The sequence below is a fragment of the Anopheles maculipalpis genome, chromosome X (genome assembly GCF_943734695.1).
Source record: "Anopheles maculipalpis chromosome X, idAnoMacuDA_375_x, whole genome shotgun sequence".
Classification (NCBI taxonomy): domain Eukaryota; kingdom Metazoa; phylum Arthropoda; class Insecta; order Diptera; family Culicidae; genus Anopheles; species Anopheles maculipalpis.
Genome location: NC_064870.1, coordinates 7085942 through 7229660, shown reverse-complemented (window position 1 = coordinate 7229660; position 143719 = coordinate 7085942). Strand labels below are relative to the sequence as shown.

The following is a 143719-nucleotide window of genomic DNA, read 5'->3' as shown; positions in this document are numbered from 1 at the left end:
CGGGTGTGACGCCTACCACGGGGCAACAAAGCTGGGGTGTGGTGATGTCAACTTCAACTCCCCAGAGGAAGGGTTACAGATGATCTTGAGCCGGGGTGTTCGTCTCGTACGGTGAACCTTGCCGTACTAGCGTGAGAGGAGTCACCATTCTCCGGTTGACGCCCATCGTACCAGCGCGTCCTTCGCTCTTACTTTTATAACGAATAATAAGCAAACTTTCAGCGAAACACCGTGATGCTGTGTCTCGTAGACTTCCTGGTTTAAGGGTAGGTCCACCCTTAAACCGTCGAAAACACAAACCCAAACGAGATCCGTTTCGATCTGGAACAAATTCATCAATGTCAATAAGCCGTCAACGTCTGTCAAGCGCTGGTGGCCATGGCTGTAGAGGGCTGGCTTTGTGTACGAGCATATCTCTAGATTTTCGCTTCTGATTGCCAAGATCCTAGATAAGTAGATTAGTTGGTGGTAGACCCGTTAATTTATTATCTCTGTTGGTTTTGCTTAATGATGGTTGGGTACAGGCGCAGAGTAAACCCAACCAAAAACGCTCCATTCCAATTTCTGACGCAAGTGAGCGAAACCTAACTTCATAAAACCCCTTAAATCGTTTTCACCAGTATTTCCCGGTTGAGATTAGCCTATCAGGGGCGCCAATCTGCTACGGTGACACTCGTAATCGTCTACCACGTCTGCAAGGTCACGCCAAAGGTGTGCGGCGTGTACTAGAATTACATTGTCACAGGACAGGGCAGCAAAACCAACTGTATGACAGATTGAAAAGATCCGCAATTCAGATGGCCGTGTGTGTGTGTGCCGTGTGTGCCTGGGATAAATTCATTACGAAATAGATGGAGCCTTCTAATCCATATACAGTAACCGCCAAAAATATAAGACAACTTTGTGTCCTCTTTTCAAAAAATTGATTTCCATACTTGTACTAGATATAATTTTCCCATAATCTAGTAGTATGATCATCAGCAATTGAAGTGTCTATAGTATCTTTGCTTTAGTCCAAAAGTTCGTTAATTATTTTCTAGTGATAAAAATAACCTTCAATATATTTAAAAATTCTTCGACCCAAATAAATTTAACTTTTTTATCGGTTACACCTAACCAATCGTTGAGTTGAAAAATGTAAAGAAGGGATGCCTAAAACGGTACAGAAAATGGTGTTTGAATGTTCAAATTTATTGTTTCGCGATGATCGCAAAACCACTTTTCTGCGCGGCAAAGCTTTTTGAGTAATTAGTGCCTTTTTTAATTACAACAATTTCTCTCTGCTTACTACGTTGTGTCCTGGTGTGCTTTTTCGTTTCAACTGACTGTTCTTTCCTTACTATTTCCTTTCTCCTAATCTTATGCAAAGCGACAATTCGTGCGATCAACGCCCAAGTATCGCAACGCTTAAACGCTTACGAATGTGCAATAGAAGCTGGTCTTGTTTTATTGACATGCACTGTAGCTACAACGTCCACAAGGGACGCTCTATCTATCATCTCTATCATACCAGGAGACACCAATATTTGAAAAAAAACCTATTTTCACTAAGAATTTGGAAGTAGATATTGTCCAAAGCCCCTCCAGAATAAAACACAACTTCCCTTCGCGGTGCTCTCTTAGGTGTGCACGGCGCGATCTAATTAGTTGAACACGAAACCCTGTTAAGCTCGGACGGCTTGTTAATGCACCGCAAGCTAAACACCCGTGCCATGGTTCCCTCACCCTCATTAGCCGGTTTATTTTTAATGGAGTTGGTATGCTGCAGGTTTTCGGTAGTGTGCGCGTCGGCCGTAGGGACTCGCATTTCACTTCTGGCGTAGTTTTGCAACGGTAAGCTTACAAGCTCCAATCTATTTCCATTCATTGTTCCATTGGTCAGGTTTGTTGCACCGTGTGCAACAACCAGAGATCTCACTCGCCATCCCTCCCAACGCTAGGCGAGCGGTACATAGACTTTCCTGGAACGCATGGGCCTGAGGTTCGTGACGGAACGGTGCTAATGGCGAAATTGAAGAGGGCGAAATGTGATCCCGATGTGCATTAGTGTTGGGAAATGTAAATCGAGGAAGCTGGCCAGCCGATATCGGTTTCCTTCCTGCAGCTCACCACCCACCCACGCTTGAGGTGGTGGATTCCTACGAACGGTGCTCAATTTGAGTGCTATATTTGTACAAACCGTGCAGCTTCATTCGGAATGCACATTTTTCCAATGAAATGGCTGGTCGCAGAACAATAGATAATTGATGAGAGCTGTAAGTAGCCGCAACTCAACTGCTGCTATTGGTAGCTCCACACCTCAATGCGAACAAATTCTGTTCCAAGGAAATTTTAGTTGGGCGATTTTTGGTTTTCCTTTACCGACAGTCCAAACTGTCTTCAAAGATGCCCACCCATTTTGCGTCATGTTTTACAGTGAGGTCCGTTTCGTCAATACCATCGTCCCGTGCAAACAAAGTCACCACCTAATTTAACATCCCAAGCACAGTTGTTTCAATTAACGAGTTCGACGAATTGGACGCTTCAAAATGAAGTTGGTGCCCGATGTAACCGCTCACACCGTGTGACATCCTCTCCTTCTCCGGTTGATGGCCAACTCGGTTCAATTTACAGCCTCTGCCGTTCGGCAAATTAAGGTGTATTTAAATGTCAGCCAATAAAATCCCCAATGCGGTGGTACGGTTCCGCTCGCTTGTAACGCCATCGATTGCATCCCAAAAAAGGAAATGGACGCCTCACGAAACCAGTTCACTTTTAGCGGGACCGGATCTTTTTTAGCAAAAAAAAAAAGGTTCTCAAAAAACCTGCCATGCGGGAAGTGTGCGGGAAGAATGCATCGCAGCACTCCGAACTCGTCAATATCGCTAATGAACGCAATAAAATGGTGGCATCAGGGCGACAAATAAAAAAAAAACAGCAATTCCTTGGTTAACATTTTCGGCACAGAAGTGCAATTCGTTTCGCAGCTTTACACCTTTACGAGACGGTTGTACCAGTTCCACCAGTTCCAGTGGTTATTATAAATCTACCCTGCCCACTGCCCCTGCTTCCACTGCTTTCTAAACCCTGGGGCCCAACATTCGGCTAGGCATGCGAAGAGTAAGGGAGGGCGAAAACGTGCAAGAAACATCTCAATCACCGTATCAATTTAACGCTCATTTAACTAACATTATACAGCACCACCAACAAAGCCTGTCTGACGATGCCGATGGTACCGATCTGCGAGCGAAACCCCTCCCCCAGCCTCCCTCAGCCGAACTGCTGCAAACGCGACGCGACGTAGCAGCTTATTAAGTGGCATCGGTAGCACGTTAAGCAGCACTTGGAAGGTATTGAAAAATAGCGAAGCGCGAGTTTGTGTGGGTGTGCGCGGGTGGTTGTCAAATTCATTCAGCTGCACCCAAAAACCGTTCTTTACCGTTCGCCCTTTCCCCGACCTTCCCTATACCTTCCCTCTTTCTCGGGAGGAAAGAAAATCGAAAATTCGAAAATTGCCTCCATCGTCGGTCCACCGTTCAATACAACGCAATCGATGCAACCACAACCCTTTCCATCTACACACACACACACACACACACACACTCCCCTGCCACTCGTTAACAAGCTTCCTCGTTTCTGTGCCCGGCTGGCCTGGCATTCCAATTATTTTTGGCCTGTTAAAATTAATTACCAACCACCCTTAAAACCGCCGGGTGCTGCTGACGCGTGTCGCACTCGGCCCCGTTCGGGGGTACTCGATCGATTTCCAACAGCCAGCAACCAGCAGTAGTAACAGCATCAGTTGACTAAATATCTACGGAAGAACAAAAGAACAAACGGTGATTACAAACGATCAAACGAACAGTGTGCAAGAGGGAGAGGACCCGTGTGGCAGCACCAGGTTTGTACAACAAAAGCCCAAGCAGGGCAAATATTTGTGGTGGAAAAAGCAAAATGCGACGGCAAAAACAAAACGAACGCGGGTGCCAGCGTTGTGAACCTCAACATTCTATTTGCTATATGTGATGTAAAATTCCGCCGAATTCTACCGTTTGTGAAGAGGATTAAGCTTTTCCGATGACCCGAGGTTACTATGGATTGGGCGTAACAGGAAAGTTAGAGGGGTTGGGGTTTAAAACACGGGAAGGGAGGAAGTTATGCATAATACGGATTGCAGCATATGGAACATGTGTAAGTGTCAGTTTACCAAAATTACCATTACCAAAACAAATAAATAAATATCGATGAGAGTTGTACCTACTTTGTGAAAGGATGAAAAAGGGGAGGGAAGGAAAGGACGGTAGGAGTTTGATCTCAATATGATGAAGAGACCAGGGCGTATTCCTAGATGAGGAGTTCTTACAATAAAACAAAAATAAATCCTCTTGGTTGAAGTAGATGTTTGAACCCTAGTGTCCAATTCAAACTACGTTTTTTGTTATCAAGAACCATCTTAATATCCTATCTCATTCTTCATAGACTATATCACGGATGCAGCCGCAAGTGTTGGCTTTGTTGGCTTCATGTACCCAAATAGTTGGATAAACACAAATCCTTTTAAAAAGGAATCTTTTTTGCAGCGATCGTCGAAAGACTCCAGAGATTGGCAAGAGATCTGGACGCATAGTGAGAAATTACCACTTTGTCATCTTCTTCTTTTAACCTAAACCTAACCTAACCTGGTAAGGTCATGCTGGCTATCTCTAAAGGCTTACGAGACTCACTGATAATAAATACCACGTAGTTGGATAGTCAAAGTCCTCACACTACGGGGAAACGGTCCAGGTGGGATCTGATCCCCGCGGCTGCCGTGCAAAGACCGGCGCAGCTATCGCCTCTGTTATACCTCCAGATCAAGGTCGTAGCAGTTAAATCTTGTATATATCACTCAAACCGCTGGGATTAATTTATCTTCAAAGTACGATGCTGCAAAAGTTGAATGAAATATTGTCTAACTGCTGTAGTTTACCGACATTTGAACCTTCTTCTTGCCTTAACGACTTGCCTGGACATGCAGGATATCTAATAGGTTAGAGGACATTTTGATACCACACGTAGTTGAATAGTCTAGCGCCCACTACAGAGGAACGGTCCGGATGGGATTTAAGCTCCAGTCCTACCGCGGAATGCCTATCTAAACCATAAGATGTATTAGATGGCATGATACTCGAGCATGATAGAGCTTATAGAACAGCTACGAGCTTCTAGAAAATTATCAATTTGTAAGATGACAGTTGACAGCTGTAGGAAATTTATTATAATCTCCACTAATCCTACAAATAAATTCAAGGTTTTTTTAAATTTTTCAGTTTCACTGGCAAAAATAAAATCCTTTCTTATTTTATTTCTTTAACATGAAAATAAAACGTACTATTTTTACGTCCATTTTCGGTTTCGTGCCGCTAATCGAACGTTCATGGTATCATGATTGCATCCAATCGATTGTAATTATCGCTCAGCTATAAAGCTAATCGTGCGGTGTTGCTTTAAACGTGCCAAACACATACAAACACAAGCACAAGCGCACACAAAAGTATTTGGAAGAAAAAAACTGCATTCGCCCCAAAACAACGCTGTAGATGGTAGCCGCCTGGAAATTGTTGGAATGCATTGGCTGCTAAAAGTACCACCCCTTGCTGCTGTTGCCAGAGAGGGTGGTTGGGTGGGACTGAAACCAATCAAAAATCGTATCCCAACACACCTACGGCTACCACCCTCTCCCTTACACCCTCCCCACCCCCCCCCCTTTCCCGCTAGTGGTGTTCTTGTGTGATCTGGTTTCTTTCTTTCCGCGCCCGGACCGAGCCAAAAGCGTTCTTTGTGGCGTTTGGTCGCGTTACGAAGGTCTGCAATTTCGCGGCCAACGAACCCACCCGAGACCGGCGGCAGCAGTAAACCAAGACAGCAGCGAATAAAAAAAAAAAAAAGAGAGAGCTAGGGAACAAAAAGGGTGCAATCGTACGGTAGGTCGCTTTGCTATAAAGTTTTTGGCCAATCTTCTCCTTCCGAAGCAATCAAAATCGATTAGCCCACGATACATACAATTAAAGCACACGACCATCACCACCACAAAAAAAGCGAGTGAGTTGTGCGATCGTTTGAATGGTTTTTGTTATCTGGTTTGCAAATTTTTCAACATTGCGTGTTGTATTAGAGTCATCCTCTGCCACACTGTTCTTGATTGATTACAGCCATTTTTTTTACAGAGCAAAACTGCTATCAAATCCAACCTGTACCGTCATCACGACCTTCTTACTCATGCCGTCCGTCCAAAGGCTTACTAGACTGTTTGGTACCTTATTATATTGGTGTGAAGAACCACCAGAACCATCATCTCAAGGACCTTAAGTCACTGAATTTGTTAATTTGTTTATTTAATTCGAGAAACTGTAAATGACCCTATCGAAGCTAGCTCATAAACAGCATTGAATGCTCAACACTTGAGGTGGCCCGATGGTGTAGGTGACAGCGGCGCCGATCTGCAAACGGCAGAACCGGCGTTCAAATCCCATCCGAACCGTCCCGTACTAAGGACTGACTATTTAACTGCGTTACTATCAGCTAGTCCTAGTAAGCCATTTTCGATGGCCGGCGGCGTGACCTTACAGGTCGTTAAGCGACGAAGAAGACTCGACACATAACCAGAAAAGGATCAGAGGAACCAAAACGAATACGGCGTTCCTCTACGTCAAATAATGGTGTCTAAATCGCATCATTCTCGACGAAGCCGTATGGATTAAGTATGGAAAGGAAGCGTCCCCGAGGCGACCCGGCGGTCAAGAAATAGCTCCTCCACAAACAGTCTCTGTACGTTCCTGTTGCGCACTGCTGCTCAGAAAAGCTTTATATCTCCCACAACTTCTAGCAACCTCCAACCTCAGCAGAAGAATTTGTAGGCGTACTACGATCTTTTTAATACTGGCATCTTTAAATGTAAGTTCAATAGTCTATCCCGTGTTAGGTGTCTTAACAACGTTAGCAAGAAAGCGACAGGCAACTGGAAAACCTTCCTACACCGAAATCGACACGTTCGACTTACAAAAGTTGCGAGGGTTCCTGGTAAAGCTGAGGATAATTCTTAAAACATCCTTACACAAACCCAAGTAGTTGCTTCACTGGACGAATTCTAAGAATCAATCTAGTAGTATATTCGACTAATTAAGTCTGATCAATTGCTTGACCGTCCTTCCCCATCCTTCCGTATCTAAACGAACTTGTAAGCTTAACCGCGTATTTTCACAGCACTACGAAAACTGGTAGAAGTTCGAAGAAGCTCGAAACCATCGAGAAGCGCTGTTGCTTCAAACATACGGATCCACAAACGACAGTCCGGAGAGGGTCTTCCCGTCCTCGACTTAGCTGTGCAAGAGTGAAAAAGAGCAACTACTTATCCGAAAAACGCATCATCATGCAGCCCGGCATGATGTTCTGCAACCGTGGCAAGATCCCCGCAGAGGACCCAATCGTCATTTTAATTAAGAAAAATGTGTTCACTTTTCTTAAGCCACAAGTACACACACATACACACGCACATACCCAAAACCCTTTTACGCTCCAGTGTGCCAACACACATGCAAAGCAGGGCAATGGGAGGGAAACGGTGTAATAGCAATAATGGAGGAGTTGGAGTGAAGCTGAAAAGTTTAAATAAAATCCATCGTTATCTCTTCAGGGCTCGCTGTTCCTCCCTTTTTTTGGTCTCAAAACACTGCACACCATCGCCAATCTCCGGGCGGTACAGACATCCTTTTTTCTGGTTTTGGCTCATTTTCCTAGATGTAATCTAATATTTGTGTGCCGGGCGAAAATTGAAACCGTGAAACTTGCACAGGCGAACTTACGAACTAGGGCCGTGCCCCGTGCCCCGGGAAGGTAAAAAGTGAGTGCAGACATTCGACTGAACCGTACAAGTGGAGTTTTTGCCACTGCCAGCCACTCAAGCCCATCAAGTGGATCCAGCCCCCACACAATCATTTAACATTCGTGTCCCGGTTCGGGACAGCAACATCTTGATCAAGATATAACTGCCAGCTAAATTAGCTCGTTTGCGATGTTCACCTCCACCACCAACCAAAAGGGGGGGGAGCACAGTTGATGATGTTTCAAACCATCCAACCACCAACCATACCCCTATCCCATTGCACGCCAGTGCAGTGAATTGAGGCTCAAATGGCTCCAGCAGCCACCACACACAGGTGATGACACACGCGCGCGCGCCTGAACTTCACGGACAAACAACAAACTTTCCGGTGAAGGTAGCGCACAGGAAGCCGGATGTCGCAGCACTTGGTGGGCCCGCCAGAAGATGCAAAGAAGAAGAAGAAGAAAAGCAACGTAAAACGAACCCAACCGTTAAGCAAATTGTCCCTTAATCAGCAGCACCAGCTGTGGCTCCATCGGTGTAACGGAAAAAGGACCAAAAAAAAAATGCGTGAGAACAGAATCTAAAATAATGATAACAACCCCTATGAGTGGTTGTTTTGCCTCCTCTTCCATCACCGTGTGTGCGTGGATGTGTGTGTTTGGTGTGGGATTGGATGGGGGGGGGGGGGGGGGTGAGTAGTGTGAATGAGATGTTTTCGCAGGCGGAAATAACATTAAGCGAGTTTTAATTTACTTACACAAATTCGCCAAAAAAAAAAGCCGGGCGGTAGTCGCATTTCATTCACCGGGTCTCTACTCCCAAATCCTATGCGGTATGGAGTTGATTAGCTGCCAGTGGGAAGACTAGACTAGTGGCGGGCTAGACAGGCAATACCGAGAGCGACCAAGACAGAACGCCTCCCTCACCAGGTAACGCAGAATTTCAATTCACCGGAAGTTAAGGAAGAAAAAAACACTGTACCCTGTAAAAGCGAGGGATAGAAAAATGGAAAATGGAGGCCTACCGGATTGGGTGCACAAGAAACGAGAATCAAAGAAAGCCTTTAAAATCTTTTTTTTTTTTGTTTTGTTTTGTAATGCTGGTAAACGACAAGCAAAATAGGGATGGAACTGTTAGGATTTGAACGGATTTGGAACTATTCTGTGTGAGATATGTTCTATCAAAACGTTAGACGTTTGTTGTGTCAGTTTGAAGTTTGTGTGTCGCAACCGTTCGCTAAATAAGACGAGGTTTTGCATTATGTTGAGAGTAATGCGGCTTACTTGAGCTTAGTTGTCTGTTTTTTTATATCATGATGCGAAAGTTCAAGTGAGAATAATACGATTCAATTAGTGTAGTGATTGATTCGGAGGACCCAAGGAAAGGTGACAGCGGCAACGATCTTCACACGGGGCAGGACCGGGTTTCAAAACCCGTCCCGATCGATCCAACGTAGTAAACCATTAGGTGGCAGGCGTCACCTTCGGGGTCTTTACGCCAAGAAGAAGATGGCCGGTGTTGATCGAGTAGGTCGTTCGATACGATATACGATAGCAATTCCAATACGATAGGATTCAGATTCGTTTGGGATTCGGATACGATTAAGATTGGATTGGAATTTTATTAGAATTCAACGGGTATTTCAGGGGCCGGTTTTCAAACGGCAGGACCGGGGATCAAATCTCCATTGGGCTTCTGATTCGATGGGCACTCGATCAGGATTCAATAGATTCGGGAAACGGAAAGAGGAAATTTCTCGATTTTGATGCAAAGATTCGATTCTCCATTGGGATTCGCTTTTCCCAACACTTATCACGATAACCTTAACAGTGCCTCCAGGGGAAGTGTTAGCATTATAAGATCTTCACTATATTCTACAATAATGTCGGTACTAATAGCACTATTATCAGAGTTTTCTCGGTCCGGTAATTAATCTAGATGGTTTATAACATCACACCCAGCTCAGCCAAACAAAAGCAGCCAACAGTCCGCTGCGTCATCGATGACGAGGAAAAGCATTTGCAGTTGAACCATTCTGTCAAAAATGACGGAAATGGTGTGTATGCCGCAATCACACAAGCATCTATATTTCCCCATTCCGAAGGAAAATTCTTACTCGTGGCCTACGGGTGTGGCAATCGAAAACGTTCCCAGCACGCCGGCGTCCAATCAGCTCGGTATGTGGATGGCTCCAGATAACCAGCACTCCAGTAGCACCAGTAATACTAGCCGAACTAGCATAACAGGCGTATATCACACGTCGTAATCGATCGCTGCTTCTTGCTGCGTTCTGTTGCAGTTTTTTTTTCGCAGGCCTCAGGGCGCCAGGGCTCAACCGTGGTTCAGTTTTGGAAAGGAATCGAACGGTGAGCACTAATCTGCCGGCGCCATTTGACCGGGAGAGGGAAAGCGAGGACACCCCTGTAACTCTTTGGGGTGCGATCGTGGCCGCGCCCTTCGAATATATTTATCGCACCATTGCCATGTGGTGTGTGCTCATACCTTTCGGTAAGCTAACACATTCCTAACTTCCGGGGGGCAAGTGTGTGGTATGGGATGACATTCCAGCCATTCGAACGCGTGCATACTCTTTGTTTCGGGTTCTTAGCGCCAGGCGACGATCGTTGGCACGGGGACACTAGAGGCTAGAAAGGAAGGACACACGCTTGTCGACGCGTACGCGAGATCGCAATCGGTTTGCTGGTGTGTTACTGGGCGGTTGTCATCATAATCTCTTACCGCTTGTCAATGTGACAGCCGGCACGTAACGAAGTGAACAAGCTACGGGCAGGGGTGGACAAAACGATCGAGCTAGCGTAACGTGCAAGAGAGACTTATTTGTGACGAATCGAAGATCGCTTCAGCCCCCCCATTGCGATAGACAGCGTAAAATCGATTTCAACAATAAATATGACAGCTTCTAGTCTGCAGCATGGAAGAATTCAGGAAGAATGTGCTCTTAAACACTGGAACCTCGGACGATTTTGACATGGTGATTTCTGGCAGTCATTACTTTGTGCAGTGTCTTTTTTGTTAGCAATCACAAAAATTGCGCTGTTCCAGATAAGCTTTGTCGTTGCGATACGGTGTCTTCAGCAGAAATCTCTTTCAATGTCCAAAGTTATCAAAAAATTTGTATTAAATAAGGTATAAAGTGTTCTTCTTGGCTTAGCGTCCTGATAGGTCACGACGGCTAGTCGTAGTCCTCACTACGGGAGAAAAGAAATGTGAAAGCCGGTTCTGCTGTGTGAAATGATCGAAAAATGGCACAAGATCAAATAGCTGCAAGTTGGTAGCGGTGAATTGGTGGCCGAACTGTTGAAGATGGGTCCGGAGAGACTTGCCGCCATCATTCATGGGCTGATTGTTAGAATTTGGGACCAGGAAGATCTACCGGACGAGTGGAAACTGGGTGTCATACAACCAGTGTACGAAAAAAGCTGGACTGTACAATGCTGTCTGTAAGACTGCCCCTGCCCCGAATACTCTTCTGGAGACTTGCGCTTCTTGCTACAGATTTCGCCGGAAGCTACCAAGCTGGAATCTTTGCTCTATATCCTACATCCTAATATCCTCCAGAAATGCCAAGAGCACCAGATTCCTTCGCAGGGAGCCCGTTGGCTGGATCAAGTGATCAAGTCAAACCTGTCGATGCGCGATCTCCTCAACCTATGCCAACCTATGCATGCCAAGAAGAAGAAGAAGCATCGGTTACTGAGAGCTTTTCAGCGACTTCTTCAGCGAGACTTGCCGATACCACGTGGTTGACTAGTCAGTCCTCACTACGGGGGGACGGTTCGGATGGGATTTGCATCGGCGTGAAGCTTGAAACAATTACCTACAACCGCAAGCAAATACTAAATAATTATTCCATCCAATGTAACAAAGTCCAGCTTGAATACTTCCGATCAGAAGTAACAAGGTCTTCCATATTATGATGAATACTAATTAAATGGGCTTCTAACTCGTTTGTTAAATCTTGCAACATTTCTTCCTATTAAGACGTACCAGTAAAATAAATCAATCACAAATTGCCACACATGTCCAAACAAATCAGCAGAACGAGTTTGCCATCTCGCTTCTCGATGGGAAATGGGAATTTGCGATCGGCGAAGCAATGAAGCAAAAATCTTCTCTGTTTTGCTTCTTGAGCAGCATCGGAGCGCAGAGGCAAAAGACAAATCACTTGCACACATCTTGCCGCTTCACACCGTACCGGTCCCGCACGCACGTTTACGAGCGCGCACCGTCCAACGTGGCCAGGTGTCCCGGGGCACAAGAGAAAAAAAACCCCGCCCCTCTCCATTCCCCCCCCCCCCCCCACTGCGGCGATCGGTTTTAATGGCGCCCCATTATCTTGTTACACTAACCAGCGCCCGATGGTTATTATCGTCATAAAATTTACATTCTAAATGATCAATTCGCTCACACGGCTCTTAATTCTGTCGCCCGCAAGTAGGTGAGGTGTAGGGCGCGGCCAATGAGCACACACACACACGCACCTGGTCCTGTGTAATGTGTCTGTACTAATCGAGCTTTTCTGCTTGAGACGATGAACGATCTTGGGCCCGGTGAAGCCAACCGGAAACATCGCAACATTTCCGTAACCGTTCCGAATTGTTGTCTACAAAAAAAAGGATAGAAAAAATCGAATCAATTCGAATGGAAATGGAAGGTAAAATAAAGCAACACCAAAAGAGAAAGAAAACCCAAAAAGAGGTGGTAATTAGTTCCTGTTTGCAGCGGCGTATGCAATCTGCAGTTTCGACGTCGCGTCGGTTCACTACACCTATAGGTTCGTCGCTTACACACGCTTACGCGTTTCCTCAATCGATTGTATTGCTCATTACCGACCCTTCTGTCTCGAAATGAGCGAATCAAACATAGAAAAAAGCACGCACACGCACCTGTTACTGAAAGGTTTTCTTTAGGGTGCGTTAATAAGCCACCAAATTTTTATTTTTTGTGCTTGGTTTCTGTCTCGACTAGCTAACCTTAGCAGGTAGGTTGTTACGGGAGAACAAACAAAAAAATGGTGGTAAAAGCTTACGTTAAACAAATCCAATGTAGAGGCACGCGTGTGTAACACTTCCTCCCATGCCCTTCCCGTGTGCTTTTGTGCTGGATTTGTGGGTGTGTAGCAGTGATGGGCGTTTTAGATCATAGCCAAAAGCTCCGGAGCCGGATCCAACCCAACGGTTCCAGAGCAAGCTCTGATACAGTTCCGAACACGCGGTTCCGAACTCACGACCCTCACTCCCTACCCCTCAGCTCTACCATTTCGTCTTTAACCATTCCGAGAACCATAAAACCGTGAACCATAAAGAAAGCATTATCTTAGTTCAAGCCGTTGCTGATTGCTTCCGCTGATTTCGGTCGGTATTATGTTGGTATCCGTTGGTATCCTTTCCGCCAAAGGCCTTTAATTACGTAGGACCGAATCGCGAAAAGTCAAACATTCTCCCCCCTATCCCTCCCCCCTCCGCCATCCTTAATTTCCGGCTACGGCCTCAAGAGTGTGCGGAATTGATGCCATTTATTTCTGGAGCCGGTCAGGTCCGGTTCCAGCACCGGAGCCGATTTTCCCACCACTAGGCGTGTAGGTTGGCGATCGGATAACGCGACATTAAACAGTAGCACAACCTGTCAGAAACAATCCTCTCAGTTAGTTTATCCCGCTCGTGCTCGGCTCATTAGTGCGTATAATTGTTTGTGGTCGTTTTTTTGAGTCGGTTCATGTGTCCATCTAATATATTTGGGCACTGTTTTTTTTCTTGTTCGTCAGAACAATTTTACTACACTTTCCACAGAAGCGGATCAGTGAAGAAAAGTAGCATAGGACAATCACCCACCTACGTGACAGTCTAGTAAGCCATGCGATGGCCGGCGTGACCTTAGAAGGTCGTTAAGCCAAGAACAAGTAGTGTAATACCATGGCATGTAAACGAATTTTTATCGCGAATTTTTTTTAATATTATCTCGACCCAAAGACGCATCCAACGATATACTGCACGCTCCGATCAGACCAATAATGAGCGACTTACCACTAAATGCCTTGAGAAATATGTACAGGTCGGGATAGACGACGTTAGACGAAATCCCAAGTAACACCCCGAAGTTTTGCCAAAGGCTACACTCACTACCATTATTCGCATTTATTTTCCCTTGCATTGAGCTCCAGCTATATGAAGGCGAAGGCCGAATCCCTAGAGTGTTTTTTGATGTTTTTCTTTTTGCCTATTCTGTCCTTAAACAGTTTGCTACTTCGTACTTCGTAAATGATTTTTCCATCCGAAGAATGATTTAGGTGTATGCAAGGAACTGTATGCAAATTGGACTCACATAAACAATTACCAAATCAATAATAACATTTTTAACTGTTTTTTTTTGCGTTTTTTCTGTTTTCTTTGGTCAAAATGGCAAAGTGAAAAAAGTGGTGAGCATTATCAATCAATATAACTATCAAACAAAAACCATAAATAAACAGATAATAATTCTTGTTCTTGTAAAGGGAATATTAAGACCATTAATAAGGTCGTCAAACAATTACAATACCTATTCCCAGCCTCGTTGAACCAACTGTGAAGAAGACGAAAGCATCGAAAAAAAGGGATGAGTTACCAACATATATTTATTTCTGTGTAAACAGCATGATTGCATCCTCTTTTGTTGCACAATGCTCCGCACTCTTCATAATGTCATTACTGTGTCGCAACCTTCGTGTTGTCGGTCGGCGTGGTTCGGCAGTGGTATGACATTATGAAGAGCACGGAGCATAATGGAGCAAAAAGGGATGCAATGAGCAAATGTGCATAATTCGTCCTTATTCGTGAACCGAAATCGAAATCACGAATGCTTCATGACGTTAGGAATGGGTATTGTAATCATAGGAAAACACAATTACAAATCTTAAAGTGAAATGGATGTTTAAAATTTTGCAAAAAAATCAATCGCTTAAGAAAATGTGGGCGTTCATTTTATTTTATAACAACACAAAATTTTTAAATGAGACGAAATGCTTATTAATTTATAAATTATATTATCTTTCCGTTTTGAGTGGATTATTCTCCTACAGGACTAAGGAAGAATGCAAGCAGGCCTTCGCCTTCATACTGCTGGCGCTCAATGCAAGGTGTTGAAAGAGGTTTATAATAGTGTGCGTAGACTTCGGCACAAAAACCAGGTTCATTCGTTTTGGATCCTGGGCTCGGTACTAACTCCATGTACTCCGACCTTACAAAATCAGCAAAGGAAAAGATAAGACCACAGTGCCGAAAACCACTTGAACTTCAATCAAAATAAATATTTTTTTAAATAAAATAGAAAGTCAAAATTAGTGTTCGTGATTCGGCTCTACGTTTTGATATTTAAAGTGCTCGATAAGGATTGATAAGGATTGACAAATTTTGTTGTTACGGTCCTAAGACTAACGCACAGACAATTTTAAATAACGAAAACACTAACGCTTCACCCCGGTGAAAATACGCACTCAATACTCTGAATGAAGGTAGCCCTATCTGTCAAAACGCAACAATTACAAAAAATGTAAACAATCAGCAAAGCAACAAACGACAAATTGACGAAATCCTAGTACGATCGTTTTTATTTTTATTACTACCAGCAAAGATGGAAAGAAAATTTTTATACCAATTTGGATTTACAATAAAAAAAGAAATTAAGAAATTTTTCATTTGGGGGAAAGAGTCTCTACCACCGGGCCGGTAGAGACACTTTCCGCGCCGGTCTTCGAACGGCAGGACCGGGGTTCAAATCCCATCCGGATGTCCCCCCGTAGTGAGGGCTGACTATTCTCACTACGTGATATTAGTAAGTCAAGCAATACGGCCAGACCGTTCCTTAACAAAAAATAAAGTAATATCAAAAATTATAAAATTAATAAACAATTATTTGCATTTCGTTTTGCAGCAAAATTATTCTCTCCCGCGGATGGAGCACGTCGAAGTGTAAATTCATTTTGGCACCTCTCGACACGTAAATGCTCGGAAGGATGTATGATCCACGTATATCTGCAAGGACAGTGAAAGCATGGTAGGTCCAAATTAAGCTGATGGCGTTTCCTATGATAAGGTAGTAGGCTCTTACGGCAAAAACGCTCTCGTCTAGTAGGGCGGAAAACATAATCGGAAACCCGCATGGACTTTCTGCAAAGCATGCCGAACATGTCAGCGCTATCATTTGCGAGAGATAAGGTGACAAAATCTACACACAAAAAACTGATGTATTTAGGCATGTGCTTAAATCTAATATCGTAAGAGAATGCAAACGAGAAATGAAACGTACTGCTCAGGAAAAAATCGGAAAATAGTCTCAATTCGACGATGAAAGCGATAGAACAAAAAAAAACCTAAAATTTAATCAAACTTATTACTGTAAATGTAAATTTCCAGCTTTGCATAATTTGAAGTTGTGTCCTTTTATTTAGTTTAAAAAAAATATAGCGGACAAAACTGGATGCTAGGTGTTGGAATAGTTTTGCGTAGAGCTTACGACCATTTAACCTTCATTTTTAATCGGAACACAACCCATTGCTCGTCGGCAAACGGACATTCCCGTACGTGACATCAGGAGCCTGGCTGGAACTGAATATTCATCAGGCTTATTATTTCCTTTTTCTCCCTGCGAATGACTTATTTTAACTAAAGTTCCCGCCCCGTTGCAGCCTGGACCTCAATACAACGCAACCAAACCCTTACCATATGTCGAGCAGTATACCGTGCGCTTCTACAATACCAAATACAACAGTTAAACCAATCATCGTCACCAGAGCACAGGACGCACTCGCAAGGAAAGGAAATACACTTAGCAAATGTTCAATGCACGTCAGCGCGAGACGGTTGCTTGTCTGCAGTAAAGCTGGAGCAAAAAATAATTCAGCAGATTCTGGTTAAGTGCCACCCGGCCCTACCATGGCCAGCAATCCTTGCCTGAACGGAAGGAGCTTCTGATAACTAAATCCCACCCCCGCTCCATAATCCAGGTTCGCATCGGATGATACATTCGTCTCACGTTAGATTCTACGTGTGCGTTTCAGCCTGTATCCCGCAACCTACCAAAGCGCCCGTTCATTCCTTACGGACCCGAACTGTTGTACTCCGTGTGGACGTGATGCACCGTGCTGCATACACACTGCGAGATGTACGCGATCGATATGTACAAGACCGAACGCTCTCAATCTCCGTTAATCAATGTCAATTTATCATCGCACGATTGATTTAATTAGAAAGTTTATGGTACACTGACAGCTTTGGCAGTGCTGATGATGATGACGATGATGACGGTGGGACCGCACTCAATGTTGCGTAGCTTCAGTCCCTCAGTTGTGCCCACCCCCGTTTAAAAAGCTTCATATATGCAATTATTAAATTACAGTACGACGTTTACCACCACGGACAACCGACGAATGTTGCACCGGATGTTGTCCTGGTGCGAATGTCAGCAATGAGAGCTAACTATCACATCCTTCCGGTCTGTTTGCATTAATTAACAGCACCATTGAAGGCTTTCGACCTGAACATTGAAGCTGATGAGCACGAATAGGCAGCCCGGTAGCGACCGGTTCCGGTGAACAACTCTCTCAAACCAGTCCCACAATCCTGGGAAGGCAAACATGAAGCATGAAACTCTCTACACTCTGGTTGCTGTTTAAACATCAAGCAGCAGTATCCGTGTTCGTCTTGTACAGTGCTCTTCGACTTTAATATCTTTATCCAGGAAGCTTCTGCATGTACTCGAAAAAAAAAGGAAGGATATAATATTGGACAAACTGGTCATTTAAATAAATTTATGAGCAAAGTTCATAGAGCCGGATTCTACTCGTGAATGTGTGCGCTTTCTAACTTTAAATGATTTTCTGTTTTTTTTTTTTTACTGCCATACTCTAGGGCATTTCCTTTACGTTGAAGCATTAATGAAGCATACGTAACCGATCGCAAATAGGTTCCTTACTTTATTTATTTTTATTTTTTAGTTTTGCAATGCTTCATCAGAGCGTTTATCATGCACTGGTGTCGAGTTGTACAGCATTCAGAAGTAATTACAAGTGTTGTGTGGTTGGGAGACTTCTGGATACTAGTAAGATACCCCACACCGGGGCGGCACGACCGTGTAGGCAACAGTAGCAAATCTAGTAAGCCATACCGATGGCCGGCTCGATAGGCATTGCATAAAGAAGATATTGAAACGGGCACAGGAAGCAAAGTAGAGCAGCTCTACAATAGCCAACATGACGAAGTGCTAAAGTCATCAGCAAAAAAAATCAGCTAACCACTAGCAGGGCTGGTGGCCGAGTTGTTGAAAGCAGAACCAACCCAAAAACTAGTCTGTCTAGGGCCATTGCGGGCGGAGCACAGAGGTAGGATCAAGCTGTAGGAATTTGGGCCTTGATTTTAACTCGATCAAATCATCATGGGACATACACCTGCAATGGACATACCCACCACGATTCCCAGGCAGAAGGATTATTCCTTCCGTACGATAAAGCTCCACGGACACTGTATTCGGACAGTGCCAAGAACCACCTTTGACTGTGTATTCAAGCGGGGAATTTAGGGTGAAAGAATGACCTCAGAAGAGCAATTTGGCGCAACTGTTATCTGGACGATCACCAGGAGTAGTCAAACATATCTTCATACAATCGAGCCCCTAGCTAATGGACGTGTTGGTCACTAGGAATAAAGACCTATAAGTTGTCTAACCTTCTTGAAGATCAAGAAAAGCCTCATGGCCCCATTTTTCCAGCTTTGCAAGATACAATCATCAGCTTCTAAGGATCTCGTTTCCTATTATACTTCTGCCCTTTGCAAAACTAATCCAAAACCCCACAAAAACACAATCATCACTTCTATGGTACATGATACTAGCAAACAAAACCATATTACCTGCGCCAGTTTCACACGAAGCTATCAGACACGACACAATCTGTTCCATATTCATATACCCATGTTCGGGTACCCATCACGTAATACGATCCGGATCGTACGCTGACAAGCCGAACTTTCTATCTAAAGATTCTAACGTGTCAAAGAAGAAGAAAAATCCACGATGGAAGCATGACCATTAATCTAGTGGTCCTGTCGTATTTGAAATCCCGATCTCGACATGTACATAATCTGCAGTTCACCAACAGAATGCGTAAATTATATTAAATGTTCACACATTTAATAAAATTAGAGCATTCAACGAATTTTAATTTATTTATTTTATGATGTGCGACGGTTCTACGCCTTATTGTCTACTACGATCCATAATTTCCAAATCAATCAAAGGTCTCTCGGAAGCGTTTCGGATTTTGATCCCGGTTCGGATTTCGCTTCCGTTTCTCATTCCGCTCCCGGTTGGCATTCGGTTGCAGCCCGGATGGACCGGGTTCGGGAGAATTGGGCGACTGCAATCGACGACCACGCCATGCCTTACAACCGCTAGCATCATCGTCTGTCGAATCAGAATCGATCGTGATGGGTGTTTTTGGTGGGGGAGTCTTTTGCAGCCTGGATCGCCCCAGATCGGGACAAACGGGTGCCAAACGAAGATGTTCCCAAAAATTGCTATCATCATTGTCTGTCGATTCGTAATATGCCGGGATGGGTGTTGTCAGTGAGCGAGGCTTTTGCAGCCCGGATGGCCCGGATTCGAGACAATTGTTTGCCAGCCATAGACAATGACGTGCCCAATAAATGCTTTCATCATCGTCTGTCGCATCAGGTGACGCGAAGGGTGTTAACGGTGGAGCAGGCCTTTGCAGCCCGGATGGTCCCGGTTCGGGAGAATTGGGCCTCTCCAGTCGACGACGACGCCGTGCCCAAAAACTACTATCATCATCGTCTGACGAATCAGACGATGACGGCAGGGGAACGGTTTTCGGACCATACATTGACGGATCATCAGCTGAATCGGGCGATGAAGTACTAGCTGAGCCAATTTCCATTTCAAAGCCGGGCATAACCGGAGAATCTCCCTCATCATCCGCATCATCCGCCGAAGATTCGGAACGTAAAGATTTCAAACGCTTTGGCCCCGTCACGTTTAACGGCGCCGATAACGGCAAAGTCGTGTCGTCCTCCATGTGCTTACGTTTTCTAACGCATGGAGCCACTGAAACAGGCACAATTGAACAAAAAGGGAAATAAGGAACGAGACAAATAAGATTATCGAATTGCGCACATTTTGCACTCTACTTACCAGGACGTCCTGTTTCAATTCTCTTTAAGGACAGGTTCCCCATTTTCGCGAATATTTCATCTAGAGAGATACAGTTGAGGAAGAAATTCAAATTCAATCGTACCGAACAGGTATCATAGAGCCACACTTGTTTCGCGCTCTACTTACCAGGAACATTCACTCCCACTTCTACTTCACTACGTTCTTTCTCTTCCGCTGAAAAATCCGGCAGCGATGTACCTGAATCAGACGAAACATTTTTATCTGGTTCGCGATGCTCCGTAAGATTTGTCGGATTTTTGGATTCTTTAGCTGGACTTGGTGATGAAGTCTCCATCTGCTCCTGTAGTTGAACTGAAAATGTGGCAACAGACTGTAGAAAATCCTATTCCCAGTTTGCATTCACTAGACTACTAGGATGCCATATGACACTGTTACTATGCCAACGAACACCGGTACGCTGCATGTACCGCTATTCCTCGATGTATGCCATATTGTTCATACTATCGTGCAAACGTCAACTTCTTATCAACATTGTTCTCAGCTGCTTCCAGTGGTTTTTCTACGAGAATGTTTTCTCCAAAATTCAAAATGCTCTGTTTTGAGATGGTTATCGTGGTTTTAAAAGCTCTCGTGGCCCTGGGTTTCATGAAGTTAGTAACTGCCAGTTGATTAGATGAGGAGTATTTTGAGTGGAGCAACTTCTGATATAGTGCAATTCATAATTTCATAATTGATTTTTGACAGCCAAAAAAAACCCTGTTCAAACCAAACAATGTTTTAATAAACCTTTAACGGCGCCGATAACGGCAAAGTCGTGTCGTCCTCCATGTGCTTACGTCTTCTAACGCATGGAGCCACTCAAACAGGCACAATTGAACAAAAAGGGAAATAAGGAACGAGACAAATAAGTTATCGAATTGCGCACATTTTGCACTCTACTTACCAGGACGTCCTGTTTCAATTCTCTTTAAGGACAGGTTCCCCATTTTCGCGAATATTTCATCTAGAGAGACACAGTTGAGGAAGAAATTCAAATTCAATCGTACCGAACAGGTATTATAGAGCCACACTTGTTTCGCGCTCTACTTACCAGGAACATTCACTCCCACTTCTACTTCACTACTATCTTTCTCTTCCCATGACAAAGCCGGCAGCGATGTACCTGAACCGGACGAAACATTTTTATCTGGTTCGCGATATTCCGTAAGATTTGTCGGATTTTTGGATTCTTTAGCCGGACTTGGTGATGAAGTCTCCATCTGCTCCTGTAGTTGAACTGAAAATGTGGCAACAGACTGTAGAAAATCCTATTCCCAGTTTGCATTCACTAGACTACTAGGATGCCATATGACACTGTTACTATGCTAACGAACGAATTATAGAGCCACACTTGTTTCGCGCTCTACTTACCAGGAACATTCACTCCCACTTCTACTTCACTACTATCTTTCTCTTCCCATGACAAATCCGGCAGCGATGTACCTGAACCGGACGAAACATTTTTATCTGGTTCGCGATATTCCGTAAGATTTGTCGGATTTTTGGATTCTTTAGCCGGACTTGGTGATGAAGTCTCCATCTGCTCCTGTAGTTGAACTGAAAATGTGGCAACAGACTGTAGAAAATCCTATTCCCAGTTTGCATTCACTAGACTACTAGGATGCCATATGACACTGTTACTATGCTAACGAACACCGGTACGCTGCATGTACCGCTATTCCTCGATGTATGCCATATTGTTCATACTATCGTGCAAACGTCAACTTCTTATCAACATTGTTCTCAGCTGCTTCCAGTGGGTTTTCTACGAGAATATGTTTTCTCCAAAATTCAAAATGCTCTGTTTTGAGATCGTTATCGTGGTTTTAAACGCTCTCGTGGCCCTGGGTTTCATGAAGTTAGTAACTGCCAATTGATTAGATGAGGAGTGTTTAGAGTGGAGCAACTTCTGATATAGTGCAATTCATAATTTCATAATTCGTAATTGATTTTTGACAGCCAAAAAAAACCCTGTTCAAACCAAACAATGTTTTAATAAACCTTTAACGGCGCCGATAACGGCAAAGTCGTGTCGTCCTCCATGTGCTTACGTTTTCTAACGCATGGAGCCACTCAAACAGGCACAATTGAACAAAAAGGGAAATAAGGAACGAGACAAATAAGTTATCGAATTGCGCACATTTTGCACTCTACTTACCAGGACGTCCTGTTTCAATTCTCTTTAAGGACAGGTTCCCCATTTTCGCGAATATTTCATCTAGAGAGACACAGTTGAGGAAGAAATTCAAATTCAATCGTACCGAACAGGTATTATAGAGCCACACTTGTTTCGCGCTCTACTTACCAGGAACATTCACTCCCATTTCTACTTCACTACTATCTTTCTCTTCCCATGACAAATCCGGCAGCGATGTACCTGAACCGGACGAAACATTTTTATCTGGTTCCCGATATTCCGTAAGATTTGTCGGATTTTTGGATTCTTTAGCCGGACTTGGTGATGAAGTCTCCATCTGCTCCTGTAGTTGAACTGAAAATGTGGCAACAGACTGTAGAAAATCCTATTCCCAGTTTGCATTCACTAGACTACTAGGATGCCATATGACACTGTTACTATGCTAACGAACGAATTATAGAGCCACACTTGTTTCGCGCTCTACTTACCAGGAACATTCACTCCCACTTCTACTTCACTACTATCTTTCTCTTCCCATGACAAATCCGGCAGCGATGTACCTGAACTGGACGAAACATTTTTATCTGGTTCCCGATATTCCGTAAGATTTGTCGGATTTTTGGATTCTTTAGCCGGACTTGGTGATGAAGTCTCCATCTGCTCCTGTAGTTGAACTGAAAATGTGGCAACAGACTGTAGAAAATCCTATTCCCAGTTTGCATTCACTAGACTACTAGGATGCCATATGACACTGTTACTATGCTAACGAACGAATTATAGAGCCACACTTGTTTCGCGCTCTACTTACCAGGAACATTCACTCCCACTTCTACTTCACTACTATCTTTCTCTTCCCATGACAAATCCGGCAGCGATGTACCTGAACCGGACGAAACATTTTTATCTGGTTCCCGATATTCCGTAAGATTTGTCGGATTTTTGGATTCTTTAGCCGGACTTGGTGATGAAGTCTCCATCTGCTCCTGTAGTTGAACTGAAAATGTGGCAACAGACTGTAGAAAATCCTATTCCCAGTTTGCATTCACTAGACTACTAGGATGCCATATGACACTGTTACTATGCTAACGAACGAATTATAGAGCCACACTTGTTTCGCGCTCTACTTACCAGGAACATTCACTCCCACTTCTACTTCACTACTATCTTTCTCTTCCCATGACAAATCCGGCAGCGATGTACCTGAACCGGACGAAACAATTTTATCTGGTTCGCGATATTCCGTAAGATTTGTCGGATTTTTGGATTCTTTAGCTGGACCTGGTGATGAAGCCTCCATCTGCTCCTGTAGTTGAACTGAAAATGTGGCAACAGACTGTAGAAAATCCTATTCCCAGTTTGCATTCACTAGACTACTAGGATGCCATATGACACTGTTACTATGCCAACGAACGCCGGTACGCTGCATGTACCGCTATTCCTCGATGTATGCCATATTGTTCATACTATCGTGCAAACGTCAACTTCTTATCAACATTGTTCTCAGCTGCTTCCAGTGGTTTTTCTACGAGAATGTTTTCTCCAAAATTCAAAATGCTCTGTTTTGAGATGGTTATCGTGGTTTTAAAAGCTCTCGTGGCCCTGGGTTTCATGAAGTTAGTAACTGCCAGTTGATTAGATGAGGAGTATTTTGAGTGGAGCAACTTCTGATATAGTGCAATTCATAATTTCATAATTGATTTTTGACAGCCAAAAAAAAACCCTGTTCAAACCAAACAATGTTTTAATAAACCTTACCCGTACAGTGCGCAATCATCAAAACAATTGATTTGTGTAGGTGGTTTGCATAGTTTTATTCAACTTCGATTCCCATTTATAATTGTATTTATATCGACCCATACTGTCGGGAGAGGCCCGTATATAGAATAGAATAAATGTATGTAGATTTGCAGCTAGCGAATAATCTTTTTAAACCGTATGACAAATTCCGTTCATATAGAGCGGCATTTCGTTCTTCTTCTATAATATCAGCGCTGATGAAGCGAACTAAGATAACTTAAATATCTATACTGATGCTTTGTAATGTGTATATATCTTTTTAGTTTTAATGTTTGTTTCTGATAGATATAAATAAATTCTTGCTTGTTGCGTTGCGAGTACGTGGGAAACATAGCCTTAAAATAATTGTTTTCCTCTCTGGTGGATACGCATAACTAAAACGCTAAAACAAAGCAAATAAAAATGCACATTCGTTCGTAAGTTCGTTACTGCACGAGCATGGGGCGGACTAGATTATATCGCTATAAGGATGATTATTTTATAATTCATTTATATATTTACTATCTCTATCAAAAGGTGTGAGTGTTCGTTTCGGGCGAGTTGATTAGGTAACATGCGACGTAACAGAAGAAAAAGATCGTTCCGCAGAATAGGTTTGACACACTCGAGGCCGACTATCCGGCCAATGGATAAATCATCTAACCGATAGCCAGCATACGGCAGTACATCCTTGTATTAAGCAAGCTGCATGTGAAAGTTTGCAATAGTAAAGTATTTGTTTAAAATTGCTACCATCATGAGATAAGCACGCACTAGAGCTAGCAAAGATTACGCGAAAAAGAGAAAACGTTAAGCAGCGCGATTACTTCTTCAGCGTACCAACCCCACCGGGAGATGTTTTCAATGTCCCCATCTTGGACGGCTGTTGCTTTCCCGCTTGGAGTGTCCGCTTCGGCGGTGGTATGCGGCTCGATGAGGAGGTTTTCTCACCTTTCAGTAGTGGGATTTTGGACACCGGTTTACCGTCCGCCTGCGGTTCGGTGGTTCCACCGGATGCCACCTTCGGTATAACCTTCGGTACGTGCATTGACAGCGTCGGTTTGTCCAACACGAACGTATCTTGGCGTGCTATACCGAGCCCTGTCGCCACCGTTGGTGTTTGTTTGAGCTTCTGCTTTACGGGTTGCGTTGGTTCCGGCTGAAGCTTTTTCGTCGCCGAACGTTGTGCATGCGGCTGGAAGAGGGTTTTTACCGTGGGACGATGGATGGGACTGCCCGAGGAAGGTTTTGGCGGTGTCCTGCCGGCAGGAAAGGCCCCACCCTTTGGCACTGGTTGCCGAACGCGGGAAACCTTCGTAACGCTTTCCACTGCCGGTTTGACGATTTTGGTCTGTTGCTCTTTCTTTGTGGGTTTAGCATCTTGGCTTTTCATGGGTTTGCCCTGAAACATCATATAAAACAAATAAATAAAATTAGAAAAAAATAGCACAACAGGAAAAGTTTCTACAGCGCCATCTTTTTTTGTTACGCCTCTATCAAAATAAAAATCGAACATTTTAAAATTCAAACGACAATTCTTGCACTAGCATACAACGTACCTTGCACTCATCCTTGTCCGCATCCTTGTTGATGGAAGATTCGCGTTGTAATTTCCGAATCCTAGGTGAGCCCGGGTTCGATACGACGCGCACAGGTTTGATAACACGACTCGGTGCCGGCATTGTCGTTGCTGTCGTAGTCGCTAGCGGGGTTGCCATCTGCTCTTCGACGGGTGCGAGTGAAATGTAATCGATCGAATTCAGCACGATCGGTTCGTGGTGCACGAATGGCATCGACATTTGGTACAGAATGGATGGTGGCTCTTCGCTCTCCAGATTGCCTTCATCATCCATCATCATTCCCACCCGTGAGCCACCATGTAGACAGTCGGCTAATCCCACCACGACAGATCCACCACCCGGCACCGTCGTTACCTTTTCGCCTATCTTAAACTCGACGGCTGAGGTAACCGTGCTGCATTCCTCCGTACTGGTACGCACGTGCCGTTCTTCCACCTGCGACACCAACTCCTGGGTAAGCCGTTCGACCGACTGGAGCATGCGTTCCGGATTTTTATGCTTGGCACATGGTCCACGCTCGAAACTCTCGCCCATCATTAGCGGTTGCTCCAGCATCAGCTCATCAGACCCAGTCGGGGCTGTGTGAGCGGAAGCCATGTTCGCCGCTCCCACCACTATTCGCTCGTGAGCCGCCCGGTGCGTGGCGGGTTCGACGGTGCTGCTGTTGCTGGTGGCGACCGTGTTCGATACCGCCGACGGTGTTAGGCTGAAGTAGATGGTTGTGCTGTCGGTGATGTCGGATGTATCGGTCGGTGGTGGGGAATTCGCTCCCGGTGCCCGTCGCCGGCCACCGATGCCCGACCGGACCGATGGTGAGTAGTTTTGCGTTTTGCTTCCTACGCCTGGCGACACTTCGAAGACACCGACATCCTTCGACATCGCAGGCGTAGTTTGCACGTTTTTTGACTGGGACGACGATTGCTTCGGGATGGTGGTCGGGTTCGACGGTCGCTGCATTCCCCCCACCGCGAGGGGCAACAGTTCTTCGCTGTCGTGCTGCGTGGACGACGTGCCACCACGCGCCCCAGCCGGACGCATCCCTTTTTGGATACATTCGACCAGCAGCTGGTAGTCTTCCTCCTGCTCCGAATCGTCATTATCCTCCGGTAGGCTGTCGTTGTTGGTTAAGGGTTGTGACAAATGTGTCGGTGACACCCAACCGTGGTTCGTCGTTAGATGGTTTGATGTGGCTGGCTCTTCACGACGCAAAAACGAAACATTTTGCTGCAGCAGTTGTTTCGTAACATCATCCGTAATATCACCTGGGGGAAACAATTTTCCCAAAAAAGGGAGAGCGTAATTAGTAGATGCCGATCGAAGTAAGGTATTTAGGTAAATAGGCAAACGACTAAAACAGGAATAAGTTAAACATTAACTATGAGCTATTATAAAATATTAAAATAAAGAAACTTACCACGCCCGTGCTGCACCTTCCCAGTGATACCGGCTGCAATCGCCTCATCCAGCAGATGATCATCCGTTTCGGATTCGACCGATGGTGAGCTTACCACTGCTATCTCTCGCTTCTTCGGAAAGCCATCCTTTACCAGCAAATCAATCAATTCCCGATCCATACTATTGCGAACAAACAATTTAAGAGAAAGGAACAAATATAGTATGTAAACGTACACTTGGTGTCGCAATGCTAGCTAACCTTTCCAGCGATTTATCCCGCATCGTATCGGATGCCATCGTCAACTCCGACAGTGCCGACACGGTGGAGAAATTACACGGACTGTCCTCGATGTGGAATGGGTTTAGCTCATCATTTGCCGGTGCAATTGTATCGTTCGTTCGCATCATTTTGAACGGATTCTCCTTAATTACCGGTCCACCGCCTCTCGGTCCCACTAGTGGGTGGGATTGTTTCGGCTTTGGCATACCGCTCAGTATGCATTCCTCCAGCAGGCGATCGTTGTTGTCTGACAGGTTGGAGCTATCGTCCGAATCGTGCCCATCATCATTCGCCGCCGACTCATCGTAACGCAGCACCGGCTGGAAAGTGGGCCCATTTTGCTGCTTTGCAACACTGCGCGCAACGACACTGTTCATGCCGATGCTGATACAGGACGCCAGCAGCTCATCATCCTCACCACCACCCGCATCGGAATCTGCGTCGGATGCGTGCCCTTCGTCCGTGGTGGTTGCGTTAGTAATGCCAACCAGCACGAGATCGGCCGGATTTGGTAGTACCGGTGGTTGCGACGCTAGGGAACTGCTCTCCTCCACCACCCTTCCCTCCTTCTCATCGATCTCGCTCTGCTTAATCTCATCCTTCTCCTCCAGGCTAAGATTGCTCAGGCTGGTGGCGCACGAAAACTGAGCTGGCGTGTGCTCTACATTAAACTTACTAACCGTGTCTGCAAACGCACCGATACCGTCACCATTCCCAACGCGAAGACGGCCACCACCACCACCACCATCATCATCATCCGGGGGAAGAATTTTCGGCAACATCGGACGCTTCGTTTGCGGGTGCGGTGAGTGTGGTATCGTTTGCGTTGGTGAGTCGGGCAACTCCGACGGTGACATCACGCCAGACGCCATTCGGCTAAACTCGCTCACAATCGAACTTTTATCGTCGGTGCAAGCCGGTTCCGCGCTCGACAACGAACCCATCGAGCTGGTGCGGGAAAACATGAGCGGCGTTTCATCCGCACCGGTGTTCAGAAACGAAACCGATTTACCTGAGACCGGCCCCCCGGTAATGCTAGCAACGTTCGGATCACCAACCACTACCGCCGTCGGAGCTTGCTGCGTCTGCTGCTGCTGCTGTTCTTCCATGCCCGTCTGTTGCTGCTTTTCCTGCTGTTGCGTTTCGTGCGGAAGATCGATTATGCTCAACGACGCTTCCCGGCTAAAGTCGGGCGTTCCCTCTTCACAGTAATTGAACGGTTTGTCCGGTGTGTTACAGCCCGTATCACCGCCACCGATAATAGCTGGTCCACGTCCGATTGGGATCGGGTTCGATTTCATCACCGGTCCGCCAACAATGCATTCCTCTCGGTCCACAACCACCCCCACTGGTTGGGCGGGAACCGGTCCGACCTCGACCGGTTTCATAGCTGCACCAGCTACCGCACGCAAATCGCTCATCGATGTAGCACTGGAGATGATCTGTGGCGTACCCTCGGTGTAGTAACATTTGACGGAATCCTCCGGCATCAGTACGTTTACTGATGGATCATCCTGTTCGCCGGTCGCTCGCCGTCTGTAAGTCGCCACTACTGCCCGCTCGTCATCCTTTTCCTCGTCTTCCTCCGAATCGGACTGATTTTCGGCGTAACGCAACGAATAATCTGTCAGCTGATCAATGTCCGTTTCCTGATAATCGTACGAATGCTGATGTAGCCGTTCCTCTGGTAACCCGTAGTTGATTGGTGTTTCCGGTTCCGGGTCCGCATCCGGAGATGATCCAATTCCGTCCCGCCCAATTTCTCCCACCTCTTCTTCACCCTCGGACGCTTCGCTTGGTTTACGATAAAACGCACAGCCTAGTTCCTGCTCCATGGCACGCTGCTTACGCACAATCAGGCCAGGTTTTGCCGACGTTAGCCCAGTCTCTCCTCCTTTCCCATTCCATACAGCGGCATCCGTCTCATGCAGCGTGTTCACCGGTACTGGCGCTGTACGTTGTACTGGTTGCTGCAGCTGTTGCAGATTTTTCAACGCCAGCCTCGACCCGTTCGAGATGATATTGTGCTTGCTGTAGATGAGCGAACGCAACATCGGTATCGCACCGTGCTCCCGCAAAAAGCGCTGATCCTGCTCATTTTCGCTCGACAAATTTCCCAACGTACCGCACGCATTGCTTACCACCGTCAGGCTGGGCGATTTAAGCTGATCGAGCAACAGCTTCAAACACTGCTTCTCGCGCAGTACTCGCCGATACGCTTCCGACTGCGCAATATGGCTCGACACGTTCCGCAGTATACCGCCCGCATTCTCCACGACACTCCACGTTTTGCTCGGTGCTTCGTACGATAGGAGATCGATTAGAAATTCCAACGCCCCACTAACTTCGCATATCTTGGCCCGATTCTGTGCGCAATGGTTGGAAAGATTCCACAGCGCGGATAGGATCGATTTCAGCGTGTTTTCTACCGTACAGCGCATCGCCGCCTCGGTTAGCCGTGTTACGGTTTCGATCTCTACCAACGTTTGCTTCGTGATGGAGTCGGCGCGCCAGGATAGGTTGCGCAGCACGGATGCGGTTACCTGGACGAGCTCGGTACAGCCAAGCTGCGATACGAGCGCCCGCATAAAGTCACGGTTCGAGCAGAGCAGCGCCTTATTGTTACCCTGGCCGAACGTTAGGTTCGTCAGTACCATGCTCGCGTAACGGCGCATCTCGATGCATTTCAGTGCATCCGGTGTGGCGCTGCCGTGCACGTGATGGTCGAGCTGTATCAGCGATGCGATCGTTTGTAGCGCCCCGAACTGACACATTGCGTGGCGGTGCTCCTCGTCGTAGCTTATCTTTGCCAGCGTTCCGATCGCCTGTATCGGATGACGTTCCGGGTCCGGGGCGGTCATTGAACCATCCTTTTCCTCCCGTATCAGCTCGCCGGGTTCGGGATTTTGGGTACTTTCGCGCGTTTGTTCTTTTAGCAGATCGGTATAGTCAATTAACTGATCGATCAAACGCAGCACTTTCAACTCCCGGCGGGCCGCTCCCTCATCCCCATTGCATCGGACCACATTTACCAGCGCTTGCCGTGCATTCCGGCGTGCGACTTCGTTCGGTTCGTTATGGATAATGTGCACCAGCAGTGGTACGCAGCCGGAGCGCCGCAGCGCGGAACATTTTTCCTCGTTGCGAGAAAGCTCCAGGAACTTGCAGGACATTTCGAGTACGTTCGTTGAGCCTAGCATTGAAAGCAACGAGTAAACGCATTCCATCTTCGGTCCGACCTCACCCAGCTCGCCACGATTTAAGGAAGGATGTTGCTGTTGCTGTTGGGGTTGCTGCCGCCTGGGTGACATTGCTGCAGGTCTTTCCTTTAGCGGCCAGGTACCACCACCACCTTGCTTGGCGGTCGACACAATGTTCAGCGTGGTGACCGTTGCCGTCGTTACATCGTACGATACATTCATGATCGGTATGGCTGGTGTTGTGGTGGCGTCTAGCGCCGCTACCGGTGGCGGACGCTGGAACAGTAACGATTGTTCGCACACCACCGTAGCGAGAAGGGGTCGCCCATTTACATCATTATGCTCCTTTTTCTCTACGGATAAAATTTCCTCCTCCCCATCCTCCTCCTCCTCATCCAGACCCCGCTCTTTGCCCGCTCCATTCCAGCAGTGGTCCACCAGCTCGGCGGGAGGTTTGTTGTCGTAATCGAGAAAATGGGGCTTCCGAGACACGGCCAGCTCGTCCAGCTCGAAATCATCGTCCAAGGACGAGTCGGCCGGCTTGCCGAAACTTTCATCCGATGGTTTTGGCATTACGCACACACATACACGCGCGTAGGGAAGAAGGTGTGTCGTACAATTGCTGTTTTGATGCTGTCCTCCGTTCACTTGTTTAACTGTCCGTGGCTAGAAAAAAAAAGATTCGTCCTTGCTTAGCATTAAATTGTGCAATTATTTGTCCTCCCTGGTGCAAAGCACTAGAGATGGGAAAAATAACAAAAAGGTAGAACTTGTTCGCGCACGATTCCTCAAAACATCGATTAAAACTATCACAATCGGAATCACACGTGCTGAAACCGGATCTAGCAACCGAGGGTGTGTTCCAGAGAACCTCATCACCCCCTACATACCACACATCCCGTTCGCCATCGTTAACAGTGGCCGTGCCGTTCGGTAAACAGATTCGCACCTTCCGACGAACATCTCGAGCGCCATCGCTGTACCACCACACCGGAGAACATTTGGTAAACGGGTTCACTTTTGTTTTCCTGTTCCTGTCGATTTTTTAACACATACAAAAGTTCCTCAAAAAAAACACACACACACACACAAGCCGCGACCCAAACACTTGGCACACACTTTCGTTCGCTGTTTCAACACATAAACGCACAGATTAAAAAGGATACTTTTTAACTAGCTTTTCTCTGCATCATGGAAGGTTTATCGATGGTGGTTTTATGCACTTTCGCTATCCATCCACCAATAGGACACAGTAGACGGTGATGCTAAGGGGGTGTTATTGTGCATATGCCGAAATCGTCCCGAGCTCTTGGATTGGAATTTTTTACACACACTTTCGTTCGTTTTCTACCAGAAAGGGAGATGGATTTGCACTGCTGGTTCAATTTTCCGATCGACAACAATAATCCTATATCAATCGTTTTCCAAGCCTATGCTTTGTTTTGCTTCTAACGTTTGTGCCCATTTCTGCACAACATAATTTTTGCACTTTTCTATACAAAATACTTGCTTCAATTCGTTTGGAATAAGTCCTTCCCAGAATCGTGTGGGTGAAAGGGAGCAGAAAGAGCTGGCTTTTCATTCGTGTTTTCCCTTTCGCACCAACGCGTTCGTACGGCACCGTGAAGGGCGGTGCGTTTATAACACCGCGTTCCACACTGGACTCGCTTCAGCGTGTTGTACCGCTGTCAGTTGCGTTTGCTTTTGTTTTAGCACAACTTTTATTTATGTTTGCAAATAATTGTAAAATTAATGTCTTTTATTACTGCCTTTATGGTGGTTGTAATCACTAAAGATAAGCATAAATTTAGCTTCATAATAATAAAAAAGGCTCACTGGGCTTCGGCTTGAATTGTTATTTGGTTCGGTTTTATTGTTGTTTTTGTATTAGTACAACATATTTTGGGAAAGCTTTTCGAACGCAAAATTCAAATTCAAAACTAGAATATGTGAAGGAAACAATTTACTAGCAAGTGTTGTTGAAAAGTAGCTATTTTGTGTTCAAAAAATATTATTTAAATATAAAACAGAGAGACGACAACGACACCGGTCGCCAAACCCGCCAAGAAGAAGAATAAGGATTCGGACGTTGTTGAGGATCAGGCGTTTGCCTTTCACATGGCAGGAATCTAGATATCGACTCCCATCAGGACTGTTCTCTCCTATGAAGGATTAGGTTTTCAAATTGCACGTAAAATCTCATGAAGGAACACAGCAATGGCAAGCCAAAGCAACCCGAAATTGTAGAGCGAACAATTTGGTACCCCAACCTACTAGCGGGAAGGCATTCTCGCTCTACAGACCCATCAAACGACATGTTGAAGTTTCAAAAGGTTCTGATCAATTAAACATTGTGGTCGCTATCTCACTAAAAAAAAAAACATGGATTTGATATTTAATAAGAATGAGGGGCAGGAGGAAAGAGAAAGGTTCCCTTAAAAAGGCTCCAGCGGCGTCGGTCTTCACATGACAGGACCGAGGTTTAAGTATTATCTGGGCCTGGTTCGCCTGTAGTGAGAACTGACTATCTAACTACTATCAGCAAGTATCAGATATCAGCAAGTCTGGCCATTCGTTGGCCGGCGTGACCTAGTAGGTCGTTAAACCAAGAAAAACAAGTAGAAAAAAAAATGAAAACAAAAATTTAAAAAAAATCAAGATTGAGACGAATCCTGGATATGATTTCCTTAGTCTCAAGGGCCATTACCATTAATTCTGATAAATTGTACACTTTCAGGAATGCTGCCTTTAGCTTACCAACATCCCAATATATGCGTCCCATCGCCTGATGAATAAAAAAATAGACTCAATTACGGATTAATATTAGCTCTAGACTAATCTACTGATTGTCGATGCCAGGCCAGGGTTCTTATCGTAAAAGGCGAGATAAGGAGACCCGACCTGCCTGTACGGGAAAGTGTGTGAGAAACAGTAAAGCATAACAGCTTACAGTCAAAAGTAAACTAGCGTTGTATTGTACAAGTACCAATCATAATCTTCATTTATCTCCTTCGTTTGTGATATATAGAGCAGATCAAACCATCAAGACATCGGGAATAGAAAGTAGGGAATGCTATGATTGACCAAGATTATGGCAAAGCTCACACAGTAACACCGTTCACAGTTTTATATATATACATATATATATTTTTTTATTGAGATAACATATTTGGCACACGTGTCGACATACTCTCGATGAGTATTTTATGAACATAATATAAGAAAAAAACAGATTACAAAAATACACTGATCTTATGTAAAAAGTCTACAATCACGCTAACTGCTAGGTTTTGACTGCTCCGGGATCGATCGTAGCTATTTGGTAACTCAACTACTCAGTTTCAGTTTCAGAAAGTAGCGCAATGAAAAGCAGGGTAAAATTAACTGTTCTACACAAAATCAATCTATGAAGTAAAATCAGTCAGATTTTTTGATCGTGGGTATAAAATCCAGAGATTTGTAATTTTGGTTACCTAACGTTTGTATGGTTGGAATCAACTGTAAGGAAAATAGAGTTTCTTAATTTTTAGGCATCAGGAGATAAAAGGGGAATTCACTTTCTAGTTTTTATTCCTTTTCTGTGGAAATTATTCGGTACAAAAATTCGGTGGACAAGGACACGTACATGCTGATGATTTCAAATAGCTCGCACGAACTGATTCGGCTTCACAAACGTCATGGAAGCTCAAAACCCTAAGAAACGGACACAAAACAAACCAAAATACAACATTTCAGCATCATAAGCAACGCATTATAATGTATACCATTTCTGGTGGTTTAATAACTGACCTAACTCACTCACTTATGTTGGCCTGCTCTTTTAAAGAGCACGTCGTCCTGACATGGCCCGGTCAACAAAAGATTTCCAGGAAACTCGATCCCTGGATGCAGCTTCCCATCCGTGTAGGCACCCGATCTCCGACAGGTCACCCTTCGCCTGATCTAGCCAACCAACTCGCTGTGCTCCCCGACGCCTCGTGCCGAACTGGGGGTCGCTGACGAATACTTTCTTGGCGGGGCATGAGTCCGGCATCCTCATACCATGCCCCAGCCATCGTATCCTACCGGTCTTTGCTACCGTCAGGATGGCCTGACCTAAAAAACTGACCTACTGCGATCAAAATGGTGTTGTTGTATATTCATTTCCAAATGAACGGCAATCGGGGAAGCGATCGAAACGTAGCATTAGTCGTGAATAGTTTAAATCCTTTCCTTCCTATTGTGGCCCGCAATTGACGATGATCAAAATGTACCAATTATGGACAAAAAAATAAACTATATACTGGAATTGTTTTGGTCTGGTTTGCTTAGCTAAACATTATTTAGTAAATAGTAACTTTATTTTTACTTCTCTCTTTCTCTCTCCCCTCTGAGCAAACGAAGTGAATGAAAATCTGATAAAACTAAGTTTAATAATTCCAACACAAAAATTTTGAACTGAGGAAACGGCTGCAAATATGATTGCCGAACACAATCATCAGCGATGCGATAGACGAAGGGGAAAAAAGTTATCACTTTTCGATTTCCTCTAACAAATCGTACAACAACAAAAAAGTGTCAAAAGGCAATAATGCGCTATCCTCCAGTGGGGTCATTTATCGATAGCATATTTCGATAAATCAAGCCTGTATAGATAACATTATTCAGCAATTGAAAGCTGCCTAGCACACCCTTGGTTCCCGGTGTGCACCTGCTTAACCAACACCAGTATCAAATCAGGTTAATGAGTATTGAGCGTGTACCCTATATACGGTAGTGGCAAGCACAGTTGCGTTTGCTTGGTTATTCCTGTACTCTCTTACAGTCTATAATAGTTGCCGTAATCTGAAACTTTGATCTTTAACAATTCTACAACTACTCTTTCCGGGCGCGTCGTCTTCAGGTTTGCATCCTTCCCTAAGATGTTATATTGGCGATTTTATGTTTTTTTTTTAAGGGAAAACACTCGTCATCCGGTTCAGAAGATTCGTACGTAAGCTAAGATAACAGATAAGGTCCATCTTAAAATTTGTTCAACCATTTTTTGAGAACAGATAGTTCTAGCTGCTCATTCAATTGTACATTTTCGTCTAGTAGTCAAAACATCGTGCGTGCCTACCTCACAGATGACCTCACAGTTAGTGGAGTTGTTGATCAGGTGCGTCTGTCCCGTTCTGAAGGTTAGTGGAGCATGGAGAGATGCGGGAAAAACTGAACACTACGTCAAATGGGGATGCCGGTTCGGTTCAGGTACCATAACTTTACGCTGGTCTTTCGTCCGTACCAAAGACCCACTACCAACGATGACCGAGTATCGGCTAACCTCCCCATCTAAAAACCTCATCTTTCCTGGCTGTCATTCACTGTAGTTACCCGTCTCCCGTTTGATCAGCTGATTGATGGTGAGGTTGAGGCTGCCTGACTCTTGCGTCGGTTCACTTTGATGGCTTGCGTTGGGACTGGTCTGGCAGAGGTTGGCCGCCTCCGCACTGCCCCCGGACTGCAGGAAAGCGTTCGCCAGGTTCGGTAGCGTTAGCGATTTGGGCGAAAACAGTGGCAACGTGGATAGGCCACGGTTCGCCGCCAACGATGCGGCCAGCTTCATCGTTTTGTAGTCTTTGCGCAGATGCTGCCGGATCTCGGTGTGGCAGTGCTCGTTGTTCGTCACGATGATGTCACCCGTATCGGTGGTCGTTACCCGTGCCTTACAGTTGTATTTTCGGGAAAGATTGCATTGCCAGTACTTCTTGTCCTTCCGGATGTACTGTATGCCGAACGAGTGGCCATCGTGGACGAGCAGCGGTTTGCCGCGCTGGCTAAGCATAAACTCCAACCGGCCCTGGAACCACTTTTCGCCCGGTGTCACTACGAAACGAGAGAAGAAAACGGAGGGATGAAATGAAAAAAAGCCGTTAAAGCGTTACAGTTTTGCGTTTTGCTTGCTTGTGGCGAGGTGTGGTGTTTCGTGATCGGTCAGGCTTGTGCGTAAGTCATGGTCATACACAGCTGGAACGAGTAGACAGGGTAAATATGGATGAGAATGATGCATCTAAATACGGTAAGGGGATGACGGTCGCTACATGCATACCTACTACCAAGCAGCATTCTACGGTGATGAACGGATTTCGATGGTGTTTATTATCTGAATGAGAGCATGCAGTGTGGTGTAGTATTTGAGGTATTAGGGTGGTTCGTGGTAGAGTTCCAGGATATCTAAATGAAGGTCAGAAGAATTGTTAGTTACATCGTGATGAGTATGATATTAGACACAATGTTCTGGGAAGCCTATCTATACTATCAGAAGGAGGCATATATACCTAGCAAGTAATAAAATATGTCTGAATAGCACATGACTATCAAACAAGACAACCTTGATGAACGTCCATTTTTGCTGGATAATGAAAAAGCAGGGAAAAAATGAATACTTCAATTCATTTACGTGCGATCCTGCATAAGAGATCGTTTTGATCTACAATAGGTTGCCTCATGTCGGTACTAATCACTCAGAAGTCGAAGCAATACGAAGCATTTGATAATCTGGCTAGACCATGAGCATCATCAGCTAGTTTACATCTCTCCTACTCTAGAGCTAGGTTCCCTCTCCCTTGTCTACTCATCCGCAAAGAATCGTTGATAACGCATCCGATGTTCCCTTTTATCTGCTGATGGTTTGCCGATCGCGTGGTCGAGAGATTGAAAATAGATGTAGATCCGTAAAGCAGTTGCAAACATGCCGTAAAAACTGCGTCAAATACTGCGCTATCACCAAACGCTCGCACCAGTCATCGCTCCGTGCCCTGGCCGAAACCGTACAGCGGGCGCACACTGTCCAAGGATAGAAAACCCGTTGCCCATCCTCCGAAGCAGCCGAGTTTTGTCAAAGTGGTGCTGCTTTTTCTGTTATAATTATCTCTATCTATTTAACGTAACGATTAACCAAACCGATGGTCAGAGACCCCCCCTCCCCTCCCACATGCCCTCAAACTTTATCGCCCCCCGCCCCGACCCCGCTCATACTCAAAGTCCCCCTTACAACGGCGCAAGGAATGCGCAACATCCAACGTGATACGCGGGATCGCATCATTGCCTCCCAAAAGCCTGACACCCGAATTAAAATTACGCTCCATCGGAAGTGATTAAGTGTGCTCCAGATTAAGACCGAAGTACCGAAGTGATCTAAAATTAACAAAAAAAAAAAAAGAAAGCCGGGAACTCGGACATTCAGCAGAGTTCTTCAAGCGCTGCGCCAGAGGTTGATAAAAACCGATCCACTCTCGAACGAAGCAGCGACAGGGTTCCCGCCCAAAAGACGACACGGCAACAGTACTGGAGAAGCAGGACCGACGTGGACTGGAATGGGTAAAGTTCAACCTCTAACCTTCGCCTCGCGATCATACGCCGTTAGGCAACGACAAACGGTGGATTCCGCAACTTATCTCTGCTCGCTCACAGCGCCCATGGGATGTCGTTTCCGGAGCGACCGAAGACAAAGTTTCCCAAATATCATCCCGAAAAACAACCAAACCCCGGACGGACACGCTACGCCCTAACCTCAAACCTTGCCACCCCAAAACAGACAACAAACGGAAGAGCTGGCTGTGATTATATTCTGCCTATCGAACCTATGTCATGCGCACGAACTCCTTCAAAGTTTCCTTGGTGGAAGGTGAAGCAACAGCACATACCACAACAACAACGACGAAAAAAAAAAACATGTGTATATGTATGTTTCAATGAAAATATAATGGTTATTATCAGCCGGCGATGCTGTTTGCGCTCGGTAAGCGGAGAAGAGCAGTAGTAGTTACGGAGGATTCATCCGTAAGCATCATCCGATAAGCCGCTGGGGACTGGATCTTGCGGATCCACAACAGTACACTAGCAGCTGAGCAACGAGCGAGGGTGAAAAGATGGGTGACCGGTGATGGCGACCCGTCTAAGGTTCGGGGTACGGGATCGATCGTCTCGGCAGGAAACGCCATCACCCATCTTCGTCGCACTATCTAGCGGCTTATTATCTATCTGGTTCGCTAGAAGTTTTAAGCTTGCATGGATGGTTGATGCCACCACAGAGCTTAACCAGTGGCCACGGCATAGCCATTATCTAAGCTTCTCGTGCGGCCGCCATTACGATGGTGGTAAACTGCGGCTGCAACGAGTGTTCGGCTTTATCCTTTATCAGCAAACGAAACTTATCGGCCCATCGATGTCGATGTTTGGTTGTTCAGTAGAGCATTCCCGGGAGCGCATCTACACCACTCGGTGCGCGGTAGTGGCCGCTCGCCACACCCCGCCTTGCTGGATAAGCCGATTCGAATGGTTTTGGAGGCACTTTACAAGATCCAAGATTGCTTGAATTGCGTTCGGTATGTGAGTGTGTTGTGCCCGCTACACACGATATTACCGACCGTTTATCGACACTTCACAAAATACCCAATTCAGGTGCGGTATCTCCCAGGAGGCAAATACTGGTGGGATTAAGTTGGTACATTCTAGCGTTGCGCACTGCAACAACCTAGCCGGCACTTCGGCACATCAGCCAACAGACATCTTGTATCAGCGTATGAGTAGGCGGCCTTACCACTAGCGCTCATTAGCGCACGAATGCGCCGGCTAGTGATAATAAGCCACAGTTGATCGAATTGCTGGTTAAGGCAGTGGCAGATCGGCACTAGGCAATCAGCGTCAGTGGTGGATAGAGACAAACAACTGATCCACTGAACCCGACGAACACGTCTACGAATGTTTGTTCCTTCGGCTCTATCCTACACATAGGCTTTGGACATGGCAGTACTTTCTTGGTATTATTATTATTTTTTCTGTATGAAAGAAAATGAGATCACAATATGATGTGGTAACCTTTGACATACTGATGAACAATATTTATGATATTGGAGCACGAGTGGTATGATGCGAGACGCTGCGCAAAGCTATCATGTAGCTTGGTAGGCGCTCGGTAAAACGGACGGACGCGTCTACAGTAGGCTGATGGATGTGCAGGGATGATGTGCACCGCATGCAAAGCGCACGGTTAGCAGTTCAGGATGAGAAATGATTGATATTAGAAATTTGTAAACAGTAAACACGTAAACCTTATCATCAAGCGCAAGGCTTATCACCGTGCGGAGGATAAACTAAACACATTCCGAACGGACATCCCGAGAGTACTTGTACACTGCACATGGTAGTCCAGTTTGATAATGATCACAAACAGTTTTTTTCCACTATATGTATATATATATATATGTGTGTGTGTGTGTGTGTGTGTGTGTGTGTGTGACACCGAGATGCGTTTTAATCCTTTCTCAGGAGGGTTACAGGGTCCTTACCTGGTGCAGTTTTGCCACCGGACGCCACATTTCTGCCCGTTCCCGTCTGCTTCCGCTTGTCCGCATCGGTTGCTGTCGACTGTACGGCATCGGTAAGCAGCTTCATCCCTACGCTGTCGTAGTACGTCCACAGCTTATCCCGTTCGTCGATCGATGAGGTGTGGGATACTGCCCGTGGGGATATTGCCGTCTCATGCGCCGTTGGTAGTACATCCGGTTCGCGCATCGGTGTCGTATCCGGTATCGCCGACGACAAATCTTCTGGCGGTGGTGGTCCTCCATGCTGAGCCCGATGGGGTGATGTTTGCCGTGCGGTACTCGATTCCTTGTCCCGGTTCGAAGTTGTCGTTAGTTCCACCGGACTGAGTCCCTGTCCATCGGTTAGCTGTTCATCGTCCGAGTCTGGCGCAATTCGCTTCCTGTTGCGTGGTGCCATGTACTGCGATCGTACACTTATCCTCGGCGTTGCAGCGGCATGATCTGTCGTGATGGTGTCGTGATACCCGAGAAAGCTAGCCGCGGATCGGCTGTGCGATTGATCTTTGCCCAAATTTCGCAACATGGCAACCACCGGTATGAGGTCCAAATGTTCCGCTGCTGCTACTACGTTCTCCAGATCACCGTCGAAGATGGTGGCCTCGCCGTAGTACAGGAACTGCATGATGATGCGCATTACGTGTGGTGATACATCTTTCAGAACCACTGCAAGAAGAAAAGGGTTGGAGGAGGGGGGGAGAGGAGGGGTTATTACAATAAGAGTAGACGGATATACTTGTGGACGACTAGCGGCGAGATGTCGAAATCGCGTCATATCGCCGGCGACACGTGGTCCGTGTCCTATCAGTTTAGAGCACAATGTGTGTGGTATCGAAACACAATCGGCATATTGCAACCAAAGCACTCATTCACGCAGTGATATCGAGAATGATAAATCTATTACCAGTAATCCTGTGGGACACTTCATTACGCTGATATCAGTTTAATATACGAATGATAGCCGGACGGGGTAGTGTACGAACGACTAGAAGCGACTCATGTTTCTTTGTATCAATATTTCTTCCTATTTTTCTTTTCTTGTTATGCGTATCTGTGAGTGTGTGTGTGTATGTGTGTGTGTGCGTACTCGAATACGATCCTCTGGTCATTGCAAACCGGTGAAAAAAGGGGGCAAAAGATAATGCTACTTCAGTTCCTATTCCCACCTAGACAAGCCCGCCGTCACCAGATCTCCGCAGGATAGTTGTCGGAGACATGATAACTTCAGTTACCCAATAGCACCGATACTCCAGCAATACTTGCATACAGCTCTCGCTGTATCGGCCGAAGTTGTGTGTTTATCAAAAAGGGCTTTAAGCAGTGATATCAACCTATTTATCTACGCTCCGGAACGCAAACCTTTATCTCAAGCTAAGGCGATAATTTGTACAATTGAACCGATCGGGGCACAAGTGTGAACAAATAAACAACTGCTGGCAGCCTCACAAGAAGCTACCGTTGGCCCGTTTTTGTGTGCCCGGTCCGAAAATTAATGCCATTTCTCCAAGAAGGTAGCTGCGTGTACAACACGATAAGTAACATGATAGACAGACAGGCAAGAGAGCGCATCAGCACGCTTTTACCGCTGCAGCAAGTACGTATCTTGTAAAACAACGCGTACTGACTATCATGCGCAACCATAGGGAAAAGATAATCTATCTTTGAACGATTTGTAATGGAAGATGATTTCCCTTGTATCGACAACCTAACGACAATGTAGCAGGATGAATGTAACCGTCTAATGTTGCGTGTTTACACGTGAAGTATGGTAATCTCTTGTTATGATGGTTACTCCTTCAGGATATAGATCAACCAAGCCTAGCATATCTCATGCTGTAATCACGGAGTACGATCGTCAAACAACATTGGTTTGAACACAAGTAGTTTTACTTTTATATCTTCCAGGATCCCCTGCCCAGTTACATCTTCAACGATAGTGACTTTGCAGATAAATTATTTTATTCGGTATTAGCACCATCGGCCAGAGTTGATCGTATAGCTGAAAACGTAAGTGCGTTGGGTTACAGCACAGCAGGCAGGAAATCGAATCTCGAGTGTAATACTTCTTTCCTCTCATGTTGGATAAAAAATCGGTTTGAAGTGGATAGATAAATAGATACACTTTATGCATTGAATCGATATTGCAAATGAAAGAAAATATCATGAGAATAGTAGGCAGGAAGGATCGATGGCGCTAATTTAATCTTGCTTGACGTACGCAACTTTTTAATTTGTTCTTGGAGAGTTTAAGTAAAATTGGTTCGTTCCGATGCTTAAGGTGCAATTTGCTTTAAAATAAGTTTGTTTAAAAACATCTGTTCCATAGTAAGCATTCCGAGGAAGAATAATGTTCAAAAAGTCTGTAATGCCTGGTAAGTTGATAAACTCTTCTGAACTGATCTGAAGAGTCAACCAGCTTCGAAATTTTAACTGATGACTCATAGATCATCGCTATATCCTTGACATAGTTTTAAAAGAAAAACAAAACTTACCAGTTGTGTTTGTGTCGTTCTGGGCGAGAATTTTATGAAAGTATGGGCTAACACTTGCGAGCAAAAATCGGTGCGCCCGAAACAGTTCCCCTTCGCAAACGATCGTACAATCCTCGTACGCATGATGATGCAAAATGTCTTTCACCGCACCGTACAGTTCTTCGAAATGTTTTTTCCACAACACTTGCTGCATGATGAGCACGCTAAAACAAAACAAAGCCAACGGAATGATTACAAAAACGCACCGAGGCCCGCGAATCCTGCACACACACGATTCTCCACAACCGACCGGCTTCAATACTCGACTGCAACTGAGCAGCACCGGGATCGTACGGACCACAACAGTTGGTTGTACTAATAAGTGTATACCGTAAGCCGGGTTTTAGTACAGGAAGCCCCGTCCAAGGGTGCAGGATTGTTTATGCCCGGCAAAGAGTGTTCTACGGGGGTTGGTGAAAATGAGTTGTCACACTTGTCATGTTGACAGCACGCCATTGTTTTGCTTTAACATTAATAATGCACTGTTTATTTTCGAATTTTATTTCGTTTATTATTGATTTTAGAATATTTGAGCACATCCACAAAAAAATGATATTTATTAAAAAAGCTTTTTATGACACTATATTGTTAATATTTTTTCTGAACATTTTTTTTTGGCATTATGGTACGTCAGAGTTCCATTCGCACATTGTAGGATGTCGGAAGAACAATGCGAATGTAGCACAATCGCAACGGTTCCCAACAAACAATTATAACCGTTTGCCGCGCTCGTGCTTAAATGCATACATTTTATTCATGGTGTGCGACCTACTCAATGTTATTATACTTCGTACGCGTTAAATTTAATGTACTGAGCATTTTTATTTTCATTTAATTTAATTTAATAAACGTGAACATACATTTAGCATAGATTGCAGCCTATATGATACAAAAAATATCGGCTCGAGGCGGCGCTCGGGGCGGATTTTTTCGAATCTCGTGCGCCATGAAAGATTGCAGCCTATATGATACAAAAAATATCGGCTCGAGGCGGCGCTCGGGGCGGATTTTTTCGAATCTCGTGCGCCATGAAATGTCTGTTGAGTTGCCTCGTATGCCATGTCTACAACAGAATGAGAGTGTTTTTGCACGAATAAAAAATAAAATCCTTCCTTTTGCTTATAATACATAGAATCAATGTAAGCAGCTTATTTAATTACATCTTCACCACCTTTGCAATTCAGGCTGTGTTCCTACCGGTGCCATTGCTAATACAGGTTTTAAACCACTGTAAAAGGTGTAATTAATTAGACAAAAATGTTTAAAACTGTATGGTGCAGTAAAATCCTGCATTGGAAATTTTCGCCCAACTTCGGCTCGGTTCGATTTCGCTCGAGAACGTTCTGTCAAACGTCATTTTTCGAAAAGTCGATATGTTTGTGTGATTGTTTGAGCATGACCTGAAGTGTCTGCTTTTTCCAATTCGATACGGGCACGCACACACCGAGTTGTGCGCCTGATAATTTTTTTTATAATACACTTTTTTTTATAATCTTTATATTTTTCTAACATTTTAATACAATGAGTTACAAGCATAAGGGAAAGGATCGCGATCACGAGAGCAGCAAATCGCGCAACAATGTGGCAGGGTTAAGCAAAGGACGCGACAAAGAGCGTGAGCGTAAAAGGTATGACAATCATCATCATCATAGTACCCTTCCCCGTAAGGCATGGCGTCTCATGTTAAGTGCGTAATATTGTGTGCCGTGCACGGATTAAGGCATTTTGTTTTGTTTTAGCGATTGGACCATGCGAAACTTTGCCAAAATTCTAACCCCCAAACATCAGAGTTACAACGAACGTACTAATACGCTTCTTTTTGCCTTCCACGCTTTCAGCATGCTACACAGTGAAACGGATGGCAAGGAGCGTTACTTGGAGAAGGGCAGCTATAGTGCGAAGGAGCGTCACCGCAGCCGAAGCCGGGAGCGTAGCAGCGAACGCCGCGAGGTTCGTCGCAGTAGCAAGGAGCGGCACGGTTCCAGCAAGCATGGCCGTACGCGCGACGACAGCCGGGAGCGTGACCATCGAAGACGGGAGCACCGTGAAAGGCGCAGCCGCAGTCGAAGCCGCGATAGGAAGCATCGCAGCAGCGGCGGTGGTGGTATTAGCAATGGTGGTGGTGGCGGTGGTGGGAGTAGTGGAAGCCGGGATGATCGGGACCACAGACATCGTTCGCGTGAGCACGCGGATGACACGCGCCGAACGATGGACGGCAACAGCCATCTGGATAGTCCGGAGAACTACGAGTACAAGAGCATGGAGTTTACGCAGAATGTTATATCGACGATGCTGCTCACTGCAGCGACTGCGAGCGATTTTGCTAAATTACTAAACAGTTATAACCAACAGCAGCAGATACAGGCCCAGCAGCAGCAAATCCAAACGCAGCAGGCCCTGTTCGAGCAGCACAACGAAAACAGCTGCTCCTCGATTGGTTCGAAAGGTAAGGGGAATTGGGTTGGTATGAAACGGGCGGATGGGTAGATAGTTGTAAGTTAGTGATGGGTTTTTTGGAGCCCACCCATGGCTCGTGGATCCGGTTCCGACACGTATGATTCCAGTTCCGTTGGAACCGTCCGGATCCGTTAGAACCGTCCGGAACCTTTGGAACCGTCAGGAAGCGCAGTCGGCTAGGTAGTTTTCTTTCTCTTCTTTTAGATGTGATTATTTTGTCTTCGTTTTTTCTGCGTTTCGCGCTGCGTACACTTTGTTTAAGTTACAGTATCTACTTGATAGACAGTAGCTACTAGACGGCCGATAGACATATTCTCAAACACCGACGAGACAATGGACATGTGGTTAGACGAGGAAGAACCTTTGGGACATAAAGCCATGCTGATGAGGAGAAATGTAATTGGACACACAAGGAAAGGATAACATATCCAAAAATCTTGGATGGAGCACAAGGCAGGGAGACACCACGATAGTTAGTAGGTGTCGCACCTATCGCCCTTATTATGCACTGGAACCAGCCATGCAGATTTCCTAACAGCAGGAAAGAAGTCTAGAAGGAATGAACGTTTTAACGAACCGAACCGGAAAAAAACGAGGGTTTCAATTTAGGCATAACCTATAAAACTAATTCTTTGTTGAAAACCACATTATGGGAGGGAATGACATCTGCCAGGAGTAAAGATCGAGACATTTAGAAATAAGCAAAGAACTGTTACCGGGGTTGACAAATACACACGAGAAATGCTTGGGCAGTAAATTAAATTGCTAAATTATTTCTTCTTGCTTACAGGTGAAAACGGAACCGGACCGCAAGCGCTTTGCAATGGTAACAGCAGCGGTGGCGAGGGTGGTGAATCGTCCCGCCGGCGCAAGAAAAAGTCACGCTGGGCCGGTAGTGATCACGACAAAACGTTCATTCCCGGCATGCCAACGGTATTGCCATCGACGCTAACACCGGACCAGCAGGAAGCCTATTTAGGTCGGTAGGACACACATCTTAAAATCACGGGCGAACAACTTTAAAGCCTGCGGCCCACTGGAAATTTCAAACTGTTGAAAGCGGATTTTGAACTGTTGGAAAACCTCCAAATTGCGGTTTTTTCTCTCCGTTGTCTTGTGAAAGTGTAGCTTGGTGTATGCGCCAAGTTCTCTAAAAAGCGATTTGAAAGCGAGAAAATTTCTCAAATACTCAAGAGAATCTTTAATGTTGGTTTCGAAATATCCAGTTGCCTGCGGCTTTCTAGCTTAAAAAATTCCGAGTTCTCATGTACTTTGGAATTTGATTCGGAATCTCCTGTGGACCCGTGACTTCTATGAGTTCAAACGAGCAGCATATGCATTGATCAGTGTCTATTTTCCCTATTTTAGTGCAACTTCAAATCGAGGAAATAAGCCGCAAGCTTCGTACGGGCGATCTCATGATACCGCAAAATCCGGAAGAAAGGTTAGATTTCCTAATGTCATTTTAATGTGAACACTTTTTACAACAATCCCCTACAGCTTTTTATCTCACCATCACATAAGAAGAAAAAAAGAACCTCTCAAAGCGCTCAGTGATAGTTAGCAAGCGTTTGGACCTAAAAAGAGCCATTTAAACACCGACGGTCGCGTTTAGGGTTACAGGAAAGCTTTACCATCCGAGCTATTTTACGCTTTTGGCAATCTTGATGCTCGATTCACGTACGTACGTTACGCGTTACTTCTTAGTACCTTATCACGATCTTCCCGTATGAAGCGTGATCATCGTCTAACTGATTCAAGCAGCAGCAGACTATGGAAGATCGTTTTTTTTAACAATCAAACGTTGCTAAATCGGTACAAAATAGTTTATGTTGATTTGAGTAGCACACGGTCAGTATCATCTTACCCCCTCGCCCCCAAAAGGATAGCGATATCCCTAAGAGACAATCGTGTTCTTTTTGCCCAATTAGTATCTGCTTTCGCATTGAGAGGAACCAACATTAATGTGAACTCTACTTTTTTAAGCACACTAATACATTGTGTTGTGATAAAAAAAGCCATAGCATAGCGCTGCCGATCGTCCCACACCAACCCATCTTCTCCGCCAACCGTTTTGAAGCAAAACACACAGTAAGTGGATCGATTGCTGCTCTCTCTGAACTTAGCGATACACCAACACAGCGAAGTTCTTCATCGTGTTTGCACCACCGGGGCAGACAGTTTTATGCAAGTGGGGGTAACAGGGAGAGGTGGTGGGTGAATAAGCCAAAACACACTCACACATCTTAATCTTTAGGATCTTCCCAGGATAACAAAAAATCAGCGTCTCGGTACTACTACTTCTACTATTACTACTACTACTACTACTGCTACTATTACTATATCCTAGCTGGGTATTTCAGAGATGCTGACACACACACACATATCTCCTTTTTATGCTGGGAGAGTAATCACTTACAGAGTTTACCAGTCCATAGAACAAACATTAGCATAGCTTGAACAATGCAGGAGATCAAGATGCACAATTTTTTTCCGACTTGAACACACATTACATCGGTTTAGCTACGCTGTTAAAATCGTTAAAACAATTTGCCATTGATTTAGAAAGCCGTAAAATTTGGCACTTTGCCTATCCTTAATCAATGGTCATCGACTTGGATTTGGTAACGGCCCGGGTGTTACGTTTCACATTCACGATTCATTTCTCAAGACACGGTTGGATCGTTGACCATTCAGTAGGTTGGCAAATTTCGTTCATAAGGACGATTTTCTAAAATAATCGGAAATTTTGTTTTCAATTGATACAGCGTAGCTAAAATCGATGTGTTGTGTATTTATGTCGGAAAATGATGTGATTCTCAAATTTCGCTTTGTTTGTGCTATTCTACTGCCTGCTATGTGGGCTGTTAAGAACCTTGTATAGCAATCTCGTATACAATGGAGGATCGCGATCCTCCATCGCCAATGATGATGTGCGTCCGTGTGTGTATATGTGTGTGTTTTGTGTGCGCGTTTGTATTTCTCCTTGGGACTAGTGCCGTCAGATGAAGCGAGCCAGCAGTATATTTATTACGCAGATTTTAAAAGGATTACATTAACATATTCCTTTTTTTCTTTCTCTTTTCTAATGCAACAAACTTTTCACTCCCTTTTTTTAAGACCAGGCATCATAAATAATTCTAATTACTTTTACAGTAACAGCATATAATTAATTATACGTTTTTTTTTTCTCTCAAAGGCTACATATTTTTTCCTTAAAAGAAGCAATAATCTACCGTTTGTCTTTTTTTATTTAATCCACCGATCCTTCTCGCATACCTAGACGCTGTTAATAAGGCGATTCGGTCTGTGCGTGTTACCAGTATGCGTGTCGGTCTGTGAGAGCGTAGCGTACGTAAACTGCTGTAGTGGGTGTGTTTACTGTACATTACTTCCTAACACATAGGAATATAGATGTGTGCTACACACGTGATACGAGACATGATGAAACAAACGCGAATGTAATAATGAGGTGTACAACTACACAGTACTAATAAGAAATCATTAATTTTTTTTCCAAAGGATAAAAGATTGCTCCACGCCCCACGAGTGTGGGAGATGGTGTGACGTGTGATGTGGGACATGTGTTGTTGTGTGTGCGTGTGTGTGTAGGAGTCACACACAAACATACGCACAGAAAAAAGGAATCATCCTCTTCCAACACCTTCTTGTGTGGGGGTGTTTGTAATACGGCAGTTAAAAACTCTCGATCCCTATTAATCGTATCTCTGCTCTACTTGTTTCTCCTATAATAACGATCAGCTTTCAGTTTTCCCGTGACACGCCACGGCGGAACGGTACCGTACCACAGCCACGTTGTGCATCCTCTCTATTGAGACAACCGCTTAACTATAATAATACGATTTATTTCTCTCTCTCTCTCTTTCTCTCTATTTTCGTTTCCGTTCGAGAAAACTTAAAGAACGAAAGTGATGAAACCGCTTGTCTTTCTCTCTCCTGTTTTCTGGGGGGAGTCTTGTGCTGCATTTTTACGAGACTTCCCTAGCGAGACCCATCGCGATGCACCCTACCGTTAGCAAGTGAAATAACTGTTTGCATTCTTTGTTCTTGTACCGCTTTCTTCGCTTTTCCGCACCGTGCAGGTCTCCATCGCCAGAACCGATTTACAGTAGCGATGGTAAGCGACTGAACACGCGCGAGTTCCGCACTCGTAAGAAGCTGGAGGAACAGCGCCACCAGCTGATCCAGCGCATGCAGTCACTGAATCCCGACTTTAAGCCTCCCTCTGATTACAAGTAAGTATTTCTTTTGTTCATTTATTTTTATACTGATTTTTTTTTTCGGGGGAAAAACAGAAATGAAAAATGAAATGAAGAAAAAAGCCTATTTGACAGTGGTTGGTGGCGATTTCCGTCCTCATCCCTTCAAAAGGAAGTCAAGGAATTAAATTTGTCCATATGTTCGGATGATATTTGTCCTTATTGAGTGTCGAAACGTTTCTAACGAGTTTTACCATATGCCACTTCCAACAGGCCGCCGGTAATTCGTGTCAGCGACAAGGTGCTCATCCCGCAGGAAGAGTATCCGGACATTAACTTCGTCGGGCTGCTGATCGGACCGCGCGGCAACACGCTGAAAGCGATGGAGAAGGATACTGGCGCAAAAATCATCATCCGCGGCAAGGGTTCGGTAAAGGAGGGTAAGGTCGGGCGTAAGGATGGGCAACCGCTGCCGGGGGAGGATGAACCGCTGCACGCGTTTATCACCGCGAGCAACCCGGAAGCAGTGAAAAAGGCGGTCGACCGCATCAAGGACGTTATCCGGCAGGGTATCGAGGTGCCGGAGGGCCATAACGATCTTCGCCGGATGCAGCTGCGCGAGCTGGCCCAGCTAAACGGTACGCTGCGTGAAACGGATGGGCCGCGGTGTAACAATTGCGGTTCGAACGAGCACAAGAGCTGGCTCTGTCCGGACAAGCCGAACATTACGAACAACATTGTGTGCTCGGCATGCGGTGGTACGGGACATATAGCGCGTGATTGCCGCAGCAAGCGACCCGGCCACGGTGGACCCCCGTCCGCCGGTGGTGGAGGTAGTGCGGCGACGAAGATCGATGAGGAGTATATGAGCCTGATGGCGGAGCTTGGTGAAGCGCCACCGCCCCAAGAAAATAACCATGGCCACGGTGGTGGTGGCGGAGGTGAGCGTGGAGGTGCTGGTAATGGTGGTGGGGGTGGTTCGCGCGGTGGTTACTATAACCTGTTCGAACCACGTTCCGTACCACGTCCCCTGATGGCCACACCGCACCATCCGCCCTCAGTAATGAGCAACTCGATGCAAACGTCAAACGCTGGCACTGGCACCGGTTCGCAGACAGGTAGCGGTGCCGTCGGTGGTGGTGGAGATGGTAGTGGTGGAGGTGGGTCAGCAGCCGGTAGTAGTAATGGTACCGGTAACGGTCACATGTGGCCACCATTGCTACCCATGCCTCCCATTCCTCCATCGCTGCCCACTCCACCGCCCCCTCCACCATCCGTACCGTCCTTGATGCAGTGGACACCGCCGCAGCCACCGTTGCCACCAGCCGGCGACTCGATGGTTCCGGCACCGAACCACCATTCGTACAATGGCGGTCTCGGTGCGCTCGGCCCGATGGGTATGGGTGGATGGGGCAAAAGTTGGGGTGGAATGCCGAAAGGATTGGTACCAACGCCACCGGGGTCGGCACCGCCACCACCCCCATCAATATCGGGCATGCCATCGCACATTTTGGCACCGCCACCACCACCACCACCCTCTTAATTGCGAACTGATGTATTAATCTGCCCCTTGAAAATTCAGCTTAGGAGCCTACGCCCCTAAGCCATCCACCCCCCCCCCCCCCTCCCCACCCCTCCTCATCTACACAGGCAGTCATTCAAAATCATGATTTAATTCGGCAAACAGGCGTGCTTTGCAAGTTATATATTTTTATATCTATTTTATGCTTCCATTGGCACACGCTGCTCGATGAACCGGTAGCTAAGGCCCGCCTAGCAGGGAGATATGTTTCAGATGCTAATGATCATGCTACTAATATCTGGTAAAGTTATTCCTAATAGGAGTATCGAAATCAACTTTTTGAAAAGTGCACATGAAAGTAGTCTTTTATTCTTGATGGTTATTGTGCTTTAGGGAAATATTTCTTTAACCTACAAAACTTTTAATCACTGTAGGAGCAATAAAAACCGGTTGTAACAAACTATCACACACGAGTTAGCAGAACGGTGCGCCTCACGCTGTGCTGTATTAGTGTGAGCGCCATTGCAGGAATGACCATTCGACGAATGGTCAAAAAATCAATCGACGACGGAAACGATTTACTTGAATAGTAAAAAAAAACCCTCCCACAGAGACATAAACAAGGTAACCCCGTAAAAGCGTTTGTAAACTATAGCAAGTTTCACTCATTCGAAACTTTAATTTCAGCTGATTGAGAAGTTTCTGATCCCGTGGTTTTCATACACGGCACACAAAAATTTCAACTGCATGTTTATAACTGTGCAATGTTTATTTGTAGACTCATACCCAAACATAAATTTATTAGGATTGTGAATAATCGATTCAAACTCTTGAATCGGAAAATAACACCCAAAGCATACTAAAAGCGAAAGAACCGGTCTCACTAAAGAAAACATTCAAATGATTGCCAGCCGAATTGACAACAAAGTTTCACAGGTGTGAAATACTAACGAGCCGGGTGTTAAGGGAAATTTCCGTTGCGCTAAGAAAAATTGCATCTTAGCAACGCTTTAGACGTGTTAAGTTCAGTTTCATAAATCTACACACTCGCATATTCCATATGGAATCTCTTTCATTTTTACTCTCCTATCGTGTTCAGTATGATGTATGTGTGTTAGTGCGTGAGTTTTGTTACAATTTTATTCACTTAGTGTATCCTTCTCACCGTAATCCGGCAGTGAAGTAAACCCTAGTACTGTTCTTAGCCCCCGCGCAGAGGACGTAGTTTGTGCGTGTATGTGCGTCGTTTGTAAAAGTTTAAAAATAAGATTACAACAGGCTCGTAAGCCTGTTACATTTACATTAAAATACACACCCACACGCGCGCGCACACGTAAATATAAAGACAGCTATATAATCACTCATTTCTTAATTCTATCTAGCTAACGTTTTAATTATGGTTTCTTTCCTTCTACCCTCTCTATCTCTTTGTATCCTCTACATGTATAATGTATACACGATTAGTAGCAGCGTTAAAAGTAATTGTGTTTTTCCCCTCTAACGGATACATACGCAGGTTTTTAAAAGCAAAAAGTGCACGAAACTGTGGGGGTAAAAGGGGCAAATGTTGCAAGGGTGGGATACAGGCAGACAATTTTCGGTTTTCCTTTGAGATGGGGGCGGCGCATTCAACACATAAATGTAAAACTAAATTTAAATACTTTCCCCCTATTAATAATAATAATAAATACCACATTTTAGGGCAGCTAGTTTTGCCAGGTACAGTGAGCACTGATTGGAGTTTGTGTGTTTTACTATAACTTTAAGATGACCGAAACGAAATGATCGTAGGAGTTGCAGTGCAAGAGTGGGCCCATACTAGGATGGAATAATCGCGTCCACCAGAAGTAGCGCCTGAAAAGTGTAAAGTAGCTCATTTTAAAGAGGAACGGGCACTCCACGCTCGCACTCTTCGAGCTACCTCTTGATGGGCCTAGAGCTTAAAGATTACGAATGGCAAGCTGGCGAGGGCAAAGCCATGTAAACTATAGCGTCAATGTAGACGACGGATATTTGTCTACTAGTGTAGGACCTACTAGTTCCCGTAGTGTGATGACTGATCGTACAGAAACAGTCAACTGATCGTGCGGTGAGCCGTTCCTGCATGCAACACTTCTTCTTGTGGTACGACATCCCTCAAGGACATCCTGCGACAAGTGTTCCCACAGTTCACGCGCTACCCGAATGCGGTAGGAATGTAGTGAGGCTTGTCGGCAACCAGTTCCTCCGAACCTTCCAACCTTGAGTTCGATTGCAATGATTATTTCTTGAACGAATTCTACATGCTCCAGATATTTTCAGGCTACCTCCCTCTCTCTCGCTCACTCTCTGCAACTCTTATCACGGCAAACCAGATTTTGATGATTCTTTGTATACATACATTTGTGTGTGTGTGTGTGTTTGGTGTTGAAATTGTCCCGGCTTCATTTTGGCGTCTCTATAATGAGCCTACTCCGAAAAGGAGGGTAAAGTGCCTTCAAGAGTAAGAGCCGGTGATCGAACGGCTTACGTTATCCCAATCAACCAACGGTTTGTCACCTTAATTAACGTTGCACACTCGCGCTGTACTTGTGCGATTGATTAATCACGCAGGGGTCTACCTGATAGACTGTTAGACCCCAAAGACACACACTGTCAGCTTTCCCGTGTGCTCTGCAGTCATGCAGTGTACACGGGCTCTCTCGGCCGTACACATCAATTTAATTTAATGAGTTTTGCTCCCCGTTTTCAGCGCAAGGAGCCAAATATGGCTGCCCTTGCCGACCATGTCCGGCCATTTGCAGCGGGTGCGTTACCGGGCGGCTGTTGAAATTGTGCGTTATCTACCGCGCCGTTCGATAATGGGTTCGCGCTAGACGCGCTAGAGGAAACGACGCTCCATTTTGCAGATCAAAGCAGTTTGAACTGTGCTGTTTACGTGCTTCGGTGGTACGCTGCCAATCTAGCTCTCCATTTGATGAGAAATTCAGCGCCATCTTTAGTGTTTAAAATGTTACCTTGTCCCAAAGCGTTACTTCAACATCTCACGACGAAACTTCAGGACGCTACTTTCCAAAAAACAAAAAACCTTCCACTCGCAAAGATGTTCCAAATTCCGTAACCATGGCCGTACGGTACGGTAAGGGCACCGGTGTGATCCTTACCTCCACCGAGTAGAGGTACGAGATGCTGTTAGAAGCAGAAGAAAAAGGCAAAGCTTCTCAACCTTCTCAACCTCGAAACGAATCAGTTTTCGCTGCCCAAAAATTCCACACCATCCGGTGGCACAATTCACCCCGATAGGTCAGGGTCGCTAAGCACCGCCATTGTCCGCAGGTGTCACTGTGCCAACCGTGTGCTGGACACCACATACCCACGAGACGAATGTGCGAACCTCTCTCCGATGTTCACCCGCTCTCCCTTTCTCTAGCTCGATCTCTCCTACATACAAACTTCCCCGGAGGCTGTTGCCGTTGGAGGACCGGCGTGTCCGGTGTGGAGTCAGTTACGCAAATTGTGTGCACGAAATAATCGCAAACGCTACGGCCTGGGGAGAGCCCAACACAACGCCGTACTGGGTGGGCAAGTTGTGGCGACGATAGAAGAACAGTGTACAACTAATGAACTAATGAAGGACACGATGGGCTGTCTTCGCATGGTGCTTCACATAATGCGCGAGTTGTTGTTTTCCTTTCTCAAATCGCTACTAGGGCCAATCGGCTTAAGAAGATCTTCTAACAGCGTTGTCGAGTCGCGAAATTGTTCCTGCTTCAATGGGACACGCACACGCGGACGACCTTCGCCTGTGTGCGATCGACAACAACACGTGGACTGTTGGGAGATTTTCGATCTTTGAAGAACGTAATTGACATGTTTACCTGTTTCACGAAATAAACAGAGGATCGAAATTGATGACCTTCCGGCCAAATCAAGATGGGTATCTTTGGCTGAATCGATAGTAAACAAGTAATTTAGTTGATGAGATATTGAATGTAACAAGTTGGGGATAACCCAAATGCTTTTTTAACTAAGAACAATGCGCTACTTGGCGTCCATCCAAACATCTGACTCATCATAACTTCCTTTGGTCCAAGATGGTTTTAAGGTTCAAGGTACGCCGTAAAGGCTACTGCAATACTAGACGACTCGAAAGATTCTTAAGCCTCGACTAGAATTTTGCAACACTATAATAGGCTGGTACTTCCGAATCGTGATCTCCAGAGTTCATCTGGACCGTCCAGCTTGATCCTCACAACTCTAGACTTAGCTCTAGCTTTAATGGAGATAACTTCAGACCCTTGAACTATGATAGATACCAGCCATGCAAAACCTAGACCAACAAAGTTGATACCGTGAGGTTTTCTCAGAAAATGATTTCGACTCGTCTACGTCCACATTCCATCGCGATCAATGATCGTCGTTGGCTCGTTCGTTTGTGCCACATTACAGCTCCGCACGGTACTCATTCGTTTGCCACCAATTACAACTAGAGCCCGATTCGATCAGATCCTGTAATCGGTTCCGACCTTTCCGGCGCAAGGTGCAAATGAAGTCCTCTAACAAATTGCTCACCCCGTCGTGCACGGGTCGGTTGGCAGCCGTACGAGGGGACGAGACACGGCACGCGAACCAACCACAACCATTAGCGCGTCGTCAAACCCCGCGAGCCGTCCGGGGGCCGCGCACAATCGCAGCAAAATCTCACGCGAGCGACCCATTCCTGCCTTCGCTAGTTCCGCCATCATTCCTGCCGGGACAACAAACAAAACCTTCCCCGTTTGCGCTCAAGGACTCCAAAGTCATGCCGCGCGCGCGCGCGCGCTCGGACATTACACAACGTGGTGCAGCACGGTTTCGAGATTGATTTGATGCCGCGTACCGAACCGCCAGTTTTCCGCCCCCTCCAATCGGCACTGGAGTCTGCTGGACGCCATTTTGTTTGCAGGTTGGATGGATTATTTGCAAGTGATGCGCAACATACGGTGCATCGCGCATGAGACGATGAGAGATCACACTGCTCACCATTCCGCCATTAACTTCCCGTCCCAGCGGCACTCAATGGTCGGTTGCAATTTTGCACCCCCGGTGCCCAATGTCTGTTCAAAGAAAATGTGCTGGCTTGCGCAGTGTGTCGCGTCGCGATGGTGTGCATTCGAAATGCACCAATTTATGTGTGCGCTGGTCGAGAGAGGATGAAGATTGCGACTTTGGGTCGGCTTCTTGATCAGCTGGCCACGTCTGGTCTGTTCTAGTTTTCCTTGGCGTGAATGCGCGCGGGCGCGCTCAGTGGCGGGAAAATTGCACCAGCGGCAAGTCGTAGTAATAATATCTGCCATTAGGCGAAAGGAGGTTGCAACCTGCGATCGCGGTGCGATGCGATGCTGTGGAATGGAAGCCTTTCGCGGAGTTACTTTCCCGGTGAGAGTAGTGGTGGGAGCAGCTTCATACAGCCCCCCCCCCTCCATACCCTCCCCCTCTGCGTCTCTTCTTCACCCTACCTCTAGTGATACCCTTTAGGTGAAGATGTAAAGATAAAGAGAATGTCCATGGGATATAGTAAGTATGATGTCTTGGGACAATGGGCAAGGTTATTGCAGCGTAAACTTATCTTTAAAGTTGTTGGTGAGTTCAAGAATTAAAAATGTAATAAAGTCTACGCCCTTAAAACACCTCACCGAAAGTCGTCTAAAGTGGACGACCTCTCCCCATCTTCGCCACGCCAGATAAGTCAATCATCTAATCACACAGGTAAAGAACTGCTGGGACCATAGCCATTCAGGTCACCGAAAACGCTTGTGTAGCCCGTTCGATGCATACACAATAACACCGAAGGTCGCATTTTTATGTGACGTGCGACGGATTTCGTACCTGTCAAAGTAATAAAAACTGCAACGCACCTTCACCGCTGACTGGCTACTATTGGTTGGGTTTTAATCGGCCGAGAACACCGTACCCCGACGTGTCAAACCACGGTTTGCCAAACCGGAGTCGAAACTGGGCCGAAAACGTGGATACCTCGCCGACCCTCGCTATCCAGACGAAAGAACGCTACGGTGAGCTCCATTTTGCATCGGCTTTTTAACGACTGGTACACAAACGCAAGCCCCGGTTGAATATAGTTATCGCCTAGAGGACTGTATGTGTCCGAGGTGGGTGCAGTTGTTCCAGTGGACGGACCACGAAGTACCTGGCTGGCATAAGGCATATGGTTCACCGTTAAGCCTAGAATGAGCCTGTCAGTGGTACACGTTGTACCGGTTTGCGAAATAATTGATTGTGCGTGAGAATGGTTGAAAATACTAATCACACCATCTGCATTAGAAAATCTTATCCAAATCGTTAACGTTGCACGGTAGTTGATACTTCTAAATGTCTACGGTCCTTAATGCTGATTAAGAGCAGCGGACGGCTGTTGGCCAGCGGACGGCCCAGCTTTTAATGAGCATCTTGCAGCTGCGTCCCAGTTTTCTCATAGCCTGACCCCATAAGTACGAACGAAATCGAAACGCACCGTCGATGAAATTGTGTGTGTGTGTGTTTTGTTGTTATTTTGCTTCCCAAGCAATAGTTGTTTACTTGCTGGGGAGCACAACAAACACAAATCCCTTATGCACATCCCACCGCTCCATTCTCTTACAACCGATAAAAAGCTAACCGCTAGTGCAGCTGTGATGTTGTGTGCCACGGTGAAAGTGCATCCATCCCACTTCCATTTTTTTTTTGCGCGAAAGAAGGGAGCCTGCAACTTCCTGCCCGTAGCGCACACGTACCAACGAACCGCGACCTTATTGTTTTAAATTGTTGCTGATTTGGTTTTGCTCACTTTTTATTTTGTGGTTGCCACACTAAACGCCACCCGGTTTGCGGGAGGTTAGAGGATAGGCTTGAGCAATACAGGTACATAAAATTAAGGCTCCGACATGTACGGGTTGCACAATAGGGTACGCACGCACGCACAGGCAACGGGAAGTGTAGGGAACGCGCGGTGAGACATGGGTCTCTAATCGAATGTGTCATAATATAGCCGATTAAGCTTTTTGTTATTTGACGAGCTGACGTCTGTTTGTGTTGCTAAGTGATTGATGTGAGTGTGCATCGCAAAATTGAGCGTCGTAGCGATTGAAATTGGTCTATTAGTCGGGCCAGCTTCGGATGACCTCGATAGCCGTATGGATAGCGTGATTGATTTAAGATGAATGATCCCGTGATAAGGAGTGGTTCAAATCCCGCTATCAGCGTTGTTAGTTTAGTAGGTAGGGAAGGGCTCCTCTCTCCTCCCCAGACCTTTATTATCTGATGCATATTAATATAGACGCCTTCTCTACATGTACTCTAGAGAATTTATAGGTGAAGAAGCAAAAAAATATAAAAATCAGTAAAATTTATCTCTTCTCATAAATATTTACATTTCAATAAACATTTCTTCTTCCAGCTCCCGTTTGGCTTTTTTCCCACCTTAACAAATCAATTCTTCCCATGTAGTGTTGCGCAATAAGCGCACAACAAGGCAACGGTGAAGGAACAGCGCTACAATTTTTATTTTGATCTTATTTCATGTTGTTCTCATTTATTTATACTTTTTTTTGGAGCAAAAAGAGATTGGCCTTGCAATATACACGGAGTCGAATACGAGTAGGTCAGGCAAACCATATCGACCCCCCTCGAAGGGATAAGAAGAGAGAGAGAGAGAGAGAGAGAGAGAGAGAGAGATAGAGAGGAAGGGAGAGAATGAAAGAAAAGAAAAAGACATAGATACAAATTAGGGTCACCGAAGGATTGTGTGTATTGTGCAATATGCGCCCGGTGTTGACCATGCTCTAACCGAACCCGAAGAGTGCGGTGTGACATTTTCGAGTGCAGTGTTGTTCCGTTCCAGTTTTGTGTGTTCGGTTGTGCAGGGTGACATGACGATTGACATTTGCGTCAATGCAAGCAGCTCGTAGAGGTAGTTTTGGTGAGGTGCGAGACTGAGCAATTAAAATTAATCCAAAGCATTAAATTCTAATCTTCTTATGCGTCTCATTAATTATGTAGCTGGACTAGGCTGTGTGGTGAGGTGTTCTTCGGAATGGGTAATTAAAAATTAATTCCAAAAACACACCGATTAGTGAGTGATGATCACCTCAATCCAGACAAAGCTGCATAAACAAACTAAAGTTTAAAAACGTATCTAGACGCGAATAGGATTATTTTTATAGATGATACAGTTTAATTTGTTTTTAAACCCAATGCTGCTGGAGCGCAATAAATCAAGTTAGAGTTCTTGTTTTTTTCATTGGAATATTTTATTTGGCAACCCGAGTCGAGAAGGAAGAGGAATTATTTCCTGATCCATCATAATTACACGCGCTCTAGAATAATCATCTGAAGGACTTCTAGGGCGATTTTAAAGCCTTCATACACGTAAACAAACAACACTTACCCATGACCCCCGTTTTGTGGTGTGGTGCGCTTTTGGACGCCATTTTTAAAGACACACTTGGCATACAAAGGTGCCGTACACAATTCAAAGTCAAGAGCAAATGCTTTGCGCACAGGACAAGCTCACCAACTACTTACGAGTGTAAAGATATATTCTATTCATGACGCTACTTTGGAGGCTGCTTCCCCTTCTTAGTTTTGGATGGTTTATTGGGGATTTTATTTTTTTCCTGTTTCGTTGCGTGAACCAATGTTAAGAGGATAATATTTGTAAGGATGTAAAAATTGAGTATAGCTTTTGTTAGGAAATCCTAAATCTCTATCGAAGCGATTGCGCACTGCTATGAAGCCGCGAATCAGGAAAATGCTCTTAATTTAGGAGCTCTTATCAAATTCTACACTCAACTTTTACATCCGTTTCAACATTTTCCTCTTAAACGAACCAATGTTTGAGGTTCAAACGTTTGCTATTCGCAGCATACAACTGCACATTGGATCACGCAATGGGACAGGATAAAAATAAAATCACCCATAAACCACCCAAAACCATAAAAGGGAAGCTGCCCCCATAAAGCAGCTTGTTCGAAATCGAAAGGTGTCAAGTAGTGCACTCTCCTGCGACTGCGGCAACCGGGACTGGAATTGCACCAATTCACGCATCTCTCTGCATGCGTTACGTTGCACAGAGGTCATAAAACTACCATAAATAATCTTCCACCTCTCTGCCCCGTTGCGGGCTCGTTATCCTAAACCCTCATCCTTGTTTATGACCCAACTAACTGCGCTCCGATACCATTTTACGTACACATTATTGAGCTGTGGGCAAAAACGAAATAATAACGTTACATGAACGGTACGGGGTGGGCTTGCAGTGCTGACAAAAGCAAAGCCCCAAAAAATTGCGATAAAAAAAAAATCCGCGCGATAAGAAGAACACAAACAGCGAAGTAAAAACAACGCAAAGATGGCGTAGAGAAGCATACAAAATTGCATCTCGCTGGTGCGGGCAGGCGGGAAGGCAACCTACATTTCGTAATTGAAGCAATCGTTTCCAATAAACGAACGATATCCTAAGCGATCGCGGAAAATAGACGAAGGTGCATTTTGAGCGAGGAGGAGGCGAGGCGGGGGGGCGGTAGAGAGCGGTTCCTTTTTAGCATCACTTCTTCTCCTACCGCATGTGTTCCTTGTGTGTTCCTGCTGTACCGTAATGATTCGGCTAGCCTTTGACAGGTCTACATTGCTGGAGGATGCCGGCCAACTTCGCGTGTAGTGCGTGAAGAGGTGTGATAGAGGAGAGGGAGCGTGCACGATACCAGGTGGTGCGGGAAGAGGGAGAGAGAGAGAGGGGACGAAGTGAGGGTACGAGAGTAAAAGGAAGGGCGGTGCCGATCCATGGTCGACTGAAGGTGGTCGGAATCCTGTCGATCAACTTTCTACACGCACGCACACCGTTTGGGCCTCCGCACACGCTGCTGGAGTGCATAATTGGGGTGTTCGCGGCAATACCATGCATAGGCACCTACGGGTTTGGAAGTGGTGGTCCGGCCCGTCCGACCACCGGGTCAATAAGTCGCGAATTCTCTCGTCGTCGCCCACCCTCCCAATAGCCCCGCTGTCCCGAAATCGAAGGCATCGGTACCATGCCGGCGAATGGACCAAAGGGCAGCAAAACAACAAACGACGACATGGTGACGACGAGGTCAAATAAGACATGATCTCACATGCGGTTCGAGTCGTAAAAATAATAAACTGGAGCTCGAAAACGCCGAAAACAAAAAATTGGGACCAGCGAATAAAGGCAACACAGCAGGCCACCAACATTGTTGACATCGTGTGACTCGCTTCCAACCAACGTACGCATAGTGTTCACGGTGTTCACGCCCCCTGAGCGTTGCATCCTGTCAGCAAACTGGCGGTGGTGTACTAACTCGGTGACGACACACGGGCTCACCATGCACGTCAAACGTCCAGAGCGTTTGACAGTTGACGTTGACGCAGCTTTTCGGCGGGAACTGTATCAAGGACGTGTGCCGTTTATTGCCAACGAGTGCCGAAAGGCAGGATCGAAGGCAGTTGCAAGATCCTGCCGAGATATGGGCATCGTGCTCGGTAACGAAAATCCCTCCGAAACAAACTGGGACAAGGTTTGGGTGGCCTTCTGGCCAGTGTAGTGTGCAAGGAGGAGAAGAAACGCAGCTGGTGGATACGCCGAGGACAAGATGAAGGTACAAGGTAAAGGTAAAGGTGTGGTTACCACTCTCACACACACACACACACGCACATGTCTGAAAAAGGGTCCTTTCGCGAGATGATCGCGGTGAGGTTCAGCGAAGGTGAAATCAATCGATAATCGCCATCTAATGGTACGCTTCTTGCGTTACTCACGGCCACCGTCAACCATCGCAACAACGGCACCCTATCTTCCGTTTCGCCTCGCGTGTCTAGCACCGCCAATGTGATTCGGAACATAATTTAGGTTAACGCCGTGGTATCCTTCGCCGCGGTATGAGTGGTGGGCAGGTGGGCGAACCTACTTTAGCAGCAGCACGCAGCCGCACGAGAGAACGTTAATCGTAGTCTTGTTTAAATGCAATCAAACGAGGGCTGGTAGCGGAAGAGAACGTGCGGCACATATTGCGAAGCAAACGAGCGGAAGGGTAATGTCCAAATTCGCATTTTCGATCAAGGTTTATCGACGTTAGAGACGGCGGAGATAGGCATACCAGGGTAAGATGTTTTTATGATCTTACGTCGCGTTGCGCTGAGCGTGGAGGCTCTTTGGAGGTTCTTAATAACTACGGGAGGAGATTGTACAGCAGTGCACTATATCGCCATAAATTATCTCTCTATCGCTCCGTCGTATCTCTTATGCAATACTCTCCTGCAGTTAGTTTAGGACGAATTCTAGAACATAAAGGTTCTCTCCAAAAATTTCTTAACTTTGAATATTTCGTCGCTGTCTTCTCCAATTCTGAATGTCTGGTTCTGGAATTTCTAGCAATCCTACCTCTCCGACGCTACGTCATCTATCGGGGAGGACACGCACGCCTCTCGAATGCATATCAAATATCGCATCATCGCATTAACGAGATCTGTCAAACAACGTTAACGAACTGGGACGAAATGGAACGCCGACAGAAGCAAAGCTCCAAATTCAAGCGATGAAAGCGATGCGTAACGTTTCCACCAAACCATGGGAATCCCAACTCCAAAACACCCTCGAGGCTTTGATCACGCTGAACTGCTGGTGTCCCTTTCCCTTTCCTCCATTGTTCCTACCCGGGGTATTACTTTTTTTTCGTGAGAACAGTTACACAGCGTCCCAAAATTTCTGGCACACCTCACTGCTCACCTGCTGTGGAACGAGCCGGACCCAAACGAGCCGCCCATTCACTACGCCCCGCGCACCTCCGCACCGCCAATCGAGTGGGGTGCTAATTTTGTTTGAAATTAAAAAGCAACCCCAGTAAGGTATCTCCACCGGACCTACCGGCGGATGGGTGAGTGAGGATAGCCAATCGTTCGATCGAACTGGCTGCAAAAGGTCGCCACCTCCGGGCATCGCTCAAACGCTCTAATTGCGGATCGATCTCGAGCGTGAGTGTGAGCGCGCGCGCGCGCGCGCACGCCTGCTCGCGGCCAGCGAAAGGCAGGTGAGAATTTTAATGAAATAAATTCATGAATGACTTTGATTCGACCGAATCAAACTATCAACAGCAACAAAAAGGAAAAGAGAGAGAAACACACACACACACATGTATAAGCATAGATATTGACTCGATCGGATGTCTAATCGTTTTCGGTTAGGCCATTTGTCCCCACTTGCGAGGTCTGTTTGTGTATATACTAGCCGACCCGATCGCTAGGTCGAAGATGTATTAAAGGTGATTCAGCTGCAGTTTTAAGGAGGTTTGCGTGGATAAGAGACGAGAGGAGCGTCAGCCACATCTCCTCTGGCAGCTACTGCTGCGTCACCTCATCCAAACCCTTCCAACCCTACCACCCTAACAGATGACTTGGAATGTGGATAGACGAACGAGCAGAGCAGGGAGGGCGCTATAATAAGATCACGAAATAGAACCCCAACCGAAGTCAAACCTCCTCTCCCCCATCGATAGTGAACGGATCAGCCTTTTTTGCATGGTGTCTCTGTCACTCACGCCTTCCTCCATGCTGTGCCGCCTCCTGCATCATCTCGCCACCGGTTGGACCAATGACCTCTAGCTGTACTTTGGTAGCTTGAACCCTTCGCCGAACACCGCCGGCACGGCAAGAAGTCGCCACCCTCAGCCACGTTGGCGTTCTACCACGCTTCTTGCTCGCGTCTAGCCGAAACCGCCCGAATATTGCGACGCCTTACGTAACTATGCACGCCCGCGGGAATGACCCGAACACGCGTGGCGTTCGGTTACCAACGCCATGCGAACGCCGGGGCCACGGAGGGGTGAACCGGCGCAATTCGGATTTCCCTCCTCCCTTCTTCCCATTTTGTCTTGAAAAGCTCAAAAACTGGCCAAATAATGGCAATAAAATATTGTGCTTACGATTGTTATCGAAAGGCAGCAAGCACTGGGACATACGGTAAACGTTGCGTCGAAATCGAAACTTCTGACCGGGCGAGCATTCGTGTGAATTTTGAGTGAAGGGGATATCCCGTAGTTTTGATACGACCTTTTTTTTCTGCAGCAGCAGCAGCATGTTACCCACCGCCCCCGAGACACCTGGGGTAAAGGTTCGTCGTTCTCGGTGACTGCTGGCTGTAAAAGGGTAGAAGTTACTTTCTCGCCATTGCTTCGCGAGAGTTGGGTTTTGTGGCGTGGCGGTTGTCGGAGGCTGTGCCGAGTTTGAACACTTTCGTTTTGCGGGTCAAAAGACACTCCGAGCAGTCTAATTGCAAATGCTTGCGAAGAGATTACTTTGAAAGGTGTAACATAAACAATATTTGCGTCGCTGTGGAGTTGGAGTTCTTTAGGATATTATACCAAGCAGGTCTAAAAGAGTGCTTGATAAACCTTTGAACGGGATTGGTTTGGTTAGAATAGATCCTTATCGAAGTTTCTCTAAAATACAAAGATCTCCAGATTTTCCAAATATCATTCAGACGTCAATTCAACTTCAAATAACGACCAGAGGTCCTTGTTACTTAAATTTCATTTAGTTATCCAAAGCAGGACACTTGTCAAATACTAGATAGAGCGCATAGAATTCTGAAGTTTGTCTACCTTAGAGTTTTTCTTCCGGAAATCGTAAAATAGACATTTTTTTTTGGAGTCTCAACAGAGTTTGAGTCAAAATTTCTAGGAAAGACTTTTGATCTAAAACAGGACGTCAAGGAATAAAACTTTAATAAATCATTATATTATTAATTCAACTATCAAATACTAGTTGACATCTTGGTGGTTTGCCCACCATGAAGCTAATCTTGAGTAGCTAAAGCAAGAAACTTTCGTGAACCTTCAACACTGGCTAAATCTCAAATATTGGAACTTGTACATCGGCAATTGTGTCTAGCTTTAACAATAATTATAGTACAGCTCTACTTAAAAAAAAAGCGATAAAACAAGAGGGAAAGCCACAGCAGCCAGAGCGTCGACAAGTCGAGGTTGACATTGGTCATGGTGGGAGAGCCCGCTACCGATCGCTTCGAACGTTTTGCAGTGCAGCATCCGTTAGCAGACAGACGGCACAAAACAGAATTCCAATTACTTTCCGTTTTAGCGCTACCCGCCACTTCGTTTTTCGTTTTGAATCGTCTTCGAGTGCATTCGAAATGGTGCATAAAAATCGCATTTTGTCTTCAAATTAGAAACAATTTGGTTGAAACTCTATTCATTTAGCAGAGTATTTGCGAAAATAAAAATTGGAATAACAAAAGCATTAAACAAATTAGAAATGGTAAACTGGAAACGGGGGCCTACCGTGCAGAGCTTCTGCGAAATTCCATTTCCTAAACGTGCACGGACAGCAACGGTGAAGGTGCAGTCTCTGCTTCCTATCAATTTGCAAGTACCCCGTGCACCCCGCACGGTAAGCGAAAACCCTCGCCGTAGCTTCCCATTTCCCGCCTTTCAGCAAACGGTACGGCGAAAGTGGTTCTGGTTACATCAGTAGTTCCTCAGCTGGAACTCTCTCTCTCTCTCTCTCTTCTTCTCTCTTCTTCTCTCTGTAATATCATAACCATAAACAGACCCCACTCGTTGAAGAGGATGATTTGCTACTCATTGCCGTAACAAAACTCGCCGCGCTGCTTCGCGAAAACTCTGTGTCCTTTTCTATTTTTTCATTTAATACTCCAAACAACCCTGCCACCCCGCTCCTCCCACTAACTCTGTAAGAGATGCAAAACGAAATTGGAAATGCCCGACAACCGTGTGTAGTGGTCGGGGTCCTTAGAAGAATTCACTTTAAAGTGCAGTAGAAAATGGTAGTTTGATAGCTTTGGAGAAGAGGAGGAGAAAGGGTGGGGGGGGGTCGTTTGGGTGAGGATAGAGAAGAGGGGTTGCGCGGAGGTGGTAATGCGTACAAAACACACCCGGTGCATCGGTGGATCGATCGACATTCGCCGTCTAGACATCACTCGGATTTATTCGTTTGCTAGCTATTTGTTTAAATTAATATTCTTTGTGTGTGTGCGTTTGCATGTATTTATATTTTGTGTAAGGCAAACAAAACAACAAAAAAAACTCATCCCATCAAGAACAACAACCAAAATCCCGGAGTAAGCTTGCCTAGTTTGTCCGCCCGCCAAGCACGATAACGAAAGACTTCAACGAAGCGACGAACCCCCGCGTACGCGGTCGCAAGGCGCTCTCAATCGGGTGCAATCGCACGGGGGGTTGTTTTGTTGGTTCCGATTGCAGATCTTCGGAGAAACACCGGGAGCTGTGCACCCTCGAGGTAACCTTCTTATATCACCGCTGGCAGCACGCCCTCCCTCCAATCCTTCAACCCTTCCGCGCCTCATCGCTGTCTCGTGCGTGCGAGAGAACTCTTAAGGAGAAAGAATCGAAAGAAACGACTAAACAAACGGTCCGGAATCGGTTACGGAAAAGTGTTTCCAGGCTTCAACCCCCCTTTTTTTTGGTTGGTTGTGTGCGTTGCGCTGTGTGTGTGTGTGTGTGCAAAAGAGAAAGGGAGAACCATTGGAGCTTTTCTTTTATCGCCCGTGCGGTGACTCCTCTTTTCGGGTTCGCGTGCGACAAGGGGACAAAAGACATCCGACAGGTTTTGTATGTGTGTGTGTGTGAGTGTGTGTGAGGGTAGTTGTTTTTTTGGGCTTCTTTAAACCACGGTTATCCCCCAACACCTCTCACCCCATTAAATCCCCTTACCAAACCCTCTCATCCCCGTAGCGCACATTTTGCGCGCCGTCGGCCCCTTCTCCAACACTGTTTGCAGCGAAGCACGGATTCAAGCGATCGAGCCACGACCGGAGCCTTACGTGCCGTGTCGAATTCGTGCGGTGCGCTCAGTTCTAGTTGAACCGTTCGCGGTAACGGGTGTGCCTGGTTTTAGAAGCAGCAGTGCAGAGCTTAAACAAAATCTGTCTTGTGCAGTGTTTGTGTGTGTATTGCGCGGCTCGGATACGTGTTAGCGAACCATTTTCTGGTTAGTTTTCTGTTAGTTTAACGAAAAAAAATTTTTTTTAGAATTATCTAGCTCCAGTGCATGACGTAAAATTGTATACATTTTTTAGCATGTTTCCTAAACTCTTTCTTCTTTCTTTCTCTCTCTTATCATTCAAAAGCTAGTTAGTAGTCGAATAGACAAATTTCGTAGATCCAAAGCGTGTGGTGTAAGTAAAAAAAAATCCCTTTCATTTTGTGGTCCGCGTGCGTGCGTTTTGAACGATAAAAAAAAACGAATCTGCTCCGGTACGGTGTGATAACAGCAGAGCAGACAGGCAGGAAAGGGAAGGCGCGCGGGGAGAGCCTTCTCCGGTGGGGCTGAACGGAGGTCCTACCAGTCAACCAGACCAGACTTCTGTGCGCAATCAACTATCACTATCCTTGCAGCTGTATCGTCACCACCGACAATGATCAGGTAACTAAGACGCTTAGGTTCTTCAAGTCCAGCCAAGCTGTACGGGGATATCCTTTCACCTCACGCGGTAGTAGCCTTCGCGGCAAGTTGGACATGCGGTGCTGCAACAGTGGTGCAGTTGCCCGTGCGATAGGGGAAGATAAATATGATGGAAGCAATGGAGCAATTGTAGATTACCTGCATGGTTGTGGTTTTGTGGATGCGAAGAGTTAAGTTGGCTGGTTCTAGTGATTAAAGGGTTGCCTTGTTCGCTACTTCGCATTCCAATCGCTCGATAGAAGCGGTGTGATAATCAATCCGCAACAAAATAACAACACACATACCCAGACGATCTCAGGGAATGGGAACGAGCTCGCAACCCATCGAAGAACCGGCCTGTAAGCGACGAACCTTACCGTACTACCCAGTTCTTAATGGTGTGGAAGGATGTGATGAAGGTTTTTCGAAAGTGACAGTGAAGCGTCCGACTACACACGAATTGGCACTGGTACCAGCACCTGTACCAGCGCTCGTTGCGGCACGCCGAAAGAAGAACTTATTCCCCCCCCTCCCCCCCTTCCCCTCCTAACACGAGGTCACACACCGTCAAGCCTTCCGTCAACCAACGGTGTGAAGACGGTCGGCATTCGGTTTGAAGTAGGCCACCTCGCGCTCCCGCATCCGCACGCTGCGGCATGTTTGCGCCATTTTCGCCACCACCGGTTCACGATCTAGAAAACAAAGCAGCAACCAGCCACGCAGTGGTGAAGGGAAATCGGCGCCACAAAGCCTATCCCGTTGCCTATACCTGTTGGCCAGATGATGAGCTGTGTTGTAGCGCGCTGCAAATCGAACGTTGTCATCGCTTTTATGATCTTTATAGTAACGCGCGCTCTCGACACGCTTGTGATGGTCCTCGTGAAGATTCACCTCAAGTTGCGAGCTTTTTTAACACGGTGCTCATCATGGTGGCCTTCGTTCCAGTGCTCCACATGTTACATTGCCGAGTAGGACCCTCGGAAGAAGGATTGTACCATTTCGACAGTGAACGCTTTTGCTGACCATTGCGCAATTGATGTCTCGCACAATGATCTGAACGGGGGGGGGGGGGGGGGGGGGGGGGTCACACACTCACACAAAAACGAGGGTGAAAGGGTTCGATTGTGTAGGCAAATTAATGTTTGGTGGGATTGGAGGTTTTTCGATGGTAACATGTGCACAGAGCGAATGGGATGCTGATAGAAGGAATGCTGACGTTCTGGATTGATTTAGGTTGGAATTTTTCTTAATCTCCCATCTAAGAGAAGAAATAGTAGAGAAGGGTTTTGAAGATTTATAAACGATCCTGACACATGCTCTTGGAACTTGGAGCACCAAAATGATTAGGATGTTTCCAACAAGCTCATCTAAGTCGTCCAAACATCTAGAGGTACAGCAGATGCTTTTTAAATCTCACTGGGGTACCACGAAATCGATCTCAAAAATTGAAGGATTGCTTCATTGAGTACAAGCAGATAAAACTGACACATGTTCTTGGAACTTAGCACCAACAATTTTAGAATTTTTCCGATAAGTTTGTCTAAGCCGTCCAGTCATCTAGAGGTAGAGCAGATGCTATCTATATCTGACAGAGGTACCACGATCTTGGTTACAAAAATTGGAGGATTGCTCCAACATAAATTTTGATCGTCTAAGCTCAAGCATTCTAAGGGTGGTCGTAGATTTTTGGAAATTTGTTTACAACGCGATTCAAATGCCAAAGACCCAAGTAATGTAACACACCGCATGATATGCAGTGATAACTAGACCATCAAGCAGCTCATGCAAGACCTAAACTAAAAAAAAAAAAAATAGGTGCTAACGAAAACTTCAAACATCTTCCCAACTCCAATGCGGTTTATATCGATTTCTTTCACAATGTCGCCGCGTTTGATGCATGTGACTAGCATGCTAGCGATACTTCTCCATCCGTGTCGTATGGATGATTCTAACAGAGCTTTGATGATGCTAATCTTACTCGCTGTAGACGCGAAAGAAGGTCACAGCCACTTCCGTGACAAGTGGTTTTGTGTTGCTGTGTGAGTTGTGTTCTTTGGTACGCTTCCACAACCTACCTCGGGGGGTGAACCCGAGATTCCCGAGTCATCGCCGCCATCGAAACGGACCCGCATCTCCTATTTCATCGCCACGTCGGGAAAGTCAGAAGCGAGGTCTAACGGTTGTTTGTATGTTGATACTGCCGCAAACCCATTCTTTAACAGGTGGTTCTCTCTCTCTCTCTCTCTCTCTCTCTCTCTCTCTCTCTCTTTTCTTATATTCCTCTAAGATCTGTTTTTTTATCTAGTTTATTTATTTATGTATTTTTACCCTGGCTTTCTACCTTGCTTCACGATCTCTTCCGCCCTCTTACACCGCCTTCGTCTGCTAGATCTATCGCACACTCCACACGCATGTGTCACCTGTGGCGCGCACCGTGTGTCGTATGCGATCGTAGATATTCACCTCACTCGCTCACTAGCTACCATTGACCTGGCGACGATCAGCATACATAACAGCGTCACCGTACCGGTCCTGCCCGCTCGTGCCCTAACGATCCGCGAGGTTTCCTCCGATACGTCAGATGCATCACCGCGCATCACCCACCGTTTACGCCCATTTTCATGTCATTAACCCCGATATTTTTGGGCTTAGGTCTGGTTTTTGTATTTTGCTTTTTTCCTATCGGTGTATTTCGTGTGCTGCCGTTTGAGTTCCCGATACCGTTCCCGCTTCTAAGCTCCCGGGGCTTAGGGCGAAATGCCTAGGAAGACCTGTGCGAAAAAGTAGGTCTGCCGGCGTGTGATTCCCGAGGAGAAACCGACACACCTGGGGACGACTAATGATTACGCTGGTGTGCCGAAGATGATGCTCGCTGTGGTTTAAAGTTGATAAGCTATTTATTGGTATTTATGTTTAGGGTTCTTATAGCTGTCATCTAGCTGTAACCTCTATTCGATTGGAAGGGGATCTCGTCTAATGGGGTTGTCTCAGAGTATTTCTGTTGTGCGTATCGGAGGTCTCGTAACCTTGATGGGTAGTTGGAAATGAGATCAGATCGACGTTAAAATAGACTAAAACTTTGAATATCCATAAAGCCAAGATTTCAATCTAGAGGACCTCAACGCCTGAACCAAGGTCAATTGGACGCAACAGATGTATTCTCCCAGTGTAGTGATCTAGATTCCACTGGCTAATTTAGGTTGATGTTGCAGAATACTTAATATCAAGGACACAACCATCTGCGCTACCGCTCGCAAAAAGTGCTCTTCAACAGATGCCCACCCGAATGTACCGAAGCTGGTGTACCGAAACGATATACATTTTGCGATTCACACCACTAGCAAACCGTTTCAGTACATCAGCCCTCCCCCAACACCGAATCGGCATCATCTGCCGCAATTAAGAAGTGGCGTTACTGCCATCTTTCCTTGTTGCCAAGGTTGACCTGCCGCCATAGTTTGCTCCATAAAATTAGCATTTAATGCTGCCCATTTTCGGGGACATGACACCCGCAACCCACTCGCATCGCAAACAATTCCGCTACAGGTATTGAAGATGGAACTTACGACCCTTTCCCCCAAACTTCTTCTTTTATTGCGCTACTGAAGCTTTTGTATGCGAAGCGAACTTTCGGCCGACGGATTCGCTTGCCTGCATTGGACACGTTATTTATTGTCTCAAATCACTGTAAGCAAGCGGGAGGGAGGGCACGGTGAAAGGAGGATGATTTCCAAAAGCGGAGTGTGGCATTAACATTTAGTCTGTGTACGTACTGGAGCAAATGGCACCCGTAATGAAGACGAGCAGTGCTTTTTTTTTGCATTATTTTTTTGTAAGACACTTCGCATTGTAAAGAAGGAAAAGCCGTCTATGCCTGCTAGGTGAACAAAGAAACACTTCAATTAATACGCGTGTGGAATGGGGGGACGAGCGAGCTAGACGAGGGAGGGGGAAAACACATTCACCAACAATAAAACAGGGATTTTCGATTGCTTGTCTCGATGCCAAAAATATGCCTCAAACGGAACAAACGAAATGGCAAACAATAACAACAACAGCAGAAGTCGTTAGTCGATCTGATAGAGGGCGCACTTGAATGGTTTGCACTTTAAAGTGAAACGATCACGTCTTGGAGGGTTGATTTTTGTGTGTTTGAAATGGTTTTGAAGGGGTGGTGGGAAGAGAGGGAAGCTACGAGGGATCAATTTGGGTGATGTAACTTATCTAATACACATAACATGACACGACACGTACCATTCAACTGCGGAACGTGTCGAACTGGTGGAAAATGGCGCATAACAATGAGCGATGTATACGCCCCACTAAACCGTACACGTTGAAGTATCTTTATTTGGTTAAGTTATCCGTTTGGTTATAGCACCTCGCATCATTAGCTTTCAATCATGTGAGATCAGCGCAAAAATAATTGGTTTCATAGTGATCCTAATAAAAGCGAGATTTTGGGTGGAGTTAATAGCGCCTGATAGTATGCAATCAGTATAATTTTATTTAGTTATTGGTATAATAGCAGCAGTAGGAGGTAAAGCTGGCAGACGATGGTACTCTTATCATTTCTCCATTATCCATAGAAAGAGTCCTCATTTGGAATCTCTACTGCAGGAAGATGAGATTGCCGTCTCTTGAACATGGCGCTAGGGAGGGCGATTCTAGACTCAGTTCAGGAAGGGAAGTTCAGGAAACATCTTCCGTAAGTCCAACCGGATCCGGGCATAGGATTTTTGACTTGAGACATCATTTGACTCAAGGCTCTTCTATGTTATCAAGCAGGTAACGGAGATAGCGAAGCTCGTCTAATGAAGTCGTTCAAAACTTCTCCTTGTCAAACATGTCTGTGATACATGGATTCTATTCTAAACGAAAATTATTCCTCTTAGACTTTGAGATATTGGGTGGATAAACAATGAACCTTTGGCTGCGAGTGGTAGCGAGAATTTTCGCAGCAGAACAAGATCGCCTAAAGTAACTACTTATGGGAGGTAATTTTGACGCTTCCAATGATAAGTTTCCAGTCATATGTAACTAAGTTTCCAGCAAATTCTAGCAAAAGTTCCAGCAGCAAAGCTCACTTGCCAGTAATCAGGCATGGTCTTTGACAAACTAAGGGCAACGAAAAGGTGCAAAAAAAAAAAAAGAACCCAACACACGCTCCATAAGCGACCGACAAAATATGTCAACTGCGCTACACTTGGCGGAGACGGTTGCATACATTCCGACACAACGCAAAGTGGCCAACGCCACGCTTCCCGAACAGGTTTCCTCCGTGTTCCTTTACTATCTACCGGCACCGTGCCCAATTTCACGGTCGATGTCGTTGCCCTTTTGCGGATCCCGGCCCAGCCCAACCATCAAGTCTAAAGTGGTTGTGTGTGTGTGTGTGTGCTTTCGTCCAATGGACTCCGACCTCGAAATAAACACCCAGTTGGACTGGATTCCCATTTTCGGACCTCAGACCGGATTTCGGATTTCTGGCCAGTGCTGCTGAAGACCGCACTTTTCCCTTTCACCCGTTTTGGGATGTGAGACGGTGCGGCGGAAGGAGAAGAAGGTATGCGATCTAGCTTAGTTGCAGCTGTCTGTAACCTGCTGCAGGCGCGGTATGCTCTCGGGATGGGGTTCGAGTTTGGCAAATCGTACCGGCAAATAAGAAATAGATATGAAATGCTTTTACTTTCCTATTCCCAGCTATCTGGTTTCAGTATCGGGTTTCCCTTCACTCGGTTCTCCCCTTCAATTTCCATCACCTTGCCCTTCCCCCCTTTCCTAGGGGAGTTGGAAAATTTAGTGTTGTTTTTATTTGAAAAGCAATCTTCATGCAGCTTCCCATCCTTGTTGGTTTGCTTTGCTCATCGTTAGTTTGCTCAAGATGGCGGATAGTAACAAAAACAAGAGCGCTAAGTAAACGCTGGAAAAACCTGGAGGAGGAATAGAGGTAACTCCAATTACACACACACACGGCATATCATCCTTCTGTAACGTTCGTCGCGTGTCACATGCGAAAACCCGTTGCGCTCGTCTATTTCCCAACGTTCCGTTTCGGGATGTTTGGCGCAATTTCCGGACATGGCGGTGGTGGTGCATGTTGTTGGTTGCAGTTTGTTGGTTTTTTTTTTCGCTTTTTACCCTCCCCAACTGTAGTGCAGCTGTAGAAAGTTAGTTTGCTGCTACAGCCAAAGGTGAATGGACCACCGGGGCCCTTAAACCTGATGCGGCGAAGAACCGCTCCAAAGAAGGTGTGGGATAGTGGAAAATGGGGCGTGGGACGTCCGCGAATAATGCAAATCATTGGAACAACCGAGCGTTCCGATCGGCAACGATTATCGCAACCGCGAACATGCGTCTTACGTAATTTTTGCTTCAGATTCCGACCACACCGCGAAGATCACATTACCTGCAACGACTCACTCCAAGTTTTCGTACGTACCAAAAAAAAGCCTAAAAATGTCTGACGGTAGATCGGCTTTTGCAGATGCAAAATGAAAATCAAGAGAGGGCAGAAAATGACTGACTTGGAGCATGCGAACGTCGGCGCTCTTTCTCTTCACCCGCTCCGCAAATCCACCAGGGTGGCAGGATCCGCTGTCTCCACGGTAGCCTGACGCAATGACGCGTCCAATATACCCTACCGCGAAGCTATCTGGGTTAACGTGATGCGAATCGAATCCCTTTCGGAGTGCGCCTATTGCGCCGAAGAATGCCTTTTGCCTAACAATCGTAACCCATGGTGACATGGCTGCCGTCTGCGGTGGACTTTTTTGTTGACGACGCAACCCATCCATCAGGCACCCTTGTGCATGCTCACTCATCGATTCCGCACGTTTGTGTCACCGCAGATCGATATTGTGTAGGGCTGGTGACCTGATTGTACGTGGCTTTCCTCCACTGCGACACGTGTGATGCAGCTGTAGTCTAGCAAAGACACTAGGTGGTCCTTCTCCGTTCTCGTATGTAGGGGCCCTCCCCAAGAAAACACAAGAAGCCGTTCATTTGTGATGCTGCTCATTATGTGTTTGCTTGTTCGCTCGTGCTGTTTTTCTTTTCTTTCTTCTTTTGCACCTCCTGCCAGTGTTGCCAGCTTACACAATCGGCATACGGGGTGTGCGGGTTGAGTATTGATTTAACGGCAAATGGGTACGGTGTCCTGCCGTAAGAATGCCGACCGCCATAACAAAGCAGACCTGTACGCATTTTGTTACAAGAAGCAGGAGGTTAGTACCACACACAGTAACGCGGCCATATTGACTCTGGGGAACGAGCAGAACGAGCAACAACCTAAAAAAAATATTAAAAAATGACTCCGACAGGACAGGCCAAGGTTTTACACACATCCCTTGTGTACTGTTTGCCTTTATGTCTTACGAACTCTCATTCTCTCCGCGTTTTATGCGCTGCAACTCGCGTCGCACAACTTCTCGTCGGCCGGAAGGCCCTACGGTATGGTTTAATGGGCGCTCCAGATACGCAATGCGTGCCACCAGCAGAGCAAAACGGTCAGTCTGACCGCATTCAGCGGGCTCGTATCCGAGCATTAAACGAAAGTGAAAGTACACGGGTCGCTGGTTTTTGCTTGTACTTGGAGACTCACACACCACGTCTACGCCGAGACACGTTTATCTGCGTCCCGTTCGCCAACGACCCACCATGACTATATTTTGTTTCTTCTCGTTGTTATATTCTCTTCCTCTCTCGTTTCACATCTGCATGATCAGCTTGCTTCCAATGGTTACAGCATGCGAACGCAAATACTTATCTCGTACCATTTCGTTGCGTGATGCTCCGATTCTTGCTAGCTTAGGACGAACCTGACGAGACAGTACAGCACGTACCTCAACTCACCCGTTTGCGCCAAGTAGATCCTGCTTTGGGTGTTTGGGCCAAAATCGTTTGCGGCCACCAAGGGCAACAAATGGTGTTGGTGAAGCCCACAGAAAAGAAACAACACAACGGAACATACGCCTTCCGACGCCCCAGGCGATTTCGAAGTGGAACCCTCCATTTTTGGCTTCTTTTTGCGTACCACGTGTTACTAGGTCACAAAATGGGGCTGGGCCGGAGTTCTCGCTGTGGGGAGATAGGTTGGGTCCCGGTTAAGTATTTGATCTACGACCTTCGTTATTGTAAAACCTCAGCGAGCGTCACCAACGACATCACCTCATTTCGGGATGGTGCTGTTTGCACTAAAAATGGCTGCCACGTCCTTGGGGAGTTGCGAGTTAAAAAGGTTAATTTTTTGTTTTTGCGACAGCAGTAGTTTCTTGGAGTCGGTTTAGAGCAACTCAGCCAGCAGCAATACGTGGTTTTTAGGCGGGTATCGTGGCAAACAGATTATCGCGGGATAGGACAGATGATCCGAACGATATAATGAACCGGTTTTGTGGTTCCGCAGGTTACTAGCAATAGCTGCGGCTATTGCAATCGGTGGTATCGATGGTCAGTTTCTGGCCTTCGATCAACACGCAACCGAGTGTGCACTGTACGTGAACGGACCCGGCAAATCGTCCGCCTTTGACTACAACCTCAACCTGTTCCGTGGCACAATGTAAGTATCGTCGATGGGGAACGGATGCTAAACGAAGGGTGACACTCGAACATCTTGTACATCTTACTTACTTGCCAGTGCACCGCTGCATGCCGAACCGACCACCTGTATTACGTACGATGCCATCAATCAGGCGTACCTGGATGCCCGGAAGCGGATCCGCGTATCGCAACCGAAAGGTGACTGGAAGACGGAAGACATCGCGACAGTTGGTGAGCTGCTGCTCGACATCTCGATTCAGCTAGCCAGAACGTAAGTATACTACACACAGGGTTTTTGGGGAGATACCAGGTGGCCTTCACCGTCTCATCCGTATCCGTCTTGTTGCGTCACACAGGTATGGTTTGTCGTACGAAGAGATCGAGAAGGGTCTGCCATCGATCGACACGTCGAAGACACTGATCCGTGAGGTATGTCCAGCGTTCCTGTCCGGGGTAGAGTGCCGCCCGGGCAAGTACCGCCGTGTGGACGGGCTCTGCAACAACCTGAAGCATCCGACGTGGGGTGCAGCGATGACACCGTTCCAGCGGCTGATCGGACCACTGTACGCGGACGGTATCAACGCGCCGCGCATCTCGATCACCGGTCACGATCTACCATTGTCGCGTGTCGTGTCCCGCACGATCCATCCGGACGAGGGCTACCATGACCATGCCGGTACGGTGTTTGTTATCGCGTGGGGACAGTTTATGGATCACGACTTTACGCTTACCGCGACACCGCTCGACCCAATCAACCGTAACGACCCGGAGGAGTGCTGCAAACGGCCGCCCCATCTGAAGCACCCGTACTGTAATGAGATTCGCGTCCCGGACGACGACTACTTCTACCGGCTGTTTAACGTCAAGTGTATCGATTTCGTGCGCGGTTTCCCATCGCCCCGTGCCGGCTGTCGGCTCGGTTCGCGCCAACAGTTCAACACGCTCACCTCCGTCATTGACGGTAACACGATCTACGGTGTGAACGAGAAGTTCACCCGGAAGCTACGCACCGGCTACAACGGGCTGCTGCGCATGAACCCGGTGTTTGCCGAGTACGGGCTGAAGGATCTGCTGCCGCTGAAACTGGACATACCGGACGAGGGTTGTACGCGGCCGAACAAGAGCATGTTCTGCTTTGAGGCGGGAGAGATTCGCGTGAACGAGCAGCTGGTACTGACCTGCATGCACACGCTGTTGGCTCGCGAACACAACCGTATCGCGACCGAGCTCGGCAAGATCAATCCACACTGGGACGATGAAACGCTGTTCCAGGAGGCGCGTCGCATCAACATCGCCATCATCCAGCACATCACGTACAACGAGTTCCTGCCGATACTGCTCGGCAAGGAGGTGATGGAGAAGTTCGGACTGCTCACGCAAAAGGAAGGCTACTGGGATGGGTATGACGAGAACATTAACCCGGCCATCATCGATTCGTTCGCGTCGGCCGCATTCCGTTTCGGACACTCGCTGCTACCGACCGCCGTCGAGCGCTGGTCCAAGGCACACAAGTTTATCGCCTCCAAGCGTCTGTCGGATCTGATTCGTCGTCCGTACGATCTTTATCGGGCCGGCGTGTACGACGAGTACCTGATGGGGCTGATGAACCAGGTCGCACAGGCTATGGATGACTCGATCACGCAGGAAGTTACGAACCATCTGTTCAAGAAGGAGGGTTCCCGGTTCGGTATGGATCTGGTGTCGTTCAATATGCAGCGAGGCCGCGAGTTCGGTGTGCCCGGGTACATGGAGTTCCGCAAGTTCTGCGGTTTGCCAACGTCTGATAACTTCGAGGAGCTGTTCGGTTCAATGCCGAACGAAACGGTGCGCCGGTACGAGAGCATCTTCGAGTAAGTACACATAGCTCGTCAGGTTGGGTAAATTAGTTTAACTTGCTTGTCTGGTTGTATCGTTACAGACATCCAGCTGATGTAGATCTATGGTCTGGTGGTGTGTCAGAGCGTTCGCTGCCCGGTTCGATGTTGGGACCGACCTTTGCCTGCATCATCGCTACCCAGTTTAGCTATGTGCGACGTGGCGATCGGTTCTGGTACGAGCTGCCAAACCAGCCGTCCTCCTTCACGCCGGAACAGCTGCAGGAGATCCGTAAGGCGAAGCTTGCTCGCCTGATCTGCGACAACACTGATCTGATCGATACCGTGCAGATCTACCCGATGGTGCTGCCTGATCACGAAATGTAAGTAGCAGTGATGGCCAAGGGCTGTTTTGGTCGGAATCGATATCGGAGCGCTCCAAAATTTCCGTAATCAATGCCGGATAGTAGGTTCGGAATTGGTTCTAGGAATTGGAGCAAGTTCTAAGCAACGGAATCGATACCGGGATCGGAGTTCCAGAACTGATTCCGAAATCGATTCCATAATTGGTTCTGGAGTTTGCTCTAAAATCTGCTTCGTAATCGGTCCCGGAACCAGAAACGATTCCGAAAACAGAATTTGACTTCTGGCTCCGAGTGCCCGTCACCAGAAAGTAGTGAGCTAGTTGAGGGTTTGAGACCCAATTAAAGAACGCTGCCTAATACTACGTACGGTTTTTCCTCTCTCACATACACACAGTAACCCCCGAGTGCCATGCAAGAGTGGAATTCTTCCTTCCATCGATCTGTCCAAGTGGGCCGACTATGGTCACGAGACTCATTCACCTCATCAATATGTAAGCGATTCGTTGTCCCTTAGTGACAGCTACTATTCAGAGCGATTTGAACGGTGTACTAAAATCATGTGACGTTTTGTTTCCTTGTTGCAGCAATTCTTAAACGACATTCCGGAAACGATTGGATTCAAATAGAGCACGGCACACTGTTGTGCCATCTATCCATCCACTCCAATGTACACTGAGATTCTAGATGTATCATTCTCCAAAACTTAACGTAGCCCGGTTTCTTCCTCCGAGCAGGACGAGCTGTGGATGATTGTATCGTGTTGGTTCACAGAACCGTCACCATCAGCTCACACCTAGCCATTTAGCCATCGCTCTTCCCTTCCCTTCTTGAGGTGCATATCTCATGCACGAGATCACCCTGTCCACCCCACTGGTTTCATTGTATTATACACATACGCAAGTTGGAATTTGTAACGCCCCACTTTAACACTTGTTACATTGCGAGCAGCCGCCGCAAACGTGCTGCTGCCAGAACGCATTTAGCCGAGGTGCACATCCTCGACAGACACACCGCTAGACAATAGTGGCCATTAGCAATGGTGGTTGCACGGTGCGTCCACTACCGGCATCCCGTTCGAGCATCATCGAGCCAGCACGCGCTGCTAGAAGCTTCTTCCGACAATCATCGAGAGATCAGCATGGAACGCTCAGAAGAGTAGGTGTGCCAATCATTGTAAAACAAAGCCCAACCCCTACAACGAAGCTGTAAACTAGGATGATGTTCCCTGGATGTGGTGCAGTGCCGGAACAGAGTCCCCCGGTAGTGGACATAGCACGCACACCGCAATTGTGCCTTCCGCCTCATACTTCTCTTCTGCTATGGCACGGACGTTAAGAGAATTTATATATATAAATACGTTTATTCCGTTTTCCCTGTTTTTTTTTATTTTATTTTTACTGTTTAGAACGGCCCTTGTTTTTGTGTAATATTTATGTAAATAATAAATTGTTCGATCAAATAGGGGGGTTTTTTAGTGTGTTCATTCTTTCCAGCAATCAAAACGAGCAAGGTAAACGTTGCAGCAATCAAAACGAGCAAGGTAAAATGGTAAATGTAGTTTTTAACGGGACAGTCACGTTTTTCTTTCAACCAAAAATTGATGTCCCGTCGTATCCGTCAGCTAAATACGAACTCAGCGCAGAAAATACACCTTCAACATCGAAATAAAATTGTATTCGAGCGATTGATTTGTTATATGTTGAACACAAAAGGAAAATGTAATATGAACGCTTGTCGCCCCCTAAAATACCCCACGTAAGGCCTTTTCCAAAACTATACGTCATTTTTTCTATTTTTCATCAACTCCGTATGGTCAGCCTAGTTAAGGAATTGAAGTGCAACACTGAGACAGGCGGTCTGCATATTATCTTTTAATATTATAAATTTTTATTGCACTTTTTTAAATATTTTTTTTACTCAAATAAATAACCAAAACGGCACGGAATAGAATCATACAAAAGAAAACTATTCAAAATCATTAGCCATTGCTTGGAACGCTAGGAACGGTTCACCTGCATCCTCTAGCACCAGTAAAACTTTTCTACCAGCACTACTAGGCAGGAAGACGATTTTTCCCATCCTCAGCTCGAGCTCCGATTCCTTCAGCTTCAGCTTTCCTTTACCACTGACAACGAGCAGAATCGAACCATTAGCCGGATTACTCACACTATACTCTCCCACACTGCCTGCTAGGCTGATTTCAGCTACAGCAAAATCCGGCACCGGTGGCAAGAAGGTGCGCGTAAACGGTTGCTCTAGGGCATTTAAAACCGTTGGCTGAAACAGCATAGCTTCACCGGGCAGACAGTCGTACGAGACCAGTCGTAACAGTGTGTCAACATCCTTGAACTTTGGCGTTAATCCTGCTCGCACCACATTATCCGAACAGGCCATACACTCCACGCAGTCACCGTCAAGATAGGCGTGCGGTACGTTCGCTGCGAGATAGATTGCTTGGCCCGGCTTTAGGCGTAGGTAGTTGAGAAAGTAGATCGACAACACACCAATGTCACAGCCAAAGTCGGCGTACAGACGCAGAAATAGATCGCTCAGTTCGCAGGATTCTGCTGTACGCATTCGTTCGGCGGTACGCTCGATGCAGCGCTGAACAGCAGCAGGTCCACTGTGCATCAGCTGTTCGTAAGCAATCTGGACGGCGGATTTGTCGGGTGTGGCAAATTTTGCCAATACGCTTTCTCCTAGCAATTCTTGCAGTTCGGGCGATTTCTGCAACAGCTCATTGATTTCGGAACAGGGACGAAAGCCACACAGGGCTTGAAAATCGGTCAGCGCGATGGCCAGTTCTGGCTTGTGGTTGGGATCTTTGTAAATGTCCGGAAATTGGCGGTGCAGCTTCTCGGCCTCGATCTAAAATGATGAGCGAATTTCAATTAGCCACTAGAGGAAATATGCAAAGAAGCAGATGACATAACTAATGCTCATACTTACGATATATCCGTCATAGCGATATATCCGTAAGTCACAAACTCCGCGCGTCCGCTTACCTTATCCGGATGAACCTGCACACTGAGTGCTTTCCGGATGCTTAACACCTTCAGCAGAAACGGTAGCCGTCCCGCGCCCGATCCAATCATACCGACCGGATCGGCCCTTATCGTCTCGTCCAGCCCTTTACCGTCGCTTTTCACCGTAGCGGGTCCGTTAACGTGATCGCCCATCCACAGCTCCGCGTACGGACATTCCGGCGCTACCTCGAGCCGTTCGTCGTTGGCTTGCGCCAGCTGAGCAACGAACGATTGTTGGCCTAGCTTGCCCCAATCGTAGCACATTAACTTACCGAGAATCTCCATCGTTTGCTGGTCGCTGGACAAAATGAGGGCAACAGACTGTACGTTGGAGATTGTACTCAATGCAGTTTGTCCGAGCGGTGACTTTGGCGGACGTTGTGTTATGTTCTGGCTTTCTCCACCTCGAACGAAGCCAACGGGGACAAAAACAACGGGACCAGAACCAGCTGACAGGTGGCAGGCAGATCAGTTCGGTGTTCCGAATGCTAGAAATAATGTAAAAGTGGTTTAAAGCTGAGATTTTTATGGAAAACTATCTTATAAAACAATGAAAAATATGTTAATATAAAAATGGAATGAAAATATGAAAAATGATAAAATTAGACAAGCTTTGCACGACTGTGTGTGTGCGATTTCACAGAGAAAAATTAATCTAAATTGCAAGAAAATGCATAGATATCGTTCTCAAAACAATAAAAATTACAATAAAGTTTATTAGAAAGCGAAAATCATAAACGTTGTAAATGCAAACCTCCGTTTCAATACAAAACTCAATCTGGAATATCGACACGCACACTATAAACGCACACCCCCCACGCACGCATGTCAAATCAAGCTGTAACGTCAAACGCGGCGGCTTGTTTACCAAAATCATTTACAGCGCGTACGAAACATTAGTAGGAAACCCGATAAGGTGCGTACAAAGCAGGCCCGGAACGGTGCGCGGGATGAAATAGAATGTGTTTGTAAAGATTTTGTTTACTACAATTAGCGCGACCGATTGTGAAGCGCTTGTCAAACAATTCAAATTAAGCGCAAACCCTTGTTCTTCGGAGTGGTTTTTGGTGACGTTTCCATGGCTACAAGAAGGGTGAAGGAGAGAAGCCTTGTGTGAGCAAAGAAAACTGCCGCCGTGGATTTTGTTAACTTTGTGATTCCGTGTGAGGAAATAGCCTCTTTGCCCGTCCAGATTAGCAAATCACGGTGCGTGTGTGAAAAAACGGCCGGAATGTGGCAAACGCGCGAGAAGGCACGCTAAATGCATTGGGTTGGGTCAGTGGCGGATGCGTGTGCTTGCACGGCTGTGAGAAAAGTGCATCGAGTCGTGTAAGGTGAGAGCGAGAACTGGATGGAAAGAGACAACGCTTTCATCTGCGTGTGAGGGAGAGCGTCAAGCTGGAAGTTGCATATACACGAGAACACACGAACACTATCAACGACACGTAAACACCGTGTGAGAAGCGGTACCAGAGAGCGAACTTAATTTCTCACTATAGTGAGAAGTGGTCGCTCACTATAGTGAGAAGCAAGATTTTATTCCCACCTGTGAGCGAACTTGGTGTCATTATTGTCACTAGAGTGAGAAGTGTCTACTCACTTTAGTGTGCAGCGAGTTTTTTCTGTCGTTGCCTGGGATAGTGAGCAACCGGTATTCTCATCTACGCGCAGCATAGTGCAGTTTTGTCTATCAACCAGTCTCAGGAGCACAGGAGCAGAAACGCCTTGTCCTTGTCTTTCGTACAGTCCCGTCCATATACATCGTTACACATTGACAAATGAGAAAGAGATGACGCGTGATTGTGAATCTCACCAGATAGTGAGAGCGAGATATCAGATAGTGAATGCGTACCGTCAGTGAGCCGTTTGTTTGTGTGTAGCACCTAGCGCGTCCGTCCCTGCAGTAGTGTGTGTGTGTTGTGTGGTTGCGACGCGTCAGTAGAGTGAGATGGTGTCCTCCCCCACCCCACTGTGATTCGATCACGGGAATAGGGTGTGTACACCGTTCGTTCGTTCTGCATTTTTTCTCCGGATAACGTCCCGCTCGGTAGCGCATCGGATCGCGCGCGGATGTTCAGTGCCTCCTTCACCGCCACCGTGCGCGCGTGTGTGTGTTGTGCGTAGTGCGTTAACGCGGATACGCGGACGGCTTTTTTTTCGGTTGTTTGTTTGTTCGTTACACAGGTAGTGTGTCACCACCGTGTTGCCGATATCGGGTGGACTGCGCTTTTTCTTTCTTCCGTTTTTGGAACGTGCGTGAGTAATGCGGTGAGCAACAGCCAGTAGATGGTAGACGGGCCGCGAAATGAGCAGGTCTCTCTATCTCTGTACACGGTTGTCTCGCTTCATCTCGCCTAGACCGGTCTAAGGAATGTGAAGCGCATTGACAGCAAATCGTTCTGTAAGATCATCGGTATGCATGTATCGTTTCTCCCGCTGTACAACTTCCTCATATGCGCCCGTCTATCAATGTGTGTGTGTGGGAAAATGGTGGGCGTTTATCGAAACGATGCAGCTTTCCAGACGAACGGAAATTCACCCCTTAAAAGAGAGTGAAAGAGAGAAAGAGACAGATAGAGCGAGCGAGATGAAAAGTACTGCTACGCGCTTAATAATGTTACTTTTTGGAAGCAAACACACTCTGTGTGTTGGTGTGGATGTATCATCCGTCACGTTGTGGGAGGGGAGGGGAGGGTTTGTTGGAGGGTGATTTTTACAAGGCGAAAGTTTTGGATTGGGTCATTACGATTGTGTGTGGGAAGCGAAACAAAAAATAATATATGACCGTGCAACAATGTTCATCAAACTAGAGAGAGAGAGAGAGATAGAGAGAGTGCGCGAAAGAGAAGAAATAGGCATGACAATGACAGCCCGAAAGTATGCAACATTCAACAAACGCGTACCCCATCAACCGTACCCAACAAGCAAACAACTTCTCTCGATCAACGTATCCCAGCGCCACAGCCCGCTTTCTTGGTACAATATCAAGAACATTGCGACAGAAAGAGATGGAAAGCGTATCTTGCAGCGAGCAAGAGAGAGAGAGAAAGAAACTTCTGAAGGAAAAATAACAATTCGTCTTGTAAAGAAACGTTACAATGGCGAGAATAAAACAATACATAAATGCTTGGTAACCATGACCGGTTGCGAGAAAGAGAGAGAGAGAGAGAGATAGAGCAAAAGAGAGCAATAGGCGAGCCACACACACTCGCGCTTACGCACGCACTCACGAGTAGCAGCCCGCACACACACACACAGCCACACAGACACATCCCTACGCGACAGGGAGTGTAGCGAAGCTGTCTCTGGAGCATCAATTGGTTGTTATTCTGTATCGGCAACAGACGAAGGTTAAACCCCATTGTTTGTGCCATCCTTTTCCCGGAACACCCACCGAGAAACACCGAGAAACGGAATTTCCCGTCTGCCGAATTGTGAAAGAAAGCGCATCATAAACCCTACGAATTATCGAAGTAGACACTAAAGAACAAAAGCGGGAAAACATTATCCCTTCTTGTTTCTTAGATTTAGAGAGAAAATCAAGTTCCACACATTTAAAGAGCTGCCTTTTTTTTATCAGTCTAGAACGTTTCTTTGTGTGTGCGTGCGTGCGTGACAACGGGTAAAGAAAACGTGGGAAAACTCCAGATTCTCTCCACTGTGCCTGTGTGTGTGTGTGTGCGTATGATATGACAAGGGGCAAGAAACAATGTTGTGCGAAACACTAACAGAGCACAACCTACACACATACACATAGAAACGGGAAAATCTACAATCAAACCACTCAACAACCAACAGTGTACCGCGTTAATGTTGTAGTTGTGTGTGTGTGTGCGAAAGACGCGGTTCGTCCCTTTTGTTCTACAGTCCAGCTGGCCGGCCCTTTCCTATCCTTGGCCAAGACGAATGCGCTGTTACGGGGGCCCGCAGTAAGCCTGTGAATAATTTAGCAGGCGGGTGATAATTTTCCCTCATTTTCCACTCCACTTCTTCTTCATCTTCCACCTTCTTTAGGGTTTCTGGTCCCTCTCGGTTGTCATTTTCCCTCCGGCAGCGGATAATTGCACACACGGGTGCAGTTTAGCGCGTTTTGTGTGTGTGTGTGTGTGAGTGTGTGTATGTACCTCTTATTGTACCAGCCCAGCGAGGACCAACTAACCTACGAGAGTAAAAAAGGCAGTGTGTGCGTGTGTATATGTGTATGTGTGTGAAAGAGTGTTTTTGTTGTTGTTGCGTTGTGATAAGAACTTGTCTTCGAGTACTGCTGGAACTCCCCCACCCGCTTATCGTATGATCGTTACGCCACGGACTCTGTTCACTCTTGGTACGTAACGATCAACCGGTCCAGTAGCTAGACGACAATTGCCAACAGTCAGAAACAGGTCCGTCGGTGCAGGGTGTGAGAAAACCTCCCCCACCCCGAAGGAAGAGCGAGCGTTCGGTGGAGAAACGGGGTTAATGTGGATTGCCAAAACGGCACCGACCGGTCACGATCACAGACGCGCGGGAGATTGTTTGGGCAGATCGTGGCAGATCATCTCTAGAGGGTCCTGCCAGATCCTACCTGCGGTAGAGACGGTCAGCCTCTCCCTCTAGCTACGCGCTAGAAGAGGACGAGCGTGCGTAGAGAAACGTGAGATCTACAGCAACAAAACTAGTGAATTGACGACGACGACGGCAGGGTGTAATAGCCCGCGACGCATCAGGACCAAGCAGCGCGCCCCGTTGACAGCTGCAGGATGTTTAAGTACATACCGATATTTAAGGGATGCAACCGGCAGATCGAGTACGTCGACAACCGGCACTCGTCGCTGCCGAACGTCCCGGAGGAGATCTTCCGCTACTCGAACAGCCTGGAGGAGCTGCTGCTCGATGCGAACCACATTCGCGATCTGCCGAAGGTAAGTGCTGATGCTAAACCTCTCTTTTAAGCCTTGCAAAATGTATGACAGATCATCTAAACCATTTTTTCTGTGTGTGTTTTGACGTTTCGAGACTAAAATGGGAATGGCTGTCTATATAATACAGATAGTCAACCCTAGCCTGCTCCAAAAACCTTAAAAGCCTACTCAGGGTAAGGTTTGGAGTTCAAATCCCATCCGGAGGCATTAGAGCATGGCCTAGCAGGTCATTAAGACTGGTGTCATTGCTACGAGATTTGACAGATGAAGCCGGATGTGGTTAATCGGCCAAAATCTATCAAAACTCATACAATATTGTACAACTGAACAGTGACACTCAGCCTAAGTTAAGAAGAGAAAGCATCTATGATATATATGAGCGATGAGCACGACTATTTGAACGATTTTCAAGTTGAAGTTATCATAGATCCTATTGTTGGTCTTCTAACGTCAAGAGAGAGATACGTCAATTTGAGGATAAGTTGAGCCAAGGAAACCTCAGAAATCACATCCCTTAAACCCGTAGGGTTTTGCAGTGCCAAACAATCAGGTATTCAACCCTATGATGGGAGGCAATATTTAATCAATTCAAGTTACAGTCGCCCTATTCCATCTGCTTTTTTTCATACCTTATGAATGTTTTGAGTTTTATGCTGGGTTGTTGCTTATCGCTGAAAGCGAATAAAACAGAACCCACAACTCAACGCACGGCTCCACCCATGCTTGGCATGGGCACTGATGAGTCTTATCAAAAGTTGATACTAGTTGTTGATAATATTTCTTTTTTATTTCATTAGGGAAAGGTACAGCAAAAATAGCTAGCAAAAGGTTACAAAAGCGACATTTGTACTTTATTGGATGCAGCCGTATGGCTTCAAATTATTGCTGTGCGTACTGGGTAAAAGTGAGTGAGTTATTTGAATCTTTCTAATGAAAGAATCAATGCGAACGAACTCTTCACAAATGTTTTTTTTTTAATTGTGATTCAAATCGCATTTTCAAAACATTTTCGTGATTCGAAACCCTCTGGTGACTATCAACTCCTTCATAATGAGTTTAATTAGAACGATTCCCTTAAGAGTTGGTATAAGAATTGAATCCTGATAGGGAAGGAGTGAGAACGAATTAAATCCTTTAAAAAAAGTAGTTTTTTTCTAACCTCTAATGCAAATATCTCTGATATTACATTAAATACTACTATGCCGCAACGTTTGTCTGCCAATGCAAGTATGATACAGGTCAAATTTTAACCCGGATTTAATTGCTTGACATTGCAGTGTATCTGTTAGCGTGCCGTATTGCTGATTCCGTGGACGAAAGTTTGAATCTCATTCTTTGATGTTTTTTGCTCTGTCTTCATAATCAAAGCTGTTTTATTTTTTCCAATACGTTCCTTCTTTTTGATTGCAACTGTCTCTTGCGGTCAACAACATATTTTTTCAGGAACCTCAAAATCTCGTTTATGTCCCTCCCTGTAAAGGAATAACAATTTTAATTAGCGTTGTTGAATGTTTCCGCTTCTTCCGACTTATCTGCGCTGTACGTATGCTAACGCACCACTCGCTTACTTGCGTTTTACCGAAAACACAGCCAGCAAATATGCACAAAAACTACGCGTGGAACGTCCTACGCGCTTCCTTGAAACTGACTTCAAACAACCTTTTTTTTTGCGAAGAAAGCCCTAGAAAAACAATGTACAAAAAAATTTAAAACAATCACTACTATACCGCCGCATATTGTTCAACTGTGCTTCAGTTTCTGAATGTATGTGTGTGTTTTTTATGGTATCTTTATTTGTGGTCCGCCGCATTGAAGCGAAAAACTTCAATCCGGGTCCGGGAAAGCTAACCAAGCGAGAGCATTCCCATGGTTTTTTTTTTGGGGTTCGAGGCAGCAGCCACTGCTGCTACAGACAGTGAGTTTTGATGTCGTCATAGCATGTCAGCAAGAACCCGGGCTTGAAACGATTACTATCGCAGAACGGAATGTTCCGGTAAAGCGACAGCAGCGGCACAGAGAAAAGAGAGGGAGAACGAGAGTTGGGAGAGAAAATTTCTCATGATCGCACGAAACGCGATCATGGCTGGGGAAGGTTCTATGCAGGGTGTGCGTGATGTGCGAAGAAGCGTGATCCCGCGGTCACCCTTTCGGTATGATCTATCTCTCTCTCGCAGCCATCATGCAACTTCTCCAGCGGCAATTGCCGGACGCAACCGGGAACCGCTCGTGTGTCTGTGTGGAAGAGTGCGTGCGGGAGTTATAGAACAGAGAAGGCTCCGGGAGTTGCAGCTCGGGGTTAAAGAAGAACGGGGTGGACCAGTTTTCCATCCCGTTTTTGGGCAGAAACACAACCACGCCGAACACCGCGATGACGACACCATCGTGCCTGGTTGTTTCATTATTCAACCACTACTACGCCACACCGGTCTCTTGTGAACCGTTACATCGTCATCGGTAGCTATGTGTGTGTGTGTGTGTGTGAGTTTGTGGGGTGGTAGGGGGAGGCGAACTGTGGAGATGTGTTTGAGTATGAACCCTGCTGCCCAGAGAGCATATCTGGAGAGATTTCCACCGCAACGCTGACATTCGGTTGTGGCCAGATTGCGTAGTTCGCCAGCTATCCACAGACACACGTAGGGAGTCTTTCGCCAACGCGAACAATTGATCGTTGGCTTTCTGCTCCCGCTATTGGAGCTACTCTCGGTGCCCCCAGTATACGCATATGGGCGTGTTACCATGTCGACATCTGATAATACTTAATGTCTACAACGCCGTATGATTGAGATGCGCCATAAGTTGTGCCTGTTTATTGCTAGAAAACAGTTGGTAATACTCGAGATTTTGGGCAACGAGTAACGATGTGTCGTCCACGAAATTGACGACGTTTGCTAACATCCAAGGTAGCTCTGTAGAGCTCTGAGGGAACTTAATGAATCCTAACCCTAAAAATAGTACACTAGACTTCAATATTTCCCTAAAAAATCCCAAACCTCCTGCCATTTGTATGTCTACAATTGCTGAGAGCTCTGCTGGGTTTTTCTTTACTATGCCTGCAGCGGCTGAGTACATCTTCCGACTCCATTATATTGCTTTACATTGCTGAGCATATTTATTGCTACGAGGGTGAAAACTCGCTCGGACACAATTGGGCAGCTATCTGGACTGATCGTACTTACTGGTGCACACAGTGGGAAGTTTGCATCATAATTGTGTGCATTCCTTTGGCCAGGGCAGGAGAGTTGTACTTCTTCCTTCTCCAGACCGCCAGAGGCCTATTTAGCCCTGGGAGAGGGAAGCCATACCAACGAACGAAAGAGATACATAAAGAAATCAGTTTTCCGTCAGCTTGTACGTCTCTTACCCCTCTGCAACTCACTGTATAGCATCATTACGTCTCGTATAACTGCATTGATTTATCGGAACGGGTAGGAAGGAAAAAAAGAGCAGCCAAGATAAAGCAAGTTATCATCTCCGCTAATTGACAGCTCGTAGTATACCTGAATCAACCTAGAACGATCGCGGTGCATTGCTACTGCTTCCTTCCAGCGGCGATGGTTACGAAGTGCGCAAAGTCACCTTTTTACCATGACTTGAAGAAACGTACAGACGTACCAGACGTCCCATTAAGGCACCATTTTGCATGTCACATTACAACGATTAAACTGTGGAACCCCTTCGCGTTCCAGCGTTTATTGTGACAAACAAAGACTGATCGTACCTTGATTGCGTGTACACACACACACACACACTCTTAGCGACAGCCACTTAGCGAAGTACTTCCATCCAAGCCATTAGTTATGTGTGAGATATGCGTGCCCATGGTAGTATCGCGTTTGGATGATCAAACACCTTGCACGGTCCCTTGTTCCAGCTCGACGATGATGACACCCAGTCAGTCCCCGGTCTGAAGGTTTGAGTGCTTTTTTGTTTACCCCCGCAGGTGTCTATGGCCTTCTTGTGGCACGAGAAATGCGTTTTGGGTGTGTTTAGGTGTAAAAAAAAAAGCATGGCGGACGTATGTTGACGGCGATAAGATAGTAAGCGCACCGTACGGGCACTCGACATATTTTAGGGATATTTGAAATAGGCGATGTGGTGGATAAATTCCAATTCATTCTTAGAACGTTTTGCCAGTTTTTGAAGTTCTATGTGTCGAACTTGCGGGAAAGAACACGTTAAAGTTTCTCTTTTTGTTGACCGTTAACCTGTCATGAACGAACTCCGTCAAATAGTGCAGTTGGTAACGCAGAGGCACTGCACTCAAACGCACACCTACTTCTCTCTGGGTTCAAATCTCGATAAGATATGAAATGTGGAAGAGAAGAGAAGACTTTCTTCGTCTGCTTGGCTTATAAAATGATCTGCTAAAGTCTTTTTCATCTTGGCCTGCTAAGGATTGACCCCCCCCCCACCACCCCCCCCCCCCCCCCATCCACGGCTGCATCCGATCTCCGGACAGGTTAGACTTCACTTGATCATCCAGCCAACGAGAGCTCTCTCTGTGCTCCCTCTACGCCTCGTGCCGAACGGGGGTCGCTGACGAGCACCTTCTTCTTGGTGGGGCATGAGTTGGACATCCTCATACTCTCCATCTGCTTAGGTCTCGCCATCGAATGGGTGCTAGACTTTCTGATAATACCATGTCGTAGTTGAAAAAGGGCCTCTGTACGTGGTTAATTGGAATACCTCTTATACATATAGAAAAGCAACCAAAAACTTTGATACTCAAATCTCATACCTAACTGATGAGAGGTGTTAAATCGCCACAAAATGTCCCCAGCGCCGTGGAAATTTTAACATTAACCGATAATAGTTTTCCATTTATGTGTGTGAACGGGGGGGTATACACACACACTGTGTGCTTGTTTGTGCACCATTGCTCGCTCCCCCTTTATGGATTAACCCGGCAAACCAATAATGAAGCACACACGTGTGGTACTCCGGGAGTCCGGTCGGTAATTGTTCAAGGATGCGTCACGCGACCGTTAACACACCTCAGGAGCCCCCAATTGCATCCACAACAGGTGGTGAAGTTGCTGAATCCCTGAGAGGCTGGATTCGGTCGATCCTTATTGTGGGTGGTTTGACGAAAGCCACCAAGCTTTTATAGCAAAATAAACCTTAACCCACAGGCTCAGGCGAGCCGTCCCCTCGGGGGTCAGTAAAACGGAAGCAAGGCATTATCAGCATTAACCGGGGCCAAGCTCTCTCTGCTGCCTGTGGTTCTGCTGGTGCTTGTTATTTTAGTCGAGTCGGAAGATTTTTTTTTTTTCGTTGCTGTGCCTCTCTCTTGACGATTTTTGTTTGTTTGTGCCCGTTCGATTGTTCGCTTTCGTTGGGTGCCTTGAACGGGGGGAGGGAAATGGATCCCCCAAGGGTGTAACAAACGGGTGTGTGGGTTGTGTTTGGTATACATACACACAAACACTCTCGCACTATACGATTTGCGAGCACTTTCGTCCATTATGCCATAACCTCATCAGCATCATCATCAACGCCCGTTTGTGGGTTGCGCTGGGTAGGTATGAAACCCTTGCGAGCGAGGGTTCAGAATTTCGCAGAATTCGCTCATTACGTCGCTTCCGTCTCTGTTTGGGGATGACGGTGTCCTAGTTGCGGGTGTGCGCGTGCATTCTGGCTAGAGAAAAGACAGAACAACAACAAAAAAGGTGTATAATCCACTTTTCTGATACCCCCCCGAACGGGAACACACCGCAGATAATGCTCCAGAGAATGGTGGTGGTGCTGCGCCGGGAGATTTATTTTTCCAACCCCGGAAAGGCGGTCACGAATCCTCCTACCCTCCAGATGGGGATCTGCGCCTAACCTGGATTTATTCCAATTCCAATCGCTATCTGTGCTCTGCCTCGCGTCGTTTCACAATGACGCTGCCTCACCCCACTAGCAAAGCATCCAGGACACAACATCCAGAAGCTAGTGGTTTCCTTTTTTGTTTTCCTTCGCTTGACAGGAAGCTGCCTGTTAGCGCCGAGTTCCTGGTTGGCTTTCGCGCGATACTAATAATAACAGTCATCCAGTCCAGTCCTCTCTACCACCGTCAGTCAGGGACCTTCCCTGTGTGTTCCCATTTGGCAAGGTGTGCCACTGTGCCTAAACCTCCCCCCCCCCCCCCCCCCCCCCCCCATTACCTGTGCTGACAGGCGACTATCACTAATGGTGCGCTGGGTCGATGATGACTTCAGTTGGAAAATTAGACATTTTTTGCCGGCTTCTGTCAAACAGTGCAGTATCCCGAAGCGTTTGACATTTGATTTGACAGATTGCTTGCTAAATATATGGATACTTGATTTGAAACATTTGAATTGAGGTGCAATAATAACTTCAAAAAAAATCTTCTGTTTACATTTCAAGAACTGCGTTAACTTGAGCGCTGGATAAAGAGGCTCTAACATATTTGAAATAAAGTTATTTTCTTACATCTGCTTTTGGCGAATGCTAGTTTTGCGATCTCCGACAGGGTTGACTCGCTGCGTACCGAATCTGGTGCGTGATCGAATCTCGTGCTCTCGGCATTTCTGGAGGATCTGTGCCGTAGAGCAAAGATCTGCCCACGAACTGTCCTGAAGCCAGACGGGCGCTAACCAAGGCACACTTGAGAAAGTATTTTAAAGCCACGGAGAACATCGACAATTTTCAAAAAGACTAGAAGAAAGTATCGAAAATCGTTCGGCACAAGTCAGTGCTGAACCTGATGGGAGGCGTCAGATCAAAAGTGCGATCATTAGCATGCGATAGAATTAAAAAACAAATTTTTTTGGGGATTTAGTCCAAAACACAACACAAACACTGTTTATCAAATAAACATTCGCTTTCTGGAACAGGTTTTTATTTTATGTCAATTTTTTTAAATCGTGCTTATGCATTCGGAGGCTCCCTTTATTAGTAATATATTTTTGTGACACGAGTTGCATACTTTAAGGCGACATGCGGTGTCGCGCACTCGAGAGCATGTTGACAAATTTGCCTGCATCTATGCAAATCCGCACATGGTGCAACATCTTGCTTGCTTAGGCCCGAGCTGTATACAGACAATCGCTCAGCAGAAATACAACGGTGCAGGGACACTTTCTTCCCGACGACCCTTCCGCGTGCGCGCTTGGGTGGACGCTCGTTAGCGACCACCGGAGTTTGTGGAATCGGCGAACAACTCCCCCCCCCCCCCCCCTCCTGCGGGCTGGGCGCAAGGTCCTGTCCTACATAATCATGTTGTAACTTTGCTACCTAACAAGCAACTACCAGGAATTGTATATCATGATGTGTGGGTGGGTGGACCGGTTTCTGTATGTATCCTACCCTGTGCACATCCTGAACATTCCCCTACCCTTTCCTTAGCATCCTGTCCTGGTTTTTCTTTTTTTTTCTTTATTTGCTTCCCTCCAGCGGCCATTTAGGAACAAAGCAAAACAGCACACAGTGTGCCCGGGTGAGGTGTGGGGCAGCCGGGTATACATCGAGATCGATTGGTTTCCGTTGCACTCACTTCAGCCTTCTAATGGGGTAGTTTTTACCGCCCCTCCTTCCCCCCCCTCCCCCCTCTTCCTGCCCTGCCCTCGCAAGGACTTCGGGAAACAGGAAACTGGTTTGCAAGGATTCGTGGAAAACCTAGCAGTTGCTCGTGTGCAGCGCTCGGTGTAGTTGCGAGTTGTTTCCCGAAGGCCACCAAAACCTCACCTCCCCCTTGCCATTTGCAGCAAAAACTAAACGAAAACAAGTTTTATAAAAAAAAAAAGAAAACACAGCACATTGTTCAACCTAGAAACCATTAACTCTCTCCTACACACGTTTTCATCCTCCATGTTTGTTTTTTTTTTTTTTTTCAAACCGAGAATGCACAGTGGGCCACTTGCCGGGATGAAATTCAACAATTCAATATTGAAACTGCAGTAAAGCAATATTTTTCTGCCAAACTATTAAGGAGCAGACTAAGAAAAATCTCAAATATTTACAAGAACAAGCTAGTTTTTAAACAAAAAAAATACACAAAGATGCAACGTGAGAAAAACGGTTTATTCAAATTCATTTTCTTCTTAAATTGGCGTAAAGAGTGTAAAAGGTGTCAAGTAAAATCTAAATCTAACATGTTTTTGACATTTTATCAAATAAAATGAACGCAAAAGTGGGAGATTTTTCTAAAGTAATACATTTTAGTATAACATAAAAGCTTTCAACTGTTGAATAAATTTGCTGCAGATATGCAGCTGCGTACATTAACTTTTACATCATTTTAGATACTGATCTTCATCTAGACCTTCATAGAAGATAGATGAAATTTTAATAGCAGTAACCACTTCACACTTACCTAACAGATTGGTGACGAAAGAGGAAGGGTAGAGAGAGAGAGAGAATGCTGGGTACTTTTGAACATTAGAGAACAATAATTGTATTCACCGTCTCCTAGGTGATAAATCGCTACTGCAATCTACCTTTGAATAGTTGCTTTCGGGCAATTAGTGTATTGGAAATCAAGGTTAGTTTAGAGCATGTTTCGTCTGCCTTACACGCTATGAGATCCATGAAGAGCCTCTGACCCACGGTAACACTCATTGGACACCTCGTAGCTCTTCAGGTTGATTCCTAATTTCCTTATCGCTATTTACCTTCCTGAAGCAAACCATTTGCAAACGTTTATCAATTAATTTATTTTCCTTCTGTCCATCTTTGGACATTTCTCTTGAGTTTACTTCTTCACTGTATATTTTTGTTACCGAATAAAATAACTGAGGAAAATAATTAAAAAAATACATACAGTTTAAAACTGCAATTCGGAATTGAATGTATTTGTAATTGAAAACATAATGCTTCTTTCTTGGCTAAACGATCCTTCTAAGGTCACGCTGGGAATTGAATGGCTTCACTAGACTAGTTGATACCGCGTAGTTGGGTAGTCGATCCTCAGTTGCGGGGGAACGGTCCAGATGGGTTTTGAAGCCGCTACTACCTAATGCCGGAAACATAATACTATCTGCTGTAAAAGAGCGAAAATGCATTTTTTACCACATTTTATATAAAAATGGTAAATTAGACAATTTCATAACAAAAAATTATCAAAAAGTAATTTTACCCCGATGCTTGTTCTAAAGCGCCCATAGTGCGAATGGAAAGATCCGATTCTAGTTGTTGTGTACGTCGGTATGTGTGTGCGTGTATATGTTTTTTTTCCCACTATTTCCTGTTGCACTCTCTGCAACCACGGCAACCGATTTTCCGATTCCGATTTTATGAACACTTCTTCCTCCCCATCCCCCGTTCTTCTCTCCCTAACTCACCCTCCCCATTACCGGTCGGTCCTCGCTTTCATCAAATGAAGGAAAAGTGAAAAAAAAACATTTAATTGAATTGGAAAAGTGTTTCCTTCTTTGTTTTTGTACTCTCGCGCGCGCTCTCTCACTCTCTCTCCCCTCCACCCCCGACGACCAACAAAATAAAGTGGACAATGATGAGGTTGGGTGGGTGGGAACCGTTCGCGGAGCGCGACCGCAAAGTGTTATTGGCGCTGGATGCAACTCCGGTGGTACCAACAAATCGTGCACACAAAACGGAACAAACAAACACCAGTTGCACCTATTTGATGATGCTGCGCCCCCGTTCATCAGCTGGGCGGGGGGGGGGGTGAGAAAAGCGTTGGAAAATTGGAGGAAGGGGGAGAGGAGTGGGGGCAATCGTTTGCCTGCAAACATTGGGACACGTGCACGTGCATTTTGAATGCTTCGCGTTTGTTTCTTTCTACCGACCGTTTTGTGTGGTGTTAACCAGTCCCAGGGCTGTCGTTCACAACCTGCGAACAAGGGTGACAGTTTGGTGGATGGGGAGGGGTTGGTCAAGGGGAGGGAGACACATCTGCATCCGGCCACAACGCGAAGGAATGCTGTTTTTTTGCGGTTAATTGCGAACGCTCAGCCCCAATCGAAGCACGAGAGAACCATTTACCCTCCACGTCCACTTCCCAAATGGAGGCAAACAAAAAAAAAAAAATTAAAAAAATAAATGGGGCCAGGTTTTGTGATGACGATTCGTACCATTTTGTGTGTTTTACTTCCTTGCGTATGTATGGGTCTGTGGGGTTTTTCCTTTCGTACGAAATTTCCTTTTTGTTCTTCTTGCCTTGTTTTTGCACAAAACCGATCGATTGTGGAAGTTTTGCTCAAACTTTTCCCGCCGCCATCGGTTTGGTTTTGTTTGGCAGCAACAGAAACAAGTGCGGCCAAAAGGGTTCTGACGGTTTGGTTAGCTGTTCGACGTTTAATTACATTCGCACCGATGCGAAGGTGTGAAGCGACCGACAGCAACATGATGCTGTGTGCAGGAGAGTGCGCCGGGACGACCTAAATCGAGGAATATCGGACCAAGATGCAATTAAAAATGGGTTGATGAAAAGATGGAAGTTGTCGGGATATTGTTGGTATGACAATGGGGCAGGCTTTGATTGACTTGACTGCACGGAGAGTGTTGGGTGTGGTAGAAATAGTAAAAGAAAAAGGTGGATTCTCAATCTCAACAAGATGACTGACAGGATATTAAGACGTTGGACTATTTCCTTACAAAATGTAGGGAGAGTACTTTGTTTCTGGGCTTCTCAAACTCTGGCGATTCAGAATGCTTCATCGACGCACGTAATGGACGTTATATAGCATGGCTACGAGTCCTGGACTATGATGACAGATGGGCGCCTTTCTGGAGCGGCGTGTGCGAAGGAATGAATCCCGAGCTAGTCGAGCTGTTTGGCGATGCAGACGTCCTCACCGGAAGTCAAAGCCGGAAAGATACAACGGTGTTGGGGTGCACGTGATGAGAGGATGCCGGACTCTCATGTCTTACTAGAAAGGCTTGGATGCATCTGGAAAAAGATTTGCGAGCCTAGCCTTGTGCTCGAACCCCTGATGAGGTCAAGTAGAATTTTAATGCTATAGCCAATTTCTAAACGCTTCATTATGTTTAACTCGTGCCAGATTTAGAATTTTGCTGTTCAGTTGAAAAGATTTTTTATGCGATGAAATCAGATGTCACAAATGTTTCTTAAAAAAACTAACTTAATCGCTAAATGTTAAGGGAAAAAGAGGTCAAGGGGAGTTAAGTATACTAAAGGACGAGGAGTGAAGGTGAGCACAGAAAGTGGCTAGTGAATGGGAAACGTCAAATAGGTCTGAGGAAGAATTAAAGGCACGAAAAGCACGACGAGGGCGCAGACGATAGATAGGAACATAAAAATTGGTAGAGGATAGCAAAAAAGCGAGGATAGCAAATACGAAGGCAGAGCTGAGCCAGTACCTCCAAACACTTTGCGCATAGTAAACCGCGTGAAGGTCCGCTGGACCCGCTCAACTCGAGACGCAGCTGTGATGGAAGTAGACGACCAAATTACTGAGGCATACTCCAGCGTCGAGCAATGAAGAGCGCGGAAGCACCCGAGATCCGTGGAAATCCGAAGCTAACCGACGCAGCATTCCGAGAGTACAGCTAGCCTCAAAGACAACGTTCTCTATGTGACTAGCGAACGTTAGATCCTTAACACAGTCGGAACGGCTTAATGAAGAGCCACAGTGAGATTTATTTGGACATAGAAGAAGAGAAGGCGATGCAATGGTTTTGGAAGGGATACACAATCACAAAGAGCTTTGATAGGAAGGAAGATTTTGATGTCATCAGCATAACAGAGGAAGGAATTAGGAGGGAAGGACAGATATTCAGAACGTAGACAAAAAGGACAAACAGTAAGGGGCTCAATATGCTGTCCTGAGGGACACTGGAGCCTGGAGAAAAGGGGTTGAAAAGGATAAGGATCACCCTTACGCAACAAACTCTTTCCGTTAAGCAGGCAGACAGTCAGTTCACAACAGATCAACCAATCCCAAAAGACTCAAGCTTGCTAAGCAGAAGTTTGTGAGGTAGACGGTCGAATGCTGCTTTAAAGTCTGTGTTGACTGTGTCGATCTGGTAACCAGCCTCAATGAACGAAGAGATATGGGACGTAAAGGACATGAGGTTAGTTACAGTAGAGATCCATCCGCAGGAGCGACAAACACTGGAGAAACGCTCAGCGAAGAGGCAACAAATATCAACTGGTTAGGAAGCTGAGGAGGAACCCAGAGACATGGCAGCGGGAAGAGTATGGGAGTTTCTGCGATTGTTGACAAAACGCCAAAAAGAGGAAGGGTTGAAGCGGAATCGGGATTTCGGGATACAAACCATTGAATACACGGAGATTGAACAATGACGGATCGAGACGACACTTGCGACGTGCTCTTCTATAGTCCCTTCACAAATTCCACAAAAACCTATTTGATCAGGCAGGGCGGGGAGGAGATCAAAGGAGAATATTGTGTAGTGCAGTGTATCCAGTTGATATTGCGACTCGTTTTTTCACGGACAGGATCAAATATTAAATCACTTTCTCTTACTAAGAAGATGCGAATGATCTACCTTCTGGACGACTAGATCTACATGTACATGATCTACATCTAGAAAACTCAGATCGCAATGATCCACTCACTTCAGAATCCGGTTGGTCTGATTTTATTGAACGACTAGGATCTTTGCAGTCGCTAGAAGATGCAAAATGAACTTTTTAGACCTCTTTTTTTAATTGTTTTGAAGGAGATATTCTTGGAGAGCCATGGGACCTAAGCTTTTGGGAACTGGAAGATTTTTACCAACCAGAATCTCATTGAAACTTACGGATGACACCTTCCTAGGTTACTTATGAGTAAACGTCTAATGTAGACAACTTTTTCCTAAAGAGCAACACGTCATGGCTTGTCATGATCATCGCGGATGATCGCAGCTAACTCAGATTCTTCCAGCTAACCTTCTAATAACTTAATCCTCAAAGTTCCGTCATCGTCTGGCCATAGCATGATCGTTAAACATTGGAGAATGAATGAAACGAATTTCGTTTGCTTCCTTTTTGAGGAACAATATTTTCTCTTGCCCATGCTCACAAACTCCGATCTCTTCGTAATCGATCTAATTTTATGAACCACAAGATGAAGCCAAAAAGATTTAAATACCAAACCGAAACAGCTCATTTGTCCAAAGGTTTTTACTTCAGCCTAGAACACCCCCCCTCCCCTCCCCTACTTGAAGAAGCATCCTTCCCAATCACCGTCAGCCATCGGTTCGGACGAGAATCGGTAAACCAACTCTAACTTTGTTTATTGTAGCCGGCTCCGTTGTTTATAATACTTTAAATTCCTGCAAGAAATATGACGACCCGCAACAGCCGATGGCATATTGTGCGTTCGCTTCGTTTCTCCAGCATCATTTGGGTGGGAATTGGAGGGGGTTGGGGGGGGGGGGGGTAAGCAACCTTTAAGAAATCCCAGCCACACTTCCTGGAGCAAGTCCGTGCGGCTCGAAACCGTGCGAATGAATGTTATTATAAAGTGTGCGTCAGGCACGTCAGTGTGTGCAGTTTTTTGGTTTGTTTGTTGCCCACCGGTCTCAATCTTCGTCGATCCGTTCCGGATCGATCCCTCTATGGGGCGCTTGATACCCGTCCACAAAAACTTCACTCAACCCGTTAATGCCGCAGCAGAATCAATTCATGTTAATTTAATTTTAGCCCCGTGATGATGGGGCCCCCGCCCAGACTCTCGTTTTTATTTGCACAGCTGCCTGCAAGGCTGCCCGCGCATATTGTTTTTTTTTCCGCTACACTTGCTTTTATTGGCGGCTTGGCCGAACGGTGGCCGATGCGTTTCGCGTGCTCTGTGGGTGGAAAAATTTCACTTCCCATTCTTTGCGCGCTTTGCTTGGCTGGAGAATGGCGGCTGCTTAATCGTGTTACATGCTTGTTCGGTGTGGTTATCGGAAAGCATCGGTATGATCTTGTTGCTTCCGACGGCTTCCGTCCCAGTGTGTGGGGAGTGAGAGATATATGTCTGATGGGACAGGCGTCCGGAACGAGTTAACGCATGCTGCCTGTTTTTAATCCAATTTGTATGTGTGAGGACGCGTCCACCCAAAACCTGTGGATGCCGGTTGACTGTGATTCAATTTTCAACTCGGTCCACTACGGTTACAGAATGCTCAGTAAAATTTGGGAACCGAAATAAGTCAAGTTCCCCAAACAAGTCAATGGTCCTCGGATGCCACGTGGGCCTCGCAGGGCATAATTTAATTATTTTGTGTGTCATTTTAACATGTCATTTGCTAACCATTTTCTATCTGTCTCTCTTTCTCTCTTTCCATGTGTCATCTGTAGGGATTTTTTCGACTCTATCGGCTGCGAAAGCTCGGACTGAGCGACAATGACATAATCAAAATTCCATCCGACATACAAAACTTCGTCAATCTGGTCGAGCTCGATGTGTCGCGCAATGGTAAGTGTATTACAAAATGCCTTTCCATTTCCAACATACCTAATCCGATCCACACTCACACATTATCTTTTTATCGCTTCAGAAATCGGTGACATACCGGAGGACATCAAGCATCTCCGCAGTCTGCAGATAGCCGACTTCAGCTCGAATCCGATCTCGCGGCTACCGGCCGGCTTTACCCAGCTGCGGAATTTGACCGTGCTCGGCCTGAACGATATGTCGCTCATTTCGCTACCGCAGGACTTTGGCTGGTAAGTAAGGGAATGATGTGAATACATGGGGAACAACACCACACATTCCCGCAAATGCCTTCTCGCCGGGTGGGACCGATGGGTTTGTAGTAGCCCTCCGTTTACTTCCCATCGTTAGAGGCGTCTAGCGTAACGGAAAACTCCCCCGGGATGATATAAGAGTCCAGGTGGACAGTAGTGGGTTGGAGAAGGTTTGGATGAAATAACGGTACCCTAGCGCACATCAAACGCGCGCGGAAAGCCCGCTAAAGTCTTCCCGGCCTGTTATTGTTACTGCCCGGAACGTCTAAAACCTAGCGAACCAGAACCATCTCATCCCCCTCCCCGAGCCCACGCCACCGATGGGCGAATTATTTGTGCTTTGAAATGGTGCTGTACCCTCTCACACCGAGATTGGGAACAATGAAAGTACAATAAAGGGTTGGAGCTGTTTGTGCTGGGGTTAGTGGTCCCCAGCACACACACACACACACCTAGGGTCGGTCGGTCGGCGCCATACATGTGCAATTTTGGGGTTGAAGTATTTTCTGCCTCTCACATGCGATAGGCTTCCACTTTGTACCGAGCTTTGCTTTTGCCTTGCTCTGATGTTCAATGACTTTAGTGAAGTTGATGAGGAACTTTGCTGGTTATGGAGGTGTGGAGTTACAGATAGAAAAAAAATATCGTACGTGCAGATGCGCGCTGCCATTTCAGAATTGCTTACCTGTATTTTCTTCGTAAAACTATTTTTAGTCTAGATTGTAACCCAAACTTTCCAAAGGGTGTCTGATAATATAATTTGACCCTTGGCTATTAAAAGCACTCAAATGTTCCTTTTTCCCGGTTTTTTTTCTCTCTACTTCGCCCAAAAAAAAAAACACACACACAGTCTGTCCAAGCTGGTATCGCTGGAATTGCGTGAGAACCTGCTGAAAAATCTACCGGAGTCAATTAGCCAGCTTACGAAACTGGAGCGCCTAGATCTGGGCGACAACGAAATCGACGAGCTTCCGTCACACCTCGGCTATCTGCCGTCGCTACAAGAGCTCTGGCTCGATCACAACCAACTGCAGCGATTGCCGCCGGAGATCGGGCTCCTAAAGAAGCTCGTCTGTCTGGACGTTTCAGAAAACCGGCTAGAGGAGCTGCCGGAAGAGATCGGTGGTCTGGAGTGTTTGACCGATCTGCATCTGTCCCAGAACTTGCTCGAAACGCTACCGAACGGTGTGTCGAAGCTGACCAACCTTTCGATACTGAAGCTGGACCAAAACCGGCTCCACACGCTGAACGACAGTATCGGGTGCTGTGTCCACATGCAGGAGCTTATCCTCACGGAGAACTTTCTCAGCGAGCTACCGTCCACGGTCGGTAACATGCTGGTGCTGAACAATCTAAACGTTGACCGTAACTCCCTCGTGGCGGTACCGAGTGAGCTCGGCAACTGTCGGCAGCTCGGCGTACTAAGCCTGCGGGAAAACAAACTCACCCGGCTGCCGTCCGAGCTTGGGAACTGTGGCGAGCTGCATGTGCTGGACGTGTCCGGCAATCTGCTGCAGCATCTCCCGTACTCGCTCGTCAACCTGCAGCTGAAGGCGGTCTGGCTGTCCGAGAACCAGTCGCAACCGGTGCCAACGTTTCAGCCGGACGTGGACGAGGCCACGAACGAGCAGGTGCTGACGTGCTTCCTGCTGCCCCAGCAACGCTACGTACCGTCTAATCCGAGCCAGCGCGAGGACACCGACTCGGAAAATTGGGAGGAACGGGAAGCCTCCCGCACACATTCCGTCAAGTTCACGGAGGACTTTGGCGCGGACCGGGATACGCCGTTCGTGCGCCAGAACACACCCCACCCGAAGGAGCTGAAGATGAAGGCACACAAGCTGTTTGCGAAGGAGCGCAAATCGGACGACATGTCCGGTAACTTGGACACACTGTCGGAGGAGTCGGCATCGCGGCCTTCGCTGCTGAACCGTTCCGGGTACGGGGCGGCCACGATGGAAGACATACAGGGGCACGCGATTCCGCACGACGAGGAGCAGGGTGGTGAAGTGGCGGCGGCGGGCGCAGCAAGTTCGGACGCGGGCGGTGTGGACAATGCACCGGACGATGAGGACGATGGGTACGAGAAGCGGGTCGGTTTCGAGGTGAACGAGGATGAGGAGGATGATGCCGATCGGCAGCAGTACGGTGGAGAGGATGGCGATGGCAAGAAGCCAATCTCTAAATTGCACCGCAGGTACGAACCGTTCGGGAAGGAAGATAGAATTGAAGATTTTTAATGGTCCTTATTGATTGATTTTATGTCGTCTTTTTTATCTCTCCCCCCCCCCCCCCCCTCCACCCGTTTCCACAGAGATACACCTCATCATTTGAAGAACAAGCGAGTCCATCATACCATCACCGATAAAAACACGAACCTGATGTTTACCTCGCTGAAGCTAAAGGAAATGACTCCGCCAAAGCTGGACGAACATCCCGTACTGGAGCAGGTACCGTCGACTGCTGGCAGCATTGCTGAAGGTAGGTATTCCCGTTGCTAGTTTCGTTGCGAACTTAACAGTATACCAACTACCGAAGAATCTTCCTTCAAAGTATCTGAGCCTGGTGCCGAGCATTTTTCTTTTTCGCTTATTTATAGAGCCTTTAAGGGTCTGAGATGAAATTCCGCTCTCTAATCTATACAAAAAGTGTTTTATACTAATAAAACAAAAACTAGTGCGGATGTGGCTTATCTATTTTTGAAAGCTATTGCGATTGTGGTTAGTAAAGAGTATGCTGTGGTTAGTAAGAGTAGGATGTAGGAATGGGGGAGGGTCAGGACTCTTCCTATGAAGCGGTTTTGTGCTTGATGGGGCCGAGTTTGTTGCTGAGGTTGTGCCAGGTGGTGTTCCAGTGATGGGATATTATGCTGTTGACAAAGCGGATGGGATCTCGGCTTCTGCTGGACGAATCCTACCACTGTTGGCCTCTGTTGACACCGGAATGATCTGGAATCCAGCAGAGAATTATTGCCGGGAAAGCAGGTATGGAATCTAGGAGCTAAATGTCTTAGGAGGTGCCGTGTTCCAGGACATCCGGAACGCTGGCACTGTCAGATGCTTCGGCAGTGAAAATAGAAGTATGATTAGGACGCAAGAGTGCCGAACATTGCATGATGTCACTAGACCTTCTCCAGGGCGCATTACATCATTTCTAATGCGCATTACATCATCGCCCTCATCTTGACTCCATCTGTGCGGAGATGTCAAACCCTTACAAATTACCCACCCAAGCGAACTGCTTGCTCTCGCCTATGCCACTTCAAAACATGGCGTGGCCTTCTCCGAAGCTCTTCCCACTGCGGAAAGGGGTTATCGTTTGCCACATTCCAATCGTCGTCATCATTCTTCAGTCCGAGCGATAAGATAAGAGCACGCTGAGCGTGTGTGTCATGATGTTGCTGTTGGACGCGTTTTCCGCAACACGCGAACACTCCCGTCCTCCTCCGTGCCACCAACTCCGGATGCCGCCCTGCCACGCGAACTACCCGGACGGAAGTGTTTGGAAAAACGGGTGCCAGAATAAACAGATCAGGTGCTAAGGTTGCTCCGGTGTGCAATGTTGTTTGTCCAGGCGGTTTGGTCGGTTCGGCGCGATACAGTTTCACACCTTCAGGCTACCGTACGCGTACCTCGAACGTGCGTCGCCAACACACAACCACTTCAGGGAAGATGGCGGTAATTAGCATCTGCGATGGGTGGGGAATGAGTTGTATGGTGTGGACAAGCAACCGAAAGGGCAGCTACTTGTTTATTCCGAAAGGTTGTTGTTTTCGTGCCGCGTCCGGCGGGGCCATGGGCAGCGGGCGGTTTGCTTATTGGGCAGAAACCGATGGTTGTGCATCGTCCATGGGAATCGTCGTTGGGTGGTGTGTGTGTGTGTGTGTGTGTGTGGTGAGAACACAACAATGGGAAGCGCGCTGATGACGACGGTCAGTGGTAAACGACAACAACGACATGTGCGCACCGGCCACACATTTAGTAAGGGCGTGCACAATGAGGCCGAAGTCGCGTTACCGATATTAACACCCGGACCGTTTTCCGAGCGCTCACACAACAAACCTTCCGCACTAACCCTCAAATGTGCTTTCAATGACGATGCCTCGATTCCAAAATACGAACAACAACAACAACAAAAACACGTCAACCATTTAGATAACACGCGGAGCCCTGGTATATTCGATAAACATTAAATTAAACACACCGAAACTAAACTACAAGCGTTGCATATTATTCCACGCGTACGTGTGGTAGTCGCATGCGTGTGTGTGTGTGTTTGTGGAAAGCAAACAATCGAGAGCACCCTTAACATCATCGCACACACTACGCACAACGGTGTAGAAAGCACCCCATGCACGTTCAACATCGCGCATCAAGTCTTAGTCAAGAGCTATTTTGTGTCAAGGTTTTTGTCAGGTGGATCGTGTTGTTGTGTGGGGTTTTCGATTCTTTCTTTGGCTGGCGTATCACTGCATACGTATATGCGTTCCTAGGGTGTGTTACCTGCGCGATACACGTTCGCACGTTTTATCAGTGGCTTTACGGCGATAACAGCAGGGCTGGCGAACTATATGTGGATTTTCTGCTCGCTAATATGAGAAAAGGTGTATTTTTCAATTGATTTTTGATTGCCTACCAACGTTCGATAACCTCAAAGGATCTTACCCTGCCATTTATAGCTTCGTCGGCATATATGCTGCATATATATTAGGCTCGCGGGCCAGTCCGGTGGTTAAGGCGACAGCAGAGCCGGGCTTTCCACGACAGGGCCGGCTGGAACGTTCCTCCATAGTAAGGACTGATTATCCAACCAGTAGCGGATTTAGTCCCTTGGGGGTCCTAAGTTGGAGGCCTAGCTATCGCATTGAATCTAATGACCGAGAGGAGAAGGTTCCTTGTGGACTCAGGGCTCCTTACCAGCTCGCAACATATCTGCTCGAAATTAGTTACAAAAAGAAAGGTTTAGTTTTCGCTCAAAAAACAAAGCTGATAGCTTTGTGCCCTACCTACCCACCGACAAAATCTGCCAACAAAGGCACTACTGCGGCAAATTTGTATTGAAAGATCTCTTACTAGTGGTTATTAAGACAAGTTTTGTACTTAAACGATTATGAGCCCCAAAATAGCTGCTAAAAAGACGCCTTTTGCAGTTCCTCATGGTAAAATTAGAACCACCCTAAGAATCAATACGACCTAGAAGACTTTTATGAAGTTGTTCTTACAGAAATGCTACGCTTTGTGCATCACATTTACCGCTTCACGGCGTTTACCGATCACTGCTGCAGCACCTTTATGCACTGTTATCATACAGATCCTATAGAATAGTAACAGGTACGCCACGTATACACTGCTGCAAGCTCAACACATATCAACCCCTTCTAGCCCTCATGCAAAGTTAATTGGAGCAACTGTAGTTTTTGTTAGAAAAACTGTTTGTGTTCGCCATGCCTGGGGACGGTAAGCAGCCGACGCCGCATTACACGTACACAAGACCGCGCTTCTGGCAGGAATGTTTCGGCAGTAGTTTACCCATTTCGTGCTATTTCACGGGATTGTGGTGCCACAGGCCACACACAACACACACAGAAAGATAAGGCGCAATTTTATCACGCTCCACCCCGTTATCATTGCGATACCCCCCCCCCCCTCCCTCCGGGATAGGTGGTTGGGCTCATCGCACGAGGGTGCAGAAGGAATCCGCGGATGCGCCCGTCAGGTTGACAAATCACCGGGAACGTTGCTGCCGTGTAGTCCGGTTTAGTGTGCTTGTCTCTGCTTATTTTTCTTCCTACTTTTTTTTTGTTGTTGTCCAAAAAACGGAGCACATCAAAAACAAAAGCATCAGGGCGTGCCCTACCCTCTGCTACATATCATCCAGGGAGGGGAAGGGAAACCATTTTCAACGTGCCGCAACAATCAAACACCGAGACGACTTGGATTCACGGCGCCCAAGGTCCGAAGTTTTGGTGGAGAGAGCAGTTGGCGGAGCGTACCAGCGCGAAGCTATATACAGTGTGTGATGAGTCACGGCTCTTATGCTGGTTCGATCTGCATCGTTCCAGCATCAGCTACGGGTGGTTTTTAAGAGGGCACCTCTCACTAATTGGAGGTGGAAATTAGGTTGCTTCGCAACAATTAGTTCGACCCTCGGTAGGAAACCACGCTCCGAAATAACCCTATTGGTGACCCGTTTATGCGGTAGCATTGATGGGGGCGCATACAGTGCGCCCGTGACGTTTTTTTTACTATCTAAATGTGTGTCTGTTTCCATGTATCTGTGCGGTGAGTGCGTTTGTGTGAAAGCGGTTTAAAAAATCTACCGTGCCTTGAAGATCTTGCGCTCATCTCAAACAAGTGTCCATCGCTGTCCGAAGAAGTAGCGCAAGTGGGAATAATTTTGAACTATAAACACAGACACATAGGCACACAAGCGACATACGCACAAACGTAGCACAGGAAGGATGTTTTCAGTCAAGTTTAAAGTGAAGGATGGTGGGAAGGGACCGGGCGGCCGAAAGGTATCGGGCCGTCCACTGTCCCGCCGATCGTCGGGAGCGTCCTCGTTCCGGTCGAACGGTACGGTTGGTTCAAACACGCCCGCCAGCATCCTGTCGAACGGGAAGAAGAAGGGCAACCGAAAGGACGACAAGCGGCGCATACGCATTATCACCGCGGTAAAGGATGGACGAAGCCTGGGCATGGGTAAGGGTGTCACCGATGGTGGACTGTCGCAGACGTCGTCACCGTTGTTTGGGAAGCGGAAAGTCTACGGTAAGCGAGATAGTATGCGCCTTGTCACTGATAAAGGTGACGAAACCAGCGCTCCACCGTTCGGCAGAACGGGAACTCTTCAGCCTTAAAGCATTGTACATGGGTGTGTGTATTTGAGTGAGTGTATTTGTGCTTGATGAATCAATGGAAATGGGGTTGAAATGAATCATATCGGTTTTGTGGTCAACGGGCGGAAATAGTCTGCTCTCGGTGGTGGATATTAATATTGAAGATTCATTGTGGAAGAAGTTTCGAAACATTACGACAGGACCTTCAGGAAGCTTTTCTGTGTGTGATGAAAAATAAGTCACATTAAATTAAAGTGCGCTGCAAGATCTTCGTGAAGCTTCATTTCGGAGCTCAGATCAGCAAATAGTGCGTCGAATTCTAAGCTCTAAAAGGCCTATTTCATCAATTCATCCCTGAGTTTGACCATGCAATTATTTAGATTGATTTTCCTCTTTAAATTGATATAGAAAATTGCGATCGGACGTTACTTGTTGCACACTCAGGTTGGCTACTATGGGGATCGCCATAAAGAGCTAGCAAGCCAAACTCAAGTCGCCGATTTGAGAATTATTCATTGGTCCACTACTACTACTCTTAAAACTAAACTTTAGTACCTAAACCTCAATAGTCTACAGGAGTGCGAGCCATATTATGGCAGAATCTAGTGATAAAAACTACATCTGGTTGAGCTAATCTCTCCAACATTTACTACTGTTTATCAACTGCTCAACTTAATTGCCTGAAGGTTTGTCAGATACCGACTTTTATTTTCAGTTTGTTTAACTTGGGTCTTCGGATTTAGACTACCGAAATGTTTAGCTTGGAAATAAAAACATTCCCTAAACCTTGAACACAGAACAAAACAGTAATGACTATGTATGTCTACTTAGTCTAGTTTATGTTTTTCTTATCTAGTATTGTACTTCCTTCCGAGCAGCAGTTGTTGCGGACGCAAATCAACATCAGTTTCACCCAAGTCACTATAAACCGCACAACGTAAACAAATTGTTAAAGCAAGAGTACCCGTTTTCATGCCCCGCAACGCCTAAGCACGATCTCTAATCGTCATAAAGGAAGCAAAACACTCCTAAACTTTGTTGTACCAGCAATTTGTAACGCAACGAAACGAACAGCCACAAAGGGGTGGGGAAAACAAAACAGGGCCGATATTTTAATAATAAACACGATTCGGCACGGACCACAAACAGCAAAAGGGGTGGCGGGAGCTCATTTGCGGGCTGTGAACTCACTAAATGGGTGAACTCGTCTCCCATTAAAACGCTCACCGCAGGGGCCACTTATATCCACCGTTTGAGCAAAACATTGTAGCACGAAGCACGATTTGCCATCCGGTTCCTGTCTCTGAACAAGAAAACACAGAATCTTTGCTTTACTAATTCAGGTCCGGCTCACCTACACTGGAAGGAAGATAAAGAAAACCAAAAAAAAAAAAGGGAGGAAACGTTCGATATCCGATTCGGAACTGTTTAATCAGGTGCTTTGGCCCGCTCTGTTTGTTTTGCGTTTTTAGACACACTCGACACGTACACCGCACTCAAGGAGGAGCGTCTGGAGATACACATTGAGCGCACGTCTGCCGGGCTCGGGCTTAGTATTGCCGGTGGGCGCGGTTCGACACCGTTCAAGGGCGATGACGAGGGTATCTTCATCTCGCGCGTCACCGAACGTGGCCCGGCAGATCTGGCCGGGTTAAAGGTTGGCGACAAGGTACGTTTGTGGCGGAAGGCAAATTGTTTCGGCAAGAGAAAGACCAATCACATGTTACCCTTTACTTACAGGTGCTGAAGGTAAACGGAATCTCGGTCGAGGATGCGGACCATTACGATGCGGTCGAGGTGTTGAAGGCGTGCGGCTCGGTACTGGTACTGTTTATTTCCCGCGAGGTAACGCGCCTGATCGGACATCCGGTGTTTGACGATACTGGTTCGGTGGCACAAATCAACGTGGTTGATCAAGACTCGCTTAAGACGGCTAGTGGGCCACCGCTGTTGGGTGCACCGCTCGGCGTTCCGACCATTGTCGGGGACAGTGTTGGTGTTCCACCGTATATGGGCGCACTGTCACCGAACACGGTTGGGCTACCAAATGGTGGTGGTGGTGTTGGTGTTGGTAGTATGGACATACCGAACGGGAACGAAATTACGCAAAAGATTATCCTGCACACAACGCTGATACGTGACCAGATCGGACAGGGGTTAGGTTTCAGTATTGCGGGCGGTAAGGGACATGCACCGTTCAAGGACGGTTCCGAGGGTATCTACATTTCGCGCCTTACCGAGAACGGGGTGGCACACAAGGATGGCAAGATAATGGTGGGCGATCGGGTGCTAGCGGTAAGTCGGTCATGAATTTGATTGTGATTCCTAACCGAACGTGTCTCTAATATCCTGTTTTTCTCTCTCTTTCTCTCGCTGCAGATAAACGGTGTCGATATAACGAACGCTCATCACGATTATGCAGTTCAGCTGCTGACCGACCATCAGCGTTTCGTGCGTCTGGTGGTACAGCGTGAAGTGAAGGGACCACTAGAACCATTGCACAGTCCCCGCAGCCCAGTTGTGGGTCCAAATCGCCCCGGAGCATACATGCCCAACCGTCTTGGTATGGTGACAAGCGACTACATTAGCGATTATAAGAGCAACACTTTTCAAGGAATTTATTCACCCCTACTCGCTCCCTGCTGGGATTTAATTCTTTCAATCACACTTTTGGGAGTCGTTATTATAATAATGTTTAAACATTCCTTAAACATAAGGAATGTTTAAACATTCCTTGCAATTCGAATCCCAAAAGAGTTGTAAAAACTCTTTGAGAGGAGTTTATTGAAACCATTCACTAGAAAGATTTAAACCATCCGCTCACTCACTCACTTGCTTAGTACACACAACACAAGCATACATAGATAAAAGCATTTCTTTCTAACAGTACGTTCTCTCTGCTCTCTGTTTCTCCGCCCTAAACAACAGCAACCACCTACACCGGCTACCGACGTACCGGCGATGACAGCCAAGAACAGCCAGCTGCCCACCCACACCATCACCACCTAACCGAGTCGATCAAAACGCCCGACAGCGAACCGAAGGTGGTGGATGAACAGCACACACAAAAGGTAACTGGCGGGGCTAATGCACTTTCACCTAGCGCCTCATTTGCACCGCACACGCCATCTGCCACACTGCTGCAGCATCAGCAAGGGTTGCCAACGCAGGTGGATGCTGCTAAGCAGCAGCAGCCTCCCCTGCCTGCACCGCGTACAGTATTAATGCAAAACGTAAATAACAAACACAGCACCGCTCACAACAGTAGCGCTGACGGTGGTCCGAATAGTAACGGCGTGGCGATGTACAAGCAGCAGGAGCAGCCGATCGATTCGACGGCAACTGCCAGCAATGGTGTGGTAGCGCATACCGCGCCCGCTAACGACGATCCACAGGTAAGTGTCCGCAACCGATGATGACGCCGATGGTGTGTGGTGCGCTGATCCAGTTGGTGGTGAACCAACCCAACCAACAACCCTCCTTCCGCTCCGCCCTTCCCCCATTCTAACACTCTAACGCGAATGGAGGGAAACCCAGAAGGCTCTGCTGAATGCTGTCGTTCCGGGTTGTGTTTTCCGGCACACCTTGTCCCGTTCCCGTTTTCGTTTCTCTCTTCCATCTCACTTCCAGTAGAACAAAAACAACCTATCTGTGTGTTTGTGTGTGCGTGTGTGCGATCACTGTCCAGTTGATTTTCTTCCCTTTACTGCGAAACACACACACATACATGCACGCACACACACACACATATGCACACGCACACTTACACACGCATACACACATACATACAAACACGCACCACACAATCGTAAATTAGAGTAAAAAAAGTATAGAGTTAGTGTGTGTTTAGGGTCGCGTATACTACAGTTTTACAGCGCTCTCTTGCACGGCGTACCTTGATTGCTTGATCCTTTTTTTTTTGCACACGTGGCACACACACACATTGCAGCACGAGAAATCGCTTCACAACTTTGCTTCGTATGCGTATCGTTATCACCATCAACATCATAATCATCATCATCATCATTATCATTATCATCATTAATCAAGAAAGAATTTGAATCCTCTATAAAACATTGGGTTCTATGATAACTTCGGTTAGAAATCATTGTGTTGAACTAAACGTGGTGAAATCTTCGAGATTTCAATCTAGAATTTTTACTATAATGTTTTGTTTGAGCACGGTTTTTGGTTGAATTTTGCTAAATGAAGGAATATATCTCCACATGCATTTTGTCAAAGAATTGTCCGTACAGAAATAATTTATGAAACGTATTGACTCAATCAAAATATTATTTGTTCCACAAAGTATTGATCCCATTTTTGATTGACCAAATTAATGCTTCGTATCTCAACCTTTAGCTACAATTATATCTGCAAAGTTTCTCCCATTTTTGCATGAGAAACCCTTTTATTGCGATACACTGTCCGGTTTTTTTCACACATAGTGTACAAATGAAACTAGTCTAAGTCATCCTAGACCCCGTCATCATTAAATATACTAATAATACATTCTCATCAACTGCAGCTATTAGCTAATCACGTTCCGTTCCATGTATCCACCCACAGTCGTCTCCCTTCATTCAGTCTCCATTTTCCTCCTGCCGTTCCTTTCGCCCTTCCACGACTCGACGTCGAAAAGCTCGACGGAGCTTTTCCGCGCACGCATTTAATCACCTTACCAGTTAGAAGAAAACAAAACAAACAAAAAACCCCACCATACCATTAAACCACCACATTACTACAAATCCCGCCGGGCACCGGTAACAGCCGTAACGCATGGTCCTAATCCAAGGTTTTCCCCTTTTTTTCTTTTCGTTTCTCTTTCTTCCATATAATGCCTCCTTCTCGTTGTTGCTGTCTGTGCCTGCCTTCCCCAAAATATGCGCCGGTTTATATACATGTGTGTGTGTGTGCGCGGGTTGTGCGTATAATCCTTCCGACAAAATCGAAACGAACACTTCGATATAATACTGTGCATATTAACTGCGCATCCACCGTGGGCTCACATAATCTCATCTCTTTGCGCTTGGTCCTTGATGCTTTCCTTTCCCGGTTTTTTTCCCGCCATATGCGTACGTGTGTGTACGTGTGCTTGCCGTGTGGGTGTGACGAATATGTATATTTTCGAACGATCAATTTCTTTCCCGGCGTGCATCGTGTGTCTGTGTGTGTGTGTGTGTTTTTGGGTAAATCTCTTCTTGCCGTCCTGCCGATCAAACGTCATTTTACTATCAACGTACACACACACAAACGCACTCACGACATCCCATATCCTCATCTATCCATCTTGTTTCCAATTTCCAATTGCAATACAAAACTCAACCAAAAAAAAACATCATTAAAAACACATACACACACGCACACATCCACCACCACCACCCCCAATATCGCAGGTTGCAGCGAGGCCCATGACCAGCGCAGATTTTCAGGCCATGATACCGTCTCACTTTATCAGCGGCGGCCGGCAGGTAACCGTGGACAAGTCCGATCACGGCCCGTCGGTAACGGTGACGGTACAGAAGGCCGTCCCGGACATGCCGATGTTGCCACCGGCACCGACCGAGCTCGGCACTGTCACGGAAACGATTACCAAGTCAACGTTCACTGAGACGGTAATGACCAGGGTCACTGACAATCGCTTATTGGAACCACTAATCAGCGAGGTAAAATACATTCTCCCAAATCAGCAAACCAAGTCAAAACAAAAGAACAAGCCGTTACGACAAAGAAAAAAACAAAACTTTATTAGTTCTATGAGATCTAGTCAACAAGCTACTACCATTACTACTATTACTATTGCTACTATTAGTATTACTGCACACAAACTCAACCTGGGTTACTACACTGCCCTATATTCCTTTATCGGAGTTCGGATCGACAAATCATTCATTTACTCTTTACTATATCATTTTCCACTCTGTGTCTCGAGCGTACAGAAAGCGTGAAATGAATTCTCACCCTTCATATCCTATCGGCTAATCGAACATGTCACAAAGCAGAACAAAATGGTGGATTGGATTAAATGTGCAGGAAATATAAGCTTTACAAGCGGTTTTTAAAATTCTCTAAACAAGAATAATACAGGAGGAGAGTCCTTACTGTCAGCTTTGCCAGCCTTTAAGCAAGCTTTCCTTCAGGATCAGTGTCCTAATTGGCTTTACTGTTTTTAAATCTATTACGTTAGATATTGGACGTTTGGATGTAATCTTACTGACAACACGCGTTTGACAGTGTGCCTCAAAAAAGCTACCGAAAGCAGATATATTAATCTAGTGGGTTTTTTCCTCTTCTCCATCTACTCTGGCTCAATGCAGCCGACGGATGGTACACAAACATGCGCTTTCTATTAACTGTAATAAACCTTAATAATATTTCCATCACCCTCCTCACTGTCACGTACCTTCGCCGATAGCTTGTGTGAACAATCGCCAACTGTGTATCCAAATCTGCATTGACCAATTTCGACTTACAACAGCAAACTGTTCCATCTACCATCATTAATATGCAGTGCTGGCCTATATTAACAACGCGACAAATACATTTACCAGGCTCATGTGTGGCTCTGTTACAACTTTGGGTTTGAAATTGTTTACCCCCATCCAGCCTTATTATACAATAAGAGTGGGGGCCCCTATTGTGCGTGGGATCCCGTTTTATTAATCAAACAAATAACGACTGCTTTCTCTTAAATTTTCCTTTCTCGACTCACTGAACCATTGTTGAGCGTTTGTAAAGCATGGGTTTGGAACTCGTTACTAAATGCGGCTCCACGCATTATGTTCTTTTCTTTCCTTACTTCAAACAAAAAAATGCACATACACCCACACACACACGCACTGTCTCGTGCACGTATCGCAAATGGGCGCCGTTGACCAACCAACCAGGAGGTTATCCTGCCGAAAGATCAAGGATCGCTTGGCTTCAGTATTATCGGTGGCACTGATCATTCCTGCACCCCGTTCGGGGCAAACGAGCCGGGAATATTTATATCGCACGTAAGTAATCCGCAGACCCCTTTACTCGTGCACCGCCAGCAACGCTCGCACCAAGAAGCCTAGAAAATTGACTTCCGTTTTCCATTGTCTTGTATCATTTTAGATCGTGGCCGGCGGTATTGCTGCCCTGTCCGGCAAGCTGCGCATGGGCGATCGCATCCTGAAGGTGAACGGTACCGATGTGACGCAGGCAACGCACCAGGAAGCGGTAATGGAGCTGCTCCGACCGTGCGATGACATTAAGCTAACCGTACAGCACGATCCACTTCCGGCCGGTTTTCAGGTGCGTGTTAGATTGGAATGGCTTTTGTGGGCCGCGAAAGCACTTGGGGGGTTTTCTTTTTTCGGCACGGAAATTGGTGTGGTTTCCGAAAAGCGGGCTTCACGCGTTAGAGAAATGGGTTATCCGATGCCCTTGTACCATGCTTCGTAAAAAGTCATTTACTAGAACACACTGTCTATAGTGCGCTTTCTTTCATAATTTTTCTCCATTCCTTCTTCTTTCGCTCTCTCTTATTGTGGTGTCATTTTGTAACAACAACAAAAATATTCATAATACAAAATGTCACAATTTGCTCCTTCTTTACTTACTACTTTACTACACACACCATGCGCCTCTATGCCATTCCACCAATCTCAGCATTTTGAAATAGTTGCATTGAACACTGAGGTACGTAAACTGGATCAACCTATCGCGTTCAGTGTTTTAAATGTTTCCGTTTTCGTTCTTTTCGTGCTCTAGGAAAAAAACGAGCTTTAATCCTATATCGTACGTGCGCACCAACCTAGCAAATGGGCGCACTTTTGAGTCCTTTGTTTACCCTTTTTTGTTTTGTTTCAAACAAGAAATCCGTGTCTTTTCTCCTTCGGTGTGTAAATTTGTTGGTGTTCTAGCGAAAGTGAAATAATACCAAAGAAAACAGCATCTTACCATAGTCGAACGTAGTGCATGCCTATTATGTCTTGGTAGTAGTGAGAATGCTGTCTGTGTAATAATGATATTTGAACGAGCAATTACACTGTGTCAAAAAATTGTCCGTACGACATGGACAGGGATACAAAATTATTGATAAAACATATTCAATCTATCAAAACAAATGTTTTATTTATCCCACAAAGTAGTATAATTGATTTGATTTTACAAAAAAAAAAACCATTCTATCAGTTAATGAAAATGATTCATAAATTTCTTCCAAAAATTGACATGAAAACACTGGCAATTTTGTGACACATTGTATATCCCCATTTGGAGCTGTTACACTATCCTCCATGAAACCTGAAAGCTTTCATATACTAATTCACCGTTGCTTTTATTTTCGCATCGTACTACAGGAAGTAGACATTGTCAAGCAAGATGGCGAACGGCTTGGTATGCATATCAAGGGCGGCCTAAATGGTCAGCGCGGTAACCCGCTGGATAACGCGGACGAGGGTGTCTTCATTTCCAAGATCAATGCGAACGGTGCGGCCAAGCGCGATGGACGGCTGCGCGTTGGCATGCGCATCCTCGAGGTAAACGGTCTGTCGCTGCTCGGTGCAACGCACCAGGAAGCGGTCGATGCGTTGCGTGCCTCGGGCAACAAGCTCCATCTGGTCGTGTGCAAGGGTTACGAAAAGTCGGATCTGCTCCATCTGGCCGGTAGTGCCGGTGGTATGAGTACCGGACTAAACAGCAATGGTGACAATGCGAGAATTGGTAGGTTTCGTAGTACAGTGGCCTGTTATGCATCGAATGACTAACACACATTTGTTTTTCTACTTCCACCCGGATGCGATATAGGGTCGCGTGCGTCGGAAACGGGTTCGGAGCTTAGCCAGAGTGTATCCAGCCTCGACCGGGACGATTCGGTAATAATGGCCGAAACGCACCGGAAGCTAAGCGTGGACAAGATCGACGAGGAAACGTTACCCCCGACGAAACCCACTGCCACCGAATCGATCGAGCAGCCTGAACCTACCTCCCAGGCACTTATCAGCGTCAATCCAAACGATCAACAGGTGGCGATCGGTTCCAAGGAGAAAAGTACCCCGGAGAAGGTAGTGCTTAAAGGAAGGTTCCGTTGGAATGCAACAAAAAAGCTAAGACTCTCTTAATTCACCTGTAGGTACTGGATATCGTACGGGCAGCCGAATCGTTAGCGCTCGGTAGTCAGCTAGTCGAAAATGGGCCCCCGAAATCACCGACCGAGGTGACGTCCGAACCGCTGCAGAAAACGACCACCATTGTGATGTCCAAGCACACCCTCGATACCCAGACACCTCAGGTATTTACATCACCCTTTTGCTAACCCCCTCCACCAATCAAACCACACCCGCCTTCCCACCCCACAGCCCAAAACTATCTTCTATATGAAATGTGTTATTGTTTTGTCCAAAAACAACCCGAACATGTATCTTGTTCGTGCTTTCCCCTCTCATTTTTGCTTTCTTCGGGGCCTATGTGTATGTGTCTGTTATTGACAAAAAGAAACCCGAAAAAAAAAATACAAAATTCCACTGTGTGCACTAAGAGCCTTCTTATCCGGCAGCGGGATAATCTGTTCGGTTGTGCTAATCGATCACTATTAATCGGAAACATTAGGCACATACACATACACCACATACCATGTGTCCGTTCAAACACCCACACACCACTCGTTTGCTGGTCAAAGGCAAAGTAATACACACAAAACAGTCACATACAGTCACACATTCCTTTCCTTCATTCGTTACAAAAAATCAATCACACACCTACACGTACGCATACACATACACATTGTTTCCACACCATTCATTGTGAATTACTAAATCACTGTTTTGTTTGTTTGGATTGTTATTTCCACTTTGTTTCGTATTTATTTGCTTATTGTTTTTAGAGAAATGTTAGGGTGTTCGTAGGGTGAAAAATTTATCATGCGAGATATTTTTTTTTTTGTAGGCACATTACATTACAGCTATAATGCTGGAATTTTTGCTGTCATTCTTTTCATTTGACAGAAAATTCCGCTTGGCAAGTGTAATATCTTGCCAAGAATAAAAAAAGCAGAATATTTTGTGAAACCATCATACGATTGCTATTTCGCTTGTGTTGACATGTCAATTCAATCATTAGTTATAAGCAAAACCATAACTGTCAAATGTATCATCCCGTATATGTTTTACGCGATACATTTTATTGGATATATTATAGTGGATATATTTGATTTCCTCTTTATTTTGTTCTGCCTTGGTGAAAATTTATCTGAAGGACGTTTTAAGGCAAGGTTGTTCAAGTAGTAGGGCAAATTATACACACGAAGATATAAATTGTTCTTCTTCCTCTTGACTTATGTGTATAGCTCTTACGAGCGAGAGTCTAATGGTTCAGAGTTACATCCAGAGATCACAATTCTTCACTAGATTTGCAATAGAATGGAACTTTATCCACGATCCCACAATTTAAATTTTTGGAGTCGCCCAATGATAATATTGATAGTGGTAGTGGTATCGGTACACGCCATAATTCTGTCATACTCCAAGATCTCTCGAATATTTTGTATAAGAGAATCAGAAAAAGCGTCTACAATTTATGTCCCGAGGTCATGTGTTTGACTGTGGTAAGAAATACCACAGGAAAGAACATCAAGTCCATCATCTTTTGATTGATTTTGAGTATTAATTTTTGTGCTATATATTTTCTTTGGTTTTGTTTTTTGAATCTTCACCAACCTTCCCATCCTGTTGTGGTTTCCCCTTGCTCATAAATACACACACACACACACTCACACTTTCTAGACGCAATAATAAAATTGTTCATCCTTACTCTTGTCTACAAGCGCGAAAATAATTTGCATATAAAATGTTACCACGCATAGGTGCGATCTAAATGAATTCTTTCTCTCTTTCTCTCTCTCTCTTTCTCTTTTCGATTTTTCCTCTTATATTCACGAATTCGATTGTTTTATGTGGGGATCGTATGCATTTTTTTTTTGGTTTTTGGCTTCGATGTGTTCTCACACCCCCCCGTCCCCCCACACCGTTTGCTGTTTGTGTTTTTCCTATCCAAAACAGTTACGTACATCGACAAAAAATCTTCCATAATATTAGTTTTTTATACAACTAATGAAGACTGAGATATTATAATTTAGCCACAACAAATTATATCCAATCGATAGTGTGAAATTGGGCGGATCGGCAGAATCCGACCAATCGGGCAATCGGGTGGCCAAACTTTTTTCCAACCCAACATCACACCACCCCCCCCCCCCCCTCCCCTCCCCTGTCCTCCTCCACCCCAGAGGATTGTACGATTTCCGTTAGATTATTCGACATTCTCTCTCCCTTCCCCACCTCAAACAAACACCTTCGCTGCGCGATGCGAGCGAGAATACCCCCCCCCCCCCCCTCCCCAAGCCAAACTAGAGTTAGTGTGCGGGTGTGTGTGTGTGTGTGTGTATATGTGGGGTTCCTTACTAAATGTCTGCGTGTGTCAGATGTGCAATCGTTATTGTGCCCACGAAGGACAGGAAGTAGCTGCCACTTTTGTACTACGATGCCCTAGTACTATCATACCCACGAATACCATCAAATGGGGGCCATAATTTGGGATGCATGCATTTGTGTGCGTGTGTGTGTAGAAGAAGGCAAGGTAGCGCGACGATCGATGCGTGTTTCGGTAGCGTATGTTAGGATGATACATGTTTTTTGAAGGTGTCATTAACTAATTGTAACTGTCTCAAGAATACTGACTATTGTAACAACTCTCACAGAAACTCACTATTACATATATAAATGTATGAACCTGCCATCTGCGGTATCTCCCAAGCACAAAGCGTATATAGCAACAAACAAAACAAAACAAAAAAACAAATGTTGGGGAGAACACGCGTTTGTATTTATACTTTTTGATGTTTCCATATATTAATATTACGAAGCAAGATTATAGAGGGGAGAAAATGTGTGAGTATGAATGTGAAATCCGAGGCACAAAACAGTTCGGAGCAGAACGTGATGGGGAGGAAACAAAACAAAGAAAATTAGCTAGTCTTTTTGTACCGTTTTTGTGACCGAAACAGAACCAAAATGTTTTGCCGACTATTAAGGATAACGAGCAAAAAGAAACAAAACAAGAGAAAAAAACACACACACACACCCACACACAACACTAAAACTAAACACAAAATGTTAATGTAACGTACAAAACTGAGCAGACAAATCACCTGAAAAATCAGCCCCGCGTTCGTGCGCCCCGCGTACATATGATTACTCTAATCGGTCTGTTTAGACAGCCAAGATATATATACATTACGATCGCTCTGTTGACGAAAATAGCCTTAATAGCCACTACCAGTTGGAGGTGTTTTCAATACAATTTTTTTCTTAATATTAGTTAAATAGGGATCCCTATTGACAAAATCTACCTATGAAGTCTTATTTGTATTGAAAAAATCCTTAATTAAGTGGCTACTAAGACTACTTTGTCAATAGGGATATTATGATCGTGTAGGTTTATTTGTGCATAATGAATCGGTAGCTCAACTGGATTGGCGCAGGCCACACGGTGATCTTGTTTCGCTTCCTGACCGCTTCGTCACCTGTTCCTGTTGGTTTTGAAGGTTCGTTACAAAGTTATCCAACCGAGGGCGCTTTTCTTTTTCTTCCCTCCTACCGACGGCACACGTGCATCGCACACGTTGTCCTTGTTACAATATGAAAGATGAACAAACAAAACGCTCTTGTTGCTGTTACGCTTTTGTTTGCTCTTGTTCTGTTTCGGCAAGCAAAAGTGTTCCCAGAATACGCGTTTACGATGGAGTGCAGTGAAAATCGACCACACATAAAACTCAACTGTGTTATTAGTGAAAGCTTGCAGAATTGTTCGGTTATTTTTTGGAGGGTAAATAGTGCAGACAACAGGGTAGCAGGTTCAATTTAATAGTTGCATTTTACATATGCCATACCGGTTCGCGGCACCAAACGACGACGGGATGTGTGTGTGTGTGTGCTGCCCATATCTCGTTCGGTCTGTCCAGAACTCTTTCTCTCTCTCTCTCTCTGGAGTAGGTTTTTTGGCCCGTACAAACTCATGTTAGGTTGCTCGTGCGAAGATGACAACACCGTAGGTGTGAAGCTATTCATATACACCAGAAACACTCAGACCGGATTTCGGATTTAAAACGTAGCTTAAAAAACTGACGCTAGGAAGAGATCGACTCCTTATATAGAAATAAACAACCATCCTCCCCGGAAGGTAGTAAAACACTTTCATTCCTTCATCCTGCAAGAGGAGTGCACGTCAAAGAACTCTCTGTGTCGTGTTGCATTTCCGGAATTGGCTGGACCCTTCCTCGACCCTTCCCACGATATAATTCCCCCTCCACTCCTTCACCATCACTACCACATGCTGCCACCTGTCTCAAGATTTAGACCGTCAAATATCAAATTGTGTGTGTGTGTGTGTGTGTGCGTAGGTGTGTAAGCATTACTAACTTTAAAGCAAGATGTGTTTCCTACCAATGTAGATCGTTAGACTGTAAAAAAAAAAACGAGTGTGAAGTAACCGGAATTGTTCATGTGCGATAGCGAAGGCAGAGAGGACAGAGTTTGTTTTTTAGCCGGTCGGTAAAAATGGCAATGGGTTTCATGCGTATTTAAATGTTGCTGGAGCGTCGGCAGTGTTGCCGGGTCGTATTAGCTTATAAGGCGATTAAGTGTGTGTGTGTGATCGAGTTTGAGGTTGATTCGTGGGGTGTTTTTTTTTCTTTGCTGAACAGGGCACAGACGATGAGAAGTAGTGGCCGTAGGCCTTTTTTTTGAAGTTCTTATAGAACTTGAGTAAAGGAGGATCTACCAGGGTCCGCCACTACTCACACAGTTTGTTGAAGTTCGTCTAGAACTCGTGTAAAGGATGATATCTCAAGGTCCGTAACGACTCATATAGGCCAGAAAGTCATAGGCCGTAAGCCTTCTGGAACACGAGAAAATTCTTCTAGAACATGAGTAACCTTCCAGCGTCCGGCACTAGTCACGCAGAACATAAAGTCAATGTGCGAGTCCTCAAAAAACAAATCCGCCACGCAATCATCAACAAACAAACGATTCAACCGCACACCTACATTGAGTCTCGTACCGTGTGGTATTGCTAGAAAAGGAGCATATGCATACTTGCTTGCTTTTGCAATACCTTTCAATGTTTCAAACTGTGTTCGTGTACTGTGTATATGTATTTATGCCCTCGCTTATAGTTACTAAAGACGCAGCCAATCGGTGAGCTGTCGCGTGTGTTTGCCCTTGACTGTTTGAAGCAGCCTTTCCGGCCAGTAGGCGCTGCTGCTTCACAATCTTAACCTCGCAATAAGTGTATCCTGTGTACCGAGACTAGATTCTCCCACCGCTAACGCCACTCGCGCGTTTCTGCACGCGTGCGGGTAAGCATATGGGTATCGGTTTGAGCCCCGTGGACGAAGTAAAGACTCATCCAGCGCTGGTTTTTATTTTGGGCACTTTGTAAGCATTATCCTCTTATCAATCTGAGCGTCAACAGCTGACTTGGTTGTGGAAGGTAGCAGTTAGCGTGTATTGTGGTGTGAACGGATCCCGATTGTTACCTTTAGTTGATAGCCTTCCTTCCGGATTCTTTTCGCTTGTTTGCGTTTTAAGGTACTTGCAACGCCTAGAAGTATGCAATATGTTCTTAGTTTTGTCATCCTCTTGAAAAGGCTCCCACCGAGGCTATCAGAGAAGGGACATAAGAATAATTATTGCATACTTTCAGGCTGTGTAAATCAGAGTCCGCACGCCTTAATCTCTCATACAGAAGAGTAGCACAATTACGTCGATTACTCGCGTAAGGAGCTTAGTATTGATGAGAATTCACAGATGATGATCCTCCTTCGATGTTTCGGATCACTTTCTACCTGTAACTATAACTTATTTTTAGTACAATATTTAAGTGAATTCTTATACACCACCGTGGCACCCGGACGCCCGGATTTGAATGCAAAATCAAAGCTTACTCGTCACAGGCAATTGATATCATGCTGTTTTTTAATTGGATGCACCAAAAAAGCTTACCATTTAATCTGTCAACTCAATAGTAAAGCTTATCGCTATGGTGAAGGATAAATGTCCCACACGATCCTGGCACCAGTGTAGTGTTACTTCGAATCGACAGCACCACACCGCAAACAGTGAGAACAGAAGAAGGAGTTAACCGTGTTAGATAATCTTTTTGCCTTTCACTTTATTGTTGAACACTAGTAAACGGCATTGGTGGAAAATTATACATATATACATACTATATACATACATACGTCTGAAGGCTCTGAGTGGTAGGGGCCTCCTCCCTGTTGCTCAGCTGTTGTTGTCGTTAAACGTTATCGTTTCGGCAACCTTTGGGCAACATTTGGGAATTCTTGTTCTCTCTTGCGTCCCCAACAAATGCCTCGAATTGCACGTAGAGACGCAACGTAGCTAGAGTAGCGAGGGAGAGAGAGAAGTGTGTGTGTGTGTGTGTATGCATGTGGGAACATACATGCACACAGTGTTTAGAATCAAATATGCCAAAACAAATTTAACGAAAAAGATCCTTTAACAAACACACACACACACACAACTACATATTTAAAGAAACTGTCCTGCGATATATAGCACACGTGTGTGGGTGTGCTGTCTCATAGAAGAGACAGGTGAAGGACGCAATCCGTGTAAAGAGCGGAAACGGACAGACCGAACCCCGGGGGACAGGGAGAGAGAGAAAGAGAGAGAGAGAGACACAGAAAGGGAAATGAGAAGAATCTTTACAATAACTGTTGAATTAAAATGATAAAGAAACAAAAATCTTGTGTAGCCCAAGCATCAGCGGAAAACAAAATGGAAAACAAATACATATTTGATGAACCAGTTGCTGTACGTTTGGTTGTGTCTGGGTTTGATAATATTTGGAGTAAAGAAATGAAAGACTGGCAAAAATAGCCATACTCAATCTGTTAACTACACTACTGCATCTCTGTTAACAAGCCGCTGTTAAGCGATGCAAAGATATATTAAGAAAAAAAAACGAGAGAATTCTTTGATTTTTTTTTTTGGTTTTCGATTTGCCTTCAGTTTTGTCCCGCAAAAAATTTTCCTTTCACTTGAATAAGCCCCCTTTTTTGTAGCGCACATGAATAAGTATGCCAACCGTAAGGAAATTAACGGAAAAGACTGTGTGAAAGCGCGATTGAGATTGCAAAAGGAAGCGAAGAAGCTTATCCTAATCAAGTGGAGGCCGGTGAAGCCTTCCGATTCTTTCTGAAGCACCGATTGGTAATTATGATACACCTGTTTTACCTAATCTTTTACTCGTTTTGCCTTTCTAAATGCATTTCGTCTTATCTTTCATGTTGTTTTTGTTTTTCTTCAAAATATTATTATCAATGCCACTGTTACGTAGAAACAAATTATGCGAAACGTGCGGTTTTTTTTTATTGATCCAATCCTTTTATCCAATTGTCGTTGTTCACTGTTTTTGGAATGTCGTTTTGTAATAGGTTTTTTAAATCGCGTTTTAATTTAATTTTATTTTTTAATTCCCGTGCTACACTAACAAGCAAGCGCTAACAAGTGTGTAAAATAATTCGTAATTTGCTGTTAGTGTGTGTGTGTGTGTGTGTGTGTGTATATAGTCTAGTTTACAAAAAAAAAAAGAAACTAAATCCCAGCGCGCCCACTGAACGTGTTCGCAATTTTGTGTCTTGGGTACTTGTGGGGTCTACTTGTTTGCTGGTATATGTGAGTTGTGTTTTTCTATGTGTATGGTAAAGTATGTAGGGAAGCTTTTTCGTATCCTGGTTGTGATTGTTTGTCCCTAGCTCTATATTTATAAGTAAGATTGTTGTACCGATTGTCAGTAACTCGTATAATCAGTGTAAATAATGTACTTTCCTAAATCCAGTTATGAAACTCACCCATTTAGAGATAAGGCACGATTTAACGTTTCGTTTTGCTTTATTTATTGAATTTTTAACATGTTTAACATCAAGACGGCGCAATAGAAACCATGAATTGTATGAAGAATTAGCTTTTAAATAGCAAATTCGAGCAGCTTTCGTGCAACTGCTCGAAACGATCTTTGTATGGTTAACGAAAGTATAGCTCAACACGCAAATTCTTCATACAATTTAATTAGTGTTCCCACCCACCGTCGCATCCATCTATTATTTGTGTCCGCCGCCCCCTTCTCTAGCATTAACGATCCTTTCAAATTACGCTTTTCCCCACAAAACAAACACACTCGCTTTCGGAATTCCGGTGTATTATCTGTTATTATGTCCCTGCCTTATATATCCCGCTTCCCCATCCATATCCCCCCCTCCTTTACATCCTGTTTTCATATTCTCTCTCTTTCTCTTTGCATATGCGCTCGCTCCGTCTCGATCCATCTTGTTAAAAAAAACAACCCAACCAACCCCAAAAACAAATAAACCAAAAACTCCCTACGTACGCGCTATGTTAAAAAAAACACACACCTCTGTAGATTGAACGCCGCTATGGAAGCGTCCGGTTGTTGTCGCATGCGAACGAACCTCCCATCTCCTCAATTAACTCCTCCACCACTGTAGCGAACCATCCCGCTGTCGATACTAACTACTGCCATCCGAAGGGCTTACCGAAGCCCGTCCGACCACACCGACCACCACCCCCACCACCACCATCAACCCCCGGAGGCTCCTCCGCCACCACCAACACCGAACCGAAGCCGCTCGCCAGTGTGGACCAGCCACCCGCAACCAAAGCACCTCCTCCACCGGCAAACCCCACGAACCAGCTGAAGGACCCCAACGTGGTAACGCATCGTAAATCGGTTAGCTTTGATCTGCACGAAGATACGCACGGGTTCGATACGGCGCTCCATCATGCCCGTGCCGCATTTGCCGGCGGCCCTTCGCCGACGCCCGATCTCAAGGGTATTTTGCGTGCGAGCAGTCCATCGTCTTCGTCGACGAATCGTAGCAACAGCTCGACACCGGAGGGCGTCCAGTTGCAGCCGAAGGTGGCTAATCTCGATTCCGATCCCGACACAGACTCCGATACGGATACCGATGACGATACGGACGCTTCGGACGATGGAGGTACGCACGAGATGGAGGAGTCGAAGGTGATCGATCGGACACCGAGTACACCTGGACCGGCTGCTGCTGCCGGTAATCCAATCCGTAGGGCTGAGGTTGTGCGCAATCAGGCGGCCCGAAAACTGCACGAAGAGTTCGGCCAGGGTGATCTGGTGGAGTACGAGCACGATTCGACGACCAACACGATTCGGGAGGTGGTGGTAAGTGGTGTGACCGGTACGTTGCGGCACACCGAACGGGTCGAAGTACTTCCGGCCCGCTACGAAACCTTACCGACCAAACGGACGGCACAGTTCGTGCACGAGAACACCCCGAACAATCTGCTCGTCCCGGACGAGGTTCATCGGCAGGTACTGCTGGAGGAAAACGAAGTACGCAACAAGCTGCTGGCACAGTACGCACACGAACAGCACCAACAGCAGCATCATCATCACCACCAGCAGCTTTACACCGTGCACCATCATCATCCGGGTGAGCTGATTGGACGTGTGCCTTCGCCGTATCTGTACGATTCTGGATCCGCGTCCGTATCACCGTTACCGGCTGTGTCGCAGTACATTCCGACCCACACGACACCATACGACCATCATCACCATCATCTTACCAAGCTTGGTGGTGTAACGTCACCACCACCACCACCACCGCCCCTACCCGATCTTGGCTATCATCTGCCGCAGATCTATCCGCCGGTGCAAATACTTCCGGTGCACTACACCAAACTACCCACACCGCAGCACACCATCTACACGTACGCGTCCGGCTCGGTACCGGTGAACCATGCGCCGATCGTATCGCCGGCCACAAGCGGCCAAATACCCTACACTACCACACCCTACCACCTACCGTACAGCAGCGTCCGGATGGGGGGAACCACCACCACCGCAACTTACGTGTCTTCCGCGCATCAACCGTCCACCAACACTACCACCCACGTACTGATGCCGGTGAGTGATCATCCGATACGGCTTCTAAGTGCACCGCCACGAACGGCAGGTCCGGTAGAGCACACTGTGCACCACCACACCGTGCTAGCAACAGTCGGCGGCACCGCATCCACTTCGCACCCGGTGTGAATAAGAGGCGGCACAGAAACATGGAATTAGAGTACACACGTGTGTGTATGTGTGCGTGCACAAGCGCACTTAAAACTGCAATTTGCACAACGGGCATTGACAGGCGTGCTTAAAACAAATGAAGTGGATCGCCAATAGAAGATGCTCTTCGAATGTTGTTGGATTATAATACCATTATGGAAAAGGAAACTAATCATTTCATCACATACACACATAAAAACACGCATATACACGGCAAAACTATCACGCATTCTCATCCGGTACGATTCTATAGAGAAAAACAAACCACATATCATCGGGATTTTGCATCGGTAACGTGCGTGCGTGTTGCCTACCTTTTAGGCGTATGTGGGACAAAAAGCAACGTGCGTCTCATATTCGTCTGTTTATTTTGTTTAAATTAATCTTATTAAATTCTTCCTCTTGATTACTCCTGTATGGTTCATTTGTAGCTAATGAGCGTAATGGGTGGTTTGATAATAGTAGTAGCATTAATAGTAGTAATATTAAAGAGACAAAAAGAGAACGCTAAAGTAACACTTATACTTAACGGGTTGTTAAAAAAACACACACACATACAAAATGAAAGCACACAGTTACCCCATCCCAAAGTGTACTAATACAGTAGTGTAGTTATACTGAAAAAAGCATGATTATAGTTTAAATATCCCAGTAATTGAAAGCAAATTTACGCACACATAAAACAAGCAGTAGTAGCGATACAGTAGCTATAGCAGTTTCGTAGTAATTGTGTAACATTTCCTTTCCTTTTGTTATTAATCCTAGCTACATTTTATTAACCGTAATGGCAAATGTTATTTCTCCTATTCGAATAAATGTCGGTCGTAAAGAAGATACAGACGAAACAGGTTTTGTTTTTCTTGCATTACTGTTTTACCCTGTTGAATGTTTTCCATACTTTTTTTTTTAAATTGTGCTTATATTAATATCGGACGATAAAACCCCAAAACAATTCGGGCAGTCCTTTTTAAAGATTCTAAAGAGATCTTTTTTTTTATTCTTTTCAAATTGCTGTTTCTGCTTGCCTTCTGATCCGACGTGCACGCGCTTTGATGTGGGTTTTTGGGTTTTTTGTTTTGCTGACCCCCTAGCGCGTTACCGTTTCTATGTTAATGTTTTGCTAAATCGTTTACCTTTTTTTTTTACTTAACCACTCATTATCCGTTGGGTGCGGTTGGGTTTTTAATTGAAGCTTAACCAAACTTCCTCTCAGCTTTGATGCACAACACACGTGTGCATTTTTGTAGCGAGGCCGCAGTAATGCACCAAAAAAAAACCGCACCGCACTGGAGCAACAAATCCTGCACGTACATATCTGATCACTGATCCGTGCGCAAAAAAAAAGGCGTCCCGACCGGGAAAACAAATGGCACCTAGGCGGCTTAGCAAACCGCGGACCAACGTTCTACGATGGCGGTTTTTTGTTTGTTTTAAAAATAGAGATATGTTTACCTATTTAGAACACCAACATCACCAAGAAAAGCTACCAACCTAGAGCAGCACCTTTATGTTAATTTTGTACTTTAAATTCTGTATGTGTTTGTTACCGTTTCCCTCTCCACAGTCGCCGCCCCTAGGACCGAAGACACCGAAAAGTGTATCCGACAAGAAGCGATTCTTCGAAAACGCGATGGAAGATCAGCAAAAACCGACACCGAAATCAGGTTGGTGCTCTAAGACAACTCTGCGAGTCTCGTATTACAACATCACACTATATAAATAACAATAAACGTGGTTTTTTTTTTTATTTGTAGATAAAGTCTTCTCCTTTCTATCGCAAGATGAGGTAGAAAAGCTGAGACAGGAAGATGAGCGTAAAATTGCAACGCTCGGCAAGGACCTGATGCACCAACGGTTCGGTGCGGCCGAAGACGATGAAGAGGAGGAGGAGGAGGAAGAAGAGGACGGCGACGGCGACGACGTCCGGCCGACTAGGGGTGGAAGCGAACCGCCGGCAACGACAGGTGACAAGTCGGACATTAACGACAATAACATGAGGTACGTACTGGACTGAGACGCCCTCCCATCTTCCATCTTCGCTCCGCTTGGCCTGATATCGTCCTGAAGAGCGCCCAACCCAAAAAACCCATCGCCATAAACCGTAGAAAAGAAGCGAAAACAAAAGTGGAGAGTGCCTTAGTAGTATATCTAGTAGTCGTGTATGATTTCAGCTCACTCACCCACTCACTTTCTCAATTCTCCATAGTCTGCACCTTCAATAATACGTAATACGTTCTCTGGAGGGAAAACCACACACACACACACGTACACAAGTTTGGGTAGTAGAAGAGCCCACTGTTTGATGCGTGTTATTTCCGCTTTATTACCCTATACCTTGAGTTCTTTGAGATGTTACGACATTTTTTCCTCCATCTTATATTGCTTTTCCTCTTTACTACTTTAAATTTTCAAATCTAACACTAGACCTACTACTAATCGCAGAAAAAAGAACAAAATATCTCTAAAAAAAAACATATTCGCGTATTAACTCTTGTAAGTTTCTCGTAATTGTTTTGCTGATATATCCTAACCTTTTACACCTTGTACTTCCTCCAGGAACCCGTTGGCAGAAATTGACGCTGTATTTAGATCATAGACCAAGCAAAACCATACAAACCCAAAAACCCCCCGGATAAATCAATCTCCTACCCAGCCCACCACCCGCCCCTCTGCTCTCCCACTTCCCACCGACTGTTCCGTGACGCACTAACCACCAACAGGCTTCCATCGCTTGCTTCCAATCGTCAGGTGAAATCAATGTTAGGAAATAATTCGTTTTACTGGCTCGTTCAGCCATGGCACATCCGTACATACATGAAGGTTGCAGCTATCCTTTACGTACTGCGAGCTAAGATCGATTCTCTCTCTCTCTCTCTTTCTCTCTGTCTGTCATTTCCACCGTTACATTCCCGATGTTTTTTTGTTTTCTTGTGTTTTTTTTTATCAAAACGATTTGTATACACACTTCTAATGTGTAAATTAGATAGAGAGAAGGACGAAGCAGAAGAAGGAGGGGAAAACATATATAATAATAGCAGGCGAGTAGATTCAATCTAAAGATGATGAAGGCAACTGTGTCGAATTGTTAACGTAAGCGTTTAAGTTTTAGTTTCTTTTTTTAAATTGCACATTTTTTCTTAAACCACGTATTTTTCTCTGTCAGTTAGCATCTTAAATAGGTATATTGTAAAATCAATATGTACAGCAATTGGAAGTAGTAAGTTCGGTACGCGTATGTGTGTTATTCGAAACTGTTATACCTAAAAATTTCCGATTTGTTTCATTACCGAACCATTCAAAAAAGATATAGTTATTTGTTAGGGAAAGATTTCAACTGACACAGTTTTGTCACCTGCATCTCAAGGGCATTACCATTTTATACACACACACACACATTTTGTATTAATTTAACTACAAACATCTTATTGTCGAATGAAAAGCCAAAGTATAGGAAGGTCCAATTTTTTCAACCGTGTGTTCACGCATCCTGTTTTGATGTCAGACATCTTTTTATCTATTTTTTTTTTTTACTTAAAAAATCCTCTTTCCCTTGTCCTACTTTCCTCTCGTGTAAAAGCGAGCTACATCGGAGCAGAAAACGGGAAGCAAAACGTTTCAAGTTCACACAAAGCTCAGCTGCTCTGTTCGCTAATTTTACTATACATATAATTGTATGTCGCCTATACAACCATTGTCCGTATTACATTTGATTTTTTTAATTTTTTTTAAACATTTTGTGTTTTATTGTTTACTTTTATCTATATATATTTGTTTGTTTCTGTAAATACATCCTTCGAAGTGATCAAATAATAAAACTAATTATTGTATGCTTTGGAATGTTGCTCTATTTCTTTCGTCTTATCGGTTTCCTCATCTATATATCCTCGACAATTCCTACTCTTTTACTCGAATCTAATAATAATGACATTTTAGGGGTTTAGGGGTGTAACAATCAGTTAGCTCTTTTTTCACCTTTCGGATATGCTGTTGTGGGCTCGGAACATTTCCATCTACTTCTATATGCTTTTTATCTTTCTCTATCCTTCACTATTTGCTGTTTTTTTCACTCAAAATTTAATACATCAATTGTTAAAAAAAGCAACAACAAAATATCGAAATTTCTAAGTAGCTTTAGTACAAACAAAAGGCCCCCACCAGTTACTAGTTTAGTATTGCGATTGCTTATCCGATCAAGTGAAAGCGATTCTTCAGCTGCATTGAAGCATTAGCGGCACCGAAGGTGCAAATTGCTTGCCTTTCAACGGCCGTAAGACGTTCGATAGTGTTGAATGCTTTTTAGGGGGTTTACGTCAATTTCAATAGGATCTTCGATCTTGAAAAAAAAAAACATAATTGAGTAAATCTGCTCACTAGCATCGAACGAATTGTCTTCTGCCGTTGAATAAGGCCTCCGCCTCCCTCATCATGCCAGCGCGCGTGTACGCTTGCTTGATTTTTTTAACTGATTTCTGGATATGAAACCTCAATCTCACCCCTCTTTAACAATGCTACCACAAAACAAATCGTGAACGCTCGTCGGTGTGTAATGCGGCGCGCATTGAAAAAAAAAAACAATCAAAATTAATTCAATGAAAACCAAACAAATCAATCAACCGCCAACCAACACAACACAACGCAGAGAGGATCCGACCAGCCGTGACACTGCTAGCGAGGAGCAGAAAATGGCCGCCTCCCTGCTGATGGCATCGTCACCGCTCGCGAAAACACCCATGAGCCGCATCCCGATACGTACCGCGAATGCGGAAAAGCGGGCCCGAGCTAGCAACTGTCTACCGCCCGAGTACGACGAGTCTAAGCTTAGCCCATCCGAGATCCGTGCCTTGCGGTAAGTAAATAAAAAAGTAAATCGTTTGACTTGGGACTTGAGTGTGTGGTTGGATGTCTCATCCAACTGCTCTCGCTCTTTTAGTGTACGCGTTGGCAATAAAATATTGCCAAAATCCGATCAGAGACCCATCTCTGGACTACGCCGGCGTTGTTAATAAACAAACAAACAAAACAACCGCATCAGTTTGATGATTGCTTTCGGTGTTTACTTTTAGGGCTCAAAAACGGGCGGCATGGCGACAGGCGCGTCTTAAATCGCTCGAAAACGATGCGCTGCAGGCGCTGATTATGATACAAACGATGAGTGCCGCTGGACTGCTGGACGAATCGGCGATGAATACTAGCAGCGGTGGTGCAAGTGAAGGTGTCGATGGTGGTCCACCACAGCCAGCAGTAGGATTAAACATCACGGACAGCAGCAATCCGTCGCCACCGCCTCCATCACAGTCTCCATTACCGTCCGACGCAGCACCGTCTCCGGTGAACGTCAACAACAACGAGGAGGTAAGAATAGAATGATCGTAGAGTCCCACGTCCCCCATACTCTCCCGTTTGCTAAATAAGACGCCTCGTCGTTAATAACCACTAGTGCGTAGATCGCACCCCTCGCAAGTGTTTCTTTGATGACTTTATTATAACCTCCCTATTTGAATGTGATCCCTTCCTCCCGTCCCTAATCGCTCCACTCGATCGTGTGTTGCTCGATGTGATTTTAACATTAATAAAAAAACCCCTCCCGTACAAAACACCCAATCCACCCAACACACACACCCCACCGCTCACCTAACGGGTGTGGTCCGGTCGTAGCAGGCGCTAGCGGAGGACGTACGCCACGATGCAGCTGGACGGCGAAGCGTGTGTGAGGAGGAAAATGGCACCGACCGGTTACAGCAACGGTTTCCACGACTGGCGGTAAAATCGCGCCCCGGCAGTGAAATCGTCGTGCGCGAAACGGAAAAGGTCGTCGAAGAGAAGGTGACCCGACGGACGGAGGAAGCACCGGGCGGTGGCGTCCGGACGGTTGAGTACATTGAGAAGGTCATCGAAACTGAGGTTAGAATGATGGCACGCATACGTTCTCAAATCGTACAAAGTTCGTCAGCACACGTAACCACCAAAACCCGAAACCACACACGCACATCTGATCCTCCTGTTTGCGCGCCACACACCCACACTAAAACACACCTGTAGAGCATGTTGTTTGCTGTAGTTTTGTAGCTGGAACTGGCCGCGATGAGAATGCTTATCCGTAGTGTTGTATCCTGGCTTCCTCCCTCAACCGTATACAACAAACATCCCGTAAATATTAGTAAAGCGGCTTTTTTAGATTTTGCAGGGTGGCCACTCAACCGGGAAACCCGAGCATCAGCCTTGAATCAGTATGAATCAGCGAATTAGCACGTAAGGTACTAGGCGACCCCATAACGGATTAGAGTATCTAAAAAATAATTCGTATAGAGTAGATTTTAAGAGATTAAACTTTACAAGACGTGACTAATCATTGTATTTGAACTTTAAAAAGAATTAAGAAAAATTTGATCTAAAAGCAGATGAATTAAGGTAATTGGGAGTAAGTAGAGTAGAGCAGAGTTTCGATACATCATACACTAGATCCAAACTCAAGGATAGAACGAACTAGACAGAACAGAGAAGGGAAAAAAATTGGGAAATCTAAGAAACCAGAAATCTTAAATCCCTCATTTGAGTGACCACCCTGCATTTTGTTTTAAGAAACGTATCCCCTTCACTAACACGTCCGCGTGTTGTAAGACGGACATCTTCGCCGTTGTTTTTTTGTTTTGTGTTTCAGCAAATATCCGCACACGAATTTTGTTTCCTTTGTTTTTTTTGTTCGCAATTTACTGCAAAACTTAGCCTTTAACTGCACCGCTCGCTCTAGTTGCTTCTTCGTGTATTATGTGCTAGCTATTAACGCTTTCTTTTACCGTTTGCAGGTGGAAACGATGCGCGAAAAAATTATAATGTTCGAGCTGGAAGACTCGTCGTCCGGCGACAGTGAGCGTGACAGTGGTAAGCCGGATGTAAAAAATGGCATCACCGAACCGGACGGCCATCGACCATGGCCGGAGGGTGACAATGGGCCGCAGGAACGGCAAGAAGATTCGGAACCGGAACCGATGCAGCTGCAGACGATAGTTGAGGTGATCAATCCCATGCTGACCGGTGACGGTCAACCGAATGATATTGCAATCGGCCGCTACAACGACGACGTAAGGGAGGAAGATTCGCTTGTGACCGTCCCGGGAACGACGGCACCGCTCGAGTACGGTGCGCGGTACACGTACGAGCACGGTACGTACGAATCGATCAACGACAAGATGAAACACGTGCTGCGCGAACTGAAGCAAAACGAGAAGGTACGGCAAAATCTGTCCAAAAGCCTTACCGAGGAAGAAATTCTAGCCCTGCAAGCGCAAGAAGCGGAGCAAGAGGAAGCGCACGAAGACGAAGAGCTGGAGGAAGAGGAGGAGGAAGATGAGATCGTACCAGAACCGTACGAGGAGAAAACGGGCGCCATCGGTACGGTGTTTATGGTGCGCGAGCGACTGATCAACGATTTCTACACCCACCAGAGCGAGCTTGCACAGGAGCAGCAGCAGCAGCAAAGGAAGTACCAGCAGCAGCAACTCCTAGATGATAATGGGTCCGCCTCATACCGTGACTGTGAGGTCATTACGAATCCGAACGCGGAACGGTTTTCGCCCGCGTTCGATAATCAGCATTCCGGACCGGGGCAAACGCTTTACCGTCAGACGCTGCACTCGGAAAAGCTGCGTGCCGTGTTTGTCGCCAGTGACGAAGGGGAGGACGATGAGGATGAGAAGGACGACGGGGAGGATACGGATGATCAGCGAAATGGTAATGCCTCTGCGATCGGTACCGATGCGCCCGTCGTACGCGATCATGATGAGGGGGAGGAGGAGGAGGAGGAGGAACTAGAGGATGTCACGCATTCGAACCGTACGGCCAGTGGTGAGACAAACAATGGCACTACCATCACCAACAAAACTCCCAATACCGTCACATCATCGGTTACATCTCATCTTACGACCGGTGGCGCCAGCGCTAATAAGCGTAAAAAGCGAAAGGGCAAAAAGAAAAAGTAATTTGCTTGGCTTGGCGGTGATTGACACAGATCTGTGTTCTTCCACTGGAGAGGGGGGGCCTTCTTTAGCTAAATGTAAACGATTTTAAAACACGAGATGAATTTGTTGGTTCCCTCCCCACGTGTGCGACTCCTTAGTAGATCGTTGAGATGAGAGGGCATGCGAGTTTTAGATTTATTTTAACACTACTCATGAGAAGAAGAAAATTAGGATGAATTAAACATTTTTTTTATTAGTGTATGCATGAAAACGTCTATGTGTGTGTGCGTGTTTTTATCACACACAAAAGTCAGACGCGGACATTTTAAGGTAGAAAAGAGCGCATACACATAAAGAAAAGAAATCTAGGCAGCTAGGTGGGCGCTAGCTCCTTGAAATGATTTACATATTGTCATTTCCAATCAATTCTTATTAATAATTTTTTCCTCAATTGATTTTTAAATAATTCTCATATTTTCGTTTTACACAGCTAGCAATTAAATTAACCTCCAATGCTCCCAAAAAAAACTATTACGGAGGGGGATCCGGATTCGATTAAAATTCGTTAAATTTATACGAAATAACGCACCGCGTATTACTCACATTACGCCCCATCCTGGGTTATGATAGAGATTTTTTTTTAATACTTCGTTTTATTATCAGGTTGCAATAATTATCTTCTAATGAATCTATTTTCTTTGTATTTTTTTCTCCATAAAAAGTTCTTTTTTTATTATACTGCAGTTAGGATTATTTCGTTAGTATTTATCGCGCCGATTTTGATGCATTTTTGTGTGTTTTTTTTTATTCAAGCACGCACTTAAGTTTTAACATTTTTTTTCATTCTTCTTACTTAAGTAACTTGAAAAAATTCCTTTCCCGATGCTTCATTTTGAGATATTGCTTTACACAAGGTTTATTATATTTAGAGTAGTTAAACGGACACAGAGAGATAGAGAGCGCGAAAGAGACCCTTTATAAGCGGCAGGGAGATGTATTGTAAGGGGTGACGAGGAAGTGAAAGGGGTCGCGGGGAGGATAAGGGAAGCATACAGTATGATTGAATTGTGTGTACGCGTCGTTCGTGTATGTGTGAATGTGTGGTCGGGTACGTAAAGAAAAAGGGAATGCTCAAGAATGAAGCTAACATTTAATTACTCTACACACATGCAGGCAGCGCCTCCATTCCTTTCTGGGCGTGTATGTTTGTGTACACAGTAATGGTGAGCATCCTTTTAACGTCTTCATCACCTTTACTCAATGTGTAATAAACTGCCTCCCCCCCCCCCTCCCCCACTCTTCTTTCCTCCTTCCCGTCTAAAAACTGTCCCTTCTTCCAAGGATTTTCATCTCCCTTTTCGGGTCCGCTGTATTGTGGTGTCGTCCTTTCCGTTATGGCAATATGTGTAAACCAAGCGAAATAAAACTATTTAATTCAAAAAAACTACAATACCTAACGAAAGTGCGTATGCACATTTGTATGTGTGTGTGTGTTTTTTTTTGTTGTTGGATAAATGTGTCGTCTTCTTAGAGAAATACGGTGAATAGAGAAGGTAGTACGGTGATTCACTAATTACACTAACACTACGAATACGCTATACTTATTACACGCTAACCACTAACCAATCGATGAAGAAGAAGCCACCACCGAGGAAGGGAAGGGTGGTTGGGATGGGTGATGAAGCGGACCCGTCCTCGTTCACTAAACACTAAACAAAAATGGTAAAAATGGTTGACCGCGGGATTGATTGTGCATAGGTTTGTCTAGATAAGTCTAGTGCGACTCCTGCAGGACCTTCTTCGATGGTTTGCTTAGCACCCGGATGACGCTAGCCCGATTGTTGACGCTCTTCTTGCCGCCGGACGATTTCTTCTCGAGCGTACCATTCTCGTTCGGCAGATTCAGCATCGGGCTGCCACTCTTAAGACGCTGATGCTGTAGATGAGTCAGAAGAGTAGAGAAGAAACGGTTTTACATCCCTCTCTTTCTCTGGTTGGATGGGCTCTCCACTCACCTTACTGTTGCTGCAGCCTTTCTCACGCTCGAGCAGTTTGTCCTTGTAGTCGAGATCCTTCTTATCGGTGGTGGTGTTGCTATTGGTACCGCCGTAGGCCATCCCAAGGCCACCTTTCCCCAGACCGGACTTTTCCATCATGTCTACCTTGTGATCGACGTGCGAAGCGCCACCATCCAGATGATAACCGTCCGTACCCGAGTGATGGTGCGCGTGTGCATGCGTGTCCAGATCGTACTCGCCGGGTACTACTCCGGGTTGGGATTTTTTCGCCCCGGCAGCAGCAGTACTCCCCGAGGACAAGGGTTTCGCATGATAGTCGCCCAGTACGCCTGCGGATGACGGGATTTGGGAAATGTCCAGGATGAGGTTTTCCTTTTCCGGTTTGGTGATGATGTAGTTGACGCAGATCACCGTCTGGTCGCTCATGTTCTTCGTCTGGCACACCATCGTACAGCAAGACTGGATCCAGAAGTATCCCGCGTTCTTGTTGAGGATGCGGTAGAAGGGAGTCAACACCTGACCCTTCTGGATCACTGAAACAAGCGTAAGAGTACGATATAAGGCGCGAAGTTCTCGGTGCCAAAAAAAAAAAAAACACCCACACGCCTCAACTTACATTCACTGTGGCTCTTCTTCAGCTTGTGTGCATCCTGCCCATGGCACAGACTGTAGACACTCTTCCCATTCAGCTCGTCCGCGGTGTAGTCCAGAAAACTGGAAATCCTATCAACAGTGAGATCGGGGGGTGGTTCTTTGGTAGAAAAAAAAAATGGTTCGCCTCCCACGCTCGGCCTACATCCCCTCATTTCTACCTACCTGTTCTCGCAGTGTATGATCGTCAGGTCCAGGCTCGTCCGGAACACGAACATGTCCGACTCGAGCTTTATCTCGTGCAGCGAGGGCGGTGGCAGCGCGATCCCAATCCCCACCATCCCGATCACCGTCTGCTTGTCGGTGTGCGCCTCCTCCTGGCCCGCACCCTTCTTGCGCAGATGGCACAGCAGCAGTATCACCCGATAGCCGGACGATTTAAAATGGCAACCACGTTTGGTGAGCGTCGACTTCATCCGAATGCAGAACGCACGGTCATCACCTTCGTACGTTTCGCCCGGCAGCAGGCCCTTGCCACCCGGCGCGTCCTTGCCCAGCTTCAGTACGGTTGCCTTCTCGGCCGGCGGATCATCACCGTACCCGCCGTAGCTGGCGTACTCCGCACCCTTCTTGATGCCGAGCTGTTGCTCCACCTCGGCGTGATCGTTCTTGTGCACGTAGTCGAAGATGCTGCTGCCGGTCATCTCTACCTGCGACAGCCCGAGATAGATCGAAACCGTCTCGGAGATGTAGAGGAAGCGCCCATCCACACCGGTGGAGATGGCGAAACCGTCCAACGATTGCAGTATATGGGTGCCGAGATGCGTCTCGAACATCTCGTTAAAGTACTGCGGGGCGTTATAGTTTTGGAAGCCGATCGGGTCCTTGCACCAGGACGGGACACCGTTCTCGCTGAACTCCTTCAGCTTCAGGTAGCTGATCGTGAGCCGTATGATGGAGGCTTTGTCCAGCTGGCTGGTGATGGCCGCGGGCAACGGTAACATCTTCGCCAGCTCGTAAAACTCGTAGTTTTCCTTGCCACGGCGCGAACGCGCTGCGTCGCGGGACTTTTCCTTCCGCAGCTCGATCAGACTGTTGTGCATTGGAGAATTGGAGAAGGAATTGTTTTGTAGTTTTTCGTTTTTGCTTCCTTGGGGTTGCTGGTGTGTTGAAGGTGTTTGAAATGATGATGTTGATGGGGAGCGCTGACCAGAAGGTGCAGCCTTACTTACCCCGGCTCTACCGTTGCGAGATTGCTCGAGACGCCCGAGTTATGGCCCTGGATCGATGAGTACGTGATCGGACAGAAGTCCTGCCCGGAGACGATCCACGAGTGTGGAAAGCCGGAGTTGCTCATGCTCAGGGCGTTCGACATGATTTGCGATGAACGATGGAAATTGCTATACTCGACTTGCAGGGAGGAGAAAGGGAACATAATGCTGAAAGCAATGAAAATAGATGTACACTTCGCACCATCTAGAGAGCACCAGCAGCACAGCGCACCCCGGATCTAGTGATGGATTTTCCGCAGGGTTCCCCAACGAAAAAAAAAACTTTCATCTCCACAAAAACCCCCAGTTAGTGTCCCTGATGTGTTCGAAAAAGGACTCCAAAGGTACGACAAAAAACGGTGCACCAACGGTTCGTTAAGTTTCTCGCTGCAGTTTGGACTTAGGTTTAATAAAATAATTCTCTCTTACCCACAGCCAGGACCGACTATTTAAAAATTGTCCTCAACTTACGGACGACCCACTTCCACACTTCCGACCAAACAAGCCAACAGCCACCAGACAGAGTAAAAGTATTTTCACCCATCCAGTACCAGTACGGTTTTCGATGTTAGCATTTCAAACAAAATACGTTAATGATAGCCTCCCCGCTTGCGCTGCACCAAAAAAAAAGTCGTGAACCCAAACCGTAAAAATGTTTACGCTTACTACTTACGAACACTATTCCCCTAACGAGTAGTTTGGTTCGTTTCGGCTTGCTTAAACGTTCACTTCACAAATGTTTTATTTGGACTAATTCTGTACTGCGCTTAAAGTTGACACGAAAAATTTGAACCCACTTTCAATTGCACATTTTACCGTGGCGAGCTGCAGCGCACGACGTTCAACGAAATGATGTCGACCGCTGCTAGCGACACCGTTTTAACGAAACGGGCAACGGTCGAACTAGTGCTGGCACGATGGGAAAACTGGATGGACAAAAGTTTGTAAATTAATGCTTGATGATTTAAATTGTTTGCTTTATAAAATTAATAATCCACAAGCGCATGTGATTTTTAAAGCAGAAGGAAACAAAACAATGTGTTTAAACGAAAAAAAATATTAGAGTTTAAAAATTGAAAAAAAAAATCCTCACGAGGGACAGAACGTGATCGTTTTCCAAAACAAATAAAAATTGAATAATAAAAAAAAATTGAAATATTTTAACACCTAACAGAATACAAAAAAAAATTGTCATCAATTTTGTATTTAAAATTTATGAAAAAATCCTTAAAACAGCTAACAGCTCAAGAATAATTTGAACAGATTTGAAACCTTCGGTTACTCGTTGATGTTCGTTTAAATGTTGTATTCAAATTGGAAGGTAGAATTAACAGCGAATTCAATTTTAAATATCCTGAAACCGAAAGTAGAATTTCAGGCATTGTCGTTACCAAGATGTATAATATAATATAAGAAAAATATGAAGATATTATTCGTTAAATATAAGTCATCCCAAATATGATATTCTTGTGAGACCAATTAAATATTTCTTTTACATGAAATATTTAAAAATGAACCATTTTTTAATATTAATAATTTGCTAAATTTCGAAGGGTCTTGCTGATATAGACAGTATTTCATTTTCGCATCCCATTTTCAAGGAACCATGTATTTTTTTAAATATTTCTGTTATTAACAACAGCTATAGATACCTCCGAAACAGACAAAAAATAATTTCAAATACATACCATTGAATTCTCACTCAATTTACCACGAAATACTAAAGACAGTTGATGAAAATGCAGGACAACATCTAAGCAAGCGAAATGCTTCAGGAACTTTTCCATAAAATTTTGTTATTAATAACAACAAGTTTAAATTGAAGACCGTGTAATCTCTACCGTTATCTGCTCTGCTGACTATGAAGTTCATTTCATCATGACCTCTCTTTCATTTTTTATGCTCTGTCTCCCTCTTCTCGAACTTATCCCGGCGACAATGAGGTTCATTTCTTCATGACCTCTCTTTCATTTTTATGCTCTGTCTCCCTCTTCTCGAACTTACCCTGGCGACAATGAGGCTCATTTCATCATGACCTCTCTTTCAAATTTTATGCTCTGTCTCCCTCTTCTCGAACTTACCCTGGCGACAATGAGGCTCATTTCATCATGACCTCTCTTTCAAATTTTATGCTCTGTCTCCCTCTTCTCGAACTTACCCTGGCGACAATGAGGCTCATTTCATCATGACCTCTCTTTCAAATTTTATGCTCTGTCTCCCTCTTCTCGAACTTACCCTGGCGACAATGAGGCTCATTTCATCATGACCTCTCTTTCAAATTTTATGCTCTGTCTCCCTCTTCTCGAACTTACCCTGGTAACAATGAGGTTCATTTCATCATGACCTCTCTTTCATTTCTTATGCTCTGTCTTCCTCTTCTCGGACTTAGTGTTTGAAGCGAACTGTTTTTGTGTCTCCTCTTTGCCCCTTCGTCGGCTTGTTCACGCGAATAGACAGTCGCGATCTGAGAATAATTAGATATGGATGTGTGACGTCACTTTGTGATGGTTGAAATTGATTTTGTCGCCAATGTGATGCTTTTTTCATGTGATCTCTGTGATATTGTTAACAAGATCAACGTTTTTCATCGAGAAAACATGAGCTCGTGCGGAAATTGAATGATTTCGAGTGATAACCAGAGGAAGAAAGAAAGCAACGATGCGCGATCCGCTTCTCTTACACGCATACATACATATACAATTCGTTTCGGCTTGTACTTTAGTGGTTCATTTCGTCTTGTACTTCAGCGATTCATTTCGGCTGGTTTTCAGTGAACCAGCGGTTCACGTAGTCTTGTTCTCGAGTGAACGGATTTGTACCAACAAGACCAGAGCAAGACGATGGTCTAGAATTGTTCGCATCACCGACACCTTCTATGAGCATATTTTTTTACGGATTAGTAACAAAAATAACTTTTAGAACTTAGTCTTCTTTGTCTGTAGCCTCGGGAGTTTGCCATTTCTAGTTTCCTAGGATACATTTTTCCCATCACAGAATTGTCAATCATACGTACAGGGATACGGTCCACGGGTACGAGTCCTGGACTTTGCTGACGAACGGGTGCCATTTTCGAACGGAGCGTGCTAAGGAATGAACCACGAGCCAGTAGAACTGTGTGGCGGTGCTGATATCCTAACGGCAGTCAAACCTGGAAGGATACGATGGCTGGGGAACGTGAGGAGGATGCCGAACTTATGCCAGGAATCCGTAAGGATGGATCAAGTGAAGTCAAACTTGTCGGAGATTGGATGGAGCCGTAGATCGAGCACTGTAACTCTAGACCGAGTTTCCAGAACACGGTGTCTACGCGACGTGCTTAACCTTGAGCATGCCAAGAAGAAGAAGAAGAAGATATTTACAGTTTTTGCAGAGTCCCATAATATTAATAACGTTTTTACAAGAAATTCACTATAAGTTCTAGCACACTAAAACGAGATCCAAAATAAAAGGGAACGCGTTAAAAAATGTCGGAACGCGAACAAAAGTGTATGGGAATTTCGCGATACCCTCTACAACGCGAAATAAAATACGATAATTTGTGTAAAATGTACGTAAGAAAGCATAAAACCGAAAACACGCCGCAAAAAAGGGCTGTGTAACGGCACAGTCAAAAACCAAAAGGGCTCATAGCCCATTTCACTGAACCGTCAGACAAATGACACACGCACACAGCGAATTGAAAAAAGGAAAAACACGCACATGTCATTCCGCCGGGAGGCCAGTAGCGCATACAAAGCATCAGGGTTGAGGGCGGTATGCGATCGAAAGAGAGAAAAGCACCCCGTGTCCAATCGCTGCGTTCTGGGTGCGTATTGGTACGGCCGTGTGTGTGTGTGTAGGTGCGTGCGCAACATACCAATTTTCACAATAGTGCACCATCTTTCGCACTGGCTAACTGACAGCTAACAACCACCACCGAGAAGGCATCCCCTCTTTGCGGGTAGGGGTTTTTTTGGCAGTCCGCAGCGAACATCAAACAGTGGCCAGCAGCAGCACAGAGCAGCACTACGTACACGGGGTGCACCCTAGTGCGCAGGTACCAGGGCCTGAGCGTGAAAATCGCCCTCTCGCAATCGCAACCCGGAGCGGCCGAGACGAAAAAAGGGCCCAACTTTTCTCCAATCGCCCAAGAAAACAGTTGCGCGCGGGTTCGCCTGCCAGTTTTCAGCAGCAGCAGCAGCAGCAGCAGCAAACCAGCCCAGCCGCGAGAACAAAACAACACGAAAAACAGCTAAGGGTAATTGGTCTTCTAAAAAGGGTGGATGGGGGAGGAGAGGGGGGGGGGGGAATTCGTCGTCGGTGTGGTTCAAAATGGCTTGCTTTTGAAACAAAATCAAAACGCGAGTGTAAGAAACCGAATGACGGGTTCGCAATTCCCGTCCCCTTTTTGCTTTCCTTTCCCTTTCAAATGGCCGGAAGTTCGGTGTGCGTGCGTGATTTGGTTCCGTTTTCGCCCAAGCAGACGGAGCTGGCGAGACCGTGTGTCGCTATTCCGCTCGGACACGGATCCCGGAATCTCCCAGAGTCATAGTGGGGTTTTGTGGTTAGGGACCAGTGGTGAAAAGCTCGCCAGCCCGTCCAGAATCTGATTCGGTTTTTGTGTGTGTGTGTGTGTGTGTGTGTGTGTGTGTGTGTGTGTGTGTGTGTGTGTGCGTGTGTGTATGTGTGTGCTATAAATCCGTTTTTGTACCTTTGGTGCGTGCGTGCGTGTGCGTGTGTGTGCGTTAGTGAAGGGAGGATTTTCTGGTGGGTCGTCAAAGGGTTCCTTCGGGCTGCTTTTCTCGTTCGCTGTGCGTGTTTCCGTGTGTGTGTGTGTGTGGGAGAGGGGAGGGTAAAGATTGGAGGAAAATGCATAAAGGGGTACACACACACACAAAGCCACGGACACAGAATTATGCCGCATCCCTTAAACGAAAAAGTGTCACAAGGAAGCCCTCCGGAGGTGGACAGCCCAACCGAAACTGCAAACTGTTTGATGAATGCGAAACCGAAAGCGAGTGGACAGTGGTTTAACACTTTGATGTGTGTTTGTGCGTGTGTGTGTGTGTGTGTTTGTTGAAAAGAAAAATCGGGTTTTGTTTTGTCGTTGTTCGGTTTGCCTACCCTTAAGGAAGAAAATAATTGAATAATCACATGGTGTGGTGTCTACCTGCCTCTGAAATCCACCCATGTGGTTGGTACACCCGACAAACGGGTGGTCGTTTTTGTGAGCGAGCACCACCAACAAAAGCAAGGAGAAAGAGAGCGAGCAACACACGGATGTGTACGTGTGCGGTTTGTGGGAAATGCCGGAAAAAACCGCGAAACGGACACACATACATACTTTGGGTGATTTGATGTTCAGCATTCTTCCTCCTTCGCGTTTCTTTCCGGTATTGAAGGCAAGAAAAATTCTCCCATACGAGGAGGAAACACGGGTGGGTGGGAGGTAGAGGAGGGGGGGGGGGGGTTTGGTAGAGGTAGGCCAGGACCGTACGTATGTGCTTGTGTGTGCTTGTCCCCGCAGGTGTCGGGAAAAATGCTATTTATATTGTGCAAACCCCCCACCCCCCCCCCCACCCACCCGCGAAAAGAGAGGGACAGAGAGAGAGAAAGAGAAAGATATTCATTGGTTGATGTGCGGGAAAACTACATAAAAGATAGATAAAATAGAAAAATTTTC

General features: G+C 45.9%; 7 protein-coding genes across 9 annotated transcripts; 3 read left to right on the top strand and 4 right to left on the bottom strand.

Moving 5' to 3' along the window:
- Positions 1-24798: 24798 nt before the first annotated feature.
- On the bottom strand, positions 24799-31018 carry LOC126561963 (uncharacterized). Its single transcript, XM_050218398.1, has 4 exons — positions 27210-31018; positions 26970-27130; positions 25535-26817; positions 24799-25377 (listed from the first exon to the last, which is right to left on the bottom strand). The coding sequence occupies exons 1-4, from the start codon at positions 31001-31003 to the stop codon at positions 24799-24801; spliced, it is 5817 nt and encodes a 1938-aa protein (XP_050074355.1). The 5' UTR covers positions 31004-31018.
- A 4747-nt stretch (positions 31019-35765) lies between these two features.
- Positions 35766-42459, bottom strand: LOC126562262 (protein bric-a-brac 2-like). Its single transcript, XM_050218722.1, has 4 exons — positions 42267-42459; positions 39739-40440; positions 36353-36415; positions 35766-36274 (listed from the first exon to the last, which is right to left on the bottom strand). The coding sequence occupies exons 1-4, from the start codon at positions 42457-42459 to the stop codon at positions 35766-35768; spliced, it is 1467 nt and encodes a 488-aa protein (XP_050074679.1).
- Positions 42460-43794: 1335 nt separating this feature from the next.
- On the top strand, positions 43795-50540 carry LOC126568526 (splicing factor 1). Its single transcript, XM_050225019.1, has 6 exons — positions 43795-43933; positions 44156-44751; positions 45553-45741; positions 46131-46206; positions 48866-49018; positions 49256-50540. The coding sequence occupies exons 1-6, from the start codon at positions 43827-43829 to the stop codon at positions 50523-50525; spliced, it is 2391 nt and encodes a 796-aa protein (XP_050080976.1). The 5' UTR covers positions 43795-43826; the 3' UTR covers positions 50526-50540.
- A 22312-nt stretch (positions 50541-72852) lies between these two features.
- LOC126563033 (peroxidase) lies at positions 72853-78311 on the top strand. The gene is made up of 7 exons (XM_050219645.1): positions 72853-72884; positions 75373-75525; positions 75604-75777; positions 75863-77356; positions 77425-77703; positions 78080-78176; positions 78270-78311. Exons 1-7 carry the CDS (start codon positions 72853-72855, stop codon positions 78309-78311), a joined length of 2271 nt encoding a protein of 756 aa, XP_050075602.1.
- Positions 78312-79650: 1339 nt separating this feature from the next.
- On the bottom strand, positions 79651-80996 carry LOC126558277 (mannose-6-phosphate isomerase). Its single transcript, XM_050214270.1, has 2 exons — positions 80691-80996; positions 79651-80553 (listed from the first exon to the last, which is right to left on the bottom strand). The coding sequence occupies exons 1-2, from the start codon at positions 80994-80996 to the stop codon at positions 79651-79653; spliced, it is 1209 nt and encodes a 402-aa protein (XP_050070227.1).
- Positions 80997-85448: 4452 nt separating this feature from the next.
- Positions 85449-134198, top strand: LOC126561829 (protein lap4-like). Its single transcript, XM_050218164.1, has 22 exons — positions 85449-85612; positions 99834-99951; positions 100034-100202; positions 101074-102420; positions 102538-102704; positions 108534-108730; positions 108802-109356; positions 109441-109624; positions 109990-110456; positions 112458-112727; positions 113949-114059; positions 114163-114342; positions 115392-115755; positions 115840-116096; positions 116165-116323; positions 124534-126072; positions 127787-127886; positions 127977-128220; positions 130862-131068; positions 131286-131574; positions 131878-132123; positions 133026-134198. Exons 1-22 carry the CDS (start codon positions 85451-85453, stop codon positions 134196-134198), a joined length of 8505 nt encoding a protein of 2834 aa, XP_050074121.1. The 5' UTR covers positions 85449-85450.
- Positions 134199-135950: 1752 nt separating this feature from the next.
- Positions 135951-138771, bottom strand: LOC126556548 (protein trachealess). Of its 3 annotated transcripts, XM_050211846.1 has the most exons (6): positions 138731-138771; positions 138019-138225; positions 137012-137878; positions 136812-136918; positions 136193-136728; positions 135951-136113 (listed from the first exon to the last, which is right to left on the bottom strand). In XM_050211846.1, exons 2-6 carry the CDS (start codon positions 138219-138221, stop codon positions 135952-135954), a joined length of 1875 nt encoding a protein of 624 aa, XP_050067803.1. In that variant the 5' UTR covers positions 138222-138225; positions 138731-138771; the 3' UTR covers position 135951. The 3 variants fall into 3 exon arrangements, with proteins under 3 accessions (XP_050067803.1, XP_050067792.1, XP_050067811.1); XM_050211835.1 differs by lacking the exon at positions 138731-138771 and having other exon boundaries at positions 138019-138252; XM_050211854.1 differs by lacking the exon at positions 138731-138771 and having other exon boundaries at positions 136812-136909; positions 138019-138252.
- Between the last annotated feature and the right edge of the window lie 4948 nt (positions 138772-143719).

Coding starts and splice junctions, on each gene's coding strand:
- LOC126561963 (XM_050218398.1), bottom strand. CDS start 31,003: ATGCCAAAACCATCGGATGAAAGTTTCGGCAAGCCGGCCGACTCGTCC. Junction 27,131..27,209: donor CGGGATAAATCGCTGGAAAG/GTTAGCTAGCAT, acceptor TGTTCGCAATAG/TATGGATCGGGAATTGATTG. Junction 25,378..25,534: donor CGGACAAGGATGAGTGCAAG/GTACGTTGTATG, acceptor ATGATGTTTCAG/GGCAAACCCATGAAAAGCCA.
- LOC126562262 (XM_050218722.1), bottom strand. CDS start 42,459: ATGCAGCAAGTGTTGTGGAAAAAACATTTCGAAGAACTGTACGGTGCG. Junction 36,416..39,738: donor CGGTGGCAAAACTGCACCAG/GTAAGGACCCTG, acceptor TACTCGTTCCAG/CTGTGTATGACCATGACTTA. Junction 36,275..36,352: donor AACACCACACCTCGCCACAA/GCAAGCAAAACG, acceptor CTCGTTTCGTAG/TGACACCGGGCGAAAAGTGG.
- LOC126568526 (XM_050225019.1), top strand. CDS start 43,827: ATGAGTTACAAGCATAAGGGAAAGGATCGCGATCACGAGAGCAGCAAA. Junction 43,934..44,155: donor AAAGAGCGTGAGCGTAAAAG/GTATGACAATCA, acceptor CATGCTACACAG/TGAAACGGATGGCAAGGAGC. Junction 45,742..46,130: donor CCAGCAGGAAGCCTATTTAG/GTCGGTAGGACA, acceptor TCCCTATTTTAG/TGCAACTTCAAATCGAGGAA.
- LOC126563033 (XM_050219645.1), top strand. CDS start 72,853: ATGGCGGATAGTAACAAAAACAAGAGCGCTAA. Junction 72,885..75,372: donor AACAAAAACAAGAGCGCTAA/GTAAACGCTGGA, acceptor GTGGTTCCGCAG/GTTACTAGCAATAGCTGCGG. Junction 78,177..78,269: donor CTCATTCACCTCATCAATAT/GTAAGCGATTCG, acceptor TCCTTGTTGCAG/CAATTCTTAAACGACATTCC.
- LOC126558277 (XM_050214270.1), bottom strand. CDS start 80,996: ATGGAGATTCTCGGTAAGTTAATGTGCTACGATTGGGGCAAGCTAGGC. Junction 80,554..80,690: donor TGCAGGTTCATCCGGATAAG/GTAAGCGGACGC, acceptor TCATCATTTTAG/ATCGAGGCCGAGAAGCTGCA.
- LOC126561829 (XM_050218164.1), top strand. CDS start 85,451: ATGTTTAAGTACATACCGATATTTAAGGGATGCAACCGGCAGATCGAG. Junction 85,613..99,833: donor ACATTCGCGATCTGCCGAAG/GTAAGTGCTGAT, acceptor TGTCATCTGTAG/GGATTTTTTCGACTCTATCG. Junction 112,728..113,948: donor TGGAACCACTAATCAGCGAG/GTAAAATACATT, acceptor CCAACCAACCAG/GAGGTTATCCTGCCGAAAGA.
- LOC126556548 (XM_050211846.1), bottom strand. CDS start 138,221: ATGTTCCCTTTCTCCTCCCTGCAAGTCGAGTATAGCAATTTCCATCGT. Junction 137,879..138,018: donor CTCGCAACGGTAGAGCCGGG/GTAAGTAAGGCT, acceptor AATGCACAACAG/TCTGATCGAGCTGCGGAAGG. Junction 136,114..136,192: donor AAGGCTGCAGCAACAGTAAG/GTGAGTGGAGAG, acceptor ACTCATCTACAG/CATCAGCGTCTTAAGAGTGG.